We start from the raw sequence: 144,179 nt of genomic DNA on the forward strand, positions 1-144,179 counted from the left end.
CATTGTACAAACAGATTTGGAGAACTCTTCCTGCAACAATCTTTAGCTTTGCAATATTTTAATAATTCATTGATACGTCTCCTTGTAAAAAAGTGTCTGCAACTCTGTTTTCTAGGGTCAGGGACAGTTATGACAATTCAGCTTTGGTATTTAAAGGTGTTTTCACTGTGAAATAAAAAAAAAAAAAAAACAATAAGCTGAACAGAACGCTTCAAGAGTTTCAGAAAATACAGAAATTTTTCTTTATGTCTTTATGTCACTCTTCACTGCCAGCCAGGCCATCAATACCCAGTGCGTCAGTAACTCTAGTGGAATGGTTTGGTATTCTAACAGCAGTTAACAGGTAATTGAGCATATCACTAAAATTCTTTCTATAGTTGCCATCCTTTGTGAAGAAGACAGACAAGAGTCCAAAGATTGCACAGGAATAAAAATAAATAAATAAACAGAGATTATATTTTTTAAAGTGACTTTTAGAGTATATTTTATATCTAAACTGCTGATGGTGCTACAATTTAAGAACGTTTAAACAAGCTAATTCCAGGACGAGAAACAATTCTGCTGAGGTGTCAATGAGCATGGTATTTGGTTAATGAACCTGCAAAAAGCAGGGTGTTAAACCTAGTTAAGAGTCAAATATGGGGAATGTTGTATGAACACTGTTGCGTGTATTGAACCTGTTCTGTATAATCATCAGATTACAGAGCTGTCAGCCTGCTATGTGCAGAGCCTAAATTCACATGCAGAATAGCGGAAAAGCTGGTTTATGCAACACACATGCACAGAATAAAATAATGAATTTTAGCAGGACATAACTGTAATTGTTGAATTAAAAAAATTAAGTCATATTTCTTAGAACAATTTATGAGACATACTTTTGACAAATAGCTTATATATAAAATCCTAATTAGACTCCCTATGCAATGTTGTTGCTTATTTTTATAAAGAAATTTTGCAACAGTTTTAAAAAGTTGTATGCCATTTTTACCCCTCAAATCAAGAAAGTTCATAAATCCTTAAGTTGTAAAAAATATTACAGACATTTCAATTGATTTCTTTGCATGTTTTTCATCTAAATGAAATTTTCAACATTCCCAAATTGAGAAAGTTAGATGGCAGTAAGTTCAAAGGCGAGGCTAGTCCAAGTGTTCCACAGCTCCTGTTATTTGGGTTACACGTAGTACAACTTGTTCATCTATAGCAAGACTACGCTCCAGTGATACAGCTTGGCAACTTCACAATGAAAAGTTATAAAGGAGAGAAGGTAAATCACAAGAACATAGTTCTCAGAAAGAGTAGAACTGTTACTCTACCACTGGTAGGTGGAGTTCAGTCACTACCTATCAATCCAATGGCAAAATAAAGCGTTTCTATAATTTTTAACAAATATTTTAACAAAATATTCAGTTAAGGACAACGGAACCATTTTTTTTTCCTTCCTTGTTAAGCTATTCTCTACAGAGAAAAAATCACTAGGCCATTCTCCATATACTATAAATTCTACTGTCAGTGGGCAAAATATATCTTACACACAATGTACTCAGTATTCCTTCAGATCAGGAAAATCCCTGCTTGGAATCAGCAATCCATACTTCAATGGCAACAGTCAAACTGAGCCTCCAAGAAAGCAAACAGGCTCACCAAGGTATTCATAATGGGAGGAAAGACAAACTTCTTAAAAATTTAACAAAGCTAAAAGGAGGAGAACATATTTTGATTCATTCCCCTGGTTGCTCCACTGCCAAAGGGACTGCTGTCCTCACAGGGGGAGTGAAAAGACACCAGTTTTATAAAAGCCCAGAGGGACAGAAGTGGATAACAACCAAAAGCAATGGCTTGAAGCCATCAGTACATTTCCTTCATTTACAAAAAGAACTTCAATATGTGCTTGAAATGCGTTGTTTTAATTTGTTAGCTGTTCTGCAAAGATCTCTTGATAATGCAGAATGTTTCCACAATAAATGTTGGCCAGAACAAGTTTACTCTAGAGTTTTACTCTATCATTGAGCATTTACAAAATAAAATAAATTTAAATAAGTAAGGTTGGCCAAATTCAAACCACAAATCAGAAAACCACCAAGTAGGACCATCCTCCCTGCCAAAGCTTAATGTGACCTAATGGGAGAACTGTAAGAGGTTAGGGTTGGTTTTTATGTAGCTTCATGTAATATTTGGCAAACCGAAGGGGCTGGGCCAGGACTTCTGATCCTTAAACAAACATTTGATGTAATTTTTTTCACTTTTTCATCATAATAATACTCTGCATTCTACCCTCCTATGACCTCAGCCTCTTTTCCCCAGGGTGGGTCAGATTTAGAACCTCCTTCTTCACTTACGAGTGTCATTTGAATCAGCCGGTTCCAGATGTGTTTCACCTCCACCCACAACAAGCCCTGCAGGTCCAGCAAAGTGCAGAGAGGGGAAGGACCACGGGGAGAAGGAGCTGTGCCCTGGCAGCACATCAGTTGGCCTGAAACTTCTCACTGAGTTTATTATTCATAGCACTGGTGGGAGGGCAGGGGGCAGGGTGACTCACACAACATCTTGTCTAAATTGAAAACCAATACCAATCCACACCCCCGCAATGGAGAACCAGAGCTGCGGTGGGTCAGTGTGGTCAGTTTTGCTTCAAGTGGATGTCTGGGCTCTGGAGACTTGCTGCTCCAGGCTAAGCAGGTCACTTGCTATCACGAAAACGAGAGAATGGCAAATTTGTCTTTCTCTCCAGCTCCTTCAAAGAAACAATCTCCACTGCCTGTTTCTTTATTTACATGTTTTTAGAAGAAGCCATCTTAATGTTTGTAACAAAAGTGAGAGTCAATGTGAGGTCTCCTGAATTATCTTTTAATTTGTATGAAGCATACAGAGAACTGGATAGAAAACAGCATTCCAATTTAGTGCTTTTCTAATAATAAGTAAAATTAAATAAACCAACTTTCCAGCATTGATCCAACTAGAAAAGGGAATGTTATTTAGCCTAAACACAGTAATATTTCAAATATAAGAGAAAAAGAAAATTGTTTTCCTAACTACATACTAAAGAATAACGTAGTAAGGCAATAATAAAGTGGTACTTTCTTTCAGGTATTGCTACAGAAAAAAATAATAGTTTAACTGTATTAAATTTAATAGTAAAGCATTTGCCTGATGGAGAAAGAGTTAACACACTGTTTCAATTATGTTTTGAACTAAAAACTCCAGTGTCTTTGCCACCAACAGAGAACTTCATTACCTCAAGATAGGCACGTATCTTTAACAACAATTATATAACTTTTTGAAGTTGTCCCACTGTCCAGGCTTTCTTCCATGGCTTAACAATTTTGTACGACTTGGTATTCAGTTTGTCCCCTTACTGTAATTTTTGATAACCAAATACCTAACTCTGTTGTCAGCACACTCTACCCTGAAGAAGGTAAGGGTAAAGTAAAAACTATGCAACTCCTGGCAGCTGGAATAGGTGCTCCCAGCTGGATGAAGAACTGTGAAGGGGATTAAAACAACCAGGGTCTAGGATCTGTCTGTGCTAGTCTAGGACTGCCAGGGAACTTGCTTAGTTGAGAAGTGATAGCAAGCTCTTGGGATGCTCTAGGTTGTTTCAGTCACCTGGAGCGAAGCAAACACAATAAGGAAAATAAGAAATGGTCCTGCCTACATGCAACTTTTGCCTCCCAAGAGCTCCTTCCTGCCTGGGATACAACAGGGAGGAGATGGCCCATGTTTCCTGCTCAAGAGTGCCACAGTGGCCCCAAGTGGTAAATGAGGAACACTTCAAGCAGAAACCTGCAAGTCTTCCTGTGGCAGAGCCAAATCCTAAATTAAAGGAATGTGCAACAAAGCTGCCAAAAGTGTGACACTTGGCAGCTCTCCCAGCTGCCTTCTACTACTTCCCTTCTAGCCCCCAAAGTATCTGTGATGTGAGCAAGGGGCACTCTTAAGTAGCTGCTGGCCCTTTCCCACTGCAACTGCTTGGAAGAGGACTCTTGGCTTCCTTACGCATCACTGGGGTAAGGTAGAGAATGTAGCTTCTGGGCCTTCTGCCCGATTCCTATTCAGATGGTGGAAAGCAGAAAAGGAGATGGCTGGCTCTTTCTGAATTGATGAAAGCTTCTAACAAAATCAGCCTCCTTTCTTCACAAAGCTACACAGAAGAAAATAAAGCATCAGCCAAAAATCTCTGCCCTTCCTTTCTGCCAGTTCTTATGTCAATTGGAGTTAACTCCCACTGAAATATATATATACCATCTAAGGACAGGGATATCTCACTCTCTTCGTGTCTCTTTCACAAGTCAAAGTCCACCTTGATGTACTGACTGTGCCTTCTCAGCTTTATTTTAGCGCCCTCAGTCCCAGTGCATTGGAATTAAGATTAAGGTAACTATGCTTCACTTGTTTTCCCTATAGGTTTCCCATTTGCTCTTCACCCACGTAACAAAGGCCATAATTAGAGAAGAACATCTCCCATCTCACCCTTGCTTATAAACTGTTTCCATCTGGCTAAAATTAAGTTAAAATTCTTTCTTCTCAACTTAGATTGCTATTTCTAATATTTAATTTCCAGAGGGGGGAAAAAACAGCAAATTACCAAAGTGTTTCATATTATGTTACACTCAGCATTGAATTGAACATCTCACTGACTCTGTAAGGATAATAGGGATTTATCCACTAACATTAAAAAAGTGTAGGTACATGCCATCTTCTACCCCCAAAGCACAGTACAAATATGCAGGTAATCGTTTAACACAACAAGCTACAAACCAATGGAAAGCGAGTACTTACACAGACTAATGACATCACAAAAGAGCAGAATAAAAACAAATCTATCATAAATCATCAAAAGGATAATTGAATTACTCAAAATCTAATTGTAGCTATCACAGATACATATAATTGTTACAAAATATTTAAAATGTGTGGGCAATGGTTTCGTATCTTACTAATACCATGCTGGGGCACTGGCAAGTGATTATTGATCCAGACAAAAAAAATAGTGATGGATTTTACATTATTTTACATTAATTCTTGCGGTTCTTCAAAAGATCCCCTCCTGCTACCGATCTGTCTTTGTTCAATTTGGGATATCTGATAGATGTCATGCTATAGAAGAGGACAATGGTAACGAAGAGTCATTCTTCATTTTTTAACTTTTTAGATAGACCAGTAGAACCATGTCTAGGGATTTAAGCTTTGAGTCACTGGCATGAAATTAGTAGTATCTATTAATCCCTGTAGTAATCCCTATTAGTATAAATTTGTGATCTCTGAATTACATGAAAAGTGTTGTTACTGCTGCAGTGACCTGAGGAATTTACAAATGAGCTTAAAATTGACAGAGCTATGTTAATGAAACAACATTGATATTTCTAACTACCAGACAGCTAGATAGGTAGATAGATAGAAGATAAAAACTAAATAAAGACCCAAATCTATTCTTTGAGTAGCCTATTATTACAAAGAATATGGGCACTTCTCAGATCTATTTTAAATGTGTTTCAGTATGAATTTTTTTATTGTACCTTGCCTGTATATATTTTAATGAAGTTGTCTTAACAGGGCAACTTAAAGTGTCCAGTTTAGCACAAAAGACAATCGTTCATCTGCTGGAAGGTGCAAGGTAGACTCTAACCATGGAAAACCTTCTTTCTTCCAGAATTTTGGGTGTCCATTTGGGTTTGAATGCCTGAAATTAGAGGTTTCTATTCCTACATGTCATCCTTAAAGAAATAATCATAGAAATAAATTGTACAGAACTTGCATATTCCTCTCAGTTCAGTAAATGCACCCACTTTCCTTCTTTCTAAATTCAGAGACTTCATACCAAAATTGAAGCTGCTGTTTCCCATGGTTTATCTTCCCTATCACATAGTAACACATGTTCATTCAGAGCACAAGTCTTAGCTGAAATCCTCAAGCTCTATTTGCCTGCATTTGAGGAGCCGTGCTTTTTGGAGAGAGATTTCAAAATGGAAAATAGGCCTTCTCCAACAAGATCTGAACATTGGCTGTCAATTGAGTATTCAGAGCCTAACTGAAAGCTGCCTTACTGGAACTGGAATTTGGGAATCATTTTCCTTATGCATATATTTCTTCTGTTAGTGTATGAAATAGTTAAAAATTACCAGCTGCTTATAAATTAAGTCTATTTTTAAAGCATAGTGCACTGCTGCCTTTTTATTTTTTTCTTTTAGACATTGACTTTCCTCCCCTTCATAAAAAAAATTCAGAGTCTGAGTGGGATAGAGAGGAGTAATGCTCTAAGTTAAAGTGAAGACCACACTGGCCTGTACTCACGTCTCTCATGAAATGTTGTTTAATGTTCAGTGGACAAAGGCTACTTCAATATAAACTTTATCATACAGGTGAAAAGCAGCATATCAGCATGCAGTACAGATGCCTCCCATGAACTCAGTTTGTTTCAGAACCTCAAAGAACATCATAGCTGAGATTGCTACTTCACAAATTACCTAGGCATGGCAACATCAAAAGAGTGGGAAAGTAGAAGTTACTGTAATCCAACTGGCTATTGTATCACAACACATAAAAGATAGGAACAGAAAAAATAAATTAAAAAAAAAATATATATATATATATTTTTTTTTTTACAAGTGTACAGAACATTCAAATCTGCTTATACTCATGGATCAGAGAATTACAAGTGCTATTCCAAACAGCCCAAACAAAAGTAGCTCAGTGACACAGTGGTACCGTAATTGCATTGGGGGCCCTGTCAGAAAATTATTGAATAGCTGAAGCATTAGGTATTTTAAAATTTATTATATTTTGTGACCAAACTGGCAACTGCAGAGGGGTTGGGACTATATTACAGTGTAATAAAAATCTCATAAAACATTTAAACAAACTCACACATCTGCAGAGAGATGGGAGGTATTATGTAATGTAAGTCATTGCTAAGGTCACCTCTCACCCTACTAGCTGCTGCAGGAGCAATGTTCAGTATAAAGTACCTCTGTGGTTTCTCACTCACCCCTCAGCCTCCAATACAGACACACACTCTCTCATGCATGGACGTTATTTACATAAGTGACAGCCTGAGTTTTGGAGTGCTTAGGAGGTGATGTTTATTGTTGGTTTTGTTTGTTTTCAAATAAAGTTTCCAAAAAAATATAATGAACAAGCCTGGAATTATTTTATTTTCCAAAAAAACAAGTGTCGAGGCAAAAAAGATGTAACTCTCATTTTATCTTATGCCCAACAGTTCAGTGAATGAAGTCTTGGATTCAGGTCCTTCCTTTAACTCGTATCTAACAAGATCCAGAGGATTTCAATGGATTTAATAAAGAATATTCCGTGGAAACATTCTTGACCTACATCCTAGGATGGCATTCCTATTGTGTTTGTTCTTAGAAAATTTAACAACATCTCTACAGCATTTCTTTTGCAGATTGCCAGAAAGCTTATGTCTCAATTATATGCAAATGTAGATGATAATGTGTGAGGTAGGATCCACAATTTCACTCAAGGGACTACCTCAAAACCAGTCCAACAATCAACAATCCTCAGTCCAAACCACAAAAGACAATGAGAGATGAGTGTTTGGAATGTTTTTAAAAATTATGGCCGCCAAATTGTTTGAACGCAGTCAGGAATGTATACTGAGGACTCATTAGAGTTCCTCCCTGGCTGCTCTCTTCACTGCAGGATATTCAGATCAGCTCCCAGAGGGCCCTTGATGAAATATTAAGTTACTGAACTGGAAAAAACAAATATCTTCAAAGTTTCACTTCTTTCATTCTTCATTTCATACTGACCTACTCTGAGACATGACACAACATGGGATATGGAACACTCTGCAATGCAAAACAGCATAACCACCACCTTTCCTATTATCGAAAATATGATTTTTTTTTTTGCCAGTTGGAAGCTGAGTAGAAGCTTCATAAAACTGTGGTCATGTAAAATACCAAGCAAATACAAAGGATTTCAGAAAGGATCTAAAAACTACTACGCACTTTGTTGTTAATTCTCTTATTCTTTTCTATCCAGCTTTTATCTTCTAATTTAAAGACCATATTTTTCACTTATAACAGTGCAGACCAACAGCACCAAAGGCCTGAACTCTGTATGCAAAACGACTAGTGACATATTATGAATATTCTTTCTTTCCTAATAACATCTTGTTAGTACGAGTATTCTAGTACAGGATAAAGAAAAAGGAATGAATGTCTGAAATATTCCACATGTAATCGTGATTTCTTGACTTCTAACTTGTTCCTGAAGAACAACTCAAACACAACAATCTCCTAACAGGAGATTAAAAAAAAAAAAAAAAAAAAGCCATGTATTAAAAAATACCTGAAGATTTCTAAGCCCTAAATAACTTACCTATGTCTCTCCCAGCTCAATTTGAATAGTATATGAAAAAATACAATAAACTTACAGTTCCAGTTCTTCTTGTTTACCAGTCTACTTTAAAATCATTTCATGATCATGGATTGAATGACTTCTGAGTTCTAATTGATATTTTGAAAGAGACCTTGAAAAAAAAAAATCCAGCTTTATCAGCGTATCTAATGAAATCAGATTATATATAACAGATTATATATTATATACATATAATATGTAATAATATATATAAATATTATATATATTAATATAATCTATTACAGTACCTTTAAATTACTTTTGTCAATGTTAAATGATTTGAAATGATGAATTTTATATTTTCTAGGGTCCAGTCCTGTTTATGTATTAAATATTTAAAATAAATGGCCCACTCTCCTACCTGAAAGCAGTTACAGTGTATGTTTATGGAAAGCAAAAAAAAATAAAAATGTAAGGAATCAGTCTTGTTCCACCAATGTTCAAGAAACAACTCAACAATGTGTGACTGTTGTACCTGATCTCCTTGGCTGTTGCAAATTGTAGTAATTTTGTTTCTGTACCTAATGAAGCCACCACAATCAACATAATTATGCCAGCATAAAACTTACATCAATTGTGGACGATCAGTCTTGCTTACAATTCCTTCACGTAGATCTAAATTGATATTATCTAGATTAATATACATAATATTAATATCGTGGGGTTTTTTTAATCATCTAAGACTACGATTGTCAAATTGAATTCTAAATTAGTATCTAATGATATTGGTTTGAGACTTAGTAATAATGACAAAAAATAGGAACAAAATGAATTCTGAATTCCAATTTAGAGTATGTCTGTTCAGTTGAGAACCACACAATTAGAAGGATTCTACAAAAATCTCTTCAAAATTGTATTAAAATGGAAAATGCTATTCCTCCACAGAGTGTGGAAGGAGGATAAGCTCCTCACAGAATTATGTGTTTATGAAATATTACAGCTTGAAAAAAATGTTCTAAATAGTAGATATTTCAATCAAATCCCCCACCAATTTTTTTCCTGAGACAGCTCTTTGATAAATGTTGTGACTATGCTGATGTATCCCGATATAGCTTCCTTAAATACTGGAACAATGTGCTGCAGGAGCAGGTCAACCAGTATAGTGGTACCACTACAGTATGGCTCATGCTCCCTACTAAGCCAAATTTTCATTTTTAGCATTGCACTACAACACCAAACACAAAAAAAATGATAAGCAGCCACATGCATCCATATTAATATGTATATGTCAATCAAATTTAGAGACTATTTTCTGGTCCATGAGAAAAGATTATTTGTGGTAATTTCCCTATTATACCAGAGAAATAGAGAGCAATTAATTTCTCCTTCAACAGTGAAGAGCTGCACTAATTCTGATAGATGTATTCTCACTGCTGTTTCGAAGCATGAGAAATCCTGGAAAAGAGGGTGGAGTAAGCTGAAAAGAAGTTGTTAGTAGTTTCTCAAGAACAGTTTATGTCAATTCAAAAGAAAAATTCAAATTATTTAAAAAAAAAAAAAGAGAGAGTACAAGTGAAAGACACAATGTGTGCTTAATCCATTTGTGTGGGATTTCTCACTGAATGCATTGTTTTCCTTTCAAGAGAAGCAGCCATCATTACAGTAATCTCAGACATATATGAATTCTATTAAAACACATTTTTAACAGGACAGCCCATAAATTACCACTCCAATCCACAGACGGTTTTGCAGATTCACATTATGGTGGGGCTTGCTTTCTTCTCTTTTAACATATCTTCCTCCCGCAAATAGGCCTGTGGGAACTATCCCTAAGATACATCTATGAAAATGATCTTCTGTACTTCCTCTTCTGCTCATTTATAAAATGCAGTTTCACCTACCACTGCAGCAACATCACATTTCCTCTGAGCTCTACACAAAAAAAGTCAGGAAAATTCTAACTCTTCTCCCTTTCCCAGTTTACCAGAGCTTGCAAGACAATGTTACTGAGCCTAAGTCACAGTCAATATAAAGACACAGCATCACAGAGCTTTCAAAGAGAAACAGATCTATATAATAGAAGGTACTCACTGAAACAGCTCCCAAACTTTTGTTGTTCTGCCACGCAGTGAAACACAGTCCCAAGCTGACTATCTCAGCTCGCTTGGCAACGTTTGGTGAGAAAAAGACACTTCAGAAAGGAAGAGCCCTCCAAGGGACTAAGTTGCGCCTGGAGCTGTTTAAGACTTGAATACAGCAAATGCCTTGGAGATGGATTCGCTTTTCTCCTGAAACCGAAGGATGTTTTACACAATGCTAACAGAACGTCAGTCAGTAAATCTACACCATTATCTACACTGCTGTTTCCAGTACTGTTAGCTTCAGGATTGGTACGCATCTGATCCAACCCAGGGTCTGAGACAGTGGTATAGATGTGCTCTTAAAGATCTAACTCTGGGCTACAGGAAGGAGCACATCTTAAGATCTACCCTGCCCTGGGGTTTGACTGGAGAAGGAAGTGATGGTGAAATTCCCTCTCCTTTCACCCATGTCATGATAAGAACACTCACCATGATCATGCAAGGCCAGAATTCACTAACCCAGAGTGATTTGAAATCATATCTGTCTCTGCACATGATGCCTCACTGCCTCACTGACCAAGGAGCTTGCACAGCAAGTCAGAGAGGATGCAAGAACGAGGAAAGAAAAGGAAGGAAAATAGTTTATTGAATCTGCATGTTGAACTGGGCCACCGGAATGAAACACGGGTTTGGCGAGCACCAGGAAAAGAACAAAGTTTTTCCTATTCCTAGAGACATACCCAAACGACTAGGCTAGAATGTTTTCCTCTGCTCTTTTTCATAAACACACACCTGTGACTCATAACAATTGCTAACTAAAATCACATGTGGGTGATCCAGAGATATCCAGAGGGAAACACTTGAGCCTCTGAGAAAATGAAACAGTGAAAATATAGGTCCCATTGATCTTAGATACAGCCAGATAGGTGAGTGGAATTTTTGGAGATCAAAAAAGTGTATTACAAAACAGGGGTTGCCCTTAGCATTCAAGCCTTTAAATTGTCTTTGTGATCTAGGCCACAGCCTTTCCACAAATATGACAATAGCTGACAATAATTCAAGGTCCTGGGGCTTTACAAGGCTCAGGTGAGCCCAGTGAAAAAACATCACAGATTTTCTGGGACATGTATCTCTTAGAATTTTGCTCACCTAAACTACATTCGAAAAGATGGGGAAATTGAATCACTTTTTATTCCTACTTTATAGAGCTTTACTGTCAAGTTTTACATTATCGCAGAAGAGAGCTTTAACTAAAGCATCTGGAGGGCCATTAGAAACATTGCAAGACAGAGCATTTTTCTGGAATTCTTAAGTTCACCTCCCAGGCATGGTAAGTACACAGATACAAGAATCTCTGATCCATTGATCGAAATTGACTTTCTGTTACTAGAAAACCTGCTTTTCCTACATTCAGAAGCCAGAAGAGCATTGCCTCCTCTCTTCAGGAAAGACTGTTATAAGCTACACTGCTAATAGCCTTGCTTTCAGAGTATCTTACTAACCATGTTAGTATTAGTTTTCATATTAATCTTCTATTAGTTATGTTTGTACTGCAGAAATTATTTTTCTCTTGGTTTCTTGTTACATACAACTTTCTACACCTGATAGGTAGGTTCATATTCAAAGTTATATGTATTGAACTAATGGGACAGTAGATGACACACTCTTCTTCCATCATTAAAGCTGATCAGGCATTTCATGACAGGTAAGGTGTCGATATGAAGTAGTCTACCAGCACCATTCCCTTGTTTTACTCAAAGTTTATCACATACCTTCTTCACCTTTTATCAGGATCAGGGAAATAGGAGGTATGAGAGAAGGCAGTCTTTGTAGGTCTTCTGCTGTGTAGCAAATATTTTTCCCATGGAAATTACTGCTAAGTGTTCTTGGTATTTTAAGTCTCCTCACTACAATGGAAAATACAGTCTTTGGTGCAGATTGTTTTTTCCAAGTTTTGACAAAACTGTCAATAAACGTCAAAGCTAAGCACCTATAATTTTTTGCACATTTTACATTCTCTGAATATTTTGACTTCAGAAAATTTGTCCATTCAATCACCTGTACTCCTTATTTCCTTCATTATTTCTCCTCAATTGCTGTCTGTAACACATGGAGGATACATCTTAAATGATGGCTAGAAATTAGGCTTCTGGTACGTCAATGGTATTTAAATACAGATCAGTGAGATTGGCCTCAGTCTTACAAGTTAAATGACAGATGCACTTCCCACAGTCCATTAAGACAGTTCTAACAAACATTGTGAACATTATTTCAAGTTAATTTTAACGTTATGCTAAACATGAATGAGTAACAAAAACCAAAGCACTGTTATTTAGATCAGTATACCAAGACTAAGCGACTTTAAGCTTAAACTTCAGCATTCAATACCACAATGCCTTCTGCAGGTCCTGCAGAGTTCCTCGGAAGAATTAGACACAAAATAATCACAGGAATCCTGAAGCTATAATTTGCAATTACAAGCAAAGTTCTACAGAAAAAGAAAGGTCCTGTTACATTTCTCCTCCCTCTAATAACAAAGAAAGATGTAAAATGTGTGTTTAGAGAAGATTAGAAAACAAACATTTCCTGAGTTTCTATAGTGTATGTTTCTATAAACGTACTTGAACCAACTATTTTACTTTCTATTACTGAAATGAACCACTGTAGAAGTTTCAGTTCATCATCAAACAATTTTTGTTACACGCATCTTCTGTCTTCTTGAGTATCAGACAGCATCCCTGAGTATCCCTTTACTATTATTTAAACAAAAATATTTGAGAACAATACAGCACAATGGTATCAGTTCTCATCCACTGATAAAGTTATTAAAAGTGCTTATATAACAAGTTTTAAAAAACTAGATTTGGTCCTAACCCTTTGGGCACAAGTGTCCTCAGACACACTATCATTGATAAAAACCTTGACTTTGAAAGCTATTTCTTCATCACTTGCAAAGTGTAGCCTAACAGTGCCTTTACTGTAGTCTTGCATGAAAGTCATCACTTTTCTGTACTTTTCCTATGACAAATTTATTTTTCCTATATGCTTTTACTGGCTAGTGCAGTTGGCATGGCTTGACTGACAATGAGCCAGAAGATGTGAGTGTAGGGAAAACTCACAGCTCTCTCAGCTGCTGGCACAGCGGAGGGTAAGAGCATAGCAGAAGTGATGCATTCAAGCACAGTCCTGTGAGTTAGTATTACCTGCCTGCCAGCTTGTGAGCACTACTGGCAGTGCACGTAAACACAGATTATTCACACTCTTGTAAACTAAGAGAAAGTGTTGGAAACTAACTGCACAGAAAAATGTAACAAAATGTTGTAGGGATTCAGCTGCAGGAGCAAGTGAGCGCCGTTACTTGACTCCAGGCTTTTAAGAGGTGAATTAGATAAATTTATAAGCTAAAAGAAATCATGAATCATGCTTTAAAAAACAAACAAACAAAAAACTTTTTTAAAGCATGTCCATAACACATCAAACATTTAAACATTTTACTGTATATGGTCACCAGAACATAATTTTAGCCCTATTAGGGCACTTCATATCACATATTCTTATCATTTGGGAGACCATCTTTGAATCATGATGCTCTAGTTGAGTCTTACAGAGAGTATTCTAGTAAATTCATCTATCTACTCTGAAGAAGATATAATGTCAAAGAAAACACTAAAGTTGGTGGTACTGAATATCAATTTATGACAACTTATCCTAAAACCTCCAGGATCCCAGTTCACAACTTGCTGGGCATTAGTGATTTGAAGGTATTCCCATCTACTTTTGGGGGTTTTAAGAATGTATTCAAAGAAATTCTGTTAATTTTCATTTGTGCATATAATGCACAAATCAAAAGATATTTTTCTTATTAAACTGATTCCTCTGCTTTCTAAACAAATTCTAGTTATGCTCGCCTTCAGAAAAGTAACTTAGAAAAACCTCAGGAGTGCTGAAAATATTATTCTCTCACTCTGTTAAAAAAAAAAAAAAGCCAGAAAAAACATTGTCAGATGAGACAAAAACTAGGTTGAGACTGAATAAGAGAACACACCCATAGCTTCAAAGATTCAAGAAAACCCAGCAGAAATGAGAACCTCACAGGGCCACATTATAGGAAACAGCATAAACACACAAGCAAGATAAAATAGTCAAAAAGGTAAAGTCTCTTTCTTTGTACTTCAGTGGAGTTCAATAAGCTATAAATCCAGGAGAATGAGGAAAAAAAAAAAAAGCATACTGTAACCAGAAGAATTTATCTCAGTAAATACTGAGATGTACATGGACAGAAGAATACATACATTAAGATCAAAAGTGCTCTCTTTCTGGAATCAACAGTCACAGATACCAAGATGAATATGGCACCATCTGACTAGCCTAGGTCTAGTTGTAAGCAGCATTGGCCAAAAAAAATGTATTTAATAAAATATATTTAAGCTCCAGTAATGTATGTGGTTGAAAAGGAATGGTAGGGAGGAATATAAAGGGATCTTCTACAAATATAGTGAAGTAGATACCAAAGCTAGAAGTAGAAAAGCTTTAGAAACTATACTAGTTGCAATATTTTTGAGAAGTGGGAAATGACAAGTAAGTTCTGTGGCAAGAAGTTTATTTTAATGGAACAGCAGTAAAAGAAATGACACAGTGGAAGCATTTTGTGTGGTCCTGTTCATATTTTCACTGGAAGGACAGAGTGCTGATTCCACCATAAGCCTTTATTAACAGCCAAATCCGACAAAATGTGATTTTAAGCTAAAATATATACATATATAAATTGTTTATTATTTAAATTTCAAAACAAGCATAGCATTCAGACTAAGAACTAAGCTCTTGCCAATTTTATAGAACATAACACTGGTAAGGTTATATATCAGTCTAAACATTTTCTCAGCATACTGTGATGAGAAAACAGGTTTCTTTTCCCCACTTTTTTCAAACTTTGAGTACGTTTGCTTTTTGGGGTTACAGAAATGCAATGCTTTGTTCTCAGATCACAGTGTTTCTGCTCTCAGTTGATTTCATGCTTTAAGGAAACTTTGCCAACAGCCAAGAACTTAAGCCACTTAAGAATGCACGAATGGTGGTATCTAGTTCATGTAGTCCACCAACCTGTTAGGAGGCCCTGGGAAGCATTAACTGGGTTCTTGGACATTTTCATTAAGTTTCTAGCACTTTAGAGGGTGCTCTGAACAGCATATCTTTGATTTTCTATCTTTGATACTTTGAACCTTAGACCCCTTCCACATTTGTTATTCTTTGCAATCACTTGATTTTTCTAAACTTGTTTCCCTTAGCTTGTCCTCCTCTTCCAAGCAGAAGTTCCTGCATGGGGAGCTCAACATCAACCTCTTCCAAAAGAGGAACTAGTATAGCTCAGCGCCAGCAAACAAATGCCTAGGCAGGAGTGTAAAAGGACCAGCAGGTAAGGATATTTCCCTAGTCCTACAGAAATCTCCAATAATTTATGACATGTGGCTTTTGTATTCTTCAATAGATCTTTTTCCCATGAATTTTTGCAGCCATGTTTAAAATTCACGTGACATTAAACATCTACAGCCTTCTACAGTCAGGAGCTACACAGCTTAAATTCAGCTTTGAGAACCATCTTCATTTGTTTTGAACCTGTCATCTGCTGATGCAACTTGATGCCCTCTCATTCTTGTACTGGAAAAGACATTAGGGGTGGTGATGGGGAAATCAGTCCCCACTCACTCTATGGTTTAAGATATTGCTTGTTTTATCTTTTCCATACCAGTCTTAGTCTACTTGGTCATTCATGACAATTGTTCCATAGCTGTACTTCATCTCTTAGCAAGTTGAGAAATGATTAGGACTGTGCGTACTGCTGGAGATGAGCATAGACACTCCTTTGCTTATGTATATTAGTTGTTATATTTAAGTGTATAACTTGTTTGCCTAATATACCTAATGACTGATGTTTTTTGCTCCTAATGCAAATTCAATTTAATTATTATTAGCAACAAAGCTGTTTAGAACTTATTCTTCAAATTCTTCTATGCCTTATTCTCTTATTATCTAATATCTTTTTATCACTCTCTAACCCTTATCTGCCAGATTTGTCTCTATTCTCTCATTTGAGACAAACTTCAGCCTCTGGAAAAGCATCTTCTTCTAAGAACTTCCCTTCACGTGTTTGTTTCATCTCATTCTCTTCCTTCTCCCTTCATGCACCTCTTTTTTTCAGGTGTTACGTATTTGCTCTGGAGGTTTAAATACTGCATCGTTAAATGATCTCCATAACATCCATAGGGATTACTCTAATAGCAATTTTAACTCACTTCAGAAAAGTATTTTAGACTTATTGTCTAGTTAATTTACCTTTCTGAAGCTAAATAGAATATCAATTTGTTTGCTTTTCTTTATCCTGTAAAGGGACTGTTCAATGGTAAATGCTTTGAAACTTGTCTGAGTATCCCAACAGAGGAAAAAGTAAAGTCCTGATGGAACGTCCAACACCCAAATTATTTTTCTTTTCTTGACCACCCTTTCTGTTGCCCATGCTGCTGTGACGTTGATGTCCATAATAAAATGATGGACACAGTGTTGAGTGCATCAGTTTTGTTTGTTTTTTGTTTGTTTGTTTTATGTATTTATACTGTATGTATTCATTCATTTTCCTGGTATTAACCAACCCATCCTCTAGAGGGACTAGGAATGAAATAAGATCTACAGCCACCTTCTTTTTGGAATCTAGCGTGGAGTATAAAATGGCACCATGGGGAAAGCAAAACATGAATGGATTCAAAACCATCTTCACATTTCCGAACTCTGAATGGAAGTGCTGACAGACCTCTGCATCACTGAGAGCTGCTGCCAAATGGCAACAAGTCAGGTTATGCAGAACCAGCCACTGCAAATCCTAAGAGTCCAACAGTTAAACTGACACTGCCCCCTTTTTAGCATCAGACTGCTTTTTAATGGGTGCTTGAAACAAGAAATTATGCTTTATGAAGAGATTGTCTTAAGGTGGTACTCATCTCAAACCACCCATCCAGAGAGTCGTACAAGCTAACATGAAATGGATGGAGAAAAGTCTTAACCACCTTCAAAAGGGCAAGGTGGCGGTAGCATCATCTTTGCTTTCACATTGGTTCTGTGATTCTATTTCTTCACTCAGAGGGTGGTGAGACACTGCAACAGGTTGCCCAGAGAAACTGTAAATGCCCATCCCTGGAGGTGTTCAAGACCAGGTTAGACAAGGCCCTGAGCAACATGGTCTAGCGGGTGGCATCCCTGCCCATGGCAGGGAGGTTGGAACTACATGATCTTTGAGGTCCCTTCCAACACAAGCCATTCTGTGACTCAGGACTAATGGAGCACAAAAAGACTCCATAAGATCAAATTCATCTTTGTCAAGGAATTCCTTGCCTTCAGTAGAACTTCTGGATTTAGGAGGCACAGAATTTGGAAACAATTTGCAGGACTAATTTGTAGGACTAATATGTAGGACTCCTAATTTGTAGGACTGAGTTTTGTATGTGAAGGCCAGATAGATAAAAGTACCTGGAGTTTTGTTACATTGAGAGAATAAAAATGGTTGGAATATCTACCTAGCAAATAGAACCTTGAATAGAAGATTGAATAGAAGACAACACTGGCTTTTTAATGGTTTTGAATAGATTGGAGAGGTCACAGACATAGCCAGATACCAGGAATCAAGAGCCATCCATCAGCCCAAAAAGGTCTGCAGTAATGAAGTTGGGTTGAAACCAAATTATTGTTTTTCCCCTAGCTTTTCAAAACATACCAAGAGAAAGAAGAAAAGTTTAATCATGACAGATATTGAATAACAAGAGTGCAAGTAAGTCTGGCTATATAAGTAGTTAAGGAGAACTGGGGAGGAGTGTGATTTGTTTCTTTTCTTGCCATACAGACTGCACGTTAGGGAAGCAGATTTGCAGCATGGTGCTACAGAAGGTAGGTTAAAACTGTCTGAGACCACTAGCTCTGTAAGAGTGCTTCTCTAACAGAAATCCATGGTGTAAGCTATAAACAGTCATAAAGAACTGAGACAGTTCCAATACAAATGGCCCTGGCAGACTACACCTATATAGAAAGCTACTTCAACCACTGGAGAAGCAAATTACTTCAAAAAACTTCTTGGTAAAAACCCCAAACAAAAATAGCTCTTTTACAGCACTGAAGCTTAACAGACTTATTTTACATAAAACCGTATTGAAGTTTTGGTGGGATTTTTTGATCTTCTCCAGAGGAAACATAGACAAGAATTACATCCATGAAGCTGGCTACTAAGAAGAATGAATTTTAAACCAAATGGGAAGGTCTACACAAAGCAACAAAGAATATGCCAAGATGACAGTAGTTGGTGAAAGCCGAAACATTACCCGGGGTTAATCCCCCTTACAAATCTCTTCTCAGTTTTGAGAAACTTAGCCAAATTGCAACTCTTTTAGCTGAAGTTTCCCATACCAGCTGTCTGCCTCAGGCTGAATTTATTTTGGAAAACTTCAGCCAAAACTATTCAGCCATTTCAGAGAAATACTCTTACCACCTTTTATTTGGAAACTTTTAGCACTCAAATGCTTTACAGTAGGGTTTCTGAAATTAGATGGGAAAGAGAATAGAGGATATACCTATGTAGCCATTTATGAACATCTGTCCAATTTTGGCCAAGACTAAAATGTGCACACCCCACAGAACAGTCCTGAACAGTTCCTGGTGTGAAACTATAGGGCAAAGTCAGTTTCAACATAGCAGCTGCTTTCAGGTACTGTACCCTTGGGCTGGGCTAACCAAAATCAGAAAAAGCCCTCCCCTGTGTTTTCAATACCCTCATTATCTTGCTACTTTGGTGCGAGGGGGAGAAAGCTGACAGGCAGATCACGTATTATTGGGAAGAAGCACATGCTATTGTGACTTTGACAGGAAAGGAAGAAATTTCTTTAAGACTTTCCTAGGAGGGGAAATAGGCAGATTATGGGATTTGGGGTGGGACACTGAGGAAACAGGTACTGAGTGAGAAAAAAATGTGACTGATAAAGAAAACGCTGCAACACTGAACCTGGGAAAGAGACAGCAATAAATGAGAGCTCCACTGAAAGAGAACAGGAGTGAAAGGATAGATAAAGGGCAAAGTGGAAAAACAAATGCGACTGGGAGATGAGACTGGGTCTATTATGAAGACTGGGAAGGAAAAAAGTGTCATAACTGGGTAACGAAGAGTTTGGAGACAATGACTTTGAAGCAAGAAATCTAGGGCTTGCACCAGAAACCAAAGAAGCAGACTAAGTGAGTGCAAGCTTTTGTTCGCTATGTAGATTAAATTATGTTGGTTTCATGTATTTCAAGTGTTTCACTTGCAGTTTCAGAATTAGCACAGTGACATTCTTACTGGCTGTTCTGTGAAAGGTGAGAGTTTTTCCAAGCACTAGCATGCTGCCTAGAGATGTAGCTCTCTGCCTTAGATGAAGAGATCACTTGCCTTCCCAACAATGGGTAGCTCTCCATGGTCCTTCACACTTTACAGCTGCACCATTTCATGCATACAAGTTCATGCAGCTTTACTAATCAGCACTGGCAATCTGGGCATCTGGTTCAATTTCTAGCATATAAATAGATTACAATCTTAAATCATGTTCCAATTACTTCTGTTAAACTATTATAACAAATGAAGAAAAACAAGTCCCAGATTAAGATTTTCTTCAGTGTTTGATCTCTCATACTTCATGTCAAACAAATCAAGCCTTTAATTCTCAGAAAACTACTTGCATGCCAACTGTTCAATAAACACCTAAACTGGTAGTTTGAATTTGAGGTTATAAATAACTAGAGCTCCAAGCTTCCCACAGCCTAAAATCATGCCTATCTCTGAGAACTTGGGCAGCTACAGAATTAGGCAGCAAATGAAGTTTTAAAGTTGTCACCCATATCTCAGTAATTGGGAATCTGGGCCAGGGCCGGAATCATCTGAAGCCTCAAGGTACCAAGTATCTCTAGGGGATAAGAAAAATAAATAAATAGAAGTCAAATATTTTACATTTGCACAAAAGAAAGCAGAGAAAATACCATGTTCACAGATCTAAGCCAGACTCAGATCATGCTAATATCGATCTCATGTCAAGCATTCCATATTCCATGCAAGGCAGCTTGTGTGCATCCTTTGCTAAACAGTATGCTACGCTTTCTTTTGTAAAGTAAGAAGACGACCTAAGGTAGCACGTGAATACACAGCATCAGCTGTGTTCCTATAGACAGTGTTGGCAACAGTATTTTCCTTACAGATCAAACTAGAAGAGCAGAAGACATAAGACTACTTTAAAGGTAACTTTAATTCATTATTAATCAAAAGAAAATTCATAGATTTCTAAGTCTTTACAAATAACTCTATAGTTTTCTCCGTTTTTTACATTAGCTACCAGAAAGTCATCAAATTATTGTAAGCTACAGCCACAACTGGTCATCGTGGTATATAGGTGGCCTCCTGGCTCTCACTCCTCTCCATGAGGACACTACTCCAAGCATATAGGTCTAAAGAGTTCTATAGTTCTTGAGAAAAAAGAATGACTGAACTCCCTTGGTTCAGTTTCTGGACAGTTGTTGGTTAAAAAAAACTTCCTTCAGTTAGTAGTCAACTTGCTAAAAACAATGTCAAGATTGTATGTTACTTGGTATTTGTCAAACAGACTTTTCTGAGCATACATTTTGTGAAATTTTTGAAGTTATATAAAAGCTCGCTTTTTTTTTCCCCCCATGCATCAAAATTATTTAAGATCACCTGTCCTTGTAACCAGTATATCTTTCTTCTTTCAGGCTTGGAAATTTTCACACAAAACAAGCCAGAATACTCACATAGCCAGCCTAAAGTTTAGGCACAGTCTTAGCAAGCTGCATCTGTGAAAATCTGATTCTCCCTCCCCCCAGACTGAAGCAGCACCCCTTGTTGCTCATTAGGAAAATGTATTAAAACATATTAAAGCTAACAACAAGTAGCCAGAGTTTTGCATCCCTTAAAATTAACATTTGTTCAACCACCTTCTAGGGCAAATAGGTCATTTATTGGCTTTATGCCTTTTAGAGATACAGCTCGGTATTCATTTCCACAGAGAAGTTGACAACTTGAATATACAGACTACAGATTTCCAGCATTTGTCTCTTTCCAAACAGCAGCTAAAGTACGCACGCGAGCAAAAATAAAGTAAAACTGCACTAAAAAGCAGTTATGAATGTAAGATATTGTTAAAGGATGCCAAGGAAATTTCTTTTTGAGACTGTGCAGGAAGTGAATATGAGAGACAAGTATATTGAGCTAAAATGTTATTCCCGTTTTCACTAAAAAGACACACATTCATGAGAAATCAAAGTCAAAATAGTTACAGTATTCCACCAGTACTATTTAGACATGAGCCTAAGAATGTTTATTTTTTGCAAGTTTTCACTACAAAGATAACACATTTAGGCTTTTCTATAGGTTTACAATTTTGGATCTCTAGCACACATTAACAGTTAACTAATTTACAGCACTTGTTGACACCTTCCAAAGAAGCTCTTGGCTAGGTAATATACAAGCTTCAACTAAATTAACATTTCAAGAACTTTCTGTTCTCAAAGTCAGTCCTTGGAAAAATTGGTATTCCCAACAACTGTAGTTTAGTTACATAAAATTGCTCATTTAAGTGATAAGATCCCAAAGAATTATGCCTAAAAAAAGAAATCAAACCAAAAAAAGAGTAGAAGCTATGCACAATATATGTGTAATAACTTCCTGTAATGTTTTGGCAGACCAGTTTGTTTATCCGTTTCAAATTCGATGTGCTTTACTAATGCACATGCATTAACTTACTTCAGACACAATCCTCTAGGATCTCACCGCTTAAATCAGCAGCCTTATGTGACTAAGCACCAGAAATGTTAGAAAAAAAGAGTACTTGCACGAATGTTAAATACCAATGCAGGCTACAGTTGTTACGAAAAAACACAGAAAAGACTTCAGATGGATTTAGAATAGCCACTGTACTTGTTTCCAGTAATACTGAATATCAAAGAAGATGACATGAACTGTAGTAACGAGTTTGCATTTTTACACTGCCTTTCAGGCATGGTCATATATTATTTTTCCTGTCAGCAGTAGTTGAAGATGTTACCAGTCGTACTCTCCCTTTTAATCTTCTCCCACCCTCATCATCGTGACTCACTGTTCTCTCCCACAGTCTTACCACAGCCCATTTTGTTTCTACCCAATACTAAAAATATATTTTAAAGGGCCAAGGACCTAATAGTTTCACAGATGCAGTTTAGAGAGCAGCCAGAGAATCATCTGAAAAGGCACAACTATGGGAATGATAACTTCTGACAATAAAGCAGAAGCAAAATACTGGAACATGCAAGCACAGTCTGAACCTGTTGTCAACAGAAGTATCAGGTGTAACTACAGCCTTAACCTTTAAAAAGCTTTGCACACCTTAATGTCTACTAAAAGATCATATAAGCTTTAAATAAAGTTTAATTTCTAAGTACAGCTCTCCCCCCTACAGCAACTTTCAACAGCATCCAGTTTAATGTAAGCGTCACTTTTTTTTTTTTTTTTTACAGCTACTTAAACAGCCTCTATGATTTCAGAGTCGCACGGTAAGTAGTCAAGATAGGTTTGAGCTTATTCAACTTGACTGTCAGAAGTGGCAACTTTTATGTTTTGGAGACAAATATTTGGCACCTCTTCTGCATGGATATAGCAGCCCTGAAAAGCAGCAAGACCAGAAATAGCTCTTTAAAGGTCCATTCCTACTGAGGCAGGACAGAAATAAGCAGAACAAGACTGGGCTGACAGCACTGTTCCTAGTTCCTAGTCTAGTTCCTACTTGCTTATGTTCTTCAGAGTGCACTATGAGTAACTTGACCTAGACTTCATCAGCCTAAAGATAACGGGCGTGCCTTTAAAATATGTACCCTTAACTTGTACACCTTTGATTGGTTATGCAACCCTTGAACTCCAACCTCAGCTGTTCATGGGGATGGCTCACGCAGAATGTATTCACGTTCATTTCAACGACTGCTCTCTTGTGAACAGAAAAGAAAATAAATGACTATATTATTGAGGTACACAATAAATAATGTACAGAAAGAGAAGAGGATGCTTCCGAGAGTTTCTTTAAATCATAGTATTTCAAGTGTTCCTGAACAGGGTTATACTGTGATAAAAACGTGAAGTAGGGAACACATTGATGTAACAACACAAAACTAGCAAAGGTAAATGCAACCTTACCTTCTTAAAGGAGGGAAAATAGAAAGAGAGAAAAAAAAAAAAAACACACAGAAAACTGCATACCTAACAACCTTCTTTCTTCTCAATTTATCGACAAAGTAACTGGATACATCCAAAGGGGGGGGGGGGGTTGTTGTAATTTGGTTTGGTGTTTTTGTTTGCAAGCCTAGATTCAAATAAGAAGTGCTACAACACAAGTATAATCTCTGCTTCAAATAAGTAACAAAGAATGTGCAACAATTTCTTAAAGTACATAATAAAATCCACCGAACTGCCTGAGACTTGAAAGGCACTGGTTTAGCTTCTGCTGAACAGGAATTCTGCTGTTGCTCCGTTCTTTACACAGAAAGGCAAAACATCAGTAAGATACTCTTTAAATGACTCAAAATACATTTAACAGAAAACTCCTGATAAAAACAGCAGCGCTGTAAAACAAACTACTTCCATGCAGGATCATCAGAAATCTGAGGAAAAAAAACTATTAAATCAATCAATTACTGATTACAAGTCACAAACACACTTTTTAATATGCCCAGTTCCTCCTCCCCATCCCAGGTGGTTCAAAAGAACCCAGAGGCTCAGAGAAAAAGCAATGAAGAGTTACACACTACAAAATACAGTAACACAATATTTTCTTTATTTCAGGACTGTACAAAGTATAAATGTAAAGATATAATACACCAAGATAAACCTTTAAAAAAAAAGCATTTGAGTATTTAAACAACAATACTGCAATACTGCCATCAAAAAAAATGCCTTTATTATCTCCCGTTAGGAAATTTTACCTTATGGAGCGATACATCATGAAATCAATTGTTGTACATCTAGGGAATTTACCAATAGAGCTCTCTTCCACTGGGGTATACACTTTGATTTGTCTCATGTGAGTGTCTCTTCCATTTTGGTGATTAGCTAGAACAGCAATCTGAATCATAAATGTGCGAATAGGCTTCTTATGGGTATCTGTTAAAGGAACATGAATCCAGCCGCTTGGTTCCACTAATTCAAGTTGCTGTCGAAAACAAGACAAAAAGCAAAGTATTCAGGAACAGTTAATATACTTAATGTAAATGATCACATGATATTTAATGATATTAAACCTAATACAGAAGAGTCTTGCTGGTCAGATTTTAGTTACTTTTTAAAATCAGTTTGAAGTAATAGAGTTGAAAACTCACAGCTAATTTACTGCTGGTGTAATTGAATACAAATGAATTTGACTAGTTGCGTCTGCTTTTACCTCTCAGAATCTGCCCTTCATTTTGCACCTTAGGCTTAAAATAAAAAATGAATATAAAAATAGACTTGAATATAAATCAAGTCAAAACAGTACTATTTGTATCTTGTTACGAAAGGACACTTCTCAAAAATGATAGAAAATGTGCATCTTTAAATTGTTTGAACCCTTATCTACACACCCTGAACTAAAGTATGCTAGAATGACTTCGATAAGAAATGAAATCCACATGAGCAGGTTTTCAGAATTCCTTCAGTTATTAGAGGAACTGAAAAGGAATAAGGGGAAGGTGACAGAGGAAAAAATACAGGATAACTCATGGACTTCACATCACTGTAGTTATATGTGTGTCAAGACAAATGCCTAACCAATTAATAACTGCTGCACAGCTATTTAATCACATTTTGAGGCCCATTTTGACTTGGCTTTCACACAACAAGCCAAGTGTAAAATGATTTATTTATTTATTTATTTATTTTACTTCCCATCCTACAGAAACCAATGTCAAAGCAAACAAAGAAATGCTTTTTTTTTTTTTTTTTTTTTTTAACTCTAAACCACATTACTGACACATCAGCATACTGAAATCCAGCTAGATGTTATGCAGAAGTGTGGTGACAGCTTTTGTTTAAAGCTAGTTGCCCAACTTCAAAGCACAGCTCAAAACACATATAGAAGAGCACACAAGTCAGAAGCAGTCTTCGGGAGGCTGGGGTGGGGGGGGAGAAAAACAGTTCTCCATAAGCAAATGAATTTCACAAAGCTAAGCAAATAGACTGCTTTTCTTAGCAGATGAGTTCTGCAGAAGAGGTATGCTTTGAGCAGCTCAATATTCCCATTTTTCTTCTGAACACGCTACAAGACAAACATCCCATCAAATGCTTAAAAAGCCTTGATTAAGATTTTAAAAAGACCCACACGAGATCGACTGATCCAGAGGTGTTACCAAGCACTCTAAGGGAATGACCCTAGAAATAAGGGAAGTCAAAAGTACACTTGATGACTGCTTTAAGGTTAAAGAGACAGGAAAAAAAAAAACAACTCACACACCTCTACTTTAAGAAGAGATTCCACTGCTGCAGGCACTCCAACAAATCACTTTCAAATTATCAGATTTTTTTTTTTTCCCCATAGGAAGCTTCAGGTAGCAGTTAGCTTTAAAAGGAATAAAATGACCTACTGTTGAAGCAGCTTTATATAGGGAAAATTCATCGTTGTGAGGTAGTAGTGAACTGTTTAGCACAAGCATGCTTTGTATCCCCACAGTAAACAAAGGATGAGGATCCCAGTAATATGCTAAGCAGCTAACAGTAAGTTAAAGTGCCTCTGATTTGGAATAGAATTGAGATTATAGCTAACTGAATTTGCATTTAAATATTATTTTCAAAGTTTACAAATTTTGACTGACGATTCAAAGTGAAAATTTAAGTTCCAGAGCTAAAATTTTATTTTTTAATGCTTGGATGAAATTGATTAGTTAATGCACTTTCTTTAGATTGATGCTATTGGTTTCAGGCAGATCTAAAACAACCCAGGTTTGTTTATTTTATTGGCAAAGAAATCACAAAAAGTGAAATGACTCCAGCTCCAGAATCAAAAGAGGGATTGGCAAAATTGGACTACGTTTTCAAAAGGATGTTAGATGCTTATGACTTTCACGCACAAAATCACAACCTAAGAGAACTAAGAACTAAGGTCATAAAGATGAGCACTTCAACATTGAGAGTTGCAAATGCAATTCTAGTCGGTTTTCCCCATTTCATAGGACATCATTTTAAATTAAATATTTCTCAATACTTCGTTTCATCCCTTATCAATGGAAGCTAGTCACATGCTTTTTATCTGTAGCACGTTGTTTTTCAATCCTGTTATTTATGCAATGAATTTCTTCCCTAGCCTTTCAAGGGTGGTTGGACTAGTAGCCTCTACATCTGTAAAGCAGTCAACTGAGACATTAACTTACTTAGATTATAATATCCCCTAGTTTCAGATGTCAGATTTGGCACACTTTGGAGCTGATTTTTCCTGACCTTAGTAACATACAGTACTTTACATGAAGTTTAGCTCCCACAGAGTCCACTTGCAGCTGTAAGTGTTCACATTTCTGCAAGTTAATAACATTCTCAAATCAGCCACTGGAACACATGATATATGAGTAGCCACCTAGGAACACGGTTATTTGAGTGTACTATGTAAAAGAGACCATGACTAAGCACAGAATGGACACAATTCTGTGAGCAGTACTCCACAGAAGTCTTTGTGGCTGAGAATTATTTTATTCCATAACTCTCCTCTGCTTCACTTACTCCACATTGTCCAACTTGTGTAACAGTTGAATACACAAGCCTTTATTGCCAAAATCCTGGACTCATCCTCAAAATAGACCCCACTCTAATCCAGTAATTGTCTCTTGGAAGAGGGATATATGAGACTCTTGAATGAGATTGTAGGGCATGCTACAATAGAGCAAGAGGTCTGGAGTTAGATGTAGACATTTGGAAAAAAAAAAAGTGAGCTTTTGATTTCATAATCTAACATTCCCGTACTATAACTTTTTTGTTGTTTCTCATTTACTTGTTTGTAATTGATGCCTCCATAGTTCAGCAACTAGTACTCATAGTTCATTCAACTACTGAAGTTTAACTACAATAACTATTATCTGAACACCCACCAGAAAATGAAGTAATATTTTGCCAGTGATGCACACATTTTGTGTAACCAGAAGAATGCTAAAAACGAGACATGCAAGCACTCCTAAAAACTCTGTTCTCTTCCATATCTGTCATACTCTCTCAGACAAGTGAGATGATTTTTTTTTTCCCCCCAGAGGGCCCAGGTCCATCGTTTTAAAGAAGGAATAGGACATGGGAATAGGCTGTAGTAGTACAAGACAAAATGCTGCCCACTCTTAGTTCAATGTCAGCACCCAGATCCAGCCACTACAATTTGTAGCAGAAATGGGATGAAATACACAGCTCAGTTCTGCCTGGAGCATTCCCAGTGTGAACAGAATCTAAAGGAAACTTACTGTGAAGTTTTAAGAAATTCCTATTAAGCCCATGCAAATGGCAATCTTTCAAAGCCTTGTAAACTGGTCTGGAAATTTGGGTGGATTTTTACAGGGAGGCAAAAGGCACATCCTCGACACAAAGGCTGAACTCTTGCCAAATTTCAAATCCTTGCTTCAGAGCTTGGGGGCACTGGAGCATCAAAGAAGGACACCAGAATATTCTCACACAAGCAAAATAACATACTTTTCACTAGCCTTATTCTTGGAACAGAACTCCTTTGGCTGTAACTTTCAAAAAAAATCAACCCAAAGCAGACATCTGGCATGGAAAAATCACAGTCTGAACTGAACTTTGGCAAAGTTTTAAAGTAACTAAGAGTTAAGTCTTAAAATAGGAAGGGTCACACAACCTTAAGTACAGGTCGCCATTAGCAATTCTACCTACAGTAAATACTACGCTTTAAAGCCATTTCAGCTGACTTTGCTGCAAACCCTACTCTTTAAAAACACTAAACACTGTGTATAGATGTTCCATGCTAACTCTAAAGAAAATGTGACATTTCCTCAAAATGGATTTAAGTTTTTTCCTGTATTTTTTCCTCCTATGTAGGTCATTTATTAAGAATCAGTCACCATTAACTGGTCCTCCAGGAAAGTTTTAAATATCAATTATGTTACTAATTACCTAAAGAAAGAAACTTCCAGTTTTTAATTTTGCTTTTTTTTTTAATCAAAAAAGATCAAATAATTAAGCAAAGTAAAGAATCAATGAGAGTTAAATATTAGTAGCTCTGGACAAGCTAATCCTATATACGATGTGCTAAAAGTTTGCTGTTTTAAATTAATTTCTAATATGATAGTTTGTCACCACTGGTAAACAAGCAGAGTGTGAAAGTCAAAATAGAGGAATAAACAAAGGGATAAAAATTGAAATGGAAAGTCACTCACCTGTCCTTTGCTGCTGTTATACACTCTTATCTATCTCTTCTCCTGCTTTCTCTCCATTCCTTTCTTATTTTCTCTCCATTCCTTTCTTATTTTCCTGTCCTTTGTGTGCTATGGCTTTACGTATAGATTACTCAAGTAGGAGTTTATGTTATTTTGAAAGCCAAAGTAGAAATAATGTTGTCAATGGAAATCCCCACCAGCAAATTAATAACCCTGTTTCTTCACTTTCTTGTATAGTCCAGAGGTTCTAGAAAACTCCATGTGCATTTGGCAAAGATACTACTGCCACTAATGGATGCTCTACCATAGAAGATGCAAACTCCACACACACAAAACATCAAGGCCAAAGCAAATTGAGACTAAACTTTAGAGAGATGATAGAATGAAAGACCAAAACTTTAATAAGAAAGTTGTTCTATGCTGTTTTTTCAGGCCTTATAGGATAAGAAGTCAAAATCATTCAACTACCACACTTCTTCCTTCAAATTTAATAAGGAAGTTACAAGATCTTTCCAGCAGCATAGCATTAAAACTATTTACATTAACCACTTAAAAGAGAGAGAAGCTACAGTCAAGAACAGTGATAATAAGCTAAGGGCAGCAGATAGAAAGAAATCATCCTGAACCAAGACAAAGCAACATAGGTAGACAGGAAAAGGACTTACCAAAAAATAAAAAAATAAAAAATAAAATAAAAAGACAGCAATCCTACACCCTCTCCCTTCCCCCAACATCTCTCCCAAGAAATCCCCACCAGAATTAGTGAAACATGGTTTTCTGCACATTTGTCCCAGCCATCTACCCTGGACCTACTCTTTGGATAGGAGGGCAACCAAGCCCAGCTGTGACTGGTTCACAACTCTGCATGCTGACTGCCACCAGCATGCTGCCTGCCTGGTCAGCCATCTACTACCACTGCTGAGGATGGTTGTGAAGCTAAGGAACATTCTCCTCAGCAGTTGAACTCCTCTAGCCAGTCGTAAGCTCACAAAAACAAGCTGAATTCATTGCTGAATCCCACAATTCAGTTGTTAATTTCAACTGCAGTTGGCCAATAACAGCACAATAGCAGGGACGGATACAATGACTGTAGACTACATTTTCTTTATCTGTCCACAAAGAACAGCTCAAGTTGGACAACTCAACTAGACCAGGAAACTTCCGGTTTTGAGATTAGAGAAATTTGCTTGACAGCAAGTGAATCATGAGCAAGTCATGCTATTTCCAAACATCAGGAAAACAACTAGCACAGAACACCTAAAGGTAACCAATACACAATGCAACGTAATCTTGGCAGCTACTATTGACTAAAGAATTACATCATCATGCTACCACCTTTACCTCACACAGCATATTTCAAAACACAAACAGTTTTACTGTTTCTTTAGGCAATTATTTCAGACTAGTAAGAATTGGTTAGTCTTTCCTGATACACAAAGCCACTAATTCCATGTGGTCATTAAAGTGGGACAGGGCCTGGATAAACTTGCCTTCTTAGACAGGGATGCTTTGAGTACAGTAACTCCCTTATGACCTCTCTGCAGCTACCTGCCTAAAAGAGTATATACAAATAAAAGGTGATTAAGACCTTCTTACATCATTCCCTGATCTTTCCCATGCTGTAGGGTTTTTTTTTGAGACCAGTCTGGTGTCATATTCAAATCAATTCATCTCCTACAGGGTATGCACTTTAGATGGCTAGAGCCCCAGAACGTACATAAATACTCTGCAAGAAAAGTCTGCCCATGAATTATTTTCACACCTGAGCACCACAGTTGTTTCTTAGAAAGTGATTTATCCAAATCAATTTTTCTATTGTACTGAATCCTTCTTAAATTGAACGTTGACCTCGTTTCTGTATTCAGTGATATTCTGTTTAAATCCTGTGGTCTCTTGAAAGCGGTATGTAACTCAAACTGCTACTTCTACTGAGCTTATAACACTCAAGTTGTTTGTTATATTTACAGTAGCTAACACCCATTCAAACAATGCAGGATTTTTGCTGCCCTACAAAGATATAGAAAGGATAAAATCATCATCATTAGTTTCATATTCAGGGTCATTACAAGCATAGCCCAGAGCATACACTAGACAGGGCTCCCAGATTTCAGAAGGATGACCTCCTCAGTGCATATACAGGAAGCAGTTTCTGTTTTCTACTCTGCTGGAAAAATTATTTATCCTGACAAAGCAGAGAATTAATACTGCCATCACAGCTTTAGCAAGGCAGAGTATAATTCTCAAGATGTTTGTACTTGATCACGTTTCCAATTGATCATCTGTACTACTACATACAAAGGGCAACATGTATTTCCTGTGACTGCCTATAAAACAGGCTCTGAAAACAAGCAACACTTGATTTTGGTCTTTCTACTTTTCTTGTAAGACTGTCAAAGCCACCACTTTTTATTTGAGTGACTTGCCACCTTTGAAATTAAAAGAAATAGCTGAACTCTTCATAAATCCAAGTTTTTAAGCATCTACATGCTTAATTAGTTCTTACCATAGAGTTATATTTTTAAAAAGATCTTTTCAAAGCACATGTTCTCAATAATGTATTCTTCCAAGCAGAGGAAGATTTAAATAAAATAAATGCTGTTTTCATACATGCAGCATTTATCAATACAAAGACTTTCTCCAAGTTGTGTAATAAAATACGTGAAAGCCTTTTCCCTGCTTAGCTTAATTATTTTTCTCCCAGCTATCCAAATGTTTCTACAACAACTAGCAAGAAAGAAGGCTAGCCCGGTTTACAAAAATTTTCTTTCCACAACTGTCATGCCCTACCATACAGCTATCAGAATTCACAATCAGTAGACCTACGCATAATTCCAGTATTCGAACTGTCAACACTGGAAGTAGCAGAGCTTGGGCTTCAGCCATCACTTCACTTAGGAAGGAAGAGAACCAGTTAATAGCAGTGATGCACCAGTTCCAACAGAAAAATGAAGCAGATCCAAAAGAAACTTCGCAAGTTCCAAGTGAGTCAAAGGAGGGACACCACATTAGCAGCTTAACAAGAATCACAGAAACATGCTCAAAGAACCCACTGTGAAAAGCACACTTCTTTGCTCTAACGAAGCAATGACCACCTAAGGAGGTAGCTCTGTGGTCTTAATCAGTCACCTCCTTAAACGGTCAAGAAATCTAACTTCAGTCCATTAGGTAGGAGAAGTTTTCCATTCTTCCCAACAGTAGTTCCTGAAGAGTCTAGAGGAGCATACCCCATCCCTCAAGAAGATTCAACTGTAATTTAGGCAGAAAGGAGACTAGCTGTAGAATAAGCCATATTAGACAGCACAACATGCAAATATTTAAGACTCATATCATATATAATCTTTTTGTTCAAACAAGCTGAAAGAACAAATTTTTAGGAAGACTGGGGAGGCTGAAAAACAAAGCTCATAGATCCTTGCAAAAAAAAAAAAAAAATAGAGAATTTCTTTCTTTAGACTCTTCTACTCCAGATTAAAACAGTCAAAGTTAACCAATGCCCAGGTAGTAAAGAATTGTACCTGATTGAAATAGAAATAGCAATAAACAAACATGTCACAAACTATGTGACTAAGCCTAGTAGTACTGCACAAGTCCACTAGACCAGAGACCCTGAAAAATTTACTGGAAGGACACTCAATCAGCTCAGTAAAATAACAGGAAAACACTATGAAAAATGCCAAAATACGAGGCCACATTTTCAGAAGTACATTAAATTTGATGTCATTTTGTACAGAACAGTTTTCAATACATCTTGCTGAGTTTCTCTCAAACTCATTTGTACCCGTATAAATAATGAAATGCATCAAGTGTTCCAATTCAGTTTATGCAATTAAACAGCCAGCGCATAAGTGTCCAGTCACTCTTCCTTTCAATCATTTCTAAACTGCTGAATGAAGTGGTAAGTCTTGTGAAAATTAAATATTCTTTAGAAAACACTGTAAAGTGGCACTTCTGCTTTAATGAGTCAAGCAAAAGCAGCTCACTACCTTCTTGAGGATCTTTTACAGTGATCTAGTAAAAGACATACAAACACCTATACAAGTTGTAAAAGAGCAACAGACAGGTACAAAAGGATTCAAGCCCTATACAACTGTTTTTATTTTTTAAACAATACTTAGTAAATGGGATAAAAACATTAAGTTTCATGTAGTGTGATGTCTGGAACTAAAAATGTAACACAGGTATCACTAAAAATTTTAAGTAGTTTTTACACATGAGAAATCCAACTAGATGGATGGATAATCTGCAGAGATCAGGTTTTGTTGTATTTTTTGCATTTCATCAAGAACGACAAACATTTTTGAAACTTGATCACAAATTTATTGAGACCATGCCCCCCCCTCCAATACCTCATTGCCGTTACTACTAACCTGAGCATTAGTACATGTCTGCCATGGCTATCCAACAGGAAACTGTGATATGGAACTGCCCTATGGGTATTTCCTTTTTGCATTATCTCAAGGACACAAAAATATATTTGAAGAAATAGAAATACTCAGAACCAGTATATTGTCAGTGTCATGTACAAGTCCTATACTGCCTTCGCCACAAAAAAAAAGTCTTAGTCCATTCTCATTTCCTTACAGTTTAACACCTAAATTCCTAGCATTTCCAAGAACAATGGGGGGTTAATCATAGTAGCCCAACTACAACACCTCCAAGAATCACAGTTACTGTAAGAAAATAGGTACTCTACAAAAACACATCAATAGGTTCCCAGCATGGGTAACCAGCATGCTGTATCCCATTTACGTGGGCAAGAATTAGCAGCTATGATGCTCAAACAGATTCTTGTATTGCCTCTCTGGATATCATATTCAGATTACAGAAGCACAACACATGCTGGACAGTGTCAGTGAGTTATATCACATTGCCCCCTTATAGATCACAAACTGGAACATTTCTGAGTTAAGCAGATAATGTGAACTGAATTATGATGCAATGTAAATTTTCATTTGGCAGAAGTGATTCACTAGCCAACTTCTGAAATTGTTTCACTGACAAGCACATTTCGATATTCTTCGCAATGGAGTGCCCTGATGTTTCAAATTTCCCCACGTAGGATGGGTGGGTTTAGGGAACAGTTCAAGTAATTTGATTCTACCTATTAAAAAAAAAAAAAAAAAAAATGCAATCTCTTTCCAGATGTACTTCATTGATTCAGAGAATTTCAATACTACAACATGAAGAACAGCATATTGAATCTTAGTCCATGAAACGTTAAAGAGGAAAAAGTTAGGTTTTTATGGTCATTGCCTTTGCAGTTTCCATCTTCAAGTCTTCTGGCACTAGATGAGGAGCATGTAAGAGATGCTCCAGGACATACGCACCAGACAGTCCAGTAAGACATGCTCCTGGACTGCCTGTTGAATATGTCCATAAGTCTACTGTCAAATGGGATTTTGACATTGCACATGCCTTGGGATCTCCAACACTTATGGCATAGAATCACAATAAAAGCAGCTGTTTTATAAGTATCAAGTGATAATCATAAGTGCTGATGTCTGCAAGACTTAAGACCGTGCTGAACTGCCCACATGAAAAACTCCTGACAGATGGAGCCACATCCGGGCAGTCCCACAGGTGACCCTGGACTGTGCTGACAGTCATTTGGAGGAGCCCCTGTCCGTGGTACTTCCCCAGTCCCTGCCCCAGCCCTCAGACTCCCAGTACTGCACCTGCTTACTGCACTTGCCAGCAACAATGGCACATTCAAGGTGCATGCAGTCTGAGAAATGAATACTTTGCCAAATGCATAGATACAATGGATTTGTCAGCCCAAGCTATCTTACTCAATCGTGATTTCAATAAGTGATTTTCTGCCTAACTGTGGGTGGCAGAAAAAGAGCAAGCAAAAGCAAACAAAAAGCAAACAAAACCGGGCAATCTCTGAGTACTTCATCCTCTATAATTTATCTGAAAACAATTCTTGACTCTAGAAAATATGTCTGCAGTGACCATTAGGAATTTGTCATATTTCTTTCTATGAAAGTCTCTCTGGAAAGAAAGGAACACTTCTCAAATTTGTTGTCATATACACAAGTTTTTAGTCTTATTTTTTATGATCTATGAAGGATGGTGGTTAGGCAGCTCCCTATTCATTAAAAAAGAGATGGGATGTGTCTCAAGATTTATACACAGTTTCAAAGACGAGCAAAAATGTTCAATAGGTTTGGACAGTTTGCTCTCACGTTCAGCATCTTCAAATTCCTATTTTTCATTGACCAAGGTTACTTGAACTTTTCCATCATAGAGCTTATATGTGATACATCCATAAATTAGTTTTCATTAGAGGAAAAACTGCCTCATTTCACATGCTTTATGTGGTAATCATCCTGTCCGCTGGAACCTAAGAAAATATTAAAAGCCTTCTCCATGTCCCTTTGGAAATCAAAATTATCAAATCACAAAAAACAGTGACAACACACCCTAGCTTAGAGATTTGTATGTAAAGCTTAAAATTCCAGAGCAAGCCATCTAAGCATAGTATGGTTTCAGCTCAAACAGATCTCCCTCTTTCACCTTTTGCTCTAGTCAGAACCCTGTCTCTAACTGAAATCAATCCCAACAACTCATTTGAGATCACAGATTTCTTGTTTAAAAAAAAAAAAAAAATGTTCTTCAAAACTCATTTATGGATCAATCAAGGGTGTAGAAAGGAGAGAACAAGCATATCCTGAGCTCATTAGCATTCTCCTGCTGGGACCTACTTCTCATTTACCAGCTGTGTCACAGTAGACAGGAATGCCATACCTTTGCAGGTGCACTGCTATTAAACTTTGAGAAGACTCTTGGTACCAGAGGAGATCCTTCAGACCTACAGTGACTTGGCTCCAATGTGAATCTGTTACTTCCCTTGAGCTTGGCAGAAAATATGTTGACGCTGAAAAAAAAGCAACAAAAAATTCTTGAGCTTGTGCTCTAGAGTGCTAGGCTGACAGTGTAAAAAATAGGTAATGCAGCCCAAAACAAATTTTCTGCTTCAGTTTGCCTACTTCTGGTACCTAAGTTGTTTAAAATCTAAGCTGCAGACATACTGGAACAGACTGCATCTGAACAGTCTGGTTGTAAAAATGAATGATTGGAAAAGCTATGGTTTCTGCAAGTCTTTAAACTTTCCAGAATTCCAGAATTCTGAGAGAGCAGGGAAATTTTATTTTTAAACAGGGTACTATCCAACTAAAATCATCAGTAGCTCAGAGTATGAAAGATGCGGATGGGAGGTAGGAAACCATACACATAAAAAAATGCAAAAAAATAATAGAAAATATTGCTGCTCGGCACTTCTAGAAAGAGGTGCAAATTAAATATTTAGTAAAATCAAACATTTTGTACCTTTTAGGAAGCACTTCAACCCTAAAAGATTATTTCACTGCAACATTTTTTCATTTTACAGACAAGTAACTAAAGAGGAGCTGAAACTAACAAGGTAACAGGTAAGAATCCTAGTAAGCAGGTGCCCAGCACACTAGGACCAGATGATATGATAATCGTATTTTTGGCATGCTGTGTGATGATGCAGAACTCAGAGGTTCTCTGATAGTTGTTTAAAGAATCAACCACTGAAAAAACTGAGAGAACTATTACATAAACATGGCAAATGTGATTCCTAGAGGAGTTTCTTTGAAAACCCTTCTAGTTTCCTTTGAAAACTTTTATCCAATCAGAATACAGAAAGGAAAGGGACCACTTTTCACACACAACTCTTCCTTCTAGTTCCCTCCGAAAGACAAGAACAAAAAACCCTGTACATTTTCCCAAATTCATTCTGATAAACTATACTTTCTGCATTCAAACTTTGAAGTCATAGCCCTATTTGTGACAAAACTACCAAAAAGCATCTTATTAAGTATATGGCTAATGTTTCCAGAATAAAGAAAATAGACAAAGTTATCAGTTAGCTAAGAGGATACATCACTATTCCTTTAAATAAAATTCTTATCTTTGTCATGAATTTGAGGTTCCCCACCACCCCAAAAAACACACACAAACATTATGACTTCTCCAATTACTGTACTATGATCTAAAAGCTTTAGTCACTCTCCAGTAGCAATCATCCAAAATAGGGACATCATCTCCTACTATTTGAGGATGACAGGCTGCTCTCAGGGAAGATGATAGCACTTCAACCATCTTCTGAAAGGAGGTAGTGGAAAACAGGAAATAGTATAGCAGAAAATGAAAAAGCAGACAAATATATAAAGAGGACAGAAAACACTGAACAAAAGCAGTGAAATATATTACAGCAAAGGACTAGACAACAAATATACTAAAAAAAAATCTGAAATTCAGGTGAATTTACACTACAAATGAGACTGCTGACTGGTGAATAGAACAAAAAGGTGATTAATAACAGCAGCTGCCTTCCATGAGGGGTAACAGAACACCACAGAACCCTCTAAGAATAAAATATGCGGAGTTTCCTGTAAGCATCATACAAAAACAAGCATTTTAAAAGAAACTTCTACAATAGTTACACATTAAGAGATAGCCATATACAAGATTACCTTAAAAAGGCAGACAAAATTAAGGTTTTTATGAGAAACCAGGGGACAGAAGAGGGTAGAGGAAGAGGTCCTATCAATTTTTCCAAACCAGAACTGCTGGGTAGTCTGAAACTTTAGTTCTACCAAATAACACAAGGAGAAAACAATATAAATGAACTGCAAGAATGCACTGCACAAATCCGTTACAAATGGAAGGTAAGATGACTGAAAATACTATTGGGAAATAACTACTTTTGCGAAGGTGCAGAGGTTTGAAAAGCTGTACATCCCATGTCTGCAGTTTCCATTTCCATATATAAAGGAATCATATTTTGTTTGTGTGAAAGTGCAAAAAAAATCAGCTCATACTTTACCTTCAAAATTGTTTAGCCATACCCAGGAAATATGTCTAGACATAGCCACAGTTAAATTATACAAAGAAAGTATTTGAAAAAAAATCAAATTATGAAATGATAATAAAGCTTTAAGTGTCTGAAAACTAGTCACACTGAATTAATCCTATATCAAATCATTCTGAATAACTTAGAAAAGATACCCTACTGACTACACTTTATGCCTTGCATCCCACAAAATACTGAAGCACTTTTGAAAATGACTATGGGGAAACAATATTTTTAAAGTCAGTGGTTGTAGTAGCAGACAGCTGCTAGCTCTCAAAAACCCTCTATAGGTATGGAAGAGAGAAGGTCCATCTAACACAAAAGAAAACCATTCCCCTCACTGTAAAGGGCTCTTTTTACACATTGAAGAGAACTATATTTCTAATGCAGCAAGTTATACCTGAGTGCTAGCAAATAAGAAAAAAATCTCACTAGTAAAGAATATGCTGCTTTGAAAAAAAAAAAAAAAAAAAAATGGGGTTAAACAAAAGCATTTATCCTGGGTCTACAAGAATATTTTTTTTCTGAGCAGTATTTGTTTCCAATGAAGTAAAAAAAATGAAAAGAGTTGCCTCTCCTAAAAGAGAGGATTTAAAGACCCTAAACCTATGCAGGTAATTGCCAAATACTAAGCAAGTACAGTATACAAGCAAGTAAACTTTTCTTGTATCTGGATGAAGACTCCAGTACTGATAGAGACAGATACTCAGTGATAGTGAGTGGGGCAAAACCCAATAAACTGAAACATTACCCAAGCTCATTATAGCATGCCAGACTTCAATAAGCAAATGCAGAGTAACATTTCACAGGATCCAGGATAGATGTAACATTAAACTCAAGGAATATTTGCTCATTGGAAACAAATGCAAGAGACTGTTGTGAAAACTATTTGTGTAAATTTAAAAAGGCAACACTGTGTCTCATCTGAGAAGGATCCCAAATTCATAAACACGTCTAACTGGAGATATATTTTCATATGAATGAACTTTAAAGGAGAAGAAATAGTGTGTCTGTCACAGAAGTTCAGCTGGGTAGTTTTATATGAGCCAGAATACACTTCCATAAATTTGCAAAGTTGGAATCAGGACTGTTGCCCAATGGAAGCATTTAATTTTAAGTCTACATAAAATTTCTTTTTCTTTAGTGTACCAGAACAAATACAGTAGAGTTTTTAACCTTCTGCTCGGGCTTTCTTACAAATCTATATGAAAGGGTGTCCAGTAAAATGCAAGGCTGTGTTTCATTGTTTAACATGGAAGTCAAACTTCAGACTCTGCTTCACTCAATATAGATTAACTCCATTCCTTGACTTCTTTCTAGGAGTTGACGAGTCCTCAAGTAGCTATTCACTCTGAAAAGGCAGAGCTCAAAAAGATATTCAAATGGACATATTAGGTTGGGTTAATGTTATCTTACTGCAACAGCATGTCTACTAACAGGAGTCTTGCATAGTCTTACATTCAACAGATATAAGAATGCAAGCTCTTTACGATCAAATGTATGAGAATGGAAATAGAATTACATCATGTGTGCTCCTGAAGAACGAGGGGGCATATGGAAACAACAAAACCCAGAAGTGACATAATTGAAAACTTGCTTACCAATAGGCCTACTAAGTCCTAAAACTAGAGCTACTGTTGGACATCATCTTACTGCTTACAGATGTAAGGTCAGTAACAAGCTGATGGAATCAGATTGCAAGTTGTGTGTCTTACAGCAAGTCTTAAAGAACTGTCCGTACATATGGTCCTCTGCTTAATTTAATGCTATACAAGTAAATCTATCTCCTCATGACAGACAATACAAACAAGAAAAAAGTCTAATAACTCCACAACAGAAGTTCTTAAACCAGCAGTGCTAGGTTTACCCAAAGCCTATTTTGGAAAACCTCTCCATTAGACGTAGTGACTTTTACAACACAGATGGAAGCCTACTTCAGTAGTTTTATTAAGTCATTACCCCAATAAGGAACGGCAACTGTTTTCCAAGCAAGACAAAAAAACAACAACTTTGTTTTAACCTCACTAGTTAGTCTCAGTAACATCTGATAGGTTATTTTTTGCTAAGAAGTAAAAATAAAAAACAGCATAAGAGAAGAACAAGGATTTTCTGCATTTGCTAGTAAAAATGACCAAAAAATCCTTCATATACATAGTTGAATTTGACCACAGACAGATAAAGGGGGAAAGAAGAAATTTAAAAAGTTAAAAGCATAAAAAGAATTAGGGGCTAAAGTCTCATAGTTCACTCAAGACTGAGAACAGTGTTCATAAAGAGCCTCAAAAACTGTATTTGTTAACATTCCTTTAAGATGAGACAGAACACATTCCAGAATTCATTCCGAAATAAAATAGGAGTATGAGATAAACCTAGTTTAGGAACTGGATTAAGAAGTCTAGAGAATACAGTCCCTCAAGCCAGACACACATGCTCACATTATCACTCTCATGCCACACTCTTTTGTGTGTTTCTACAGAAAACAGGAAAATCCTGGGAAAGGTTTTTCTGATTCAAATGCTTGATCTCTGTTATCTTATGACAGAACAAGATGGAGAGCAGCCCTCAGAAAAAACTAAATTACATTTTAGATCTGTAGAAACATTTCCATGGTCTACTTGAGACATGGAATGGGATAAAAACATATTTGCTGCTTTTTTTTTTCCCCCCCAAAGAACTTCAAAGAATTCTATGTAGACGCTATCTAGCATTATTTTGGCCGAAGCTCCTTGAAGACACAGGTCTCCCAACAAAAATAACATTCAGGCAATCAATGGAGAAAGACCCAACTCTGCAAAGGATTATCATGAAAATAGCTCTAGAGCAATTGAAGTCCTTGCTCAGGAACTTTGTATTTTGTCTGAATATTTGTTAATTGCCAGGTATAGGTAGCATTTACTTCTGAACTTCAAGGATGACATTGTCATGTGAACAACATTCCTTTGTATAAATTTTTGCCTGAAGTCAGGTTATAAAACTACTTTTCTAATGATGCTGAGAATCTCAGCTTTCCATGTTTGCCATCAAAATGTTAAGTTTCAGGAATAAAGATACAAATACAATTTTAATGATTAAAAAAACCTCCTCATATACCTCTATGGGATATAATTTGTCGATCTAACTTCACTTTAAGAAAGTCTGTTTGCATGCTTATAAACACAGAATAATATATCCTTACTACTGTTTACATATATTAACAGTACTTGTGAATTTATGGAAATGTTTGGTTATTTGTTTCGCTGGTGGCCTGACACAAAGCATGGCACATGCCATGTGTTTTCTGTTGGCTTTTGCTCCATTTTTTAAATCTTGCGCTTCAATGTCTTTGCCACAAGGAAATACTACTACAAGTAGCAAAAACCACAGTGAATTTTTACCGATACAAATAAAGATGCTTATAACATAGAAGCCACACACAGGCCAGAAACTAAGCGGTGGACAAACTGGCTCCTAATTTCTTCCGCACTGGTGCCACTTCTCCTCAGCCCATTGATGAACTGTTAAGGAGAGTCACAGGGCGTTCCCAGCTGTGGTTGCCTACAAGTTGGCTACTTAAAAAAATAAGGTGTGGTAACGTCCAGCACCAGTTGAGACGACACCACAAGACTTTCTCAGTGCTTTGCAAGCTTTAGAAGTTCCCATTCCTTGCATATCTTTTCTTATGCTTAACACAAATTAAATGTCAACTGCTGTTTTTTCTTCTACAAAGAATTTCTATGCTGGGTTAGCAGTAGCACACGGGAAGATCAGCATCAATCTTTGTCTTGGCCTTTCTACACTTTTTTTTTCCCCCCTCATCACTTTTCACTATTTGAAATCATCTAGTACTCATTCCAATGATTACTTCCCACAATTAAGCCTGTGAAGACTATCAGGTAAATCAAAGCTGATTATTTATAATTCACTGACTTTATCCTCTCAACCCTTATCTACAGTTTGTGGGAAAAAAGAATAGCTCAAATGCCACTGAAAAGTATTCCCAACTGGCTAACAACCTCTGTATTTCAAAAATAAAAGTGATAGTAAGCAAGCATGGTCTTAGTAGCATTTTTGACACAGAAAAATTGTGGTTCAGATCTTTCAAAGAAGATGCTTCAATCTTGGACTCCCAAAAAGTTTTTACATATGGGATCCAAAACCAGAGCAGATAACTTTGGATAACTGGGGAACTTCAAGGACAGGAAAAAAGACTGTTGCAGAATGTGTTAAGACAGAAGAAAACAAAACAGGTGAACAGCTCTCTTTAGTAATGTCCATGCTACAGAAAAGCAGTACTTCTCTTTCAAATAGAGGTCTGCTGATACCAGAACATGCTACTCCAGTATCTTCTCTCTAGCATGCTCCCTGGAGGTGAAAGAAAGGTCCCTTGCTCCAGACAATTTCTTCAGTGGCACCTACCTTCTTGCTCTGCTGATTAACTGGAGTGAAGTCAGGTGGTCTGTACTGCTCAAAATATTCATCATATTCTGCCACATGCTTCCCCCACCCCCAAACAATACACCATACAGCAGGCAAATAAAGATAACAAAGATTTATTTTTCCTTAGATGAAACTAGGAACCTCTTCAAACACCCAACAACAAAAAAATTACAATCCACAAAGCAATTCCACCTTCGGGAGACACACGATTAAAAGTATTACTTGAAACTTCCCTTCAAGTATTTACAAGCAAGGAAAGCTGAAAAAAGATGCAAGATTTTTTTTTATTATTACTTCTTTTCCCCAAGAACTTGCTGACCTAATTTCTGCAATTTGTTCACAAAACATGATACAGTTCAGTAACAAACTCCTACACGATTTCCTCCTTAACACAGAATGCCACACCTGAGTAGAAAAGCATTATGCTTCAATCCAAAAAAGACTGAATCTATACCTTAGAGAATTAATCTATTACCTTATTAATAATAGGAAATAGTAAAGACATGCATACACTTCTGCAGTTACTACACTGAATGAAAGAGACATATGTAGCTCTGTGGTCATGATGTGATCTTAAAGCATTGTAGGGAGGAGGGGGGACAGGGAACAGTGAAGTCAGTCTGATTTTTTTTTTTCTTTTTTGATAGGTTACTAGTGTAGACATTATGCTTTTGGTTAACATACATCAAAATCATTTGTCACTTGTAATTACACTGGTAGAAGGACTTAAGCAATAGTTGGTCAGGCAAGTTGATAATCATCTTGAATATCAAGATAAGCTAACATTTTACCCACCTTGAACCTTAAAATCTGATTTACCATAACTTCCTTTTATCTTAAGTTTTACAAACCTGGCAGAGGATTAGAAATTGTAGTCTCTCCCTTAAAAACAAATGAGAAAAATCAATATTGCTACACACTACAGTTTGCAAATTAGAAATGTTAGAAATGTCAGAAATGTCTTATAAGCTATAGTTAAAAGAAATCCTTATCAACTGAAAGGGGCAGTCTGATACACTGCAATCAAAGGATACAAGTTTTTCAGAAGAGACAGGCGGTGAAGGAGGAGCAGTGGTGTTGCCCTATACATTATGAAACATACATATATAAAACAGATGCAGAGCAACTTTTTGCATGGCCAGATAGTGATAGGACAAGGGGGAATGGTCTTAAACTAAATGAGGTAAGATTTAGATTAGAGGTTAGGAAACAATTCTTCACTCAGAGGGTGGTGAGGCACCAGACCAGAGAAGCTGTGGATGCCCCATCCCTGGAGGTGTTCAAGGCCAGGCTGGATGGGGCTTTGGGCAAGCTGGTCCGGTGGGAGGTGTCCCTGTCCATGGCAAGGGGGTGGAACTGGATGGGCTTTAAGGTCTCTTCAACCCAAACCCTTCTGTGATTCTATGATCCAGCATCAAGAAGACATTCTACCTGATCCTGAACACCCAAACCCATGTCAGCTGTAATGCTAGATGTACACATACTACTTTAAAATATCAATTAGCCAACACTCTTGCATTAAAAAAGGGGAAAAAAGAGAGGAACTAAAGGGGTTAAAATATTGAAGCAGGTTAACTAAGTAATAGAGTCCTTTCTGTCATGCTGTCATCTACCCCTCCACCCACCTGTCTCCTTACTCCCATGTTTTGTCTCCAAACAGAATGTTTAAATGTAGTTGTGAAGAGCATCAACCTCTTTCTTGCTATATCCATTTATATTGCCAGAACCTTGTATCTGATTTTCTTCATTCTGAAGCATTAATGTCTATCTGCAAGAAGTATCTTGTGAGCCTGCATTGGTAAACTGTAATCACAAATGCCCACAAACTTTGAAAAAAAACATTGACCAACAGATATCAAATAAGGTGCACTCTCCAAACACAGAACCTTTATTCCAACAGGAACTTTCAGTAGAAAAAAAATGATGTGAAAACAGCAGACACTGATGTTCACACAAGCATACTGCATACAACCCAGCAGGCGATTTTTCTGGTTTTTTTTTTGGATTATGCCCTGGAGGTGCTGGCACAATGGAATTTAAATACCATAATTGCTTATTTCTGTGTGCCAGACTCTGAAATAACAGGTAAAAAGAAAAAAAAAAATACATGTATAACAAACATTCTCTTTTAAATTACTGGAATCACTAAATAAAATGCTTTTAATTCTCTGGTTCAAACGATGTAATTTATAACCATGTCACAAATAGAGAAGCCCAAAAGAAGGGAAAATGCAGAAATAACATAACGTTCCCAAGGTTCAGTTTACAAGGACCTCACACAAAGATTTTTTTTTTTGCAACTCTTACTAGAAACAGTATTATTTGCTAAAAATGCGGTAGCTGCCAAAAGCTATGATCCATCTAAAGCAAACATGTTTAAGATGGAAATAGAGTGTTAATGCTGAGGAAAGACAGAATTGAGTATACAAGTTTTCTTTTAAAAGTGTTGAAGCAACTGCAGTACAGTGTTAAGTTTGGTTTTTCAGCTTTCTGAGAAAAAATTGATCACATTTGCAGATAAACACCTAAATTATCATAAAGGACGTTAAGACAATAACAGAAGTAATCAAATTTCAAGCTTTCTAATTAAACCTCTTTTTCCTGCAGAAGGTTATTGGGAATTCAACACTAGCCTTGGTTCACATGATAGAACAATGGGAAAATTTTCCGAATGGTTGAACGCTAACCCTGACAAGTGTGGAGAGCCAACTACAATACATTATATGGTAGCATAACCTGCCACCCACGTTGCTGAGAGAACAGCTTTCAAACACATGCACCGAGCTGTAAAACCACAAAATCCCTTATTACACATTGTCCCTTACTTAAGGTGAAATACACTATCCCCCTTTTTACAAATCTTGGTGCTTTTTTTAAACCTTCATCTCTAAAGTTTATTTAGCAGCTAACTAGACTGTTTTTCAGACCTTTTTTCCCCCAAATGCCATCTTTCCTGTTTTGTTTTCTAACCAAAGTAATCTTTTTATAGTACACAGTCAAACCTGTTGTCTTCCACTGCTGCTTTTTTTTTTTTTTATAATTCTACTTCCACCTGTGTGACATTATCCAATTTTTAAAGGAAATGTTGGATATATGACTAATTCATTTGTGAAGATTTGTTTCTAGAGTGAAATATTTCTTTTTTTTTTTTTTGTATAAAGATACATGACTCATCACTGGTAAAGTAAAATAACAGTTCTAGCATACTTTCAATTGGAAAGTCAGATATTCTGTTATTTACTGTGATTCTTTTCCATCATTACGCAATTTGAATATATTCAAAAAGATAAACTGCCACAGTATGAGTGGTTATAGACACTGGCATTTATGTAAGTCAGCTATTACTGTAGAATGACAAACATACTCCACCCTCATTACAACATGCTGTGGTTACTAGCCAAACATCTTTGCTTTTTCTGAAAAGGGTACGTTATAATAAAAGCAGACCAGCAAAACAAATAATACAAGGGGACTCAAGATATGGTAAAAGTAACAACAATTGTTGGAAAACAATTCTGAATAGAGAAAGCGAACTACTTAATGATTTTAGGAATGCATATAATCTCATGCTATGAAAGAGATCGCTGAAAAATGTTGGTATATAAAACTTTTAGTTAATGATGCCTCCCCCCATCCCCCCTGCATGTCTGCTGCTTGAATCACTGCATTCCAAGATAGTTAGAGGATATACACAGTTTCTTCAGGGGTTTTCATTGCAACTTTGCTGGCAATGGGAATTTTATTTGCAAGTGTTTCTATTCTACTGACAAGGTCAATTAGTCCAACGAACTATTGGTTGTTCTGTCTGATAGCTCAGTCTATTTATTCAAGCAAGCACTTTTATAACCCACAATTGAATGCAGACAGTTACCCTTGTAAACACAACTGTCCACAGGGATTTTCACTATGTTTTGGGCATGTAAAAGAAAAACATGCTTTTCTCCCCTCAGCCTGATAGCACATAAGTTTGATTACAGCTTGAATTTCAAGGAATAAAGAGGGGGGCTACTGTTTTTAAATATATATGATCTATTGTACCTAAATATACACATTTGGACTAATTCCTAGGAACTAAAGAACACAGACACTTGATTGATCTCCCTAGAAGCTCCTAAAAATTGGTAATGCAGTCAAAGAGACAGATCAGCCTCTCTGCTCTATCCAAGCATTAAAAAGGAAAAAAAAAAAAAAGTGAAGTAGTGATTTAAAAGAAACAAAGAGATGCTATATGTAGCATGAAGGGTTAAAGGCTACATAAAATGGTTTCACAAAAGCCATCAGCACAACAGAAGGTCTAAGGGGTGTGTGTGTGTGTGTGTGTGGAGGGGAGAAGGGAAATGGGGGAAAATCAGCTGCAGAAGGAGGCGGGGGGGGGAGGGGGGGAAGGTGACTGTTCCACAGTTCTAGCTAGAATTTCTGTAGGTCAGCAGTGTGGCCATGCTGCCAGCTAAGTGTGTGAAGATGAAGAGTAATAGACCTTAGTCTCATAGACCTTTTATCATTGTATTCACATACGGAATCTATTTCTTGCAAAGTAGAGATTCTTCATTTGTACTAACTCAGCACAGTAAAGAGGACAGTCCAGGACTGTAAATTGTTCTTCATTATTCAGGTTTTCCCTGAACAAATCCTTCATGGGTATCAAGAAGAGGCTAACTATCATGGAAAACCAGCAATCTTTCATGGCTCTGTTCTACCAGTTTGGATGTTATACAGTTCACTACAAAAGTTGAACCGCCTACTGAAACTATCTGGGAACTCCAGAGAACAGGAGACAATCCCCAGAATGATCAATAAGGAAATATGTATTCCATAAAGCAACAACCTTGGTGAATAACACAGAAGTATACACAGTATATTAAACCTCTAACATCTATTTCATCCATGTTAAAGCATCACTGAAAACAAATAGTTTTTCAGAAAAGCATTACCGAAAAAAGCTGAGTCAATATAACAAAGGCCTTAATGAAACTGACAAACAAGTGAGAAGAGGTTTTAAGGCCTGGAAGGGGGAGTGCTCTATTTTGCTTTAACAGAAGAAGGAACTGTATACATGAGTGTGTATGGTGCTTTACCTTGGGTTCTTGTAGGCAGATGTAAATTATACCATTGTAACCAATTCTAGTCAGAACTAATTGATGTAAACAAAACTACCAAACCTTCTCAAGTAATCTGGTCTCAATGAACATCACAGTTATGAGTTTCAGTCAGGTACAAACTGAGTATCAAATCAGTTTCCGTGAAAAAGCATACAAATTCACGTGAAAACGTAAGTATTAGCAGATCTTCAGCCTGCTATTTTGCAGTGTAAGTGGGAGAACAGTTTTAACTAGGAAGTCTCTTTTGGAAGTCTGATTTAACATGCTTCATTGCTACGTGAGCAAGGGGTTGGAGATCAGGATACTGAGTCAAGACACTGTACTACGGTTCCATCTATGCTTACCTGTTGGGATCAAAGCCACATTGCACACTGGAATCGTATCTTATACCTCAGTTCCCTCTTACAGTTAGTCCTCAAACATCACCCAGACAATAAAGGCACAATTTGATGGGGACTTTGACTTGGCATATTGGTTCAACAGTATAGAGTATCTGCACAGACTACAAACAAATCAACGTTCCTTCAAAATGACTAATACCATTCACTATTATCACGTTACTTCAAAAGCATTGAAGAAATCTAAATTTGCAGTTTTCTATACTATGCTATGCTTACTATCAAGCCACAATTTTATCACTTTTTTTGATTAGTAAGTTATCTTGCCTTTTCTCACTGCAGTGGAGAGAGATAAATTCTTTTACTTTTACATGAAAAATCACGTGCATTTTCTAATTCCTTTGCCATGATAGAACTTAGATCGAATAATCACGACAAAGGTTATAATCCCAGGAGATGCTTTCAAATTCCTAGGCTTTATATATTTGAGCTCCCTTAAGGAAAGCTCTGTACTTCATCAAGTTCCTGCCTTCCATAGAGCTGTTGCCACTTTCTTTGACATGGCTTTTCCTCTACTTCAGTAGGTAAAGTCAGACTGACAGTACTAAAATTAAAAGGGCCTCTTTAACACACCCTTTCCTGATTGAGTTCCTCTGTAGACAGGAAAAGGTCCCTCCATAAAGATTCATTTTTGAAAACTGGTATATAAAACAAGAGAAAACATTTCTATATGCAACATACACCACAGCGTAATAACCAATGTTTAGGGTTTTTTTTTGTTTGGTTTTGAAATTCTAGGATCCATCAGAAGTGATGTTTCTCTTTTAAAGTATCATCTCAAAAAAAGGAAAGAAAAACACTGAATGATTTTATGTTGCGGGGCCAAAAAAGCCTCCGTTCTTTAGAGATGATAGAACTAATGTGGATGTCTCTGCACACGCAATTCATATCCACAAAATATTTTTTTTTAATAACTGCATTTTTCATAATTGCATGGCTCTGTTCCAATATATTACCATTCCAGGACATAAAGAGCAAAACAACTGCCATCCTTTCTATAACTTCCAAAGTTTGAAGTTGATTTCCAAAAGCATAAGAACAATGAGTAGTTCATATCATCTCTACAGGCAATGACATATGCAGGGAACTAGCCTTTCTCCTGCAAGGATCCCAGACTGGCAAAACATCCTCTGTCAGAAGGTAGGCACAAGGAGTACCAGCTGCATCAGCAGGAATAGGCCTGTTTCCTGAACTTGGCCCCCTCCCCTTGGCAACAATCACAAGGCTTAATAAACAGCAAATACCTGTGAATCATTCTATTCTGCTTTGAAAACTTCCAGTAGTGGTAAATTGCAGGTGTTAGCAGCAGATACTGTCTGCATCCTGGTGAAGTAAATCCATGCCCAATCAGCAAAACAGCTAGATAACAATCAAAATGAACAGTCTGGTGTGATGACTTCATCTACTGACCCAACCTCCTAGAGACAGACAAGAAAGACTACATTTGAAATTCTGTGAAAGTAAAACTTAGTCTTTTCTTAGCATCAGGTGTAGTTTTCTGAAAGCTGAGTATTTTTAAGCGAAATTTTGAACTCAAGGAATAATTGGGGATCGGCACTGCATCATTTCTTACATGTGAAAAAAGAATATGGAGGAAGGGTTTCTAGTCAAAGTACTTGAAACTTAGTGAGGAATCTAAATAAAAAGCAATTATCAGCTCTATATTCCATCTTCAGAGAAAAGTTATTTAAAATGCACATTAGAGATGTCTGACCAGAAACTCAGAAACAGTACACTTCCTTAATTCATTAGTTTGCAGCACTACTACGACAAGTTCACATCTTCTTGTTTCTCAGTATCTATATTTATTTACATCACATACAGAGAACAGGCGAATTTCAGAAATTCAGAACTTCATCTAGAGAAGTCCAACCTCCTCGCTACAGTGGACACTGTAGAGTAACAAGATTACAATAAGGGTCCAAACTTCCTTAACTATCTTTGAGAAAAGCTCCCCAGCTTGGACATTCTCCTGGTTGACAATTCCTTGCTCTAGCACAGAATGTCTGAAATCAGTAAAGAAGCGCCCCTGTCCGTGGTGCTTGGCCAAAATACCACGGCACCAGGGATATGGCTGTGCTTGCTATGGGTGGGGAGCAGCCAGTTACAAAACACGAATCAAAACCAAAAGGGTCAGAAAACAAGCTGAAAACAAAATAAATAGCTATTCAAAAAGAGACAGCTATACTGCCTGACAAAAAGCAGAAGACCCACACTGTTGCCAGCAAGGATATTGCAAAGTCATCTCCAGAACTGAGTCTTGATGAAAAGGTTAAGTATGCTTTTGTTCCAGGAAAAAAGGGGACAACAACAGAGTTAAAGCAACATTTAATACTTGGTATCATTGTTTGATACAAAGTCTGCTAGGTAGAACTGCCAGTGACAATGTATCTTCATCCCACATAAGGCTATCCATCACTGCTCAGTGAGGGATCACTGGATACCTGTAACAGTTGTTAACCATGGGAGTTACCCTTTTCTAGCAGCATTGCTTCTGCCTGGATGGTTTCCAGAACAGGCAAATAGCAAGCAAGGATCTTGCTTACTGAGGTTACACAAAGTCAGGTCCTTACTCTGTGTGCAGTCTTGTCCTACTGCATAAACAAAGAACATTCATGGTCTGCTACTCTTCTTCACAGGGGGTTTCTGATGATTCTTTTTCAAACCCAAACATTAGTATGTCTTATCCACCATGTGGCTTATTACTGTCCTTATATAATTTGAAAAACAGTACATGTCGCAATGCCATACACTAGCAATGGCATGAGCCTATCACAAATCTTGCTGTTTTCTCTGAACTACACAAACTAAATGAAAAAGCAAGTCTTCCAAATCAGAAATCACAAAAAGCCCCAAAAGAATGCTGGAAGAGAACTCTTACTGGAATAGGAAACAAATTATACCTTTGCAGTTGCATCTCTAGTTACTGCCAAGACACATACACCATATTCTATTGTTGAGTCCTCAGTAATGCACACTACAACTTTGCTTGTTTTTAGAGGGGTTCTGCCTCCGACAGCAACTTTAAATTGGGGACTAAACACAAGCAGCTTCTCAGGTTTGAGAGGACGTGAAAAGTAACGATTCTCCAAGTCTGGCCAACATCTTCGCAAAGTATAATTTATAACAAACGACACAGAATTGGCACTAATAGAGTTCACACAGCAAAGCGAGATAACTATAAAGTCCCTACACTACAGGCTGACAGCAGAAATCACTGAAACTAATAGGAAAATATAATCTGAAATTCTACTTAAGCTTACCATAAAAAGATCACGTTATAATGGGAAGATGAACTGCAGATGACCTAAATGTCTTGGGAGAGGTATAAAGGCAACCAGGAAGATGAGCACCATTTGGCAACCTGTGATTTCCTACAGCAAGCTTTTTGTTCACTTGCTTTACAGCAGGTTATTTTCACATTGTGAAAAAGGACAATGACTTATCTCAAGTATAATGATTTATCTCACATACTGAGGTCTGTTTAAAAAAACAGTATCTCTATCTTGTCCATACAAACTACTTGCACCATTACACTGCAGAACTCTTAAAATGGGAAACAAGAAAATACTTGTTCTCCAAACTTGACAGTTGTGGTAAAAAGGCACTTTAAGTAGGAGAAGTACACATTGAGATGTGTACTGTGCACACATCTCAACTGCAGTACCTCCAGTCGAACAAAGGTATAACACTGCCAGATCACAAGGATTGTTCTCACCTATAGAATGGGCTATAAATGACTTGTTTCTCTTTACTGAGAAAATAATTTAATTTTAGGTTCCAAAAAAAAGGACATTCTTACAAACTAGAACACAAACTCAAGCTACTGTTGTATTATTGATTAAACCTAGCCTAACTGCACATGGCATTGTTTCAAGTAGACCATTTGGAAAAGAACACATGGAGGCATCGTAGGACTTTCTTTAGACACTATGAGTTGGGCAAGCATTCATGAAAAATAGAAAATGATTTAGTTGGATTTCCAACCCTGTCAATTGTTCCTGAAGCCAACAGAATCATTGTGTAATTAAGCAGATTTCTGTGAAGAGCTCATAATGGTTCACCCTGCTTTAACAACGTGTGTCAGAAAAGCTGAAGAAAAAGTTTCTAGATTGAAGAAAAAATTCAGAAATGCATTCTGAATATCAAGCACATTAGAAAATCTTAAAACTGATAGCAATATTTAACATTAGTGGCCAGAGAATTAGTCTTCAGTATTTCACAGCATCAAAAGTATCACACCTCATTAGTAAGAAGCTTGACCACATATTCTTCTCAGTTTTAAAATAAAAAAGCATATGAGCATGTGGTATGCATAACAATTACTGCTCTCATGAAACATATTACAGTCCCATTAATATACTATAAGACCTATGAAACATTTCATGTACAAGTTTTTTTTTTTTTTTTTCAGAGCTACAGGCTGGGAGAGGAATGGTTGGAAAGCTGCCAGGCAGAGAAGGACCTGGGAGTGATGGTGGACAGTCGGCTGAATATGAGCCAGCAGTGTGCTCAGGTGGCCAAGAAGGCCAACGGCATCCTGGCTTGTATTAGGAACAGCGTGACCAGCAGGGCTAGGGAGGTGATCGTCCCCCTGTACTCAGCTCTGGTGAGGCCGCACCTCGAGTACTGTGTTCAGTTTTGGGCCCCTCGCTACAAGAAGGACATCGAGGTGCTTGAGCGGGTGCAGAGAAGGGCGACAAAGCTGGTGAGGGGCCTGGAGAACAAGTCCTACGAGGAGCGGCTGAGGGAGCTGGGCTTGTTCAGCCTGGAGAAGAGGAGGCTCAGGGGCGACCTTATTGCTCTTTACAGATACCTTAAAGGAGGCTGTAGAGAGGTGGGGGTTGGCCTGTTCTCCCACGTGCCTGGTGACAGGACGAGGGGGAATGGGCTTAAGTTGAGCCAGGGGAGTTTTAGGTTAGATGTTAGGAAGAACTTCTTTACAGAAAGGGTTGTGAGGCATTGGAACAGGCTGCCCAGGGAAGTGGTGGAGTCACCATCCCTGGAAGTCTTCAAAAGACGCTTAGATGTAGAGCTTAGGGATATGGTTTAGTGGAGGGCTGTTAGCGTTAGGTTGGAGGTTGGACTCGATGACCTTGAGGTCTCTTCCAACCTAGAAAATTCTGTGATTCTGTGATTCTGTGATTTTTAACCAAATGCATCATGTACAGAATTGTGTTCAGTGAGAAAAAAATGAAGAAAAAATTCCTGAGAAATTGCAGAAGACTAATATGTTCATAATAAACAATACAAGTTCAAAATAATTCTACAAATACATTTTATTGTTTATATAAGTTTTTAACACATATACCCTCAAAAGTGGAAGTTCACCACTTTATAAGAAAGTTATGTCATTGAGGCTACACACAGAATGCTGTAATAAACATTATTATAAAAAGACATTTAATTATTGGAAAAGTAGACTACAAGCAAAAAAAAGAAACTGATAATTAAGGACAACAATGACATCTAGTGGACACTCACAAAACAGGCCTATAGACTACCGAGAAAAATACATTGTTTTTACTGTTAAACTTAGTCAAACTCCCAAACAGCTATGATGTAATTAAGATTAAAAGACAGAATATGCAGTTGATGAAAGACACCTCAAGTAGTGTCATTTCATATCAGAAGAATACTTCAAAAAAGTGCAAGGCTCTTCCATTTAAGATTTAGGATAAAAGCATAATTACCCGTAACTTGAAAGCACAAATCTGAGAAAGGAAATAGACTGCCAACATAGTGAAGGCACATTAAGCTTTCTTTCCGCACTGCAGCTATAGCCTTCTACTTACAAGTTGTTCTTGTAGGGACTTCAAACACAGAAAAACAAGAAGGGAAACAAAAAGCAGAGAAGTCCAAATTCAGACCACTGTTTAACACCTTTTTCTACTTATTACTGATCCTTCTGTTATTGTAATACCTGCCATATAAGGGAGGTATGCTAAACCTTCACAGTACAGCTGCCAGTAGCAGCTGAACTCCAGAGATGAGGAAGATGAAACATGAGGTCACTATAACTCAAAATTATCAAAAGATACTTGCTCATGAGTAACCTGATTAGTTTATAAGGCAAACTCCCATAAAGATATGAATTATTTGAAATCTGCCTTTACTATTTACAAAAGGCTAGTACACAAAACTAAACAGTTAAAGCAACTCATATCTGATCTTAGTTTTTTCTTCAAAGAAATTTTCTTCTGGCTAGAAGCATCATTGTGGAAAAACACTGTTGACTATTATCTCTTGTAAATAAGAAGAATGTTAGTGATTAAAATATTATAGCATCAAATACCACACCTAGTGAGTAGAAATTGGATTTTGCATCTTACTGTTAAAAGTATTGCACACTTCCCAAAATTTGTGTATTTCAGTGACTGCCCACTATAAGAAAGCAGTGAGAAAGATCAAAAACAATTCTCAAAAGTAAAGCATCATTTATGTACATATCTAACTGTAATATACAACTCTTTAATTGTAATTAAACTTTCAATTTAAATTGGGAATTGTTTGCTTATATTATTATTTTGGAAGAGTTAACATTGCAATCTACCTAGCCCCACAATCAACAGTAGCTAGTCAGCTATCAGGAAATATATAACAAATTCTCACTTATATGAAGATTCTTTACCTAATAGAATACAAAGAAATCTTTGCATAACTGAGGAGGAGGAGGAATTGCCCTGCAATTTCTTTTTGCCAGGGCCTCAAAATGAGCTTTGAAACAGACATTACTCGTTAATGAGAATAAATGCAGCCTCCCAGAAATTAAATCTAACTCCAGACTGACACCAAAGATATTTATGCACCATCCAGAGCTACAACTAAAGTCTGTATTTTAAATTCATGAAAAGAATTTGAATTCCTGCTTTCCCCCACCTTTAAAGTCTAAAATTGCAAGTATTTAGAAGCTGAGTCTCCCCCTTGGTTGCTTTGTTCCAAGCATAGGCTTTCCAGACACTAATTCTAAAGAATCCTATTTTGTAAAATCCCACTCTTTATTCCATTACTGGATCTACATATGAACCCTGTTATAACCATGTTGGTAGTCACACCTGACAAAAACTGAAACCAACCTAACAATTTTACAAAGTAAGAAAGTAAAAGCAAACACCAAAATCAACCCAGATATTTCCTCCAAGAACAATGCCATTTCACCTCAAAAAACATTTCACACATCAAATATCCTAAGTAGAGAGGACTACTTTAAGAGAGTGAAATACCATTGACCTACCCGAATTTCCTGGAGATTATGAAAGTTATTTCCTACTCTGACCGAGATTTTGCTTGGAGTGTAACTTTCATCAGATTTGTAGTCTGCATAAATACATAACGTCTTCACTGTTGTTTTTCTCCTGCAAGAAGAAAAGAAACAATGTAAGCATCCCAAAGAAAAACATTCAGGAAGAGTTTGTTGTTATTTTGTAGTAAAATCTGAATGTTTTAAAACTTAATATAAAAGTGCGCCTATTGATTTATAAGAACCTTCTTGTTAAATCAACAGATTTTCTTCACACATTAGATAACGCACACATAATAGATTTTCACTATTATCCTTCACCTGTCTTCTGAACTTGCATTATACCAAAAACTACAACAAAAGGTCAAAATGCCAAATAAGCGCTTATATGTGATGAAACATATGCTTCGCTTATCAAATATGGGCTCTACTACTATACCAAAAGAATAGTCAAGGTGACTCAAAAAGCCAGTCTTGTCAATCACAGCAGAATAAAACAGGAAAAGGTTTCTCAATCAGTTGCTAAATACAGGACTACTTTAAACACAGTCAGCTACCCTTCAAATCACAGCCTATGACAGAAAAAGTCAAGATTCAAATGTCACCCTATGTAGGTAAATGTGAAACTGCTACAAATGGAATTAAAGATTCCTTTTTGTTGCTCATTTAGGGATTCAGTAGCTATAACAATTTCAAAAAAAAAAAAAAAACACTTTTTTTCATAAACACTGTAAGGTAACACAGGACTAGTTCAAGAGTCCACACACTTCCCAAGTCCCAGTCTTGGTGAACAGTCATCCACACAAAGTTAAGCGAAACATTCTAACCCATACAGAGTAATTTTTAATACCTAAACTGGATGTTCACCAAATGAGGCTGCGATCCATCTGACTGCCAGTAAGTTTCTAGATTATCATCTCTTAACTGATCCACTCCAAATCCTAAGAAAAAGAAAAGGTGATAATCTTGAATATTCTTTATCTGTGATATAATCACAGACTTTTTTTTTTTACAGCTTTTACAAACTAAAACACATTTTAAACTATAACATAAGGAAATATTTCTAAAGATTCAAGTTGTACTTGTGACAGAACTAAAACGGGTGTCTGTCAATAAAAACGCAGTGCTACAGTGTCTTTATGTTCTATCTCCTATTGATATCTGAGGGGTGGTTGTTACACCTTTCAACATGTCCTGGAATTCCAAATGTTAAGAAATAATTCATAATTGCAAGAACAATACTTCATGATTTCTACCTATTCTATAATTGAACTAATGAACTACATGAAAAGCATAGACTCATTAAGGTTGGAAAAGACCTTCAAGATCATCTGGTCCAACCACCACTAACAGATCATTCAATTATTACAAAATTTTAGCAAATATAACTTTTTTTTACAAGCCATTTCTTGGAATATTTTTAAAGTTAGTAGCTAGAACAAGCAATAGCTGCCAAAACCAATATTCATAAAAGCAGTCACATTTAAAGAAACAACTCTGAACATTTATTTTTCCATTCCCTCATTACCTACCTTTCTACTAATCACATCATTAATAACTGCCCTCAAAAGCTGCAGTTTTAATTTAGCAGAGGCAGTTTTATCTTCAATAAGAAATCTTTGTTCCATTTGAAGTGACAGAGCCATATGATGTTTTTCTTCAAATAAGAGACACCAGCACATCAGACCAGCCTGAGTGCAATGTTGCAGTATGAAGTGATCACTGACACTAGACTGCAGATAGGTATCAGATCAGCACCCAACAGCTGTTTCCAAAATAGCAGCTCAACCACTTCAAATGAAAAGAACAGATTTGCAGATATTTTGAGCAGGTGTAAACTATCACTAATGATATCTCAGCAACATTTACAATGGCTTCATTTTACTTGCAGGATTTTAGAGAGCTACACAAAGTCTGGATGGAATATTTATGTTGGCTAACTGCATAGATTGTTTGTCTGACTTAAAATCAAAGATACTTGGTCAAAATGCCAAACTACAGAAATAATTACACAGTGCTTACACAGTTCAGTTTGTTCACTGAACAAGTAAAAATACAGTTTAGTTTAAAATCAGCAAAAGCTCTGTTTTGCTAATGTGACATATTTCTTAATTTTAGGGTTTCTAATATAGTTATAACTCTTTCAAATTGCATCAAACTAGGCTTTTTTTTTTTTAATGACACCCTCCTAATAATTTACATTACAGCAATTCTACTGCTACACTCTGCATGTACGACTTCTTATCAAAACATAACCCATTACATTTTCTAAGAATAATTTACATAGAATCATACGTTGTGATTCTACCTGGTTTACAAGACGAAAGTGACCAAACTGCTTGTGATCCTATTTCTCTAACAGTACCAGTCCTCTCCAACTGTTTTGGATCAGCACCAGGTGGTGTCTTGTTTGGGGTAGTCATTTCTAATAAAAAAACAAGCAAACAAGTTAGTTGACATATTTTAAGGCTGATGGGAAAACTAAAGGATTGTATTTGTTCATATAGAAGATTTAATTCTTTGACCTCAAACTTGTATAAACCATATATTCTATAAACTATCATAGATTCAATATTTAAACCTTGCAAATATGAGGTTCCACATGTATGCAAAAAATTGTCTGTGTAAAAATAGGTTGTACACTGGCAACATTCTTAAGTTACATTACTTGTATCATTCTTTACACAAATACAGAATTAGTTATTGTTTCATTTTGGGGGTTTTAGGAAGTTTTTGTTTCCAAGACAAATGGAAACAGACCCTTTTGATTTAAAGGCTAGCACTACAATTTCATTTTCTGTCCTAGCACACACACAAGTTTTCCTAATCTCCAAGTTCAGAGTCTAGAGCAAACCAGTCTTCCTTGAGATACTTCTTAAAAATAGGAAAGGAAAATTTGAATAAATCATTTAGTCCTTTATTTGGAAGAGACTGGTCATTGCCACATGCATCCATGGTCCATTTACTTAACTTCACAAGTTCATCTAGAATCACTAACCTGTGACTTATACTGCTCAAGTAATCATTCAGTCTCACACCTGGCCTACTGCCATATAGAAGTTGTTGTTCTTCATGTCATGTAGAGGACCTTACTACTGCCTAGGAAATAGCTTTAAAGGCTTTCTTTCCCAGCCCATCCTCCCTCCCCCCCCCCAAAAAAAAAAAAAAAAAAAAAGGATTCCAAAGAAACAAATTCCATGCAAGGAATCAAAAGCCTAAGACTAAATGTAAAGCACTCAAGAGTCAACGAATTAGACTTGACTTCTAATCCTTTGCTTATATGCATGACAGTATATTATGCTCTGCTAAATCACAAAAAAAAAAAAAAAAAAAGAAAAAGACTTCCAGCACCCCACCTAGACAGAGATTCTGAACTAGTTTGGCATCCACAGAATCCAGACCTTACCCACTACAGAAGCAATACAAGCCATAGACAAAAACAATATTTTCCAATATAAGAATATTTCTGCAGCTAAAAACTTTATTGAACACCAGAAATTCAAGTTCTGTAGTATATATTTGTCTGCACCAAAGATTTTCTATTGGCCTTTGCCTAATGTTTAATTTTGCAGAATGACTACCATTTTTTTTTGTTTATGACTCATTCAGATATAAGATTGCAGTCCTGACCACCATTAAAAAAAAAAATAAGAAACAATTACATATGTAGTAAAACCTTAGCATTGATGACAGCAACTATTGCAGAGGACCACAAACAAAATGCCTTGCTCAAATATCATCATCTTGGAAAAAAATGAGTAGAATGCTACACATCCAATTCAATCCCAAATATCCTGTATATACTCGTATAATTCACAGATCTACAAATTCTAAAAACATCACACAGTTTTCCTACAAAATTTGTGTTCAAAAGCTAAACGGTATTAAGAAAAAATGAAATGGACAAACCATTTAGCCACTAGCTAGACACTAACAGAAATCTTTGCTCCCCATTGTATTTAAGTATTGTGTTATCCTTTTAAAAAAGAAAAAAACGTTATCAGATGTTTATTGAGTCCTTAAAATGTAGCTGTGCTCTGATGAATTGGCTACACTGCAAATCCAATGGGTTTTCATGTCTAGAACAGATCATAGACATATGAATAGATCATAGCAGAAAATAACTTACTCTAGTAGCTACTTAGGACAACTTTGTTTTATATTTACTGATAGCAACTTCAATCAAATACAGTATTACAAATTTTCTTTTGAGAATTTAAAACTGTCTTGGAAAAAGTTACGTAACACTTGTTTTGGGGTTATCTGAAAAATAAACATTTTTGTCCCAATAACCAAAACTCAAGTTATCTTTATTAATCATTGAGGAGATTACATGTATTTTCTTAAGAACTTTAAAACTCAAATCACCTATTTGTCCAAAGTGTTCAAAATCCCTGAATGAACAACATGCTGAGATTTCTTACAAGGTTTAGGGCACACAGAGAAGTCCTAAACAACTTTGTATTGCTTTGGTTCAGAGTTTTGAGGCGTACATGCTGAGGATCTGAAACGGACAGTGAGAATCACTGACAAATCAGTCACAGATCACAGACAAGTGATAATGAAAGACTGAAAACCTTCATCGTGTGAACTAATGAGTTGGACTAATCCAGTCAGTTTTTCATGACTGAAGCTGTTTAACCAGCTTTGTAACAATACATTCTAGATAGCTTTGCTGAAGCTTCCTAATAAAAAGAAGTTTAAAAGCAAGAAAGGCAATAGAAGTACAAGGGAAAATAATACAAGCCAACTCACTCAAAAAAAAAAAAACAAAAAAACAAAACACTTTTTGACATTTTACTAGAAGTACAAATTCCTTATTTTGGGAAAGACACAAATAGTTACTACTAAAAATAAAACCACACTTGCATTTGAATTAAGTCACCAAATTAGAAAAAAAAAAAAAAGAATCTTAGTCTGAGAAGACAATGGAATGAGAAGAACACAATGGTTTTCTTTTTTTTCCCCCCAAGCTCTGGAGAAAATAAGCAGTCTGTCTAGAAGCCTTTCTACTTAGTATGTGCTAAAAATGGAAAGACATATCGCATCTATAGAGGCATTGGCTGGAAACATCTTCAATTTTCCAATCCAGTTATTCCAAATGATCATTAGTAGGCTTGCCGTTTCTTTAATTGCAACGTGAACATATTATTAACTCAATGATATAATCAATGTCACACTTTCATTTTGCTGCTCTCCAGTAGCAAAGTATGCTTCCTTTAATTAAAACAAGAAAGCTGAGCTTCTTAACCCAGCCTGAACTCTATCCCTCAGCATCTTCCTTAGAAAAGTTAGCTCTTTCCTGGAGGACCTCCGCATGAAATAACCATTAAACCCAATTTAACAGAAGTATTTTATAAACACAACGAAGTGGATTTAGATGGTTCAAGCATTCTACCATTCATAATCAAAGCAGATAAGTCATTCTGATTATAACACTGTAAGACATTTAGAAGATGCACACCTGAAAGCAAACCTTTCACAAAACATACACTCTTGCATCACACTGAAGAAGGGACAGAAAAGGATACATATTGACCCTTTCTTTTCATACCCAAGCTCAATGAAAATTTTGCAGATTATCAAGCAGACTTCTCAAAGTACAATTTCTAATTCCACCTTGTTAGCACACAAAGGCTTAAAACGCACACCTGTAAGGATCTTTGAGAGACCAGACTATAACCATCAGACATCTGTCCAGCCATTCACATTCCTCTCACAGAGCCAGCTTCAGTATTTTATCTCCTTGCAAACACAGTTTTGCTTTAACATCCAACCCATGTTATCTTCTTAAAAACAAGCATGATTTCTTCTCTTGTTTTACGGAGAGCTCAAGGACTAGTTTATCACTAACACTTATGTAGCAGCCTTTTTTTTTTTTTTTAAACCAAATTTACTTTGTTTCCTTTCTAGAAGAGTGCCTATGCCACTCAGTTTTCTTGAAAAATGAAGTCTTGCAAAACAAATATTTTTGCAGGGTCTAAAAGATCTACATACTATGGTTAAAAAACAATGGCATACCACTTTAACAAAGGTTCTTACTCAAATAACATCATATTGTTAATATGTCATTTACTACACAATACAGCATTCAGACACTTTTGCAGATACTGTTTGCTATTCAGTAACACCTTTTCCATTTCTGCCTTTGACATTTTGTCCCTGTGTTCAATTCCTCCCTCAGTTGTCATCTCTGTTGAGATTAATTACACTGATTTTGATCATTTTGCTTGCAATCCTTTCTAACTTGTCAATGTACCTGTGTTGTGTTTGCCATGAAAAAAAAAAATTGCAAAACAAAACTCCCCAGGAGTTCACAACATCCCTAACAGTGAATCATCTAAACACAGCTTTGAAATCAGTTTTTCAATCAGCTGTACACAGATCTCACAGAAATTATTTTTGACCACATTTCAGTCCTTGCTTTTAACAACATCAACCCAGACAATGGCAGAAACCCTGTAAAACTCAAGAAAAATCACTTAGATTCCATCCTCATTAGAAGTTTGGTCCCAGTTGTTAATAAACCAAAGTAGGCCATCTTCTGTTCACATGTCATTTTTAATTGTCTTCTACTTCCTGACAGTCTTCTCCCAAGCCACCTCCCCATCATCTTCCAAGGGATAAAAACTAGGTTCACTGATCTCTGACTTCCTCACATCATCTGTTGCCACTCTTGAAAAAATAAAATCCTAGGTTTGAACTTTTCCAGGCCTCAGAGGTGCAATCAATTTGTGCAAATGCTTAAAATAACCTCCTACAATTCAGAAAACACTTCAGGTAAATCCTTATGTGTACTAGGATGATTTTTATCAACTTCCACTGACTCTCTCACCTAGTTTGCCCCTCCTTTTTTTTTATTATTATTCTGACTGCATTCCCATGGTACCATTACACACAGTAGTAGAAAGTGCCTGACTACAACTTTTACTTCAAAACTGAACAAAGGCAGCACTACTTCACACTTTTTGCAACACACATGAATTAGTCTGTTTTTCTTATTCGTTCTAATGGAAAGGGATTTCATACCTTAGATTGCATGACTTTTATGCTCATTCTATTCATTTTTTTTATATCATAAGCTCTTCACTGCTCTCATTTTCTTTGTAAAGGCCTTAAAACAACAAAGGGCCGCAAAGATCTCAAGATCTAATCAGAAGCCAGCCCCTTACCATGCTCACTATTTTTATTCAGGTGAAAGAATAAATAAGAATATTTAACGTTCAATTATTAATTTAATATCTAATAATGATAGTAAATGCTCAGAAGCAACCTATTTCAGCAACAACCAGCTCTCCAGTATATTTGTCCATATTAAGTATAATTATCCATTACATTTATTATTGTCTCAACACCCTTTTGAACACCTGTTACTTTTACTCTGCCTGTTTTAAGTCTCTCTGAGGTAATAGCTTAAACCTTCCAGTGTAAGGACCATAAATACACGTATTACTGAAAACAATGTGAGCAGCCACACATCAAGAAGTATATTAGCAGTTTTTAATATTCGCATGTACACACACCCCTAGTTATTCAAAAACATAAATAAAATATTTGTGAAAGCATATTTAAAATACATTTTTACGGAAAGGCAAGCTTCCAGGACTATTAGGTCTTAAGCGTTGGTATTGATTACCCGCAGTGTTTATTACCCGCACAGCAAGCAGAGGACGGATGCAGCCTGACAAGCCCGGCTGCTCTCCCTCCAGCCCCCCCGGCTTTTTGTTTTCTTTAACGAGGGCTTCCCTTTATTAATTAATTATCACGTCCCCAGACCGCGGTGCCGCGCTCCACTCACCTCCTCGGGGCTCCCTTCCCGGGCGCTCACCGAGAAGCCGCCAGCCCCGGAGGCAGCCTGGGGACCGAGGAGGAGGAGGAGGAGGAGGAGGAGGAGGAGGAAGGGCTGAGGGGGCGCTGAGGGGAGCGGCGGGGCGCGGAGCCTCTCCGCGGGCTCCCTGCGGGCTCCTCCTCCGCCGGCCCTGTGACCGTTCAACGGCCGCGCACGCGCAGAGCCCGGCGGGGCGCGCGAGCTCGGTTTAAACCACGGCGGGGTTCGGCTGAGTTCGGCCCTGCTCGTCACGGTTCGGCTGGGTTCGGCACGGCTCGGCTGGGTTCGGCAACGTTCGGCAGGGCTCGGCAGGGCTCGGCTCGCCGCCTGCCAGCGGTCAGGGGAGCGAGAGAGTGGAGCCGCGTCCCGCGCCGATGACGTCAGCGCCCCGCACGCCGAGCCCCGTCTCCCCGGCGCGTTGCGGCGCAGGCCCCGCCCTGTGGGGGCGGCGGCCATCTTGGCCGGGCGGCGCGGAGCACGTTGCGCTGGGCTCGGCCGCCCTGCCCCGGCCCCGGGGGCGCCTCACGGCCCCCAGCCTCGGTAAGCGGCCCCGGGGGGGCGTGGGGACACGGCAAGGGGGGTCCCGGTGCTGTTACAGGGGGTGGGGGGGGGAGCGGGGGAGCTGTTGTGGCAGCCGGGCCTCGTCCCCACACGGCGGCAGCGAGCGGGGCCCGGCCGCCTCCTGAGGGAGCCGAGGCCCCGGCACGGGTACGGGCACGGGCTCCGCAGCTCCTGACGGCCCTTTGTTGGCAGCTGGGGGTTGGTTTTTGGCTGCCGTGTGGCAGCAGAGCCAAACCGGGGGCTGCAGGAGCTGCCTGCGTGGAGAGAGAGGCCCCAACGGCCGGGGGTCCTCCAGGGGAGAGAAGGGATGCGGGGGCTTCCTTATTTTTATTTATTTTTTCCTGGAGAGGTTTTCTCCGCTAAAGGAGAAAGCCGTGCTTGACATCATTTTCAGAAAGTTAGCACGTGGTGGAGAGATTAAGACTTCTTTAAGGGCTGGCAAGGGAGTGGGGTGAGGCCGTTTTCACGAGGTAAGTGTTAATAAACGAATAACCACCAAAAGAAAAAAAAAAAAAAAAAAAAAAAACACCGGGTAGGGCCTTTCCTGAGGGCCACGGTAGCGTTGTCTCTCAGGAGTGCACGTCGTTACTTCTCCTGCAACTTTCTGTGACTGCCTGCGAGTCCTAACTTCAGGTTCTCCGCTGTGGTTTCCTAGGTCGAAAAAACAAATCCTGCTGTAATTTTCATGTGGCTCGCTGCCAGTTTTGGGGCTTATTCTCCGGCCTTTCATTTCATGTTAAAAGAAAATATTAAAGATTGAATGATAAGTAATGCCATTCAGCACCAGCTGAACACACCCACGCGTAATGCTGCGTCAGTGTATTTGAGCATATGCTTTTCATGTTAACGTTGCATTTATTTTCATGTTCGTGTTGTGCCTCATGAGCAATACAAGCTAAGTACAGTCATTAGATTTGAGGCTTGTTTAAAGCTCTTGTACAACATCTTTTCAGTTTCTAAAACAAATGTCAAAGCCTCAAGCATAGACTCATTCTTAATTTCCTAGTAGATCTTGCTTGTACCAGTGCCACGTACTACTATTTCTGCTTTGACACTTACAAATTTACTGATCTCCCATGTGCAGCTTGAAAGGCTGTTTTCTTGTTCTTTCATTTAAATTTCCTGTGGATATTCTACCTTTTTTTGTTCTTGTGGAGTCACTGTGTGTAGCCCATTACCAGTGGATTGAGAGAGAATTCTTGAGATAAATGAGTTTCGGAGGATGCTACTCATCCTTATTTCTTTCCTCTGTACTTAGTTTAGATCAGGTGCAGTGTAGTTTAATAAAACATTATTTATTTCTGCAAAGTAACTGAAGTGTGACTCAATTCTGAACACAGCCTTCCTTCGCCACATTTAATTACAGAATCACAGAATTTCTAGGTTGGATCATCTCTGCCTTTTCAGTCTTCATTTACAATTTTTGTTAATGTTTGTATGCTTAATTCTGAGTAATTCAAAGCAATTGCAAATCCTGCTCTGTCATTATTGACTTGGTTCAATTAATTTTCATATAAACTCTAATACCTTTGAGAGAAGAAACAAATATTGGCCTTTCAAGCAAGTACATTTAATGTACTACCTGTAGAAGAAATTTCTGTTGCTTTTGTGGCAGGATAGAATGGTCTTCTTTTGTGTCTTAGACATGACTTAGTGGCTGTATAAGTGTTGTAACTGGACTTACTGGGCAGCTTTAGGGTTCAATAAATGATACTGGCATAGCATTTAAAACTTTTTTGTTGTTAGCAATTGTTACTCTTCCTCTCATTTCCTCTTATCCTTTTACCCGTGCCTCTAGTCCGTTGTTCTAGAAACATTACCACTTGTCTCTCCATTAGAATTCATTGATCTAAAATAATGTATCGCTCTGTAGTTAGCAACAAATTAATGGTTTCCTGACTTTGTTGTCAGTTCTTCTTGATTTGGAAAGCAGAAATACAGGTATAAGCTGTATAAATGCTTCTGAATACCAGTTCCTCCTGCTGACTGTACCTAGCAATTACTGCTATTTTGTATTGGAGCATATACATCTTGTTCATGATGCTGACCTGAGTTCTGAGAGGTCTGCTGTCTGCACCATGAAATCTAGACAGTCATATTCAGTGTGTTCAATTAAGTGCCACCAAGTAACTGCGTATAAATATGTAGCTTGAGCTCAGTCTGCTTTTGGACATTTGTTTAATTTGCTCTAAATTGTCAATTCTATCAATTTTTTTTCTCTTGTGGACAACTATCATCATAGACATCAGAACAGTCTTGGAAATATTGCAGAAGTGACAGAAATTAAAAAGTAAAAAAAAAAAAAAAAGTTAGCTTTCTGAAAATGATTTAAGACCACTGGAGAAATTTGGATAAGCTGACACTTCGTCGTGTAGATGGGAGCAGCAATGCATGACCCCACACCTCCATACTGGTTCGGTAGTTCTGTCTCTTTGAATGTTTGCTACAATTACATCTTTGACTGTTAGACATCCAAAATCTTCATCACATATATCGTTATTTTCCCATATAATTAAGCTCCAATAAAAGAAATCCCTTGGCTGTTTGGTTACTCTAGGAACCAAGGTCTGATTCAGCAATGGATGGCAGTGAAAACTTTTGTCTGTTTATGCCACGGAGATTGGCTGCAAAATTTGTTGAAGTAGGTGGCAAAACCAATTTGTTCCAAGCTGTGTTTGGCTTCGTCTTTTAGAGTGACCAACCCCGTTTTCCTGCTGTGTTGCTTTAAGCCAAGCACCAGGCGGGAAGGGTGGTGGAGAAGTGAAGCTGTCTGGTCTGTTATCTGTGCTGCTCAGGCACTAGTTTAGGAGATTGGGTAGGGTACAGCAGCTTTGTTTGCTAGAGCTTCCTTTTGGAACCCATAGAAATAGCCTGTATGCTAGTTAGAGCCAAGATGACTAGCAGGGAAAGTCCTGCCCAGAAGATGTTACAGTCTGCCTGCTCGAGGTCCTCAGCCACACAGGCCGTGCTGGAGCAAGGGCTCGCCAGGCACTTTCTCTGGGAGACCAAAGAGAGTGAGTGATTCGCCTCCAGGTACTCTGTGTGCTGCACAGGGCTCCTGTGAAGGGCACTAGGACGTGTTCCTGAAGAACGTATTTTTGCCTTATTTGAAACACTGTCAAAATCCAGTATTTCCATCTTCTAGAAAATTACCCTGGGTCAAGCATCCTTGCAGATCTTAAGAATAAGTTTCTTGTTTGCAATTGTAAGGAAAATGTATTAAAGTGAGAACTGCAAACCCATTGCTCCATGTCTGCAATGAATGTACCAACCGCTGGACTATGGAGTTGGTCAGTTTCTCTCTCTTACTGGTGTGGACTATGGATACAATCACAATGCTTGCTCTGCCCTATTTTGTCAGTGTGGTCTAATGATATGATACTAAAACATATTTTTAAAAAGCGACTTTATAATGGTCAGTCAGTTTTAATAATACCAATGATGTTACTGAGACTTTTTTTGTCTTTTTGTAAAAGGTTGTGGATTCAAGAAAAAAATAGAAATATTATAAGTAGAAACTGCCATGATAAATTTGGAGGTGTGACTTGGATTGCATTCGTTTATATCTGACAGATTATCTTTAGGCATTAATTTAAAAGTACTTGGGAAATTGAGAAGAGAAATAAGACCACCAGTATTAAAAGGAAGTACTGAAAATACTCATCATGGTAACAATTGATTTAAAAACCCAATAACATCCTCATAATACGTATGCCATACACCTGTTGTTTTTGCTTCTTTTAGGATATTGAAGTCACAACCTTTTTTTATATAATAGCCATATGTAGTAAGTAACCTGTAAAGGTTTAGTTTGGTGGGCAAAGATGAACTGGACGTCCAGTAGATGATACTTTGCTTAATCATAAGTGTTGAAATCTTTTTCTTGGAAGCAAGTCCATGTGCAGGTTGTGTGGAAACTGGAAGTATTTCAGGACTCCCTGACGTTACATCGTTGAACCACTAATATGTATTGCACAGAATCAAGATTTCTTCTTGCTATGGCATGCTTTTCTTGGAAACAAACATTCTCAGATGTAATCATGATTTTATTTTGCTGTGGAGAAAAAGGAATGGAATTGGAAGCTAATGTTGAAGATTGTGCAGGGTTTTTTTGTATAGCAGTACCCTCAGCACTTGTATCTGAGTCTATTTGCCCTGTTTGCCGTCTTGTTTGAAAACTGTCTTGGGAGAGAAAACAGTAATCTTGCTTTTTTTTTTTTTTTGTCTCTGAACAAAAATGAACTGGTAATAACTTCAGATACATAACTTCAGATATTTCCTGTGCTGTTAGTAATAATGTCCTATCTGGTTTTTGTTTTTCCTTAAGATCTGCAAGACTCCCAGCACTCCTCCTCGTAATTGGTGTATGTGGGTAACCTTAAACTGTGCATCATGGCGGACAAATTAACAAGAATTGCTATTGTCAACCATGACAAGTGTAAGCCAAAGAAATGCCGTCAAGAATGCAAAAAGAGTTGTCCTGTGGTTCGAATGGGTAAGAGATGTAATTTAACCAAGTATTTAAGCATTTGGAGAAGTCCACAGTAATGTTCAGCTGGAAGGGGTTGCTATTTTTTATATATAACTATTTTTTGTTTGTCATTCATGTATTCTTTTTATGAAGACCTTAGAAGTTGAATATAATTGAAATCATGAGCAATTGGTAGCAGTAATTTCACTTTTCAGATTGTCAGTAGCTATTCATGACTATTATAGTCAGCTTCAGTGACTATTCATAGAATCATTGAATCACAGAATGGTTTGGGTTGGAAGGGCCCTTAAAGATCACCTAGTTCCAGCTCCCTGCCATGGGCAGGGACACTTCCCACCAGACCAGGTTGCCCAAAGTCCCATCCAACCTGGCCTTGGACACATCCAGGTGAGGCAATCTATTCTAGTGTCTCACCACCCCCATAGTAAAGATCTTCCTATTAATTGGTTACATGTTCTTCTGTGGAGTTTAGTAGTACTAGCAAGAAATATGATTCACCAGAAACTTTCTTAAGTTGATGTTATTCTTTATCACTAGGAAAACTTTGCATAGAAGTCACATCACAGAGCAAAATAGCATGGATCTCAGAAACACTTTGTATTGGTTGTGGTATTTGCATCAAGGTAAAAGGCTGTTTTATTTGAAGATTTATTTTGACATTTCTTTATCATGCTCTTATGTTTAGCAGTGCATATGGTAATTTCATAAAGTAACTTTGAGAATAATCAGACCTTGTTAATTGTTTTTGTTTATATAAAGTATTGTGTCAGGTTACTGAACTGCTTTGGCAGGGGTTGTGGGCTGTGTTTTTTGTAGCTTTGTCTTGGAATGCTTTGCTTCAGGGCAGTAGGAGGGGTTGGTTGGTATTCTGGCAATAGAGATCTAACAGCAGAAGGATGCTCTCCTAAGAGAGATCTGCTGTATGACTTGCTTGCAGTCTAAATTGCTAAGCATTTATCTTGAGAAGTGTGGTATGGAACTTCTTTGGAGTTGACTAACTAAATGGCAGTGAAGTAATTTTTTGGTAAATATTTGTAAAAGAACTCTTAAGTGCACAGCTAAGTGCAGTACAGGAAATCAGAGAATTTTGTTAATAAATTGTGTGCATAAGTAATACATAAATTTGTTTCAATTACAGAAATGTCCTTTTGGAGCCTTGTCAATTGTTAACTTACCTAGCAACCTGGAGAAAGAAACAACACACAGATACTGTGCCAATGCCTTCAAACTTCACAGGTATTTTATTTTCCAGACCAATGTAAAAGGGACAAAATTTTTCAAGTTTTTGTTAATCTAAGCTAGAAGTTCATATCCCGTTCATGATTATTCACTCAGTAGCTTCATTTTTTAATGTTAATGACAGTTTTTCTTACTTAAACGTCCTATCATTAAGCTGAATTTTAGTACTCGTTTTACAGAATGAGTGTTCCTACTAGTTAAAAACCGTCCTGTTCTATTTTTTTCTTAATCAAGTATTGTTAGGTTAACAAAGTAGGCTAAAATAATCAGCAAGTCTGAAACAGATTGTAATTTTTACTTTACTACTAAATCTTGGTGTCTGATGGCATTAAATCAATATAATCTGAAGTTATCAATATTGCATACAGGTTGCCTATCCCTCGTCCAGGGGAAGTACTGGGATTGGTTGGAACCAATGGTATTGGAAAATCAACTGCCTTGAAAATCCTAGCAGGAAAACAGAAGCCAAATCTTGGAAAATATGATGTATGTATCAGCAATAAAATACAATTGCCGTTATAGATTGCTGTGGTTATACATTTTCACTGAGTTCTCACAATCATTAATGTGGTAGAATTTGCAAGGATAGTGGCACTTTACCTTGTAACAGCCAAAGACCTACTCCACCCTGAAACAATAGAAGAAGGATGGTTTTAAGAGGCTTTTTTTTTTTTTCCAAATTCTCTATATCTTTCAAGATAGATAATGGTAGTACTTACAACTCAATGAAGATGGTTATCAGAAGCACATTTTATTCTTGCAATTACAAGGTTTTTGGTTTTTTTAATACTAGTCTCTTAAAATGTAATCAACTTCCCTCCCCAGCCCATCGCCTTCCCCCCAGCTTACATAATTAACTTATTTCCCACCACGGGATTTAGGTTTTGGAGTTCCCTCTAAGTCTGAATGGTTCTAGTGTCTATGAGCAGCACCATGTATCATTTTCATCTTTTGGGCTTTTTTTTTTTTAAAAAAAAATCTTTGATTTTTATATTTAAGACCTATAAAAGTATGTGGTTATCATAAGTTGTTGATGATGTTTCCCACTGCAGACTTTAACACTGTTCTGAAAATTACTAGTTTATCTTGTTTAACACCATTGCTATGTCTAAGTATTTAACTGTACAGCAAGCAAGCAAAATAATTTACAAGTTTGTTTATCTACAAAACAAACTACTCCAAAGAGTGAATATTATTACAGAAAAGATGTAAATAATCACTACTGTGACTCTTCTTATCAGGTAGTATTTCAGTTACCACCTACTTACCTTCACATCACCTTGTGGTATGTGTTGATTCTTTTTTTATCTGAAAGATTATCATTTTAATGAATTATCCATTTTATGGCTGTCACTTAGAACTGCAAAGAAATCATTATTTTCCAGCTATATTTTCCATTCTAATTCAAGTTTGGTTTATATTATTTTGTGGACTTCTTGTTTCAGATGGTAGTACTGCAGAAATAGCAAAACTTTTCATTCTTTCAATGTACTTAATGGAATTGCTCCCAAAATCTGACTTCCCTGTGAAGAGCCAAATCATTATGACCACAGAAGCATGTGGTATGAAACAAATGTTATATGTTGCTTCTGCTCCAAAACTTAGGAACCGTTGTCTCTTTGTATTTGCTTGGTTTGAAAATGCAGCAGCTGTATCACTCCGTTTGCGGACTGTTAACCAGCAAAATAATTTAGCACTATTCAAAGTAGTAACGCTGTGCAAAACGGCACTCTGCAGGTTAGGTTGTGTTTTTTTTTTTTTTTCCCTGGGTGATTGCGCTGAACAGGTTTATTTTGGTTTTGTTAATCAAGATGGGTTTCTTGTAGTTTTTCATTACTTTGTTTCTTGGTTTCCTTGGAAATGTTGGCTGAAAGCAGAGAAGAGTTTTGCAACCAGTTATCGTTGCATCTTTTGTAGAAGTTTGTCTTACAGGTTTCTTTAACCTTCTAGGTGCAAATTTAAGATGCTTTTTCTTGGAAGAGCTAATGACAGCACATCTGAAGAAAGAAAAAAGTTCTAGCGTTTGACCTCCATTTCTAATTAGTTTATTTTGTTCTTAATGGAAATTTTGTAACAGCTGTTTAGTAACTAGCTTTTATTCAGGCTTTTTTTTTTTTTTTAATCTTGAAAGCACATTCTATTTGCTGTGTTGTTTGGAATTGTAATATTAAAAATTTTTAGTGTGTGTAAAATGGTATAAGTAAACATAGGCTTTAATTTTGTCACAGGATCCACCTGACTGGCAAGAAATTCTGACTTATTTCCGAGGATCTGAATTACAAAATTATTTCACCAAGATCCTGGAAGATGACCTAAAAGCTATCATTAAACCTCAGTACGTGGACCAGATCCCTAAAGCTGCAAAGGTAAGGAATTTCATTAGCTAAAGGAAAACTGGGGACTTCTACTGTAATGATTCTTTTGTATTTCAGGATTTTTATTTATTTTAATGTGAAAAATCCACTGCAGTTTGAAATAATTATTGTTGAAATAATGTTGTTGGGTTTTCTGTATTGCTTTTGTTTTAGGGAACAGTGGGATCAATTCTGGATAGAAAGGATGAAACTAAGACGCAAACTGTTGTATGTCAGCAGCTTGGTAAGTAATTTTGTAAGGCCAAACACCAGAGCATCTGAGAAACTGACATTTACTGGGGAAAAAAAAAGTTACTGCTAATATAATGGTCAGTTTGAATTGTACCAACTTTAAAAATAAATAAGAAATATGCAAAGATACTTTGCAATAAGGACTAGGGCTTGCTATATGTATTATCTGAACCAATGCCAATAATGTTTTCTAGTGACAAACAACTGACACATGCTAGTTGATAGAATCAAATGCAGTTTCTCTTTCGTGGTAATAATTAAATATGGAAAAAATCCAGTTACCATCTGCTGTTCTTGCTTGATTTACAACTTGAGCAAAATTATAGTATCCTGTGGTGAGAACCATTGCATATAGAAAGTATAATCTAAGCACAAAATAAAACTCTTCAAAAAAGCTATATGTAGTTAGTTACAATGGGAGTAATATTCACTTCTGAGAATCAAGTAATTAATAAGAACACCTGCATAGTCCAGGTAATTATTGTAGGTGTTTTGAATTGTTACCTAAATTCAGGTGTTGCAAAATTACCAACAGGGTTCTTTTTGGTAGAGCTGCGTAGTAAAGGTTCCAATATGTTGTGCCAGCAAGAGTATGGTCTGTGAGCCATGCTTAACTTCTTAGAAATTGTCACATTCTTGAAATTTCTTGCTCATAAAGCTGAGAAGAAAATACTGGCTTCAGCCATTTACTATAATGCTTGGAGGATTTGATTTTCCTGAAAATTAGAACTTTCTAATAAAGTCTAACAAGAAATGATTTAAAAATTGGTACAGTTTCTTTTTAGGGACAGAAGTCAAAACTAAACGTACTGTGGAAAAGCAAATAGGAATGTAATCCTTCTGAATGATAGGAAGCAGCCGTACAAATTAATTAGCTAGTGCTGCAGAGAAGCCATAACCTGTTGTGACTCTTTAAGCATTCAGTCTGTAATAAATTATCCTTACGCTGTTCTTATTTTACTTTTCTTTTTTTTCCTCTGTGTAGGATGTCTGCTGTGATTATACATATGTCCATAGGTAATAAACATATGAATTGTTGTGTTGGGTATAACATATCTAAAACTAGCCTCTTATTTGCAGACCTAACCCATCTGAAAGAAAGAAATGTTGAGGACCTTTCAGGAGGAGAACTTCAGAGATTTGCTTGTGCGGTTGTTTGCATTCAGAAGGCTGATATGTATGTTTGATTTACTTCTGTTACACGTTGCTTCTAATAACCTGTCTCATAGTATGGTCCTCTAATTTACATTTATTGTTGAAAATAATACTTTTGTTTGAAGTGTTTGAACAAAAAATAATTGTATTAGCTTTTACAAACTAACTCAGCAGCTTGGATCTATATTTCTTCCATATATGATGGCTTTGTTTTGTTTCTATACTTTAATTCATCTGAACAGAAATCTCTAATTTCAGAGAGGTAGCTATTTGACAGTGTACCTCGCTGTAATCATTTTTGAATAAGAAATAGACAAAAATAAGATTCTTCACATATATCGCGACCAGGAAATTTAAAAAAAGCCTGGTCCATCCTTGGATCAAGAAAGCAAGAGCAGAAGACTTAGTTTTCTGTCTTTTTTGTTTGTTTGTTGTTTTGATTTGATGTGGGGGTGGAGAATGTCCTTCTTCCAGTCTCATAGGTCCATTGGTTTGCACTTTTCACTTAAATTGAAGATGAGTCAGAACAGAGTGCATGAGATTCCTAGCTGATTGGTGACTCCCTATAGCACTTGACAACTTTTTCAGAACTTTTGGTGAGCTAAGGCTTAATCCGGCTTGTTCAACAGTTTCATGTTACAGTCATTGGAGATTCAATATATATATCAATTATATATATATATATATCAATATATATATATATATCAATTTGGTATATAATACTTGTTTCTTCTCTCAGTATGAAAGTAAGTTTTTGGTTTTGTTTGTTTAGTGGTTGAAATGTTAGTATTAGATTGGAATATGTTGAAGCTTACATTCTCTAAGACTTATTCTTTCTTTTGGGGTTAGCTTCATGTTTGATGAACCTTCGAGCTACCTAGATGTCAAGCAGCGCTTGAAAGCTGCCATTACTATTCGATCCCTAATAAACCCTGACAGGTAAATATAAATTTAAAATATTTTGCTAAACTATAGTAGTAGGTGACTTATTGCAGGGTAAAGAAAAAGGCAGTCTATCTCCCTGTAAATGCTAATTTCTCGGTATGGTACATTAATAGATGTTAAAAATATTCTAATTCAGTAGCATCTTCTTCCTGCACATTTTGAAAATCCGTTTCCCATTGTTTCTGTAGTTACTATTTCAGCATTGGAATATATTATGTATTAAGTAAGTGAAAATTGTGTTGATAGCTTGTGTGTCTGCAAGACTACACTAAAAAGAAGTTAGTGTTTGAAGTAAAGAAACTTGTTTAGAAATGTAGTGATCAAGTAAAAAAAAAAAAAAAATCTCTGTATTTTTCAGGTACATTATTGTCGTAGAGCATGATCTGAGTGTGCTAGATTATCTCTCTGACTTTATCTGCTGCCTGTATGGTGTGCCAAGTGCTTATGGTGTTGTTACTATGCCTTTCAGCGTAAGAGAAGGTAATTTTTGCCATATTTTGCTTTTTAAACCTACCAAAAAAATCCGTAGAAGAAAAAGGTATCAAAATACTGGTAGTCTATTATGTGAATGTGTTTTTCCTGTTACATAGTACTTTGGTAACTAAAAAATAAGTTTTTTATTCTGTGCAGAAATTTCATTTTTTCTGAACCAAACTTTATAACTCAATCCAAAAGCCTTAATTATAAAAGGCCCTTTGTCGCTTGCTGTAGACATGATTTTGGTACTTTCAGGTGTTTTTGTAGACTGGAGTTAGACAAAAGACTATAAATAGTAAAGAAAGGGCAGGAGACAGTTTGCACAGTACAGAGGTGGGTAGTGTTGAACTGAATTGACCACCCATCTTGCACTGAGATTTAGCAGTAAATTGTTTTGTGAGATCAGGTCCAAAAGCAGTAGTTCCTGTAAACCTTAAACACCCAGTACTCACGACAAGCTTTGAGGAAGAGAGCCTATAGCATTTTTGTATTTTCAGTTAGTTTGTTCATTGAATTTTCATCATTTTCACACTTTAAACAAAATATTTCTTGCTTTTTTGAACATAACCATTTAAAATCCAACCTTCTCCACATCTGCCTGGAATTCACAGCCAAGATCTAAAATCTCTTCTATTTTGCTTTTGTTGTAGGCAGTTTTTAATGATCTTTTCTCCCTTCATAGGCATAAACATTTTCTTAGATGGCTACGTTCCAACTGAAAATCTAAGGTTTCGAGATGCATCTCTGGTATTTAAAGTGGCTGAGACAGCTAATGAAGAAGAGGTTAAAAAGATGTGTATGTACAAATATCCAGGAATGAAAAAAAAGATGGGAGAATTTGAACTATCCATTGTAGCTGGAGAATTCACAGATTCTGAAATAATGGTGATGTTAGGGGAAAATGGTAAGTGAAATTTTTGTGGAAGTGATTCCTACAGCCCTAAAAACTTTCCTGAAGCCTTTCTACAGCCTGGGAGCCAGGCTTCTAAATTACTGGTTTTAAGTCCAGTTGAAGTGCCCATTTCCTAGTGAAGATGTCTGTGCCATGAGCTTCCTCTATATGCAGTGGGAGCTTGAAGTTAATGAATGTTAATGATGCTATTGTCTTGATTTGTTACCCCATTTTAAGAACTCCAGTTGGCAGGATGATGATGATTAACCTAGTGAGCATAGCTGCATGTCTAGACTACTATAGCATTAGATACCTGCGATTTGAAAAAAGCAAGTACTAATTGCTTGAAATAAACAGAGGAATTCTCTTTAATTTTTAAATGTGTTCTTCACTAAGTATTTTGTTGTATCACTGACTTAATTGCTATAAGGCTAAGTTATTTAAAGTGTCTTAAATACATGTAACTTGCATTTTATTTTAGGAACTGGCAAAACTACATTTATCCGAATGCTTGCAGGAAGACTTACACCTGATGAAGGAGGTAGTACTTAATAGATCAGTTGAAACCTATTTTGAAGATACTGGAGAGACTCTTGTTTTCATTATAAATTTTCTCTCTTTATAGGTGAGGTCCCAATTCTAAATGTCAGCTACAAGCCACAGAAGATCAGTCCTAAATCTACAGTATGTTTAAGCCTTATTTGTTAAGTACTGTGTTTTCTGCAAAAAGTATGTTGTTAGTACACAGGTAGAATGTCTTTATGCCTAGAATAGTTAAGAAGGTTTTGTTCTTATTTTCTTATAGTGGGGCATGTAAAACTAAGCAGCAAAATTTCTATTTTGATAGGGAAGTGTCCGTCAGCTGCTGCATGAGAAGATAAGAGATGCCTATACACACCCCCAGTTTGTAACTGATGTAATGAAACCTCTTCAAATAGAAAACATCATTGACCAGGAGGTATTAATGGCCTGAGACAACATACAACTTTTAATTCAGGTACCAGTTGAGCATCAAAAAGGAAATATGGCTCACTGTTCTCTTCTCTCCTCCTCTTACTAGGTTCAGACGTTGTCTGGTGGTGAGTTGCAGCGTGTTGCATTAGCTCTTTGTCTTGGTAAACCTGCGGATGTCTACCTAATTGATGAACCGTCAGCGTATTTGGACTCTGAACAACGTCTAATGGCTGCTAGAGTCATGAAACGGTAAAGTATACACAGCAGGGAAAATATTTGAATTTTACAGTAGCTTTGCAATCATTCTACATTTAGGTATCTCTCAATTTTCTTTCAGTTTCATTCTCCATGCTAAGAAAACAGCTTTTGTGGTAGAACACGACTTTATCATGGCTACGTATCTTGCTGATCGTGTGATTGTTTTTGATGGCGTTCCCTCCAAGAACACAGTTGCGAACAGGTAAGGGACTTGTTTGGATTAGTAAGCAATATATAAGATGACAAAACAGAAATAAACTGTTTATCAGAAGCATTAACAAAAATGAGGTGAAGTATCCTTGCCTATGGAAACTTACACTGCAATTAAAGTCAAGTAAGGCAGAAAGGGCTAGACTAGCTCCTGGCTTATACCAGCCTTAAGAAACAGCACAGCAATTAAATTGCAGTTGGAGAAGTCAGGGGCATCAGTTGGGAAGAATGAAAAAAGGGCTGACTGTAACCTGAGTATGCTTACGGAAACTGACTTCCAGATGTAGTAGAGAACTAAGGCTATTCCTGGCACATATGCAAATATTATGTGAAGTACAAGTCTTGACAGCAACACAGAAACACCACAGACAGTGTGCATTATATTGTCGAGTATAAAGGTGTCCTTCTTACGCTTCTTTTTGTTCCTGTAAACAATTCCAAGTAAATTATGGGAACTTGGAGGAGTAGCCCTGTTAGAAACTAGACTTTTGGACCAGTGTAATTATCAAGTACTTAATAGGAGCTAGATGAAATACAGACTAGTACATATGAAGACCACTGTTTTTCTGATGGCATTCCTCCTAGGTCTAAACTTGTTTGAATTAAGGAACAAAATCAAATCACATACCTACTACTTCTCAGCATCACATATTATGATTTTTGTTACACTTTGCTATTGGTGCAACTTCATTTTTTTCCTTTAATGCAAGTAAACGTGTGCCAACACAGAACTGTGTATATTAAGTGAAAAGGTGGCAAAGGTAGCAGTGTGAAGACTTGTAGTGATGTGCTGGGATCTTGCTGAAAGATGGTAGTTAGTTATTAACTTCTCATTTGCTACATTTATCTGAAAATGTAGCATATCCTGGTATGCCAAATACCAGCTTGCAGAACTGAACAAGCTCAGGATTGAAATTGAAGCTGTCTCTTAACTACAGGCTTTCTGACCTGTACAAGTTATAGAACTTCTGGAAATTTGTTTGGGAATTGTGAGTGCTGTTTCTAACATTCTCCTCTCCTAACAGTCCTCAGACTCTTTTGGCTGGAATGAATAAGTTTTTATCTCAACTTGAAATCACTTTCAGAAGAGACCCTAACAACTACAGACCAAGAATAAACAAACTCAATTCAATCAAGGTAAGTGAGAAGCACCTTTACAGTGAGGAAGCCATGACAGTTTAACATTGACTAAGATTTTAATATAAGGAACAAAAGGAAGACCCATCTGCTGTTTTTGCTGTGCTGGAGAACAGCACAAGGAATGAGTATGAAAGTAATAAGGACAGTAGAAAGGAATTTAGACAGGCATGGTGTAGTTAAAATAGTCTTTGGCATACTTGAACATAGCTTAAGTAATACTGATTTTTTTTCTTCCCCAGGATGTGGAACAAAAGAAGAGTGGAAACTACTTTTTCTTGGATGACTAAATGTTGAATCTGAGCATCTTTTGTAACTGGCATATAGAAACACATACTGAAATTAATACTTGTGGATAAGAAGGCTCAATCAGGTTTTAGAACAATTCATCTTCTGGAGTTTAAAGTTTCTTGCTGCGTGTAACATCTGAGATCAGTAGCAGTGTATAAATTCTAGGCTGTGTAAAACTGCCACTTTCTATTTGGTGACATAGCCCTATTTTCAGTGTTATAATTCAAAATAGACCATCTTGAATTGTGCAAATGAGTCTCCAGCTTTTTCAAAATTTAAGGGAGGTTTTCGATATGTTCTACCTACTCATGTACCAAGTGCTGACTGGACTTCCCCCTTTTTGAAAATCCTTGAAGCTGTTTTCTGTCCAAGATACGGAGACTTACCATGAATGTCAAGATACAGAAGATACTCTAATTTTAAAAATGCTGAATCTCTCTGGATGAGGGTTTCATAAATAAATATCCTCCTAACTTAGTTGTTTCGTGATACAATGCAAACATTCTTCAATCTTTAATTCAGCAACATCTGTGTATTTATGCTGTCATGCACACAGTCTCAGATTACAGAAAGAAACAAAAGACTGAGTACAACAACGTACCTGTTACAGTGTAAAGATATCTACACTTCCAAGTCCTCTGCCCCTGTGCATCTTCTCAGACCCAGTTACAGAATAATCAGTTAAATACTAAAATCCTTTCAAGTTTCACTTATGCAGGGTTGAGGCAGGTAATGTTTCTCATTGCTTTGATTTACCCACTCTGCAGTATACTATGGGAACTAGGTATTTAGGCAGTAAACCTGTCTTAAAGTACTGACCACTCATCAACACAACCTTCCTCCTGCACTGTTCTACAATACAGCTACACAAAGCTTATGACAAAGTAGTAATTCTTGTATATCTTCCCATATGAGAGGGTAGGGCAGCTGGTTTGTTGGCACAGTGTCCCTTAGATTTAGGGGTGTTTTAAGAAGCTAAACAGAGTAGGATTTTAGTTCGTGCACCTAAAACACCACCTAGCTTGTTCCTAAGGCTTTGAGTAGTAACTCACTCAGCTTAACTCTTAGAGCCCTCAGCATTGCTTATTTTTTTCAGCTTGAAAAACTGAGGTTTGCCTCTTGAAATAAATACTTTTTCCATTAAGTTACAAAAAAAAAAATCCTCTACCACTACCACTTTGGACAGGAAGAAATCTTATTGACCTGCATTTTGGAGCCTGCCTTGAGATTGTAAACAGCAGTCAAATAGCTACATAAGCAGAACAAAAATATACAGTTAATGTCACTGCAACAGCTTCAAGTACATAAATATAATTTAGAAAGAATGTAAAACACAAACATTTATTTTAATTAGGAGTTTTATACATCGCATGCATCTGAAAAGAAATTGTCACGTAACTACCACTCACATTTCCTGACCAAGGGTGTACAATCTCAGACATGAATGAAAGGGTACCATCACCTCTTACACTAGTATATACAGAGATATAAAAATATACACAACGGTTAATTTTACAGAGCAGGGCTGAGTGAACACTGCACACCTCACTCCGAGTTTGGATAACTTGAAAGTCCAAACTGCAAGAGCAACAGGAACACTGCAGCAGAGATCATTATAAGGGTCAGAAGAAACAGCATCAGAACTCTGATACAGTGTAAAAATATAAGGCAGAAGCCACTTTCTTCTGAAGTCTAGGGAAGAGCAGAACACAGACTATCCATCTCGCTTTCAAAAAGTAGTTCCAGCAATGAGTTGTACATGCAAAACAAAAATTTGCATTAACAGTGCAATAACAAAAAATACTGAACAGTAGCTCAACCATACAAACTTAAAAATGTAACATGTACTTTATGCATCTCTTCTCACAAAATATCTAGGATTTGTCAGTGCATTAGTGTTAAAGTGGCATTAAAAAAACTTCTGCTATTATAACAGATGCAGAATTATCTTTGAAATGCATAGCATCTACATTTTTATTGTCTTTGTAATTATTTAGTTGGCATAGGCACCATTCTAGTCACACCAGCATTAAGAATTCTTGGTGGAAACAGCCATTCTTACCAAATCATACACAGCTATTCTTGACTGCTTGTCTTGATTTTGATTTCAACAAATAAATGCTTTTTAAAATTCAAAAATATACCCTATGAATATTAAAAGAACTATATACAACAGACCTAAGACACGGGGTTAGCTGGCTGCCATACATGTAACACACTGAAGAGAAACATTCAAGTCTGACAGATTTTTGAGATGAAAGGCCTTTGGGTTGGAAGCATATCAAAGACAACAGTGCAGTAGGCTGAGAATTCCTTTAGCTCAGTTCAGAACTAAGGCATTGTATGATAAAATATATTCATATTTGGTGCAATGTTACCATCAGTTTTAGAATCTAGCTCACATCAAATGCTATAATTTGACACCCTAGTAAACATACGTATCCATCTTACATCATGAACTCAAACCTTTGTGGAAAAAATTCAAACACTAAACCTATGTTGTTTTTCCTAATTTGACATCGAGGATAAACCGCTAAGCCAACCAAACTCTGCAATCCCCCCCAAACAAAATGGTAGGAGCTCACACCCTCCTAGTCTTTACTCCCCAAAAGTTAAACATATCCTTGGACTTTACTATAAAGAAAGATTAAGAATTTTAACTGCTACTTCAAATTACTTTTTGCATTTGAAAAATTTCAAACTATCCATTCATTCTATGCTTGATGCCCCCTCTGATTATCTCCCAGCGTTGCCCTTCTCCTGTCATTCCTATATGGCCTTCCTCTGAAGTTTCGCTGATACTGGCAGCCTTCCTCTCTGCTTCTGCTGGGCGGTCCTTTCCAGGCTTCCTCGTTTCTCTGGAACTGGTAGCCTCCCCTGCTAGAATAACCCCACTCAAGTCTAGGCCTTCTGCCTCCTCCGTAAGTCTGGTTATAAAATTGCTTGGATCTGCCACTTCTCAGCATATCAGAAACTTCGCTCTCATCTTCGGAGCTCTCTTCCTTCGTTCTCTGTGCCCTGCTTTCTGTCTGTAGGTTACCAGCACCCTTGGACTCTCTGCCTTTATCAGTCTTCTCCTTACGGCTGGGTGTAGCACTTTTGTGTTCGTATTTGGGTGCTTCTGCCACCGGTGGTGTGGCGTTGGACACCCCTGGCTGCCTCTCGATCCCCTGTGCTTGGGGAGAACGGTTTTGCAGCCCAGCCGTTGCCTGCTTGGCAGAAGCAGCAGTGCAGGTTTGCTCCAGCTGAGGTGCCCTTGTGGTAGTCTCTTTTGGGGCGCTGCATTCACTGCTCACACCAGCCACAGGGAACGGGGCAGTGTTTGAGCCGCTGCTGTTACTCTTCTGAAGCTGTTCTGCACACTTCACTGCAGGAACGGGAGGGCTGCATTCTTTCGCCACGTAGAGATTTGCAGACGTGCTACTTGCTGCCTCTTTGTCCTCAGGGGCCATGACAACGTTAGGCCTCGCCACCGAATTCTCGATAAAGCCCTGAACAGGGTACCCATACCAGAAGTGAGGAAAGAAAGGAGGCGCTATTGGAACAGCTCCCAGGAAGTGATTGTGTCCAAAGGCTGGTTGTGGGAACAGGTTTTTCCCTCTCAGGGACTCATCGTAGGGAAGTGCTTGCACTGGATTCTCCGATTCTACACAGACCTGTCCTTGGCTTTCAGACACCTGAGCTGTCGGGATCATCAGCGGCAGTGATGGAGATCTGCTGTCAACCTGTGAGATTTGACCATTGGACCTGGCCTCAGTCTGAATAGGAAAGTGCCTGCTTGCTCGTGCAGTTTCGTTCTCATTCTGCGTCGGTGGAGCCTCCTGGAACCAGGGGTTGTGCGGGTACACGGGGAGGGACACGTTCGGGTACATTCTGCAAGCAGCCAAATAGGCCTGGTGCAGGGGGTACAAGTAAGAATGGGGAACCCACATGGGACAGCTGTATGCCTGCAAGACAGGAAAGAAAAAGTATTTGGTCATTTGAACATCTAGACAGACATAACAGCACACGCTTACTGTTCTGAAACAATTACGGGAAGGTAATTTTAATTCCAGTGACTGCCCTCACTTCTGGAGAATTTCTGGGCTTTCAGAATTGTGTTCTCTTTTTTTTTTTCCTTCCAAATGCAGCTGAAGTAGGCACCAGTTATGACCAGTGAAAAAACTTGGTAACACAATTCCTGTATAGTCAATTTAAACACATGAACACAAAGCCTGCATTTATCAACTCTAACGCTGAGCAGTGTGATCACAGGCCACTACGTGCTTGTTAGCTGACATGGAAGTAGGAGAGAGGGAAGGGGTTTTCTACCTGAGGTGGTCGACTTCAGGTATTGACAACTCACAAGCAACACTGTAGGATGTTTTTATAGTACAGTGTGTCAAATACACTTATTTCAGGCCATACAGAGCACCATGCAAGGCTGCTGGAGGCAGAAGGATAAGAAAACAATGGAGTAGGAAAGGGTGTAGACTCCCAAACTCAGCAGTCTGCATCATCTGTACAGAGAGTCTGTGGAGGAGCCTACCCAGACCCACTCCCAATGGGAACCAGTCAGTCCACTCTGAACAAGCAGCTGGATGACGGACAACAGGGTGACAGGATCTGGGACCAAAGCAGTGCACGGGAGAACCCAGAAGACAGTTGCCAGGTCTACCACACTATTCGGTCAGCCGCACTACCAGAGCACGGTACTTTCACCATTAGATGGTGCTGAAGCCTCAAAATGAGGGGCTTTACCCTAAATAATATGAAGTTCTATAAGGACAGTCCCAAATACACACACGTTTATGACACAAACACTGTTTAAATATAATGCAGTGGCACTTCCTACTGACTTACAGACTTTGCAATAAACAAAACAAAAAAACTTGCATTAGGTACACAGTTATCAAATCTAAATTTGCTTTTTAACTTGTGCTGAATTTTGCAGTCTTCAACCTGAGCAGACTGGACAGACAAGCAGCTACTTGAGGGAGTCTCCCCAGGGAAAGCAATTCAAGGTATTTTTACTACAACGGCTTTGCCAGTACCCAGACGGGGTCCAAGTCAGCAGGCCATTTCGCTTTTACTATATGCTGCTTCCAGAAGAATGCATCTTTAATCCAATATTGGTTTACCTGTGAATTTGTAAAGCACAGTCTCTGTGGACTGCATATAACCACTACTGGAAGCAGATAGTTCTGACTACCATTGTTGAGAAATTTATTTCTGTTGACTTGAACTTCAGTGTGGACCAGCAATGGGATCCCAGTCAACAGAAGACCAAATAAAAAGTACTTCAAATTTAAAGATAAACTAGAAGTGTATAGTTGCAGCAGCCATTCTTCAGTACTGTACTACCAAGTAAAAGCAAATTGTATGAGCTAACAAGCAGAGATATATGTAAGTTTGAAGAGTTACCTTCACACCAAGATTGAAGAAAAATCTAAGAATGTTCTTATCTAGAAAAAAAAAATAGAAATATGAATACTTGTAATACACTTCATCTGATCTAGAAATTAATCCTTGCATAAAGTTCTACTTCAGTAGAGAAACACACGTATGGTGTTGTTTTGCATGTCCTTGTTTGATTTGTTGTTGGTTTTTTGTTTGTTCCTGTTCCCCACCCACCTTAGTAAAGTAAATGGAACACACCTGCAGTTTAAATTTCCGTTTTAAATGCTTACGGAACTGAAATTCTGATTTTTAGAGGTACAGTTCAGTAAACATACACTACCAATGCAGTCAAACATGGCATGTTCTTTATGAGCATATTCTGTATTTATAGTATGCCAAAACCTGCCTTTCTGCAGACCAGTAAGGAAATGCTGAACAACTTCCAAGGTTTTGATTGCAACAGACAATCTGTTACTTTTGTTAGTGTAAATGGAAGCAGTTCCCCAAATAAAATCCTATCAGTTCACAAAACCTGGAGATACAGTGGGTCAAGCTAAGAACCATAAAACAATCATACCAGATTTTTAAGTGTAGCCACTTAAAATAACTGCAATATTAACACCATAAAGTGAAGCAAAACAACTGCATACAGCATTCCCTCCCACCCCTTTAACCATGAAGCGGCAACAAATAAATCTTTGGTCCTATTGCTAGCCGGTGTCAAAAGAAGTTGTCTTTTGCAAGGCAAAGAAAGCCTGCTGGGAAAAACAGTATGAAATACAGATGTTCTGGCTTCTCACCTTTAGGTAAGTCCTCCCCATTATTGCACAGGGAGTAAGAGGGTGCAATGGCTCTTTCTCCCTTTTCACTAAAAGGGAATCCAGGGTATAGTGGATCCTGATAGGGATTCAGAGTCTGAGGCAAAGGCATTAAAGGCTGGTTAACTGCTTGCATCGACACAGGAACTCCAGCAACTGGAGCAGATGTTACCTGAGCCTGTGATACAATAGAGTCAGGTCCTGTTGTTGGGGCTGGCATCAGTGAAGAAGCAGGTATTTGGGCTGGAATACCTAGCAGAAAACACACAAACACAAGTTTTATTTCACATGTAAAATTGTAAAATCCATAATCTTATATAATCTATGTAAGATTACAAAAGAAAGTGGAAGTGGAAAAGACAAGCTTCAAAAGACAAGAATTAAAAATGTAACAAAGGTGTTCGGAGAGGCGTAAGAGGAAATTTTTTAGAGCTGGGAAATTTGAAACAACCAAAGATTTGGCTAAATGCAAGGAACAGTTTTCAGAAAGAAGTGAAACCATTAAGATTTCCAGAAATAGATAAACCCTTATCGTATTTACTAAAAAAAGGAAAGGAGAAAAAAGGTGAAAAAGGTGTGAACTGAAATGTATACATGAACCTTTACAATTCTCATTCAGACTAGTCATTTACATCAACCCTCAATCTGAGCTGAGATTACCTGGGCTATGCATCTTCCATCACAGATGTTGTCACGTATGAAAGGATCATTATGGTTACTAAAGTACCATTCTATGCTGATTCCAAGACTAGTTCTTATACAGAAACACAAAAGTGGGATAAAATACAGCACCTGATCTAATGAGCAATAATGAATTGAATCTCATCTAATTACATTTATCAGGTAACATTCACAGCACAGAAAAAAAATACTATACTGGTTTTGCTACAAGTCAGCTGAGTTCCAAAGGGAGCCTGACCTACCAGACCCAAGCTGAGTCCTTAGCAAATCAGAGGCTTATTATGTGGGGCACAGAACACCTATCAACCTTACACATGCCGACTGTGTTCTATATTAAGCAGATCTCTAGAATAAGCCCCATCAAAACTCAGAGCAATCCCACTCATGGGAAACATGGAGAGCTGAGTACACATCTCTCTTCTACCTTCAGATAAGGAGTCAAGTGAGCTACACATGTGTAATCAAACATCTACCAGAACTCTCACTAACTCTGAGCAATGAATAAATACATTCCCATAGATGACTCCCTTTGGGATGGAAAGTTACAAGACACAAAACTTCCCATGAAGGCATTTTCAATGTAGCAAGACAATTAGAGCTAGTTAGTAGTTTCTAATTCACATTAATATTTCTTCTGACCTGCAGGTCCATAAGTTGTTGGCTCACTTGGCCAAGCTGGCACAATGGCTGGTACAGAAGGCACTGTTGGAGGCAAATGCACCTCAGAAAAGACTGGTGAGGGTGTTGGAGTTACACTCGGTAAGCATTCTGTCAGTTTCTAGAGAAACAAAAAGATCATGTGAATTTATTCTAAATAAGCGTTGTTGGTGAGCCCTAACATGTCCAACTTATTCCAAAAAAAAAGCTTGAAGACTCAGTACTGTCCAGACTGCCACCAGCACAATAGCAAAACATCAACTAGAAACGTATCAAGTTGCATACATAAAAGAATTGAAAGTGAAAAACACAATTAACTTTGGATAAAGAGATATGAATCAACACCTTTCTCAGAAAAGAAAGGATATGTTTTTACTTTTCTGTCAAGGGTAGCATTTTCCACACTCTTTACACTGGATATAAAAGATTTCCTCTTAACTCAAGGTATGGACTTCTAGCGTTATCACTATGGAAATGACTGCATAGTTAAAAGCCAGTATCACAATACATACATGGCTGTGATGAAGCTCCCCTTTGTCTGAAGTCTCCTGACTGGAAAACTTTGAAATTAAACAAACATTTCTTACTTGTTCAGCAAGAACTGGAGAATCTGTTTTTACTTGTTCCAAAGGTGATGAAGCTTTCGGACACCTCTCATCTTGACTATTCTTCTAAAGCAAAGTTAGAAACATAGAAACACAGTTAATCTAATGAGTGTTTTTTTTTTCCAATATGGATTCAAAAATATTAAAGCATTCTACATACAAAGTGGGCTAAGAACCCAATCGTTATTATAATTAGTATAACATTTTGCTCATTGAAAGGACAGCAAAGAATAGAAGCCAACAATGGGCCACAAATCTTCACTGAACTTCAGAGATCGCGGTCTGTTAGCACAGTAACTATTAGTAAACATCACATCTTTTGTGGTCCCATTGTGCTGGAAGTACAGACTGTACTAAGCAATTACAAATGCATATTTGTAAGTGCTCTCGATAGCCCAGATCTGGGAACTCCGATTGTTAAGAAAGACTTTAAGTATCTGTTACAGGGGCTGAGGAAAGCTGATGGCAATACAAGCCTCAAATCTTTTAAGTATTTCAATTAAAGCTGTAAAGCAGCAGCAGTCACAGCTATAAAGGCAGCTATTGCTCTGCTAATCGTGTAAGAGAGAAGCAATAACATTAAAAGAAAAAAAAAAAATTTGGTCTTTTCTTTAAGATTACCTCGGATGAATTTGGCTCAAGCTTCTGACTTAAGTGGATCTGCCTGGAATTTGACTCTGTAACACCAAGACATAACCTAGTAAATGAACCATTACACCATTTATGGCTATCACAACTTAAGCCAGTTAAAGTTTGTCTTTCCAAAGTTAAACCTCAAAATAAAACCTACCTCAGCGTGCATATTAGTTCAGAATTCAGTTTTTATGAAAGATCAAAACATCCTAAAGTAACTAGTAGATAGGGAAGTAACAGAACAGACTTTAAACCTGGGTCTTCAAACCCCTACAGAAATTCTGCATTGATGTTTGTTAACAATTTTTCTTTCTAACTTCCCTCAGGCATCACCAAATGTAGCTGTCTTTTCAGTTTAAACACATATCATTCATTCTAAGTCCCTGCTGTGAAAAAAATGAATTTGTACTTTGATTAAAGTGAAAATGGTTTGAGATCTGCATTTCCATATTCAAATGTTAAAACAATAGAAGACAGATGAGTTTAGGAAGTTTCACTGGTTCAAAAGATCTAGAAAGATTTTGGACTGATGCAGAAACTTCAATTTCTTGAGCACCAGCAAATACTTGGGGGAGGGGGGGTGGCGGGGAGAAGCTACTGAAGAACAGTCTTGGCATCATCTTCATATAATACGATCAGTACAATTTTTTTTGTTTTGTTTGTTATGTTCTACCTTTTTTCAAATCTGGCTAACACTGCTTGTCAACCAAATTCACACACATCAGTTTAAAAGCAGCTGCCAAATAGGTATGCGTTTTTTAAAAGCTTAGTGTGTGTACCACCACTGTAACACCTAGACAACAATGCAAACAAACCCAATATTGACTATGAGAATTCCTGGCAATTCCCCAAGTACTGATAGATATATCAAAGTACTGAGAAGGAAATAACAGTTTATTCTTGTAGATATATTAACTTAGTTTCAGAGGCAGTACAATCCAAAACATCACGAAAAACAGAGAAAAGACAACATGCCATGAACATCAGTGAAATTCATCATGACACTACAATAAAGAGCTTCCTCTATATGAGGAATCTTTTTGGCATCACAGGTGAAACTGGCTATCAAATTAAACAAGGTTCAGGTCTTTCAGTAAAGAAAAATGGGTAATATCAGTCTTTGCAAGGCTATTCAAAATGGTGTAAGAGGAACTGAAAGGCACAAGTTCCATCAGCACACATCAATGCCTCTGCTTTTACCAGATATAAAGGAACAACAAAAATAAATGCAAGAAAATAACAGCTTCTAGGAGGCGGCTAGAGTTTGACTTTTTATTTAGTGAAGAAGGGAAAAAAACAGAACAGCTAAGGCTAATTTTGGTGTTTAGTTATAACAAAGCTGACAGACAACATTTATGGGGGGGGGAAGGGGGGAAGGAGAAAGGGCAGGTATTTGGCAAAGATTAATTAAGTACCTCCTGACAGATACAGCTTTCATCTATTACTGCCACTTTCCACTTCCTGACAAAAGAGGAAAAGCTTATAGTCAACGAAGAGAAGCTAGGGAGCGTTACAAGAGACTCAAGAGAGGAACCCTTCTAACATGAACAGGGTGGTATTGTCACCTTTTCTGTACGCAATCCTCTCCCTGCTTTCTGTACCATTGCATGCTAGTTCTTCACCAGACTTCATTGAATACTTTGACCTGCTTTTCTCTTGACTTATTGCAGTAAGCACCGTTAATACTCCTCCCACTAGTACTTTCTGCTACACTTGCTAGAATTTCAACAAGATCTAATTTAGGGTGGCTCTGATAATCCTTTTTTTTTTCCCCTTCATTCCTCTTCCCATTTACTGCAAAAGTTCCAGCAAGGAACCTACCTACTTCTTTCAGCCACATTCACAGAACAGGAAAACATGCAATTTCTTCCCCAACCACACCTTTACTACCTTGACCTTACATTAGCTGGGTGCTGTTACCTAAAATTATTTAGGCAATGAGGAGAGAATAGATTGGTAATAAAAAGAAAAAAGGTAAACGAACTTTGATCTAAGAATATTTATTTTTACCTTTATCCTTTTGCTCTTCCACCTCTGCTGTCCACTTGCTGTTTCTTCTCTCATTATTTGAGAACTTTTTTGGATTTGTATTATCCACAGTCTGTGCAGCAGCCTGACAGACCGACTGATTCTAAAGAAGTTGACAAAAGCAGAAATGCAAATACATATATTAGACACCATCATCTGACGTGACACTGTTAGGCCTTCCTTCATGACAGATATACTTATTTAAGTGCAGAACAAGGAGGGGGGAAAAGCAGCCTTCATCAGTATTCAGATTCATCCACCCTCTCATTCATTTCTAAATTTTGCAGCATCTCTTTTGAAAGCATTCGTGTCATTAGTTTTACATGACAAACAAAAACTGCTTCAGTTGAAGAATTTAATTTGCACTTTAAAATTGCATCTTTTTACCCACAGGATCTGTTTACTGCCTGGATGTACAGAGACTTCGATCCATCTAAAAAAATAACCTCAGTAGAACAAACTATCAAAAAATCTACAGGACACAATCTTCCTTCAGAGAGAGAGGAATCCACTGAAGCCAGCTGGGCTCTAGTGCAGAAAGAGCAAGGAAGTCTGACATAAAATATTTGCATTATTATTAAACCAGGCAAGTTATCACATCTGTGAGTTCTCAGGCTAAAAAGGAAAGTCAGTCCTAAATAAAACAAGTTTTTATGTGAACTCAGAAAAGCCGCCTAGATGTCTGTGATACTTCAAGCACCACAGTGCCATTTTACTGAGCTTTTTCTCAGTAATAAACTGGACTTCTGAGGCAGTTTTGTCCTCACATTCAGGCATGATCCTACCAGATGAGGAAAAAGACAACAGATAAATAACTGTAGGGGAGTGCAAAGCCTTCCAAAGACAGGAAGATCACAACGAAAGAATCCCATGGCTTCAGAAGCTCTTATTTCTACCATATTTGGTATACCAAAAAGGTAAACAACCTTTGAATTGTACCGTACTGCAAAGGCAGCAACTCTACAACTTCTGGTTAACAGTTCATGGACAGGTGCTAAGAATGCTCTTAATTACAACAACAAAAAAGCGTACATTGGAAAGGGCAGGAAAAGCTTGTTCATCCCTCTGCTGGATCTCGTAAAGTGAACGAGATTCTTCTATTGCCTGTTTCTCCCTGCGTTCCTCCGGGGATAGGCCAAAATAGTTACAATCTCTACCACCGTGGTTCAGATCCTCGGTTCTCTCCCGATCTGGTTTTCTATAAAGGAAAAAGCAAAACAGGATCACATTATCAAAAAAATCCATTATCATCAGTATCAAACATAATAAAAATTAATGATTTAGAAAGAATATAATTATACATCACTGCTTATGTGATTCTACACATACTGGAACTCTTCCTGCCTATTGCAAGTTATCCATGTGGATAAAACTCAAGAAAGGGAAAAAGAATAGTGCCTACTGGGAACTGACCAAACCCATCTGCTATCTATGGCTGTGCAAGAGAAAAATCAGGAAAGGACATTTCTGTAAATAAAACAGAGAAGGGAAAATGCATTATAGACTTCAATGCCTGAAACATCACTACACAAAATTAACAACATCACTATTTGAGCTTGCTGGACTACTTAACTAAATGTTTAAAGGATACTTATGTATTTGGGTTAAAGGAGTGAGAAAGAGGCCCTTAAAATGTGGGATGTGGCAGTCTCAGAAGACACCCCAAAGTCATTTATATCACAAGAAGTTACAATACAAAAGAATGACAAAATAGACCATTAAGAGTATGAATGCAAATAAAGTATTTCCAATAGGAAAGAGTGGAAACAATCAAAACAATCTCTGCTGCTGCAGCAGCAGCATAATGAATCAAAAATCACTACCAAAAATGCAGGCAAAATGATGTTCTCATACTCCAAGTCATCAGTCATAATACATGGCAGTCATCTTTACCAGGCTCTGCAGATGCTAAAAGATCTTAGCTATGCCCAAGAAGTGCAACTTGCAACATTACTTCAGCCTCAAACAGAAAAAAAAAAAAAATCCACCTTCCAAGAAGAAAATATTGCTTCACACACAGTGCTTCCAGGTATTGCCATGCAAGAAAACAAGTGGGAGTTCATGATAGCAGCAATTTTGAAAAATAAATGGGAGGGGAATAAGTTTGTTTTTGTTTCTTTAAATGAGCTTGTGTGTATTCTTACAGACTTAAAACACTTCCTAGGAATTCAACAGCAACCTGTTTCAAAAGAATAGTCAGAAGCACCTGAAACGGGAATTGGGGCTCCAAGAAGCTCAGTTAAGAGTTTAAGACAAGCAAGATGTTATTTTCAGTTTTACCTTCCACTCTGGGAAGGATTCCTGCCTGGAGCTTTTTGCTCCGTTGAGGTCTGATGAGGTTGGGGTCCAGAACATATGAACTGATGCTGCCTGGTTCCCACAGTATGCTGAAGTCGAGGAGGTAGTGCTGACTGGGGTTTTATTGACTTGTTCTGATTCTTTGACCCTCTGCAATCTACATCTGTGATAGACAAGGGAAGACAGAAGTTATTCATTATTATTACTATTATTATTTTATTTTTATTTATTTATTTATTTATTTATTTTTAAGTTCTTTGGGACAAAGTATCTGACAACAAAGATTCTGCCACAGAAAGACAGGTTTAGTCCTACCGGGCTGAGCATTCTGCCCCCACGTTGGGAAAAACTTTTTCATCTTCTTCCCTGGCACAGTGTTCCAGCCCTCCATAGGAGAGGCCTGTGGAAGAGGTTTAAGGCTCTTCAGTGACACAGAATGCCTACAAAAAAAAAAAAAAAAAAAGAATGATGGAGGAAGAAAAAAGATGGCTTTAGGACTAGTCTGTGGTGTGCATAAATGAATACCATATGTTTTAAAGACTGACAGATCTTTCCATTTTTGAGAACATTGGACTCAAAGTCTTTTGTTCTTTAGGATTACACTCAAGCAGCATGTGGAACTTTTTCCTATTTTTTAAATTCTCTGATAAGGCAATGCAAATTTAGCCAGTATTCAACAGGACAAAAAGGTTGATTTTTATTTATAGACAGGAAGTACAGCCCAATTCTTGAAAAATTATCAGTTTTCTTACAGCAAATTGCATGTGATTTAACTGAAATCTTCCTCCTTCCCTCATTTATCTTGACTGAAAGTGTTTCTTCTTCCCAAAATACATCATGCTTAAATGTTGGCTTTTTTTTTTGTCCCAGAAGAGTCAAAGAACTTACAGAGGAGCTCAAGACAACATCTATAGATAAAAATAGAGATAGACAACCTCCCCGCAAATAAAACCACCACAACCATCATCACCAATTTTAAACAGTTAATTTGTCCTGAGGCAGGGTGAAGAGATTACACTGATCTGAACAGCAGCTTCGCTCTCTCTCTGATATCAGGTAGAGCTACCCAACCAACGGTGAAGCAAGGTACACAAAATGCTATTTTTTTAATCAAATAGTAATAATAATGAAGTTACTTATATACTCTGCAAGTAATATCCAGAAAACATTGCATTAGAAAGTCTGGCAATAATTAATGCACAACCCCCTTTTCTTCTTTTTTTTAAATATATTTCCTTTTTTTTTTTTTTTGTAGCAGTACTGCTTCAAGTAAAGAAGTACATACGCTTCAGGGGCTGAAACTAACTCTGAACTAAAGTAATGCTACCATTACCAAGGGTAAGTTTGGCGCTCTTTTCCAGAAGAAATAAAACACTTACTTTTCTCCAAGCTCTTCTACAAATACAATAACTGGCCCACTCTCTGAGCGGACTTCTTGAATGTGGGCATTGTAAAATTTCCCGTTATGGTCTAAGCGCACCTAAGGGAAAAGAATAAGAAAAAAGGACCTAAGCCTCAAAGGAAGAGAACAAGGTAATCTAACTCCTTAAACTATTAGCGTTATTAAAAATAGGTCTTTTCCTCCAGGCAACACAACACTTGAGAAATAAACATTACATAATTCAGTAAATGCATCAAAAACAAGTCTTCATAGCTTTTCTAAAAAAAAAAAATAAACAATCAAAAAAGCACACCACCATCAACAGCTTTCCAGGTAACATTACTTAATGAAACATTTACTTCTGAACTGTGTCATGTAGTTTTGGAACATATCGGTGCAGCAAGTATTTTCAGCTTCTCTCAGAATAAAAAATCCCAGAGCTTTTCCTTGTTAAAATCCAGGTGCAGAAGAGAAAAATCCTTGACTGACTTCACTAAAATTTTGTTTCAAAAAGAACATAAAGGACTCCAATTCAGAGGTAATTCTTTAAAAAGTTTTTTAAACTAAAGGAAGAAGTTGTAGACAAGTGACACTAATCATGTCCGGACAAAAAAATCAGACATTCCATGTTCTTAAAATTGTTTTGTTAAATATAAACCAAACTTAACAGTGTTCTGGTATAGCACTTGGTTTTCTGCTTGTATTAATTTGGTCAACTTCACTTTGCATTATGTCCTTCATCTTCCCTTCCTGCGTTTTTATCCCATATACTTATTGTTTCACCATGTATATAAAAAATTTGACCAAGAAGGTATGTTAATTAACAGAGTTCTTTCTACTAGTAATTTCTGTACCTTTAAGTCAATACTACAAAGAACAACCTTAGGATCTCCAATATAAAAATTTAAGCCCACATTATTAAGCAATAAATAATCAACTGTACATTAGGTTTTTTGAGTGTTTTTTTTTTCACCCTTTGGGGGGAAGGCTGGGGGGGAGGACGGGAGTGGTGGAGGTCTGATGAGGTTGGGGTCCAGAACATATGAGCAACCTCATAAAGGTTGGAGGAAAGCCTCCAAAATCATCTGATCAAATCGTCCCCCTACCACCAATATCACCCACTAAACCATGTCCCCAAGTTATACACATACACAAGCATGAAATACTTAGAAACTATTGAATTTATATTTAAAAACAGTTACCTAAATGGGAAAATTGGCATCCTGAAAAGAAAACATTAGTGTCTCAAACTGTAATTCTGTATTACTTACTTTACATTTATCGCCAACTGAGTATTGCATGCCAGCAGCAATGGAAAAATCTTGTTTTTGCTGATCTGTAAATACATTAGCAGTAACATACTGTTAGTTTAAATACACTAAAATGGTCATTTTATAAATATAGTAAAAATTGAAAAGCAGTAATTGTAGCCCTCAATGAACACACTGACTCATACGAGGAAGACTCCTGCCTAAAATGAAACTGTCATTTTCATCACTGTTCTAGAGGACTCCCCTTCATACATCAGCATGCAAAAGTTGGAACTGTAAGTATGCAGTCACTTACCCCATTTGGATTGTAGCCAAACCTCATATTCAACATTTCTGTACACTGATGGATTGAGTGATCTCAGAACTTTTTTAGGCAAGACCAACAAGGTGGGATTTCCATTGCTCTTAAGGTGCTGTATGAAATGAAACAAAGTGCTAAATGGTCAATTACACAGAGGTTTATAAGTTTTGCATTTTTAATCACTTTTTAAAAATTCTGATCTGAAATACAAATGAGCCAAGAAGGCAAAGCGTAGAGTTTTGAAAAATTAATTGTATGATGTTCTTTTAACTGTACCAGAACAGAATTAACTAAATGAAAACTAAACAGCACTAGAAAGGACATTATTTGTTTCAAAAGTAATGTTTGCATTCAATGTGCCAAAAGATGGATCGTTTTTAAGATACTACATTAGGATAACTAGAATTTCAACATTATCTCACGAACACTAAACACTGAAAATAATAATACAATTTTATGGGAGGAAAATTAATCTTAACATATAAATACCTTGTTGCCAGAAAGAGACTTTAATCCATTCATATCACCAACTGTTGTGGTTTTACTTCTGCAAAAGAACAAAGGGAGAAGTGATAGCATAGTGCAAATAGGACTGGAAACCCAGTGAGAAACACCTTGGAAGTAGATAAAATAAAGCTACTATTCTCTTCCTGTTCTTCTGCATGAAACATACCATGCAACATCTTTTTCTAGTAGGTTTTAGATATAACTTCAGTTTTAGCTCTATATGGTATAGAAATAAGATTTTTTTTTTCCTAAGTACAATTTTTAGAAAGTCTACCTTATACAAACAAATTTAGCCATCAGTTAAAAAGAAAGAGAGGGTGACAAAGGAAATAAGAAATTCCACTAATATTTTGCTGTTTCTAAAAAAAGGACAAAAGAAGCCATCAAAGCCAAACAAAAAACATGCTTGATTAGTTAACAAGTACCAGGCACTCTAACTTACTCTATTTTCCACACCTGACATCACTGCAAGTTGTAGGCAACTATCAGCATTAACTTCTTCCAAAACAAAATAGCTTCTAACATTGAAAAATAACATAACTGAAATGTTGACGTTTATAAAATGAAAAAGATCATTCAGAGAACTCAGTGAAGAAACAAGCTGGAGTCAACTTTAAGACATGAAAAAAAAAATTCAAGACTTTATATACAGAGCAAAATGTTCATAATTCAGGTTAAGTAGGTCAAGAGTCATACCCACTAGCTCTTGCGTCAAAAGACATATGGTTTAAATCAAAAGCATTGAGTTTGATGGTCTCAAGTGAGCACATGACCTTAATTTACGAAGGTGTTACAGAGGTTAGTAGTGTATTTGCTCACGAATCACAATAATGCAGGGTAATGCTGCTGCATAAGAAGCTCAGGAAAGTTCCAAAACCACAAAGAAATAGAGAGGGTTTCCATACTTTGACATTTAACTACAATGATTTTTCCTCTAGGCAGAAATACTTTGTATTTTAACTGGAAATGTTCCCTGTTATTTTTTTCCATACAAGAAAGGAAGCTAATCCCATTCCCAGAACTTGGTATTCTTTCTCTGGTGATTTCCATCAGCTTCCTCGCTGTTGTTTTGGGCATAAAAAAAAAAAAAAAACAGCTCCCAAAGTCTCAATGAATTTCTTCTGCCACATGCAAAGCCCCCAAAAGGGACTTTAATGACTTTCAACAGGAAGAGGGGGCATGCTGCACTAATTCTCATGGCTTCAGTGGAATTTCACACAAGCTAGGGTTTTAAGAACAGTCTTAGACAACAGAAGAAAACCTGCCAATACATAAACGCAAAATTGGCACTGTAAAAGACTTACTATGCAAAAAGAATCAATAGGAAAAAATATTTAAAAGCTATCCAGAGCATCCAGGTCCAGAAAGAGGAATTGAAACCCATGTATATAATCACTTTATAATAATCAAGGAACAAAGCAGAGCAAGCTACATCTTTATTTCTCCATTAGCTAAATTTAAACACCCTCTATAGAATCATGAAGTTGGAAGGGACCCATAAGGATCATCGAGTCCAACTCCTGGCACCACACATGTGTACCCAAACATAGGATTAATAGGACCTGTCCACTTCTTACTTATTTTCTGTATGTGTGCTTCTTCGAGCTGAGATTTATAGATTTACCATTCTAGAAAAAAGTGCCACCTAAAATTTATTAGAACATCGATCTTTGCTCTCAGTTGAAACCGCTGAAAAATTAAGATAATTTGAGATACCCTCTGAGACACAAAAAAAAAACAACATTCTGACTTGTTTACACAATCTGATACACGTACAATAAAACACTCATTTGCCCCCATCCATTTCTTAAATGGATAAGAAATATCATTAAGTATTTGTGCCAAATTACAACAAAATTAAGCAAGCTACATCTTTATTTCTCCATTAGCTAAATTTAAACACCCTCTATCAAGCAGAGATCTCAGCCCAAGTGTAGAAGTACAACAGGTTGGATTAAATTCTTGTAATTCTACTGTGCTGAGAGTGAGGCAACAAATTGTCATGGACTTTACCACACCAGACTGGCATACTGACAACTCTCCCAGGGGATTCTGGTGTTTTCAACAGAAGGGGGACACATTGCAACATCAGTATTCCTTTACGTAAAGAGATATGTATTGTTCACAGGCATCTTGTGTTAAATTCTAAACCCCATTTACCTGTAGCTGTCATCTTCTGAATCTGAAGCAGACACTTCACTGCTACCATTACTTTCCTCTGTCACACCAGCAGTACTAAGTTCTGCGATGATTTTCTTCACATCTGTATCAAATACCTTCTCATATAGTAACTCATACAGAAGAGCTGGAGAAGGGGACAAGAAAGTGGCGGGACAAGAAAGTGGCAGGACAAGATCGATTATAAGCTAAATGAGATTTTACACCATCACGATAGAGGCACTTGAAGTTACTTCAATCAAAGCAAACGAGCATTTTGAAGTGTTAACTGAAACACTGAAGTCATTAGAAGCCAAAACAGCTGCAGCTATTATAGTTTAACGAGTATGCATGAAACTACTAGCAGCAATCAGGTCTCTTGACAGGCAAATTGGGCCTTAGCCTATAACTCTGCACATGGGCAGAATTTTCATGAAGAATCAGAATCCCTGCAGGGGTTGCCAAGTGACCCATCAAGCCTGGTTAGAACCTTTGGGCATTGCTTCAATCTGGTTTTAAAAAAAAAAAAAAAAAAAAACAGTAATCCATGCAGACATTTTCAGTCTGTTTTGTATATGCAACTCCCATTATTTCCTCTGAGAAAATTATCCTTGCATATGTAACTTAATATAAACAAGTTTGCTAACATCATCTGAAACAAAATCAAAACCTGAACGCTGACCTAAGACAATGCAACAGATTATAAATTAGTGTAACACTTTCTGTTCATATTAGAGCACCCAGACTCAAGGAGGGAGGTAGGTTTTCTCCTCTGGGTAGATAATCTGCACTGTTGTCTCAAGAATCAGCACAGGAGAATTTATTTTTTTGCAAAATCATACAATCACTGACAATTCAAATGGAAAACTAAGCTCCTACAGAATAAATCTTCATACAGAGCCTTTTCCCTTTAACTGAAACCTGATGATATCGTTTCCAGTAAAAATACGTGCTTTTATCTAACCAACATAATACTTACACTGGCACAGAGCAGCCCTTTCTGAATACTCTATGGGATAAACAATATCATAGTGGTTTCCATTTGAGAAGCACAGCAATACCTATTAAAAAACACACAGATTTTAAGTTTTGCATCTCACTTGATTTTTCATATGAACACTGCCTTTTAAACTCAATGTACCAACGAGCTTTGCTGTATATCAAGATCTCTAAGCTCCAATGAAACAGCCAAAAAGCTTAGTGAACATCTTTTATATCAAAACCAATTTGACCAAAAGTCAAGAAGAATTTAAGACACTGATAGCTGTGAGTCTACATCAGTTGTAAATAGGTTTTCAGAATTTTAGACCACCAGGAAGATATGCCACACCCCAAATATGAACCAGCTATTTTAAAAGAGCTACCTGTATTAACAGTATAGCTGCCTTAAATATGTACAAAATAATTTATTGAAATGGAATTCTCTGAACATTTTCTTTCTGTCGAATAATAAAAGTCATTATACTGTTTGTTGTTAATTAAAGTAGTCTTCATTCAGTCTTTCACAGTAGCCAATTCTTTACTTTACCTTATCAGAAAAGCCATTTTCAGTTACATGTGAAGGAGAAGCATTTGGTTCCCGGTATATTATAAAATCTTTCCTAAGGAAAAAAAAATTGTAATTCACGTGAAAACTCATCAATAAAAACAGAAATATTCAAGCCAAGTTCAAGGAACATACATAACCAGAAAAAATACCTAGTGGAAAAGAATACTGAAGACAAGTGCAACAAACGCTGATCAAAAGGAGACCTGCTTTTATGAAATATCTTGCTTTCTCAGGAAGAGCTCAAACAGAAAATATTTACATTTAACATCCAGTATTATCTTATACGTCCAGTTTTCACTATAGGTCAAATTTCTACACAAGACCACATCCGCCATGATGCACAGGAAGAGGAGCTTGCAGAGCACCATAGCAATTCTAGCTCATAATGTCACAGAAGAGACTTAACATGGAAATGGTAGGTAGTGATTTAAATAAACAGTTGTTTTTTTTTTCCAAGCTATTTCTACTCCTCTCTCAGTGCAAACATTCAAATTTCTTGCAAAATTGTCATCCCATATTAATATTCCCATTTATTGTATTTTTTTATTTTCCATAAGCACTTGTGTTCTTTTTTTTTTTTTAAGTAGCAGTACAATCATTATTATTCCCAACTTACCAATATTTTCAGATAGACAATTTTGATATAATTACTGTTTGTTGAATTTTAAAAATGATCTTATGCAGTGTTCTGAACACATTTGCATATTCTTCCATTTGCCTTGGAGGTGTATGCTCATGCACTGTCCCAAAAGTCTTTCTACAACCATTCCCAACACAAGAAAGATGACAGAAGTTCAGAGAAATATAGAGAAATACAGTATTATACATGAAAAGGGTACCAAAGAAGTCAGTAAGTTTGAGCAGAGAATGTGGTGTTTCTTCTGTAAGCACAGACATTGGCCTACTATAACACAGTGACTGATGCAACGCACACAGAGCTGATGACAAGTGCAGCACATCCATGAAGTCAAGACAGAACTGTGCCTGGAAAGTTCATAGCTGCCCATTTCTAGAGAAATTCATTTATGCCATGTGGAAATCCACTAGAAGAAAGAGGAGGTTTTATGAAAAGAAACAGGAAACAGCAATGTTTCCAGAAGCTGAGCAGCGACTTTGGCTAAATCTGTCCTAGCGGATCGATTACACGTGCCCAAGAACACTTCTGGGCACTGAGGCCAGCTAACAGAGCAGCCCACATCTGTGGTCAGAAACTCTTCTTGCCTGCTGCTTTGTAAAATGGTTAACACACTAAAAAAAAAAAAAAAAAAAAAAAAAAAAAAAAGAGACATCCAGGAGGTTCACTTTCCTTTCCTCTTTGGACACAGCCAGCAGCTCAGAGTCCAACATCACATTGTGTTCATTTGACTCAAATTGCCGGATTTAAAGCAGGAAAAAAAAAAAAACACAGTTGTCTCTTCAACCAAGAGAACTAAAACAAGCTTTGGGTGAAGTCTGGACCAAAACTGCAATTGTGTGCTGCTGCAGTGTTGCCACTGCGTACTTTCTCAAAACGGGTTTAGAAAATTTTATTTCTGCAAACTTGAGTTTTAGTCCTATGCGATGACTACTTTTCAAGGTGAAATGACTCCCTCGTTACACTTAAGATAATTAAAAATACCTTAAATGAACAGTTGGGCTACTACAGGTATGTAAATTCTCAGTTTGCTATCCACATTTTAAACGTAGAATTTTAATTCTTTTTTTTATTAAAGTATAATATGTCAAAGTGACAAATAGAGGAAAATCCACAACTGATGCTAACATAACATGCTTTTTTTTTTCTAGAAACTCATTCTTTGCTACGTGTTTTTCTGTTATAAATCAATGTCATGATCTGACGTTTAATTATTTCTTCCTCTCTCTTTTATCCACAGTGCTCCCTTTGAATTCTTCACTCACTAGCCCATCACTTCCTTCAACAACAACTTTGCTCACAAAAGAAAAGATTAATTAGTCTTGCAAAATGATTAAGTATACTCACTGCAGTTTTTGGACTGAAAACAAAACCAACCCCCTACCATCCTTCTATTACAACTCAAAAAGAGCATTTCTGAGAAGAATTTTGTAGCTCAGGAAGCCGCCTGCTTCAGGGAGGAGAAAAAAATAGCATAACCAAAGTAGACATGTTATGGATCTGAGAAGCTGAAATGACGACAAATCTATTGATACTATATTTTTATCCTGTGCTTGAGAAGTCAAACTCTCTCACTTCTCCACTTGGCATAGAGCTGGAAACTTTTACTTCTGCTTTCCCTCAGTCTGCCAGCATGCAGGAAGAGAAGCAACTCTTTCCCCCTACCTTCATCACAATCCCTACTTTCCCTCTACCTTCACCACCATCCCTACTTTCACCAAGAAGAGTGCTTCTCTATGCACAAATACCAAAATTTTTCTTAAGCATAGCTCAAGATACAGTTACTCTATTTTGCCTGTACTGATACAGTGGAAAAAGGAAAATTTCCACAGAAAAGAGAATATAGCTAAAAAAACAGCAGTAAACCAGGCAGTCTTACACAGCTTCGCGCAGGGGAGGTATGAGAATGGCTTTCTTGCATAAACCCTAAAATCTCGCTAACCTGCATCAGAGTATTTGTAGAGAGGCAATAAAGAAATGGATACAGGCCACTGCTTAGTGATAGTGCTACTAGTAAGGCCTTGGTGAGAAATAGGAAGAAAAGCAGTTTTAACAGAAAAGATATAAAAATAAACAAAAATAAAAACAGTATGATTCTACCCACAATTGCTCGTGCAGGTGAGAAGACTGACAATACTGCAAACTGCTACTCTAATCTGAGATTAAGTGTCACTCTGAAAGCTTGCTCTTCTATTTTTATCTAATACCTTGACGGCTGCAGTTTTCAAAGCGTATTTGTTATTTTCTAAGAACTACAATGCAATACACAATTCCATCTTTTGCACTTAAGCTGGTTAACTAACAAAACTGAATTGACCTCAGTAAAACATATTTAGAAGTTTTCTTACTTGTACATAAGAGAAAGGGCACTTATTTCTACTTGTCCAACCCATTCCTGTATTGGAAAAAGAAAAAAGAAAATTCAGTTCAAACACACAATTAGCATACTTCACGCACAGATAAAGAGAAGCAAGAAATCATTTTCAAAAATAAATATATTGACACAGAGACAGAAGTTCAGCCAAGGAGCTTTGAGTGCATTCCGAGTATTTTTTGAAATAATAGCTGTTCCAGTAAGGTTAAGGAATAGAAGCTGGAAGCTTCTCTCCTTCCCCCCCAAAGTAAAAATTGTTCCGTACTAAATTAAGAATTTAAAACAATCTCATAAATGCAGAGCTATCATTAATAAGGGTGATTTTGAGAGGTGATAGTGTTTTGGTTTTTTCTTTTGGTAAACAACCGTCAGCCTACCAAATGTGACATCTACCAAGTTTTTTTTTTTAAAAAAAAAAAAAAAAAAAAGTTACTCTCTGCCTTCAGAACTGTCTGGTTTTGTAGGCCTTAAACTAAAGATGAACTGGAAAAAGAGCCCTGAAGGTTAACTCTCCTGCTTAAAACATGTATCTTGACATGGTCTTATGAAATGCACTAACACAAAGCAAACAGACTCAGCTTATATAAACTGTTAACACCCTAACAAAAAAGACTAAAATGAAATAGGAAAAAAAAAAAAAAAAAATCAATTTTGCTTTACATCTGTATCTTTGTAACAGCCTGCGGCTACTGTACATAATATTCCTTATGTCAGTAACTGTTTTTAAGACAACCTTGAATAAAGGTCTAAAAGTCTAGGTGATGAAAAAAGCAAGCCATGCTTTGTTTTTTTGGCATTTTTAGAGGCTGGAAACATTTGGATACAATTTGGGGGAATAACACATTTAAATTAATAGAAAAAAATCCCAAAACATTTTACAATAGAGTACACATCTATATAATCACGTAATACAATAATCTCAAACTCAAAAATATTTGCAAAAAGAATCCCAATTACCAATCAACAAAATAACTGCTTTCTACTATAAGTGTACCATACCTGTGGATTTTCCAAACATTTTAAATAGTCTTCAAATGGCCCCTCTATGAACTGTATTAAAAAAGAAAAAAGTAATATCTTTATTAGTGTAGAAAATGGATTCCCCAGTCTTTGACCCACTGTATTCCCCACTGCGACCCACATACATTATCATTAGAAATCTAAGACTACCCTGCCCTCAAAGCGCTCACAATCACATAGTGATGTAGAAATGAGGGGGAAAAAAGGCTTTAAATGTATAGGTCTGCATCCTAGAAAACCATATAAACAGCTTTTGGAGATCTCACACAATCAAAACAAAAGAAACAAAAACAAACAGCAGCCAAAGAAGAATACAAAAAAAAGTAAAGAGGGCATCAAATAGATGTTTATGAGGAACTCGTCCCAGGAATGCAAGGCATCACTGGAGTATGTGTCTGCTTATCAAAGTATCTTGTTAAAAGAAATTGGCAGCAAACGGCAAGCACAAGCAGGAGTCACATTTCTATAGTACCTATACTTCGTGTAGCCAAGTCATAAAGAACTTCTTCCCTTTTCTGTATCACTTCAAATAAACTCCAGTGGAAGGATGCACACAGACAACACTAAGTGATAGGCTAAGGAAATAATCCTTCAGCTGCGCTCCTTAACGTGCACAGAGAGAATACAAAATAAAGTTCATGATGGGAACTACTTCTTAAATTACAGGCAGAATCGCCCCTCTAATCACAGTTTTTAAGAAACTAGGTGATAAGGAAAACATGAGGAACAGTGGGATTAGAAGTTCTGCTTTAGCCATTTTGAACCTGATTTGATGGTGATGTTCCCAAGAAGCATCAAAGTCTGATCAGAATTTAGCAGAAGTAATCATGTATAAAGTAAAAAGGTGGAGCTGAGAAACAGCAGCATAGACAGTAGTTTCTGAGTGTCTATGCTCATAAAGATAATGCAAAAAGGAGGAAAGGAAGGGCAGCAGAAATTTCTCATAGAAAACTGGAGAGGTAAAAAAAAAAAGAAAGAAGAGAAGACAGCAGCAAAGATGACACTTCAGGAAAAGATGGGGATGAAAATGAAAATTGTGATTACACAGTCACCTGAAACTTTTGGTTATACAAGGATCTATGCTATAGAGACAAAAAGGGACAGAAATCCAAGCTGAAATAGTTACAATAGACAGAAGAACTTCAGTGAGTACCACTGGTACATGTCAACAGCACTTAACTACTAAAGGAGCAGATGAAGAAGTAGTTGAAGAGACATGGGAAACATGGCATACCTCTTTTAAAGAGAAGAAAGTTAACAATGCCATATTTTAGACAGAAAACACAATGTATAGTAAGAGGCATGGGAAGCAAAGGACATCAGCAGAGCTGTGGTGAGATATCTGAGGGAATAGAAACACTAGGAAACAAGAAAAGATATGAAACACCTCAACCCTGTACATGAAACACCTATTTTGAGGAGCACTTTTTTTTTTTTTTTTTTTGCTTTTCAGAAGCACAGCAAAGGTGGTTAAAGGAGAAGTCACATCACTTGGTTCAAGTCTGAGGGGGAAAAAAGAACAGTGAGATTTTATACACATGGAGCCTAGGAGTTTGGTGGCAAGGACCACGACATTAAAAGTAGCTAGGGTTGACAACACAGTTACCCAACCAAGATGGCAGAACTGGGGAAGAGAAAACAACACACATTTACAGTCAGGAAGGACCCTAACATTTCCCAGAACTTCATAAAGCCACAAGAAAGCAAGTCTAGACAAACAGCTTTGGAGTGAATGGGCTAATTCTGGAAAGAAATGGATCGGAGAATTGGCAGCAAGGGGGCAAGGAAAAAAAAATGAGAGAGGGATCTAAGAGTTGGTAAGTCATCAGATGGACAGGGCACAAAGAAATCAAACAGTTCTGGCAAATGGAAATCGGCAAGTCAGTGTCGGTCGAATCCTCTCAGAGATTCACTGCACTTTGCTTAAGTCTTTCTTGACAGTTTCCACATTATTGAGTGAGCGGTCACATTAGAGCACAGGACACCGTCAGAAATTACAGCATATACACAAACTCTCCGTCCTGCTTCCCTTCTCCTCCCTACGCCACTGTATACATAAGGCAGGCTTTTTACTCTGTGTCTGGGTAAAGTTAAAACAAAGAGACCTGAGTAATAGTCCTCTACTAAGAAATGCTTAGATATAATCCTGTTTTGGCTATCCTGGTAATTAATTCAATGGTGCATACACTGGAACACAAGAAGGAGCACTGTTATTTATTACCACTCTTAAAGGGAACTAAAAAAGGATTTTAGAATGTTGGCACTGATGACACTGGTCAGATATACATCAAAATGATATTTGATGTCCATGGTTGATGGAGAAATTTGTTATAGATGTTTAGGAAAGGGGAAAAACAAAGAAACACAGTAGCAATACCTAATAAACTGCTGACCCTGAAACAAATTTCACCAATCAGAAAAGTCCCTCATATATCGTAAAACCAATTAATCAGCACAATAAGAATATTTTCCAATTTTTATTAGAGTAGACATTATACTAAAATAAAATTCAGATTTCCATCAGTCCACTGCAGACTGAAGAGTTTAAGAAGGTATGGTTTTAGTTTTAAATGAACACTGGAGTTTCTACTCTTTCTATCCCAGGTCTGCCCAGTCCAAGCAGTATACAGGTCCTTCCCCGGGCTTATGACAATGAGTTACTGCCACCTGTTAATTAATTTAAAGGGCGCTTACTTTACAAAACATCAACTAGTATATAGCTGCAATGAATACTCACAAACAGGAGAATATACTTTGGAAAAGTGAAGGAAAAAAGGAATATTCTTATTAAAAGCTCACAAAGAGAACAAGAATACTTACTGCTTCAAACTTCTCCCTATTTTTCCGAAGATAGTCTACACAAGCCATCCTAACATCAATGTGCCGAGACTGAGAGTGTAACACCTACAATGGGAGAAATCAAAGAAAGTGACACCAGGTCTTACAATTTTTGATGACTATAGTCTAAATACAGCCTTGGAGATAGTCTTAAAAATAAAACTAGAATATTTCAAATGTTTACTCATTCAGTAACATCTTTACAGAGGTGAAACCTCAACTACTTATCCAAAATTAAAGTACCCACAGAGTGCACATATTTACTAAATTGAAACATTCAACTACGTGTGGATTTACTATGTGAAAGGAGTAGCATTTGTTGATTCATTCTTCAAATGATCACTTGCAAAGAACTTCAACTGAAGTTACAGCAGGAGTGGATGAAAAAAAAAAAAACTACCCACATGCACTTGTCAGGAAATCCAACCAAATCCAAGAGACCACAGGGCTGCTTTCCCTTTATTTAAGAGGAGTAGTTCTGTTGCCCAAACAGTGGTTGGAAAGCCAGGAATTCAGATCCCAGTGACACCTGCACTCTACCCCCTGTTCAAATCTCTACTGGAAAAAATATACATATATTATTTTCATCATGGTTCAGAGTTAGGTCTAGCGTGACTTTGTCTGCATCACCACTACCAACACGGGGAAGTTCCAGTCAATTTAAATTGCAGCTTTTTGCAATTCTTACATACTACCCTCAATTTAAGAGGCTTCCTATTCAGATCTGTTCAGCTTTTGTGCACAGAGTACAGAGATTCAGCAAAAATTGCGACTAAACACCTATTAACTCTGAATTAGAGACCTTCCCTTTAAGAAAATAAGAATCAAGTGTTAAAAATTTAATAAAAAGTTTTAAAAAATGTTCTATATACACTGGAATGTGAGGAAAGTCTTCTCTATAAACTAATGAAAAAAATCAGAATATCAACATGCATTCAGTGATCATTCCCCTGAAATTAAAAAAAAAAAACAAAAACAGTTCCTACAGAACAAGCATTTGCTTGCCTGAACTTAATTTCAGTGGGAAAAATACTTTGGAAAAAAGTAAAGAGAATGTGAACTGTGTATAATTAGTACAGGAATTTAGGCTCTCACAATCTGAAGCACCAGAGCTCCCACTGCTGTTTGCTTGTATTTAAGACAAGATGACGCTGTCACTTTTTTCCTTTAACAGTAACATTGAAATGGGGGAGGGGAACGCAACAGGAAGAATTGAAGATAAATTACTCACTTTCTCTAATTTTACAGTAAACTACTTAACACAACTCAGAGCGAGGCTCTTAAACTCTTCCCAGTGAATTCAGCTTCCTGCAGTCACATACAGAGCAGCTGTACCCAAATGTTGAAATCTTCCACTGAAAAATGCTCTGAGGCAGCAGTGAAAGGTCAAAACTTAGGAGGTAACGTGTTCTGAAGAGGGGAGAAGCCTGGGCACACAGAACTTCTCTCCCCCTGAGACACTAATTCCCTATTTTTCCCCTCCTCTCAGCGCATGTCTGTGTAACATTAACCAATACTCATCCACATTTTAGCATTAGCACCCACTAACGAGCCCCACTCCCCGTGGTTCCCCCCAAAACGGCTTTCTTTAAGCAACCAGTTACCTGCTCGGCCACAGCCCTGAAAAGACAAGATCCATCCTTGGCAACTCTCTTCCTGTACAAGCCCTGAGATCGCAAGTAGCAGTCCATGGAAGCTTCCCCAGGAGCGTCCGTGCCGCTGCCGTGATGGCTCCGCTCCCCGCCATCTGGTTTACTCGCCGCCTCCATGTTTAGCGCCTCACGCCGCGGGGACTGGCTGCACCTCTCCTAGCCCCACATGGCCCCACAAAGCCAGCCAGCAGCCCTGGGGCCGGGGAAAGGAGGCCGCAGCAGGCCGGCTCGCGGAGCGGTGGCCTTCCAGCACCCACGGTAGCAGCAGCGAGGGGAAAGGCGGGCTGGGCTGGCGTTATCAACCTGCATGTGGGAACCACGGAGAGAAATGGGAAAGTTTTACTGCTCGGCCTGGGCGGGTGGCCACGTACAAAGCGCTGCTCCGGGTAGCAGGCTCCTGCTCCGACTCCTCCCGGGGCAGCGGTGCCGGGCGGTCTCCGCAGACCTAGCACGCAGCCAGCCTGCGGGGCGGAAAACAAAAGAGAAAGGACATGTGCGGCTACCCAAAGGAGGAGGGGAGAGACAGGGGAGGAAGAAAAAGAGAAGCGCAACCTGGAGTTTATTTTCACTTTCAGCCCGGGCGCTGCTGGGAGCGGTAGTCCCGGCAGAGGAGCAGCACCCGTGCTGTCCCTGGCCCCACGCCACCGGGGCCCTGCCACCTTCCTGTGTGTCACTTTTACTGGCAAGAAGCCACCAACATTTGTATTACAATTGCATGCCTGCATCTTGCTTGGCACTGCAAGCAGGCTTTAGAAGGCTTTGGTGCACAAAATCTGGCCAAAAGCAAGCTTTCCAAATGTGCAAGGATATATATATATATATATTTTTTTTACACTAGTGGTTTAGCTTACCTAGAGGGAAAGCTAAGAAACTTTCCATGGCACTAGTGATAAAACATTACCCATCACTCTTTAGCTTAAATGAACAAATTTTGATGTGTGAAAGAGCGGTGACCACAGAAGGACTGAAAACATGGATTTTTAACTTCCAGCCAACAGCAATAAGGCCAGGGAGGGCTACGACTTGAGCTGAGACCTGAATATAGCCATAGCTGATAAACAGAAGCCACAAGCAGGCTGAGCCAGGAGAAAGCACTGTAGCAGCTCCAGTTAAGCAGTATCAAACTTCCTTACTGGCAAAGCCGGCCTCCTGTGGGGAAAAGGAACTGGTCTGCAGGAGACAAAAGCAGATTCCCCGGGAACGCTGCAGAGGAGGAGAACAGAAACTGAAAGTAGTAAAAGTGAAGCCCAGATGACACCCAGCAGCCAAAGCCAGCTGTAAGGCAGGGCTGGGATGCGCGGGCCCTGGGACGGGGAGCACGAGGTGTAAATACTGGGGAGGGGCTGGAGGGACAGCCCAGACTTCTCACCAGAAGGCAGGAGAGGTCATCCCAACTGCAAACACTAACTGTGAACGCTTCTTGGGAACACTCCTCCTCCTCCTCACTGTCTGCAGGGCCACAACCGTGCCCTAACACGCCCACCGAGCTGTCCTTCCTCACACCCGCGCTCCTGCCACCCTAAAGGCAGCGAGGGGCAGGGCGAGCGCCTTCAATCAGGATGTGGGGACATTCCCTTAGGAACATCGGCGTGCACGAGGTCACCCAGGAGGTGACAGAGCACAGCCTGCTCCTCAACACGGAGGAGATTACACAATCACAGCGCTGGGGCAGCTTCCGAGAAGCCCCCCGTTGCCGTGCCCGACTCCCCACGCGGGGCAGGCAGCGCTGCCCGGTGCCCTGCTCCCCCCGGAGCCCCCCGGAGCCGCTGTCCCGCCGCCCGCCCCGCACACACGGCGCCATTTCCCAGGCACACGGCGGGACCCACGCAGACCCCGGGAGCCTCAGGGCGTGCGGGCAGCCCCCGGGCAGCCCCCCCGCAGCCCCCCCCCAGCCCGGGCACAGCGCCTTTATTCTGCAACCCCGCGCCCAGCCCTGCCCGCACGGGCCCTTCCCAGCCCCACGGAGCCGCAGCGCGGCCGGGCCCCGCACTCCCCCCCCCCCGGCCCCGCACAGCCGAGCCCCGACCTCCTCCTCCTCCTCCCCCCCCCTCCACTGGCGCTTACCGGCTGCCCCCTCCCCCCGGGCAACGGCTGCGGAGGCTGCGGCGGCGCCACCCCCTCCCCCGCTGTTGGTTCGGTCCATCGGCCGCACCTGTGCGGCGGGCCGCGGCTCGTACCATTCGCCGCGCGGGGGGGGGGAAGGAGGAGGAGGCCGGCGAGGATTGCCCAGGCGCTGTAAAGGAAAGGGGGGGGGAGCTCTGAGCAGGGCGAAGCGGATGGCGGCAGGGTTGGGGCATGGGGGGGGGGGAGCGGCTCCGCGTGTCTCCCCCCGCGGGGGGCGCGCGGTGGTACGGCCCGGGGACCGCGTCCCTGCCCCCACCGGGCAGCGCCCAGGGCGCGAAGGGGCCGGGCTGAGGGGGCCGGGCTGCGCCGAGGGCCCGGGCAGGGGCTGCCTGCTGTCTTAGCGGCCGGTTATGGCTTTTTTTTTCATTATTTTTTTTCTGAAATGACCATTTTTGGTCCCAAAAGAGTCTGGGGTTGTATAATCAGGCTTACTTGGTCAGGCGCAGTTCAGCGTACCTTCTCTCAGAAGGTGCATTCACAGAGTCTTCTGTGACTGTTTTCACAGTTTCAAGTAGTTTTTTTGACGGATACCTACAAAACGGTCACGTCCCTTTGATAAAATGCACACACCGTAATTTAATAGTAAATAAGAGATACTCTTACCTGGTGAAAGAAAAAAATACACTTTCCCTGACACCAGAGGTAGCTAGCATGGATAGTTCAACATTTAGCTGAGTTGACGGGAAGGTTTCCATCCACATTAGTGGGTGATGGATCAGGCTTAAGTATAGAGGGATAAGAGTATTTTCCATATAAACCGTTTTCTTTATGGATCTCTGCGTGTAGTCAAACTTCCTTGTGATTCTGCTGATGAAGAATAGGCCCAGACTTCATCTTTGTCTCGCAGAATAGCGGTGTAATAATAGCTAATAAATAATAATGGAAGGCTATGGTAATGGTTGCATTACTCCTGGACACAATTTATAGCTGACTGTGCCTTATGCACGAGTGAAAGATCATACACTCTCCGTATTACATACCTTCCATTACATCTCAGGAGATGGATGGCTGCAGGAGGAATGACTGCACCTGCAGAAATGCAGTCTACTGGAGTTTAAGATTATCATACTTCAAAAATGTAGTAGTCCTGTAACATTTTGACTTCTGCAGAGTTTTGGTCAAGGCTGGAACCCTGGCCTGTTATTTTAACTGCTTTGGTTCCATGTAGATGTGATACCATTTGAGGTGTTTAGCATTTCAGGTTAGTAGTACCTTAAAATTGAAGAGCTGACGGCATAGTCACCAGCTTAATATCTTAGCACAGTGAAGCAAGCAACAGAAGGGTTGGTTTCAGTTAATGGAATAAATTCCTGTGAGAGAACTAAATAACATTATCCCACATTGAATGCATTAGATACGTTAAAAAGACAGCATTTGACATGATGTTCACATTTCTTAACTCCCTACCAGAAGTATTTTTGACACTGCTAAGTGGGTGCATTCTGAGATTCTGGCCAGAATATTCCACTACAGCCACCAGTTTGGAGAAGAAAATTTGCTTTTGTTGCTTTATCTTAGGCAAATGGTTGCCATTCATTATTAGAGAAATGATAAAAAATGTGTGGTGATAAAAACTGTTGCTCCTACCCTTGAGGAACACTTCATCAAAACGTCTTGAAGATGTTGTACGTCAGTAAGAGGTGGACAGGGGGAGTCCATGGAAGGGGTTAGGAAGTGAAGAGACATTTACAGAAGTAAATGTGTGACTGCAGCTAGAAAAGGTGAGGGGTTTGGCAGCAGCAGTTTGGTTCAAAAGCAGAAAAAAATGTTTTCTGTAACTCAGTAAATAGCAACATATACTAGAGGAGTGATTTAAATCACCATCATGAAAATGACTCTAATCAGCGCATAGGAAACTTTGATTTTAATGATTGCTTTTAATCTATTTTTTTCTTAATGATTGATTTTTCAGTGATTGGAAACCATTAAAATGTGCTGATTATATTGTATACATAATTTAGCATTTCTGTTTGCTAACAAAGAGGACATGCTGTATCTACATACATTGAGACATTTCAGAGTTTAACACAACATTTATACACATTCTTAGTTTTTATATTTGTTAGTCCTGTTTCTTTTTTACTAGATTATTATTATATTTGCTTGTGATTCATGTCGAGCGCCTAGTGGATGAATGTGGGAACTGAAAAAAAATCAGAAGATAAAAAAATATTTATTATTGCTTTTAGTTAAACAAGGTTATTATCAAGGTATTTGAACCTTTTTCTTATGAAGATTATCTAAGTATGTTTTGCATTGAAAAAGATGTTATTAAAAACTGGAAGTACACTTGCAGCAAGATAATTTAATTTGTTTGATCACTCAGTCTTTTAAGCCTGCAGAACTTGTAGAGATTGTCTTGTCCTTTCCTTTTTTTTTTCTTAATGGATGAAAATAATTAAAAGAAAAACAGCTTTTTTGATCTTCTACTTAGTTCCTCAGCTAGGGATAATTCACTTAAATGGATTAGTTGAATAAACAGAAATTAAGAAAGTATTGCCACCTAGCTTGCAGAAAAAAGATGCTTATCAAAAACTTTAACAGTAAACTGAAATTAATCATTCAGCAGCTTGACTTTCCATACAGCCTGAACAGAAAGTCTGTATCACTTAGTAATGCTACTTTTGTAGTATTGTTCTTTGTAAGTCAATTTTATTTAGTTTTAAATTAACTGATCCGATTAATTCTGTTATTATTTTATTTTAGAGACATGGAGAAGTTACCATGGAAGAACAACTTTTCAGCCGTAGACATAAATCAAGAACAAACTCTGAAACTTCTAGGAACCAGGTACTTTTTTTCACATTTAAGAAGGTTACAGATGATTTAGGGAGCCTGTCTTTTAGCAAAGCTGGGAAAAAAATAACACTCAAGTATAGAAATCTCTAATATTGCTAAAGAATATTCCTTCTTTGACTTCTGATGTGTTTTGAAATGTGCAACGTTTCATACTCCTAACAGCTTTGCTTGAAGTAAGTGCAAAAGCAATGACATGAAATAATGCTCATAAATAAAATTGGGATAAATTTTGTTCCTAATACAGCTCTGGTGCTAAATAAATAATAATAATAATAAACTATACACAAGAAGAGGGATTTTGAATGATCACTACATAATATTTCTTCCAGTTGTGGTGTCTCTACTGTTCTCAGCAACAGAATGAGAGAATATATGTAGCAATTCACTACAATTCACTACAGTGGCCTTCCTTAAGGTTGTAAGGCTAGTGACGGTATATTGTAGTTCAGTTTATTAGCCTTTAGATGGCATTAGCTCCTCGAACATTTTAGCTTTTAATTTTCTAACGTGTTCACGTGTTCAAGTGTGAGATAATGGAAAGGGAACGCACCAGTAACTTCTGAACTTGTATTTTGTAAAGGGGAGCACAGTCAGTATGCTCAAAGCATGCTGTCCCAACCCTCTCCCATTCCACTCCTCTCCAACACACTCACAAAGGAGGAAAAATAAACATGAAAGAGATTTTTGACGGAAAGCATGAAAGATGCAGCCCAGCTCCAGAGCATAGGGTTGAGGAATGTCTAATTCTGAGCTTGGTCTGTCCCCAGGCGTTGTACTGAAACAGCCCTGAGGTGTAAATAAAGCAGCAGGGGCTTGTCAGGTTGTTTTTCCTATCTATTCTGCCTCTGCCAGCTGTATGCAGGCACAGAAGTACCCTTTTTTGTTGGCTTTATGCCATGAGAAGCTCTTTTGTATGCTGAAGTGATACATTAGTGGCTCCCTGTGCAATGGTTAGGTCTAGTTCTACCATTAATGTGTGAAGTGACAGTATTGCAATAAGGAGTTGTGTTTAAGATTATGAAAAGAAATATAACCTACAGTATAGTGCTTTGCTGAAAATGCCATTGTGTTCCTGTTTTTTTGAACCACTGCAGGTAATGTTGCTTGAAATTATGCATTGTCTAGATACTGTGTTGCATTTTAGTAGGATAAAGGCCTTCCACGTGCTTTTAAGTACAAAATTCATGTGTATTCTGTGCAAAAGATGGTGTCAATATAGCTGATGATGACACAGGTACATTTAAACAGTGCCTACCTCTACTCCAGAATATATTCAATGATATGCTGAATTAACTGAATGATGCATTAATTGAAAAGGAAAATAATCGAGTATGGCTGTCATGCTTAGCAATGTGCAGTTCCTCCTTCCTTAACAGCAGACCTTTTAAACGTTTTTCATCTCAGTCTGAAAGCACAAGACGTTTTTCATAAGTGCTGTTAGGTCCATTTTATAGTTGAGGAAACTGGAACATCAAAATTTGATGATGTACACATTATCATCTATGAAGTATCTGACATACCTGGAAATGGAACGTGGGTGGATTCCTGATCTTTGTTCTTGTGCCTTAATTGCCAGATTTATTTTCCATTTACTGTACATCTTTTTATGGTAATAGTGTTGCCGTTTGCCATAAATCGGAGCTAGCATTCAGATTAGGACAATGGCTATAACAACTGTTTTCTGTCTGATAGAGTACCATAAAAATGCACAGTGCTTTAGAGTAAGCACATGTATCAACAAAGCCCACAAAATATTGAATGCTGCCAGTGCCTATTTTCCTAACTTAAATATCTCTTTTTGTATGCGTGAAGTTTAGGCTCCAATTCATATGATACTGCTCAATGGATTTCCATTGTGGATTTTTTTTGTTTGTTTGTTTTTTTCCTGAAATCAGTGTGATTGTGTCTGTTTGAGAAGCCGGAATTTTGCCTTCTAGTTCCAAAGCGAGCCTTTAATAATCAAGTAGAGACATCGGATTGTATTTTGTGCTGGCATTTTGCTCCACATTGCGTTTGAGTAGGCTTTCATTGCAGCTGCTTCTCAGTTTGACTTAGTGAGGCTGCTAAAGGAATGTCTTGTTCTCATGCCATATTTGTTGTGTTCTTTTTTGTAATTTATTTACTTTGGAGAACCGAACCAGACTTAAGCATCTGTTCCTCAATGAGGTTTTGTGTGTGTGTGTTTTGACCCTGTATTGCAGCTGGTTTCATTACAGAACACAACAGTTAAGTGATTAGCCCAAGGTAATTCAGTGAATGGCTCAGCCTTCCTCAAAATTTTGAACTCTTCTGGCTCCTTGTCTTTTAAACTAGTCTAGCCTCTAAATCATATTGGCTCCCAAATTAAATGAAACTTTGAGAACTGGAAGTCACTTTTCATACTGTATAATTACTGATGGGCATCTTATGTGGGAAAATGTCTGTAAAGCTCCTGCCTGGGAATCCTACCTTTTATTTTTAAATAATGTGAAACAAAGCTTTTTGCATCAAATGGTTTATTATCTGTTGACATTAATTCACAAGGAGTATACATACATAAAATTGAGCATGTTTTACTGCAACGAATTAAGAGTGTTCAGCACCTGTAAGGTGAGGTTGAATGTGATCTGCCAGCAGGAAACAGATGAAGTTTAATAAATAAAAATGAAAAAGAAACATATCTCTATTATTACCAGTATTAGAAGAAAGAGGAAAATTATTGCAGAAAAGTATCTTTCTTTCTATAGTGATTTTTAAAAGGCAGACATTTCCAGTTACTCAAAATTCTTCTTTCGAAGTATTAACAATATATTTGAAGGTTTTCTTCTCTGTGCTCATTTTCCTTGTTCCTTCGTCATCCTCGAACTTGGATAGGATTGTGTTGAACATAACTATTTGAGGCAGTGAGTAAAGAAACGATTGTGAGGAGAATGTGTAATTAGACTAATATAGTAAGGAAAAAATTGCCATAGTTTAAGACCTATGTCTTAAAGTGTGATAGTGTCTTAAAGTGTGTTTAAGACCTATGTCTTAAAGTAAGGAAAGGTTGGTTTGTCCAGTACCTTTTCTGTATTTGTTACTGTGTCATCTGGTTTAATAATAATTTTTGAAAATCTTGCCTTTCGTCTTCCATTTTCCTGTCCATCCCTGTTTAATTTTGTTCTTGTGAAAGCAAAGGAGTTGAATAAATTTGAATAAAAAAAGGAATGTTTGTTGTTGTTGTTGTTGTTGTTGTTGTTTTGTTTTGTTGTTTGTTGGTTTTGGATTAGATTTTTAACTTATTAACTTATTGGTTTTGTTTGCTTTTGGAAGAGGAAGATGAATTCTGATAGCAAAGCATTCCTTAAAAAGAAATCAGTAATTGTCACTGTATAGATTAATTCTGCATATAAATTAACATCAGGTGAAATTGTTAACAGAAGATATGCACCTTATGTCAAAGCTGAACTTACAATTTTGTATCTTTTTAAAAATATGTTTTTAACATGCATATCAACTTTATAAAGAAGATATTTGTGTCTTTCAGTTCTATGTTTTGCAATGTAATTTTACCGTCTGATGAAAAGGTATTTTACCCACATTAAATCCCGATTTTGTATTCCTTGTAACATTCTGAAAACACAAAATGCCTTACATAAATACCTCTCTAATTAAATATCTTTCCTGATTTGCCAATAAGATGAAGCTAAGGAAATATATGCCTAGCTAACAAGTAACCTGAACCGAATTCTGAAAGTTAGAAATACTCCTGAACTGCAGGAAATCAGTATTTGAATACTACAGTTGATCACATCCTTAGAGGTGGATTGATGTAGCTGCTGCATAATCAGCTATTTCATGACAGCAGCTCTTGATGGGGTAGGCTCTTCCAGAACCAAAAATGGGTTTATTCCAAATTAATCCTCTTGCAAAGTAGAACTACTCTTCACTGATTGGATTAATATAGTATTAATGCTGAAATACAGGACTCATCTGAAAGAGCTGATTCAGCCAAACAACCGCTTTGCAACAAATGTTTTTGTTGGTTCCCCTAAGGTAGCTAAGGGTCAGATGCCAGCATCTTGAGGTTTTCAAACAAGAGGAAATTGAGTAAGTTTTGACTGAAACGAGTACCTAGCTCCTTGTATCTCCTCTAATTCATGAAGACATAGAGTATGAAATTTAGGAACAATAATATTCGGGAGATCTTTAAAACAAATTTTTACGTTTCTGGTGGAGGTTGTTTGATTTCTAGTTGTTTAAGTTTCATTCACATTCAGTTCCCTTTAATGTTGCCGTGCTTACTCTGGCAACAAACTTGGCTGATGTGTTTGGCTGACGTCGTCCACATTTGCTCTGAGCTTAGGCCACTGGAATTCTTAACATTCCCAAAGGGGTTTCCATCAGTTGTTACTGATTCAGGATGCTTCCTGCTGTGATAACAGACCGGCATCTCATCCAGATATTAATCCAATGATCAGGCAGCAGAGTGGTGACTGAGACAGATAGTGTCTTCTCCTGCTAGACTACTCATTTAATTTTCTGACAAATTACTCATCTTTCCTCCATCAGCACTGGACCTGAGACTGTCTCAATTCTTGCCAAGGAGTACCCCCCTATCTTTGGCTACATTTTAAGCTTTTCCAACTTGTGCTGGTTATCTCTGCCTATTATTTTTCTGACATCATGTATTTTGCTGTCAGTGATCCAGCAACACACAAATAATTTGGTTTTGTTTTTTTTATGTCTGTAATTTATGCTCTGGAGTTGAGTAAATTGCTGCACTTCAGACCCAATCCAAAGTCTAATAAAGTCATTGGAAACATCCCAGCTGACTTCATGAGGTTTTAGATCAGGCCCGTAAGTAGTACTTGCCTGCCACTGGATCAGAAAGTATAAAAGACAAACAAAGGAGAACGTTGTTTACCCTTCTTAGCCAGGCATGGTAAGGAAGCATAGTGAGCAAGATGCAGAATACAGTTTAAGTTATGACTGTTATCAGCTGCTAATGCTAAATAATGCTTCGGTCAAAGACATAGTGTGAAAATTAAAAAAAAAAAAAAGTTTGAAAAAATAGTAGTTAAGCATCACTGCGTTAAAGGATTTGAGAAGAGGCTTCTTTTATTTATTTATTTGTTTTTTTCCTTGTAATTGGCTGGTTAGTGAACTCCATGTGACGCTAACATGAGTAAAACTCTTGGAAGAACCACATGAATGCTAGCTGTTACTTTTATTTTCAAAGTTCCCATTTGACACGTTACAGAGCGCTGTAGGTAAACAAAATGTGTGATTCACTTGATGTTAGACACAGTTTGCTAATTAACAAAGGAAAGCTTAAAAAGAAAAGGAAAATAAATGGTATTTGTTTTCTCTTCTACAGAATCCAGGTAGCGCTGTGAGAAAAGGGGCCTTTTTCTCCTCCTAGTAATACCAAAATTAAATTAAACTTTTCTTAGAAGAACTGAACTTGAAAGGTTTAAAAGAAAGAAACCCATCACACCATGACTTTCCCCAGGGGTGCAGCAGCCTTTGTAAGGTAAACAAGCTGTAGCACTGTGCTGTGGGTGCAGGTGGCTAATTAGCACTCATCATTCTTTAATCCCAGGGGAAGGAAGGAAACCTTTTAAATCTATCAGAAATGGAGGTAGTCAGGCTGCAAAGGAAGCAATGTCAAGCTGACAGTGTAGATTTTGTGTGAACAGTTAATTTGATTAGATCTTTAAAGCAAATATATTTGGTATACTGTTGCACTTTTATATTTTTGAGTTAGGGCTTAAGTCAACCTTTAAAGTACTTTTATTGGTTTTAAATTTGTGAAATATATGTAACTTCAGCCTCATTTCCTCAGGCCTCATCTACACTACAAAGCTTTCTAAGCGAAGTTGCCCTGTGCTCCTACACAAGTTTGTAACCTGGCAAAACGTATCCCTTCTTTAGAAACAAAAACTGTCTTCCCATTACCAAACTAACCCTCAGCCACAAACCACGCAGCAATTGACATAACAACACTGGCACCCAGAAACTTCTGCTCCCACTCATAGCAAACTTTGTGATTTTACCCGTGAAATTTCCTGCAGGGATAGACACGCGGCCCTGGCGAAGGCACCTAGCGGGGCACACACTCTGGTGACACAGCAAGGTCAGCAGGTACGAGGCAGTACATGCTAGCAACAAGGCCTTCTGCTGCAGAAGTATAATGATTTTGCTTCTCACATGTGCAGAGTGATGGGACTCAGCTATCTCATGGAGGTCTTCTGGGAGGAGATGGTAAAACATTCAGGTATTGGGCTCCATATGAGCACTTTGCTTATATGGATAGCACCTACTCTGAACACCTACTACCCATAATCAAAGTGCTAAGTTACAGGCTTCATCATGGAGTCTGCTGAATAAAGTAACATTATTAATATGAAGGATTGAATTCAACCTTATAAGCTATGTGGTTTTGTTCACATCACAAAAACTAATGTTTAAAAATCATTAAAAATCATTAGGGATAGTTTATAGTTATAAGATCTTGTAGTGCCTGATCTTTTTCTTATAGGTCCACCTATAATCAGGTGATTATTTAATAATACCATTGCTACAAAGATCAAAGATTTTGTTTGTTTGTTTGTTTGTTTTTTGTTTGGTTGGTTTTTGAGGAGAAAATTTTGCAGGTTTGAACCCCCAAAAATGTGAACAACAGACAAGAAACCTGAAAGTTAACAAAAAGATAAATTATGCAAATGCTGATTGAAGGGAGAAGGTAATAATATTTTAGTAAAACAGATCTCAGTTGTTTAATTACAGCAGGGGGACCAGGGGGGAAATCATTTTATCAGTCTCAGTAACATTAACATCATTTTGTACTCCCAGTTGTAAGGAAATGAGTATTTTGTTATTTCCAGACCATCTTTTCCACTATATTTCTGTTCTGCTTTTCTATGGAAGCAAGCCTTTTACTTGCAGACTGTTATTGTCAGTTGATTGGAATAATCTTTAAGCCTCTTGATCAGCCAAATTTGATGGAGAAGTAGGGGTGTCAAAGACTTTAGGATACCCAAATATATTTCTGCCCTCCATGACAGGAGTGAGCTTTTCAACCCATCACCTTTCGCCTACAAGAAGCTGTAGCCAGTTGCCTAACCCGTGTGGGTGTCAGTGAGGCAAATTACTCGCAAATACATATAGTTCCATGCCAGCCATAGTGCATATTACTGCTTGCTGATCCAAAATAGTCAGAACACCGAGGCTGGGAAGGGGAAGAAGAAAACTCAAAATGAAAAGAGGCAAGTCATGGTAGCTTAAGTAGGATGTCAGCTCATAGTCACCCGATCTTTATTGCACAGCTTACTGAACGGGCTTGGTCCCTGCGAAGCATTTTATGAGACCACGAGTCTACAAGTGTATCTGCATGCAAAAAATGTAGACCCTCAGAGGACTGCAATGCTTTAGATCAGGGAAATCTTGTTTAAAGACCACTTATTTGTCACAGTTTTCACATTTGGTTCTACAGTAATGTCTGAATTTTAAAAAGAAAAAACATTTTCTCTTCCATTCATGTCTGTGGATGAGAGTACTGAGAGGAAAATGGAACTTTATGCTTACAAGCACTTTTCCAGAATTTGATTTAATCATGTTTGGGAGACTTGTCTATCAGTGTTGTAGCATTTAGATGATTGAGATTTAGCACAGTAACTGATACTGTGCTGCTTGGTAACTGTTTGGGCAGTAAAAACAATATAGTACAAAAGTAGAAATGTGTAGTAAAGTAGTTTGGTGTATACAACTGCAGGAAATCCTTGTGAGTGTAACAACTACATGAAGTAGATACCATAGCAAAGAAGCCAAAACAAGGGTAAATATTTTGTGGTGATTTCCTTCTACAAAATACTTAGGTCAGTTGTACTTTCCAATGATTAAGTCAGCAACATTTTATTTTCTGAGGCTGGCAGTGACAAGTGGTTATGCAAAGAGGTGTAAGCAAAATATAAAATACACCACATGGAGTGAATGGGTTTATTGAAGAAGCATGTCTACAACACTAATAGGACTACTCTTTACATCTTGAAATGAGTATTTTGTTGTTGTTGTTCAATTAGTTCAGTTCTAAAAAAGTGAAGTTAGATTTACACATGAGCATGCTAAATCATCACAGCATCCTTAAGTCATGGAAATGTTGAAAACTAAGCCATGGTATACAAATGTGTATGTCTGTACCTATATAGTCTGGGCTAGGGGTTTTACAAACTGTCGATAATACTTCTCATTCCGATGGTAGGTGCTGAGAACATTGTGAACCAGCAGTCTGATTTGGAAAACTAAGATCAAAATACCCATACTATCAAAACGGTGATTGCCATAGTCTCTAAATTAGGAGAATTTCTGCTGTTGCTTTGCATTGTTCCCTCCTTTTTGCAGTAGTATCAATAAACACTGTTAATCATGATCATAATGAACATTCTTTCTGATCATAATGAACATTTTTTCTCCCCATCCTCAAATATAGTGATATAATCTGCTATTACCAAAAGCACAGAAAAAGCCAAGAAATCTTGTCATATTTCTGCATTGTCTCCATCCTCATGGAAATATGTTATTGCTGCAATCTGAACTCAAATTTCACTGAGTTTGTAACCTCTATCAGTTTTCTTTTGAAATGGGTATTAAGACCTCTTTTACATTAATCAGATTGATCTTATCATTCAAACACGTCTTCGTTATGTAGCTTCAAAATGTCTTTTCTTCATAACAGTTACCTAAAATTAAAATTGTTAGTGTTAATAGATGTGGGATGTAATACTATGGAATGCCCATTCTGTGTAAAGAAAACAGATAGATGTTCTCAACAAATAATTCAGCACTGTAGCATTAGCTCTTCTTTGGGTTCAAATCAAATTTTACAAGTACAGGCACTTTCAAATAACACTTTATCTATACTCTATAAAATTTGAACATCATGCAACTTCAAACTGAGAAATGTTTTTCCTGTCAGCTGTAGTGAGAATAATGTACAGGAAAAGGTGATGTAATGATCATATCACTTACATTATTCTCTCCCTAATGAATAATCTTCTGCACTAAGGATGAGCTCACTTACTATTATTGGAATCACATCTGTAAACCACAGTACACTGCTGGATCTACCAGAGTTTTGGTGCTGTAAAATCTGCCTGTAGTTAACGCTTTTCATTAGACTTGCAAAATGTTATATGTACTACATATGGAGTAAATCTTCCTCATGAGGAAACCAACAGAAAAGAAAAAAAAAAAAAAAAAGAAAGAAAGAAACAAAGCATTTATTTTCAGCATTTGTACTTGGGATTCACACCCTTCCTAAGCACAGCTGTATCTTTCTTTGAAAACCAGTCCCAAACTATTATTAGTCTGGAACATCTAAAACATGACAAATGTTTTCTGTTCTCGTTAAGGCCAGAACTCACATGACTGACACGGTAGTCTAAGTTTAATTTCAAAGTAAGGATAGAAAATCCTCTCTATTTCTATTCCTATTTGTAGTTTACATGTAGACAGTATGCTCAGTTGTGAAACTGTGTAACTTATGTAATATGCTTTCTGTAAATGATGAATCATATTCTTATTTAAACCTGGTAAAATGAGTAAGGCTGGGAATCAATTTCAAATTCAAGAAATAACATAATTAGAGCCACTGACTAATGTAATTCGGTGTTACAAATGCCTTGGACACACAAGTTTGTATTAATATTAATGAAGCAAGAATGGACAGAGAAGAATACATTGTGTGCAGAAAGTCACATCTTCCCCCTTAGCTAAACAGCCAGTGATCTCAAATCCAAAGCAATGGATTTATATGCATACCCCCATGTGCACGGACATATACCCATCTATAATCACTATTTACAAATTCAAGGTTTAAAAACTTCTCATATTTCGGAGATCATCAGGAAGAAGATTACTTCCCTCCCATTCACCAGTCTTTTCATGCACGTCAAGGGAAGCCATGTGCTCTCTCTTCTCTTACACTTTCTCCACATTTTTTCCCTCTGCTTTTGCTTCTCACAAACTCCACAGATGTTGAGCTTGGATGGGACAGGCTGAGAAGCTGGAACTCTGCTGCCCAGGCCTTGTACATTCTAGCCACCTACTCCATCCCTGCTTCACCCCAGCTGTGCTTTATGTTTCTTTAGCTAGCCAGTAAGTTAAGCTGACTGCGGGCTTCTGCATTATTCCTGCCCTTGAATTTATTATTACCTGACTGGTAGACAGCTCATTGCTACTATCTCCTCTGAAATTGCTTTCTTCCTTTTTCAGAATACTATGATTTGTAGAAGAAAAATAAAGTTAGTAGAAATAAGTGAAAGCAAAGGGGTTACCGTGTGAATCATATAGAAAATTAAACATTTGAATATGTTGGTAAAATCTCCCTATATCCTGCCTACCACAACAAAAGGAAAAGAGTGCTCAGTTATAGATATAGACCAAGTGATGATTTTACCTGCCTGGGTATTATTAGCCCATTATTAGCTCCTTGAAAACTTCATGATTATCTGCAGAAATTGGTATCACCTACAATTGGCATTAGTAGAAGCTTGGCACGTGTAGAGATTTTCACGTCCTTGTTAAAATTTAAGCTGGGCTGATTGGCATCCAGCAAAATTTTGTCTTCCTACACTACCTTTAACTGAAGTCTTTCTTCCAACAAAACACTTTAAACTAAAATTTAAACTAAATAAATTAATTGATAAATTAAAAATAAAATAAAATTTAAATTTAAACTAAAATAGTCTGAAATGAACTAAATTTTGAGGATGTGGAAATTTATTGTAGATTTACCAGATTGGGCCTGCAGTGCTCATCTTGATGCATTTCATGAACATTTTGGATGTTCCGTTTCTATCAGTTCTTTCTCCTAGGCATGTGCCACACCCTTCCCTTTGAGAGGCATCAGCATTGTTCCCCTGGCCCGTTTCAAGGCCTGAATAATTCCAGAAAATTAAGGCATGATGTCATCTACGAGCAGAAATAAGCCATTACGTCCCTCACCACTATATTAATCATTGAATTATTCAGCTCACTTTCAACCTTCATACAAATATATCACATTTGATAAAATTTCTGTCAGTTGATATTTTTGGTGGATAAATTTCAGCCAGCTAAATAAACATATTCATTCCAGAGTATGAGACAGAAAGAAGGAAAATACATTTGGTTCCTTGTATTAATTTCAGTTGTCTAAGTATTTTTTCTCAGAGGTTGTGTCTAATCTTTGCCCACGTAACCATATTTCTGTAGAGCCCAGAACAGATCAGTTTTATTCTCTGCTGTGCAATGCTAGATGAAGCATCAGTCCCTAAACTGAGGAGCCAATGAGGAATTTTCCTTTCAGACTGAAAAACATTCAAGAGTATGTGTGCATACATACTCTTTTTTTTTTTTTTTTTTTTTTAATTCAAAAAAGGAAGCATGTTTCTTCAGGGCATTTTAAATTTCTGTAATTGCAGCGAAGAGCACAAGGTGCAATAAAACAAGAGTACAGAAGGCTACAGATTTCACAAAGTCAATGGAACTTTGTTTCCCCATTGTACAGCAGGTAAAGAAAATACACAAAACTGCTTTGTCAAAAGCAGACGTTTTAGCATAAATGCACAAGCTTTTACAAAAAACCACTTGTTTGATTTTCTTATTCAGCTTCACTTCAAAAAAATCAGGCAGAAGAAGAGTGAATATAATGGACAATAGAAATAAATTCTCTGTGAAGAAAACAGTAAAGGAAAAGAAGCCTTTCAGAGACGCTGATCAGACTACCTTTTTACTCCTCAGTCCTGCTTTAGCTTTTACTGCTGTGCTTCATTTCATATCTCAAAGCTGAACTCTGGTCTACAGCAATCCTCGAAGGCTGGGGTTTCTTTCCCCCTTGATTTGAACATTTTTGCATCAATGCTTCTTCATCGGTGTGATCAGAATGTGCCTCTTTGATATAGAACATCAAAGTATTTGCCATACAACCTGGAGTAATTTGTTTTGAAGACTGCTTACTGCCAGTCTTCCTCGTATGGCATATAATCAACAGTCCAAACAAGAAGTAAAATCAGTGAAAGTGTGGTATTGCTGAAAAATGAGAGTGGTTCTTTCAAGCATAAAGATTATTTATTTATTTATATGTTTTTATTCTTCAGAAAGGATTCAGAAGATGTAATTAGTTTCTGAAGTAAAGCTGCATGGTTTAGTTTGAAAACGAGATTGAAAACCTTGACCTCTTGTGTGATTTAAATGCTTTCTTGTTTCATTTCATTTGACATGTGTAGTGGGTTTATGTGGCAAGGTTTTGGTAGCAGGGGGCCATAGGGGTGGTTTCTGTGAGAAAGATCTAGAAGCTGCCCCATGTTTGGGAAGGGCCCCATTGTTTTCCAGAGCTGAGCCAATAAGCGATGTTGTTTTGCGCCTCTGTGAGAGCATATTTAAGACAGGGAAAAAAACGCTGCGCCACACAGCAGCCGGGAGAGTCAAGGGAGTGAGAGAACAGCCTTGCACCAAGGTCAGTGTAGAAGGAGGGGGAGAGGTGCTCCAGGCGCCGGAGCAGACGTCCCCTGCGGCCTGTGGTGAGGACCATGGTGAAGCAGGATGTCCCCCTGCAGCCCATGGAGTACCACGGTGGAGCAGGGTTCCACGCTGCAGCCCGTGGAGGAGACCACGGTGGAGCAGGTGGCCCTGCACCGACGGAGGCTGCCGCCTGTGGAAGACCCCTGCCGGAGCAGATTCCGGGCCGGACCTGTAGCCCATGGAGAGGAGCCCACGCAGGAGCAGGTGACCTGGCAGGAGCTGCTGCCCGTGGGGGACCCAGGTTGGAGTAGTTTTCTCCTGAGGGATGGACCCCGTGGTACGGACCCATATCTGGAGCAGTTCTGGAAGAGCTGCTGCCTGTGGGAAGCCCACGCCGGATCAGTTCATCAAGGACTGCATCCCGTGGGTGGGACCCCACAGCACAGGGGACGAGAGTGACCGAGAAGGAGCGGCAGAGAAGAAGTGCTGTAGACTGACCATAACCCCCATTCCCCCGTTCCCCTGCACCACTCGGGGGGAGGAGGTGGAAGAGGGTGGATGGGGGGGGAAGGTGCTTTTGGTTTCTTTCCTTTGTTTCTCACTTCTCTAGCTTGTTAGTAATGAGCAATAAATCTTACTATCTTCTTATGCTGAGTCTGTTTTGCCCGTTACAATAATTATTGCGTGATTTTCTCATCCTTATCTCAACCCTTGAGCCCTTTTCACATATTTTCTCCCCATTCCTCTTTGAGGAGGGGGAGTGAGAGAGCGGCTGTGGTGGAGCTCGGCTGCCCACTCGAGCAGAACCACGACAACATGTCAAGAGAGACAGATGCTTCTGTGTCCACATTTTAGTGCAGATATCACACAAGATAAATCAGTATGTATATATTAATTATCTTTATAGTTATTGTTAAAAAGCAGCTACTTCCAGGTTTAATCATGGTGACTGGATATGAGTGCAGAGCAAAACCATATGACAATTGCAACACAAGTAAGATTTGGCTTATTGGTGGAACACAGTTATCCAGATCAGTATTTCTCTATTCATCTTTCATTTAATCATATGGAATATATTCTTCTTTTATATCTTGTTCAAGGAATGGCACTTGTAGGAGCACAAAATTTGTGAGTTCATGTCTTGGTCAGTAGAAAGAATAGTGCCACTCATTAGATTACTAATGGGAGCTTCATTTTTATAGCTCTTATTCTTGGAACCATGTCGTTACAACAAAGTTAAAGTTTTCATTTAACTGGTTAGTTTCTTCCTAATGGCTGCTAATAAAGGAATGAAAACATGACACGGATTTGCTTCCTGTCATGATGTCTGCTTTCAAGATAAACCAAAACTAATAAAATATTCTGGGAATCATGTCTTCAGTAACTCAGCAGTACTTTTTGCATAAAGGGATGAGAATTTCCCAACAAGCTCAGCTTGCAAATTATGCAAATACAGACTGCAGCATTTTGACTACATAATAAAAAATTATGAAGGAGTAACCAGTGCTGTTCCCTCTTGCTTACCAGGAGGGTATGTGGTGTCCTATCACCACCTCTCCAAACGGAGACAGGTCCAGTGTGACTATGCAGTCATAATTGCATAGTGCTACAAGATGAGTGCTTTTCCAGTGTGGCACTGGTCATCTTGCATACATAAAATCTGGTGGACCAGAACACGAGGGATATAGCATCCAGCTCAGTCATGTGATGATATTCACCATATGAAAACTGAAACTTATCAGCAAGAGAGACATAGTTTTCTCAACAACTTCTCTAAAGCACCTAAGAATTATCACAAATCATGCCATCATTTTTTCTCTGTTCAAAATAGACTTCTTGACCTGACCTCAGTCATATAAATATACAAGAAGATACAAATCAAGAAGGAAACTAGCAAATAGTGAAAATTTTAACAAAAACAATGCAATCCACTGCTATAGTACTAAAAGTTAAGAAACATATTTTTCAATTCAAGACATACAAAAAAGTGTAATAATGCACAAATAGATTTCTTAATTAGATAGCTTATTCAAACTACTTATTCAAACACACAACACCTTGTGAATTAACATTATTTTTAAGATCTGTTATTTTCAAGTGCTTTGAGATTCATTGTCTTTGATAAAAACTAAGATGTATGGGTTAGAGAGCAAGTCTTTACATTTAGCCTAATGGATAAATTTGTTCTGATTTTTAAGTGTCACTACAGGTAAACATCTACCTGCCAACTCTGAGATCAAGCATTTCAAGTTTGATGTCAAGATACAGCTGAAAATCAGCTGTATTTTAGCTGTGTGATACACATCTAAACCTGATGCACCAAAAATAAAAACGTTAATTTTAATTGCTGTTAAAATTACCTGTATTAGAGATTAATAATCCAGTGTGCTTTTGTATTTATATTGTACATTTTTATTAATGGAAATTTAAATAGTTAGACTTTGGTTACCTTTTCATTTCACATCCCCTTTGTTGTAACTCCTCACCTCTGTCTGAGAAAGGATTTTGGAAGCCTTGCCCAGCCTTGGCTGGTAGGACAGCGCTGAAAACCATCCTATTATCTCTAGCTGCAGAGGCTTATTGCTTAATCCCACAGAGAGAATAAATCACATAAAACTGACAGTTAAGGAACTTCTGGACAATGTAGGAAACACTGTCAGCCTTTCCCTCTGCCCATGGGCTCCCTGCTGATGCCTGCACCAGTGATCTACCTCAAGATCCACACCAGGTGCAATCAGCTGGCCTCATGCTCTGGGAGGAGGTGATGCAGAGAGCACATTCATCCTGCTGCAGAGTGTGTGGGCAACTCTGACTACCCAGGTGGGGTGTCCAGGCTGCTCAGAGCACCACCTGGCAGCTGTCCGGATGATGTGAACCCAGCTGGTGTTTGAAATGACTTCCTTCTTGTTTCTCTATATACCCTATTGTTATGATGAGGCATCATAAGCTGATGTGAAGTCCCAAGCTTGTTTGGTGTCACAGCAGTAGCAGCAAACAGTTTATGAACTTTTTTCCTGCCTTCTCTGAAGCTTGAAGGATGCTTGAATATGAAGCTGTCAATTTTCATCACAACCTTTGATAAGTACATAGCTGGATAGGTTTGAGCATAAAAGATCATTTATTTTTAAAGTATCTAGGAAAGCAACTGGCTAATTATTTATCACTTTGGTTATCATAGTTAGCATGGCAGCTAGTCGTCAAAGGTGGCCCCGTTGTAGTTCTGCCCCCATGTCTGATGGAACCTTGATACCAGAATGTGCACAGAAGAAATATTTTCATCACTGGGCATCTTTTAAGAACCTTATCTTTCAGCCTTCATTTTACAAGTCAGTACTGTTCTGTAGACTGCAATAACTGCGGGGAGCTCTGAAGATACTTTCTCTTACTGTAACTTCTTCTAACGTATGCTACATTATGTAGTACTTCAGCTTACTTGCGTAATGCCAAGTTCCCACAAATTCTAATCAATCCGATTGCTGTAGAAATAGGTATAATTAGAATAACAGGAAAAAGTATGATATAATCAGAAGAGAAATGAGTCACATTTGCTGCCCTAAGGTCTAGGCTGACCTAGCGCATGCCATTGTTCTCTCAAGGATCTTTGTTTGCTGATCAATTGTAAAACGCACCTCTTGGTACATCTGGAGTCTTTCAGCTGTGTGCAGTATGTGAAGCATTAGCCAAAGCTGGTTGTGAAACTAGAAGGTAAGATTTTTACTGAAATTTTGGACTGGAGAGTAACTAGAGTGCCAATGATAAAACTGAGACTTTAAATACAGCGAATATTACAGTAGTCCTATGTGAAGCTTGAGACACAAATGCCTTCTTCAGAGAGCTGAAGTGAAAGCCAGAAATGCAGGTTTATCAACTCAGAATTTATCTGCTTGAGACCTTGCATCAAAACACATGAAAATATTCAGAGATGTAAGTGCATTATGAGGCCCATAGGTAATAGTAGTCTCCCTGCAGACAAATAAGGTCTTAATCTACCTGCATAAATGTTAAGGAAAAGTCCTGAAACATTAGCTTGAAACCAGAAATGTCAGCACCAAGTTTCTTCAGGCAAACTCCTAACTTTAATTTTATTCCTTGAATACAAGCTTCAGAAGTATGCTTTTCACCATGAGGCAGATCTAAGGCTAGAAGCAGCCTGTTATCAAATACAGTTCAGACAAATTTCAATTCGATAGAAATCCATCGGAGTATGTACAGGGTTTACATCAAAACTCATGTAAAAGCTCTCAGGATGATATTCCAATATAGTCAACTCCTGCCTCAATTTTGATGACAAATCTCATGAATTTCAACACTAACTTAATCCCAAACTGTATATACTTTCCCCTAATGCCTCAGTAGAGTATAAACCATGTATGAAATGCTTTTGCATATTTAAAGGGATAAAAGCCAGGAATTAGAATTGGTTGGCTCCACAAAGTGCAGCACTCTGATGAACTGCTGTAAAACTTCCCATAGAGCTAAATCCTGTTACATTTCACTGCTGCTAGTGCACTTAAAAATAGACAACCAGAATCTTCAAGTGGGGTGCCAGGATCATTGAGACAGACCTAAGCTCAGCCCCAACCAGGGAGATCCTCCTCTGCCCCAAGCTGTGCGTTTGCACAGCCTCCTTCAGGCCTGACACTGGCATGTGAGCAGTCGGGAAATATATCAGGTGACAAAATTAATCTGGCTAAACCCAACCTCACTAGCAGAAAGTCATCCATCTCAGAAAAATAGGCTGAGGTGAACCCTTTCTTTAAAAATTCAGATCATTTTAGCACAATAATGATCCCCTTGCTTGGACCTTCTGTACTGGATAATCACATCCTGCCTGCTTTTTAGAAAGCAGATCTTCATATTAAACAAGCATGCTGTTTAATTATTGCAGGAATAGAAGCGTGACTACAGCACAGAACAGACTATACAATAATTTTTTAATCTAGTCATGTGCTGGAATTTTGCAAGAAGAGGATTCTCTTGTGAAGGAGGATTTAAGATTTTAATCAGAAGGTCAAAGCTAATGAATTTTTGTTCATGAACAGAATGTTGCTACTCACATTTGTTTTATACAAAAGTTACTGCCTACAGAGTTTTTAAACTGTAAATAAGACAGCATTATGCCCCTGCATATGCCTAGAAAAGTATAATTCACAGGACAAGTATTTCACTTGAACTAATGCAAAAAATAATCTGCTATATTAGGTCATAAATGAAAATGGATATATAGTCTCTTGTCTCTAGCTATTCCCATCACCAGAATATGAGATACTTTGGCAGAGACCAATGCAAAGAATAATCTCTCCCCAGAAAAGCTCAGGATAGCGATAGTGGGAATCTTACAAGCCAACAGTGGGAATAGACTCATCAGTATTTGTGTAGGCACGCACTGAGTCTGTCTGTGCTGAGCTTGGCTGAAGCCACTGCTGTGAGTCACTCACAAATTTAAACAAGAAGTGTTGTGGAAGATTAAACAGAGACTGAGTAAGGAGTTCAGAGCCTTCCCCGTGTGTGTTTAAGATCCTGTTCATTTCACTACAGATTCACAAAGTGAACAAAAAGGGAGCATTTAACAAGTGTAGAGTGTTTCAGCTTCCTCCTCATTCTTCCTTCTACTCCCTTGAGCAATTTGGGATTATCTAAAATAATTAATTTAAAAAATACTTTAAATAAGTGTTTTCTCATCAAAAACTCTTCAAATTTCAGTGCAGCTAGGTGAGCCATGTTGCTGTAATAGAGATAAAAATTTAAGCCAAATTGTTTTGAATGTTTGTGGACAAATACTTTGAATGTATGTGTCATGCCATGTTCCTTTCTGACTGAGGAAACCAAAGAATTTTTAAAGGAGTATCTTTCAGATGTGGAAAGACTAAGTCAGACTGTGGACGTTTCTGCCACCTTTACATAAAACAGATAGAAAGCAATAACAATTGATATACTAGCTGTTGTTATTCTGTTATTGTACTAGAAAGTACTGGTGATTTCTAAAGGGCATACAAACAAATGGATTGATTTTTCACCATACCTATCCTGGTGTTCAAGGCCTGTACATTCATTTTTCAAAAAGAAAAGACTTCTATATATATTAAAAAAAAAAAAAAAAAGTATTATGAAAAGGATCCCATCTTCTTTGCTTTTTAGGTGACTATCATGTTAAATTTGTACATAAAAGCTGGATATGTTTATCAGCTGCCCCTCTAGAAATAACAAATGCAGGATATTGTTCCGTTATCTTGAAAATTATATTACATGCTAGTTAGCAGAGATGTGACACTGGCAATGTACTGCAGCATATAATTCAATCTGATTTCTTTTTTTTTTCATCTTTGTGTGCCACTCGTAAAATCCAGAGGTACTGCCAAGCTCTTCAAACACATTTCCAGCAGCAACATGAGCTGAACAAGAGCCTCTCATTCCTAGACAGACTCCTCAGGCAGCTGCGTGGGTGGCTTTGGAGTTTCTTTGTGGTCTTTCATGTGGTTGAGTTGCTGATGGGCTGTTTTGTCTGCTTTGCCCTCCTGGGTATCAGTTCTCTTTGATTTTGAGGAATTTACACATCTTTATCCATCTGAGAATACAGTTCTGTGTAAAACTTCTGAATTATGCAAACTGTGCTTCTTCATAAGAAAAATATATCTTATAAACCCATGACCTGGATTGCAGTTAAATTGCATAAAACCTCAAAATCTGACATTGAACATCTGATTGTAATTACTTATGTACTTATATATAACAAAGTACATTCTTAAAAAGCAGAACCTGATGATAGTTCATGGAATATCAATAGAGACATAAAAAATAGAAATTTAACATTTGACTGCAAAATTTCAAGCTAAATTTTATGACTGCTGCATCCAAACAAGTCCTTTGTAGAAGATGCCATCATGTAGAAGCAATGGTACTGAACTGTACTGTAAAACAGATTCCCAAATAGTTCCAAAACTGGCAAAACTGTGCGAATTCTCTTATTCTCCCTTCTCTTTGATCATCTGCAACTCCTGTCTGTGCTCCAAAGAGATTAGGATCACTGTTCCTTTCTACCTGTTTGGAAAATAGTATCATATTTAATCACATTAGCTCTTATATTTGCTTGGGAAAAAAAGTGCATACTATTTCCACACGCATAATAGCTAACACAAAGCTAAACTCCATAGTTAATAGGCTAATGAAGAAAAGAAAAAAGTTGTGATTAGTCCTAGGCTCCTGAAAATATTTATTTCAAACTGCTAACCCATGATACTGTTAGATGTGAAGTCTTTGAGTGTTTATTACCACCTGCTAGCCTATTACCACTTGCTACTGAGCTGCAGACAGTTGTTTTTTGTTTTTTGTTTTTTTCCCTTAGAGTGGATTTTTATTAAAGAGAAGCTTTATCACAATAGGGTTCTTGCCATAACAATATTTACCATATAGTAAGAACAAATAAGTGCTCATGGCATCTGCAGATAAATACAAAGAACATGAACAGTGATGACAGGAGAATATGATATTTACATTAGTGCAGCTAATTAGTATGATTAAATTAGAGACAGCTGGGATAAACTACAGCATGCAGACTGATAATTTTTTGACTCTGAGATATTTTAATTCAAATGATCTTTGAAGGAAAATAGAAGAAGCCTCCAGAGTGAACAAAGCACACTGCTATTGGAGGTAGGATGACTTAATAAATCTTTTTACTACTGTCTAACCGGTAGGCTACATTGTTCAAAGTCTTTATGATGTAGGGATACAGTAGCTCCCTGACAATATAAATGGAAGCACTAGGCTTGTGAATATGTTTATTTCTCCCTGGGAGACTTGCTCTTGTCTACCAGCAAAACTCTATTTTGCAGGTATTTTGAAATTATGATGCCATAAAGTGGTTTGTGTTCCAAGTATGATTTTTTGATGTACTGTTTAAAAAAAGACAAATTATTAGTACATTTAAAAAGTATTAAAGAACTGATTTTATAAATGTGTAACAAAGCTCTTCATAATAATGGCAATGCCAAAGCTCATTCAGTCCATCCATTGATAGTATCAGCTGGGATTTGCTGAAAGGGTTGTGACAGAAAGATGGGTTGCAGGCATGCTTTGATATGCCAGTAAAACCAAGGCTTATCCCTCTCCCAACTTACCCCTGACCCAACTCATATCATTGAAACATTTGTCGGGTTAGGGTGAGTACAGGTGAGAGCTGGCTAGCCTAATTCTAAGGTAATGCTGCTCTGTTGGAAGGAGACAAAGATGAAGCAAGAACAGTATCCATTTCTTTCGTTCCCCATCAGGATTGTTTAAGATCTTCAACAACAGTAAAGCAATGACACTCGTTTCAATGAAGGCTTATGTTCTGTCTGTATCTAATAAAAAAATAGGAATCAGCATTGGCCTGTATATCTTTACCATTACCTACTCATGGATAGATTATTGCGATATGCTATGTGGGAGCTTACTTCACATATCAACACAGCAATGAGGAACTGGTACAGAAATTGCTTGCGCTGTGTTCAGTTAGGCTATGTCAGCCTTTAACCAAAGTCTGAATTAAAGATATGACAATCAGCAAGTATTGTTTCTCTTCTGGCTCTCAGCAAGTAGACAAGCAGAGAGGAGAAATAAAATGAATCTTGGTTCTGCCTTCTGACCAAATATATCAGCCAGAACTGTTGAGCTGAGCAGAGCACATTTATTATGATTTGCTGATTGGAAGGCATGGTTTCTTTTCCTTTCATGGAGCAAAGAAGAGAGCAGGGAGGAAAACTGTGCTCCAGAACTCGTACCTCTGAGTGAAAATGCCTCTTTGATAAAATAAATCAGTTTCTACTCTGCCCACCCACCTTGATAAAGGGAAGAGCCCTGAGCCACTCACTTGGTTTGAAATAGGCAAGGCATGGATGCTCTAACAGATGCAGCAGCAGTTGCTTCATCAGAAAATGAAAAGGAATTAGTAGAAATTTTATACTATCATAATTCTATCTGTATTGATGATAGCTTCACCATTTAATAGACTAAAGAAAACACTTCTTCAGTAGTGGTGTGTGTGCAGTTGGATTTAGATCTGTCAAATTAGTGGCTGCATGTGATGTTCAGACACGCAGTCGGTCTGCATTTTCCAATTCGGTTTGTTTTTGTTTTTTTTTTTTTCTTTTTCAGGCAGATGTTGTAAATTATCTATAAAAATATTAAAGACAGGCACAAATCCTTTCTGGTAGATTCAAGTTTGATGTGGAATCCACACAGGCTTTAACATTATCTACGCAGACACTGAAACTGATATGACTCAGCAAAGATCCTGAAGTGACTCGAAATGATTTTCTGCTGCCATTTGCCCACTTCTTGGCACACAGCATCAGCCACACATCTTATTAGCTTCCCAGAAATCTGTGAAATGTTGAGCTCTGATGTTTTCTCTCAGCCACAAAGAGACATGAGTATTTTAACCATTAGTCTCCTTTAGCACAGCCAAATAAATAAAGTCTGGTGAATGTAACAAGAAACTTAGCAACTCAGAGTTGCAGCACCATGGTGACTATAGCTCAGAACTAAAATTTCTATGATGTTTAGGAAGTAACGAAAAGATAGTTTAAATCTTGCTCCCTCTTTTAAATTAACTTGCTTCATTTGCATGATAATTAATCATCGTGTTACCAAGTGTTGCTTATCGAATCCATAGAAGATAAAAGAATTGTCTCTACTTATGGTAAAAGATGCACACCATTTTAATCAATATTGAAAGTAATTATCGGGAGGATTTTAACTGTATCTGCTGACAGATAAATGCACATGAATAATGCACACAGATATGCTCTTACTGCTCTGTCAACTTCCTAGTGCATAAGCATGGATAGAGGTAATAGCAAGTCGCGGTGCAGTAAGCAGTTTGTTGCTCCCATCCTCCTGAATTGCGTGTGTATACAAGTCTAATAAGCACACGCAAACCCACGGTCCTCTATTCTGCAGCTACATCAGTGTGGCCAGATCTTTAATCAACCAAGTTTGAGCTCTGTGATAGCGCTATGCAAATTTGTTTCCAGACTTATACCCTGCGGCACATTGTGTGTGACAGCCGGTGATAACCTGGTACTAACCAGCAAATTCCCCTTCCCTCTGTCATCACTGTAAGTTGCTGACAGGCTTTCTTCATGGTCTCTTTGAAGTAGGAGAGAGGTAAGTCACCTCTTCTCTCTGGTAGGTGTCTCTTAAAGCTCAGGCTTTAATGACGGTGAGATTTTTACACGTGAGCACAAGGTAATGGCAGTTTCTATTCTGGGGCCAGGAATCAGGATGTAACTGGAGAGTGCCAAGTGCTTTGCCCTTTATAACCGAGGCCTGCTGCTCAGGAGAAAGGAAGTAATGCTAGTGCTGCTTAGTAAATATGGCACCCTCGCTGATACCAGGCTTTTTTTTTTTTTCCAAAATTGCTTGTTTGCTGCTGTTTTTATGACACTTCTTCCTGATATCCTTAGCAAAATGAACAATTTCCTTGCTATTTCATTGTGTAAGTGGGATAATTGTTGGGAGCTGACTGTGGCTGGAGATGAAGTTTACTCATGTACTTAGAGCAGGTTATCCTTTGAGAGAATGACAAATAGAACGCCAGATAGCTCAAATATTGTTGCCTGTAACATACCAACTAATGGACAAGCTGTAAACTACACCCTTGTGGGCTACTAAATTCCTTATTGTATGCAGCTGCTCTTATAAGTGACTGTAAAAATATGCCTCTAAGGAATTCTTTAGTAAAAGTAACGATCTTGCAAGAGGTCAGTCTTGTCTAACAGGCAGAATCCAAACACTTGCTTTGGTAAGACAAATAACTGGAATTCATAACACGAGGATTACTTCCTTTGAGTCAGCATTTGCCATATATATATGTCACTCAGAAGAGATGCGTACATGATCTTCCTAATAGTGTTTCTCTTAATGTGTATCAAACATTGTTATATACTCAGGGATACCTGTCAGGCCACGAAAGCCCAGCTTAGGAGGTATAGCCACTAGAAAGCAGGAATGCAGCCCATCCAAATGGCTCCGAGTACCTGTGACAGGTACCCAGTGGAGAACAAGCATCATTTCGGGATCTACTCGGGTTACTGTGGTAACAGCATGAGCACAGCCTGTGCTTTGGTTATGGGATGGGGAATGTTTGCCCAGTCCCCTGCTTAACACCGCTGCTGCTGTATCAAGTCCTAAAAAGGCCACAAGACCACACATTTTGGTTAGTAACACCATCTCTTCCATACAGACTTACATTTAACTATGTAAGGCAGCTGCCATGGCCATTCCAGACTATAAACCTGTGACAAGGATCATACATTATCCTCCTGAAAAACGCTCGCTAAATCCTCAACCCTCAAAGTCTGTAAAACAGCTAATTTAAGATCCTAAAGGCTACTGCTGTCATGTATTCCAGAATTGAAATTTTTTCTTTTTTTTTTTTGTAGTTAATTTGCAATTCTTAGATACCAATTTGCCCATGAGCTTCTTTGTCTTGCAGCATGTCAACAATCATAATGACTTTTAGACATATGGATACATGTTACTTTTCCCAGTTATCAGTCTCCTTTATTAATGATATTTTTTACGTAATTGCCTATGAACAATATGCTTGCTATCTGAAGTATTTATTAATGATATTTTTTACATAATTGCCTATGAACAATATGCTTGCTATCTGAAGTATTTATTACATAAAAAGGAATTTTCTTTATAACAAAAATAGCGAGGAATATACTAAAAGTGGTGTCTAAATTCTGTAGTGATTGAAATACCACAAGCTGGCTGCAAAAGAGATTTTAGTATAATGTATTATTAGCAATTGTTGTTATACTTCTGTGGTTGCTTGAGACTGGAAGCAAAGTCTAGTGGCTTTTTTAATTGGTTGGAAACTGAAATGCCAAGGTATTAACAAGACTGCCTTTTCTTATCCCTGCCAACAGGCAGTTTCAAAGAATGTTTATCAGTATGAAAATGGCTCTCGGTGTCCATATATACGAGCTCTGCATGACAGAGCTAAATGGCTTGACAGCTATTTCTGTATTTAAATGTGTTTCTGATACCACAGTGCACTTTCAATAAATGTACAAATATGCTTTGGGTTATTCTGCGATTTATTCAGTTCAGTCAAAGGTAAGCTCTAGGCAGGACTTGCATCCATAAATATTGTCTGAAATGTTTGTTTCTCTCCCTTTTTAAAACAAACTCCCTTGTTTTGTGAATTGGCATCTCAGATAACAACATGAGTCAGAGTATAAAGTATTTGAAATCTCACTAGCTACAGTAAATCTCATACAGGCTTTTAAAACATTTTGCTGAATCAGAGAGAGTTCTCAGCTATGTTCGGATTAATAAGCTTTTCACTCTTGGCATTTCGAAGCATGCCAAGCAAAACCCACCCTTGCTCTTCTGCTTGCTCTCTTTTAGCTTGTTCATAGGAGTTTGTTGAGATGTTTTTCAGTGTATTTGTGCATCTGAAAATACTGAGGTATCTGCTTGGCTGTTGCAGGTTTCACCTTATTGCTGAGGTTTGGAAAGCTAAAGCTTCATGTGTTTGAGTATATACCCAGTAAGAGAGGAGTCTGTTCCTAGCTGTTGCATTTTTACCTACTCCTACTTTTTGTGTTTCTCTTTTTTTTTTTCAAAACCAGTGAAGACCAGAGTGCATATTTATGGAAAGGATGAAACTCAGTAGTCATGGAACCCAAGTATAAATACGGCTGTGTCCTCTGAGAAGGATACAACTTGAGGACATTAACATATGGGTTGTTTATTACACTAATTTCTTTATTTGTTTTATCACTTCACTTTTGACTTAGACATGTGGCTTTTAAAACTTCTTGCCTACGTCATGTTACAAACAATAACTGCTGTAGGTTAAAGTCTAGCACAGTTATTTTCCTGAATAAGCAGTAAGACTAGAAAATGGTATGTCCTAACTGAAACAGATAACTGTATTAATGACAAGCTCTTTAACAATATTGATATTTTAATTGATACTGATAGGGTTCAAGGCTAACACATAGCAGTGACTGTGCAAGTTTCTCTAGACACTTCTGTACATGGACTTTGTGACTACTGATAGCAGTTTAGATCAGCCTCTCTATTTGCAGGTGGACAAAACATTCCTTATGGCTGTGCACCTGTGTCTGGCTGACACATTTTCTTTTGCTGCTTTTTCTTCCTTATCTGTCTCTGACCCCCAGAAGCAGTCCAGAGGCTTTTCAAATTCCTGCAGTTCTGTGGCTCAGTTTGGGAATTATCCTAGGTTCTAGCCTCTTAACAAAACTGCTTTTTATTATTATTATTATTTAAGTTTATCTTAAAGCTCCTTACTGTTTCATATGTACATAGACACAATCACTTTTGTTTTCCTTATAAAATGTTAACTGAAGTTTATCAAAGGCCAGCTAATTCTTTAGATACTTAAAACAGGAGGAGGAACACTGATGATCTTTTTTTCCAGTTTGTTTGCTCTTGGTTTTACTCTGAATTTGAAGCTAACAGATTTTAAGAATGGGTTGGGCACTTTTCTTTCAGGAAGAATAGAAGTTGTATTGTGTCTCTGGCAGTGGATCGAGAGAGCCTGTTAAGGCCTCTTCGAGGCCTTTTCCTTTAGGGGTTTCTGAAAATTGCAGTCAACAGTCTTTAGAACAGGACTACATAAGAAAAGAAAAGATTATTTTTATATTCTTCATAATAGAACGACTAAAAATATATTTTTTTTTTAAATAAGCAGCAATAAAATACTGCTGACACAAATTAAAACTCTTCACACTGCTCTAGCTGTGAACTCGAGCTTTTGTGTTGAGAACTGAGAGATTTAAACCATTATCTTCCCAGAGATTTTGCAGTGACCCAGACAACAATAAAACTACATATGGCTCTGAAAACCACACTCTATGCTTGCCCAAATAGTGCTGTTGGCCAGAATAGCTATTCAGGGTAATTGTGCGTATGTGTACTGTCTTCCAAAATAAATCAATGATTTTGTGGAATAAAAATGTCACAACAGGGAGTCATTCCAGACTTATACCATCAAAACTATTCCAGAATAGCTACACTATTCACTTTTCGCATGCAGTCCTGCAATGGTGTCCATGCTTTGCCCATGTCTTGTTGGTTTGTCTGATTAAAAGCTTCTACTTACTCAACTACATTTTAAAACAAAGATGGGTATTAATAGGAGCTCCCAATCACATTATGCTAACAACAGATATTAGGTGAAAGGCTAGGCCAGTGAAAAACAGTGACATTTGGAAACGCTGCTTCTCTCTTAACCTTCATTCTATACAGTGACACTTTTTTTTTCTCCTAACATCTCTCAGTTATGTATCTCAGGTTGCATGGTCATTAGAAAGGTGACATTGCACAAGCCAGACTGTCAATATGATATGAGAAAAAAAAAAACTTGCTTAAAGTTTAAAAAATACCATCTTGCATTATAAAAATTCTCAGTATTTTCACGGTGTGTGATTTTAGTATATGAACTATGTTTATTTTTTTAAGTATTAACATGGAAATGGGAGGTTACCCCAATACAGAAGCTATGGAAAGCAACAAGTATGGTTTATGACACAAGCTCTGGTCTCTGATGCTGAACCTGGAACACAGTTAGGATACCTTAAAATTAGAGCTACTCACACAAAGACAGACTAATGCATGTAGTCTAACTTCCTTTTAGAGCAACAGTAGACAGTTAAAAATGGTTTGGATAAAGACAATAAAAATACAGCAAACATACAGTCATATTTGGTTGTTAATCTTTTCATCCAGTCTGCCATCACATTCAAAACAAGCTGAAAATTTAGGTGAGCCTTGCATCAGCGTAGTAGGGCATTCCAAATCGTTCATGAATGTTGCCCCATTCAGATAGTGTCAGCGTATGATGTGCCAGTACAAACAGGGTCACTGCATGCTGGATTTGGCAATTAATTCAGAAAACTGGTGTGCCAAGGCCAAAGGGAACCCAGTAAGATAAACCTGACTATTCATGGTCAAAACTCAGGAAAATAATGACCATGGTATTCAGGCCAAATGCTGAAATGAGATGGGCTGATCTGTGGACATAACTTCATGTTGAGATTTAGTTTTCCTGTTGGTTTGCATCTTGCTATTGTTTGACAGACTGTCCAAGAATGTGCGAGATCTGAGTTGTTTTGTTTGCATTTTTTTCCCCTCACCCATCTTGGCTGAGGCAAACTCTCAGGACAAAATCCATGAAGGAGGACCTTGTGGATTCCAAGACATTTCAAACTTTTGTACTTCAATCTTGCCCTGATGCATACCTGATAAGGACACACAGAGACATTTTCAGGGTCTTTGTGCATTCCCTTTCAGCATAAAACTTAATAAGAATGTAATTGCCTGGATACCTCCCTCCCTTCTCAAATTTGGCTGTAGTTGCCTGACTGATACAAACGTTATTCAGGTTTGCAGGAAGAGACGCGCAGAGACAGTGTGATGATAATGATTTTCTTTCCATTAGAACAAAATCTAAAGATAGAATTCATTACTAAGACTTCAGAAGGTCAGGAACTCTGCAGCTTTCTGAGACCCATAATGGTAAAGGAAAGTATGTGATGTATTAATGCACCATACCTATCTTTTACCCTTGCTGTAAAGGAAGTTGTAGCAATATAATCACAGATGACATGAGGACAGTGGTTCAGCCTAAAACCAGCATTCCATTACTGAGGTAAAACCAAAAAAGTTGTCATTTTCAGATTGTGCCTTGAGTTCTGTAACCAAGGAGGGGAGTAGTCGATTATTTCCGAAGCAGGAAGTACAGAAATTCTAGCAAATAGCTGATTATCTGGAGTATGCTCACCCCACATGCATCAAATTGGTTCCTCTGTTGTACTCGAATCACAAGTTGCCCAGACTGTGGATCTATAGTTAACGAAGGGGGTGTGAATGTACATGCTATGAGTGATATGTAGACACATCATGCCTTTCAGGAAGGCAAGGTGTCACCATCAGTGGCAAATACAGTTTACTGTATTTGAGAGGGATGGTAATTTATCACGATCTAATTTGGGGAAAGGAAAAATAGTCTAGAATATGCCTCTAGAAAGTTGGCAGTCCTAGTCCTCTTTTAGCCATATAGGTATCCTTTTCAAGTTATTGATCAGATTATATTATTCTGGACGAGCTGCTTTAGAAGCTTTTTTGATCTGACAGCAAAATCATTAAAATCATCATCACATTTATTACCTTTACTAGTAGTCAGAGTAGGAAGATAAAATACCAGCTAGCATTCTGTAGCTTCCCAAAGCCCATGGCTGCCTAGCCTCTCTGATTTGTGAGGCCTGGAAGATGCAAGAGACTTTCTCCTTATGAAGAGAACCTTGAAAATATGGCATGATTAAAAGAAAAGAATCACTGAATTTGAAGACTGAAGATATTTCTGCAAGGTGATGGGTTATTTGTAGTACTCTGGCAGAAGCTTACCTGATAGGTACCAGGAAGAAGCATCTTAGGAACAAGACCCAGTTTGACCAGGTGGGACAGGCAGCTCCAACAGTAACCACCTACACGAAGTGATACAGGCCAAAACATTCAAAGGACCTACCATTGCATCAAGTACAGTATTACGGACAGTGTAGAAGAACACCAAAAGGGAGTCACAAATCTGTTTATCTTCCACTTCAGCAGCTATTTTGGAGTAAGTGGGAACAGATCTGCAAACTTTGGCTAGTACACACTGAGGAGTGAGTTGTGGCCAACATAGCTGTGCAGGCAGCTAATCCATTGCTAATGCAGTTGTGCTGATTCTGATTATGAAAGACCAGAAGAGAAGACATGGCTAAAGGTGCAGTTTTACAGGTGTAAGCTTTGACTGCACTTCATCCATGTTGATAGTATTGTCTCTATTGTAACAGCAAAGCCTTCTACAGGTAGATCTGGCCTATGGTGTCTCCCAAGTATATGTTCTGTCAGTGAGTCTAGCGAAGTGCAGGAATGCCTGATCTCATATTTTCTTTTAAGAGATAAGAAGATAGCTAGAAAACCAATTTTATTTCATAGTGTAGTATCGAAATCAATGTTGATGTCCTCTCCTGCAAAGATTTTCTTGTTCCAGACAAGAACTCTCAGCGCTGATCTCCACGTGGTCACTGTAACTTTACCTGACCAGGGAACAGCAGAAAAGTTGGCTTCTCACTTCTGAAGCACCAGCTGAAGGAAGATACAGATATGTGTTGTAGAACTGGAAGTACAGCAGGTAGAGGAATGCATTCTCTTACGGACAATATCAAACACTACAGGCAGTTAAGATTTATAGTTAATAATCGAGAATTCAGCTGAATATGTAGGCAGCTTCTCTTCACCGTTCACTGCTGCTAGCTCAGGCCCTGGCTTGTTTGGAGAATTGTCGTTTGAAAATATTATGTATGCCAGCAATTATGGCAAAGTGTTCTGTCAGTAGCGTGGATCAAGTAGTCAAAATGATGCACCGTTTACTAAGTGCTTAGCTCCTCATTTGCTTGCTGCAGTATATGAATAAACATCAAGTTGTGGTCTACGCTGAAGAAAAACTTTCCCACAAATTCTTAACACTTTTAAGCTGTGTTTGTGAAAGAGATTTAAAAATCATTGGTGGTGTGTAGCTTCAGCTCTGGGGGCACTTTGCACTTGCAAAGTGTTTATGGGTGGAGGAGACGTTTCTTCACTTCGTTTCCACTTCAGGACCCTAATGTCTCTCAGGCTTTGCTAACAAAAGGGTTTCCTTTCAGCAGCACTGTGGGAAAAACACAACTGCATTTGAATATTGTCTGTATGACAGCTTCCTCGGGCTCCACAGCTGACAGCTGTACTGATTAAGAGTTGCAGGTTCAAAAAATCTCACAGTAGGCAAGGCCCTGCTGGCTTTAATAGAAGTTACTCACATGATGACTACAAAATCAACATGATTATTTTTCCTGTATAAAGACTTGTTTGAGAAAACAGGTCTTCAGGAAGACTTATTTAAATACAAACTAGGTATTAGATTATTATTATTATTTTTTAAAATAAGCTACTGAATTCGCACTAGCACAGAGTCAGAACCATTTATTCAAGGGTTGATTTTCTTTTGTCACTAGAACATTAGATAGATTAGTGAAACAAAAACATTCATAGCTCAAGGTCCTTTCTGCCTGTGGTAGCTTTTAAACAAACCCATTGCTGAGATTTTCCTTTGCGCCTTTTCTCTGGACTGATTAGCCAGTGTTTGTTGTCTGTAGTTTTGTAATTTCCACTTCTTGGAAGATATGCAAATTCAGGAAACTATTATCTTGGAGCTTTGTATTATCCTGAAAAAAGCAAAAGGCTTACTGTTAAACTTATGTGTGAAAAGTCACCTTCTCATATGTAAAGAGCTGAGCCTTTTGTCTTTGTTTTGATGTGGGTGTGGATCAGCTATTTAACAAAAAGTGTCGGTAAAGTTCACACCACTTAATGCTTTGTGGAGACTTGCTTAAATACAGACCTTCTAAAATAAGATGTATTTCGGGTCTTCTCAATAAACAAACACTTTAATTCCTTATATAGGTCAATGATAGTCATGTGGGAGCCTTTGCTCAATTTAAATACTGTCTACATCAAAAAGCATCCTCTCTTCTGTATTTGAAAGCTTGGGTGTTTTTTATCCTATCCTAATAGTTGTTCTAATAAAAAACATTACCTCTTCCTCCAAACTTTGCTTTATTATAATATAAAGCATAGCAGAAATAGAAGGAGTTAAAGAGATTATTATGGAGAGGAATGATAGACCAAAAAGATCAGGATTGTTTTAGAGAGGGAGCCAAATACCTGACAGAAGTATAACAAATCAAAAAAGAAAGGCATAAAGAAAGTAAACTGAACACACCTGATTACCTCTGGCACTCTAAAAATGTCAGAACAAAGGTTTTACAATGAAACTGGAAAGGAAAAATACAAATGTTTGTTTTTCACTGGGAAAAAAAAAAAAAAAAAAAGGTATTTTTTTTCCTTCTATGTCTTTATGTAAAATGTCCTCTGTCCTGATTGCCTATTAGCTTCTGGTCTCTGTTGCAAGAACAGATGAATTTTAATATTCATCTTTTTTCCAAATGTTTTTTTCTAAGGCATCAAATTTAACTTTATCCCTCGATATCATTTTTCAATAGAGTGCTGGAGAGGCCATCATCCAATCCCATGTGCTGAGCGGAGGTTTGCAGTGGGATTTAATAGGAATATGTGGTTCTAACAAGTAGCTGCCTCTCTAGGGAATGGCATATCAGACTGCACACCAGAGTGTGAAAAGAGAAGGCATCCTCCTGAGTGCTTGCAGTCCTACCCAAGTTTTCCGATACATACTTTTTGCCTTGTGTTCCATTATTTTTTAATGTAGTCTATAGGTTTTATACTAGATAATGTGTGGCAGGAGAAGTAAAGAAACAATTGATTTGCCACTTCAGAAAGCACTAAACTAGCCAAAAAATAAAAGCCTTTTGTATCTAAATGCCCTGGAGATACTTCTAACAAGGGCTTTGCAAGTGCAAGACTACCTAGGTCCTTCAGGTTGAACCACTGCCACTTGTACTGATGACTGACAGCTATTTTGCCCTATTTTGATGTGTTTTCACTGCAGCAGTCTCTAGTCTGGTAACCAGATCAAGGTTTGTGTTCACCATATTTATATTGCATTGGCAATGCTGTTTGTGTTATTTTAATCTTGATAGGGTAAGGTAGCATACAACATGTTATTTAAAATAAGAGAAAGATTTTTATGAGGCAGCCTCCATGATTAGAAAACTCCTGTGAAAAAGAGTTTTTGTGGTTTTCATGAAGTCATTCTGTTCACAGTCAGATTGCATGTCACTTGCCGCATCTATGTGACTATATCGTTTGTACATATTGCATGTGGATAGGTCATCATGATTTGTAACTGAGACGTGCTTTTGGACCCAGGGAGGTCTTATTTTCCAGTGTCAGCTCTGCCACTGATTCCGTGAGTAATTGAACTGTAACAGCAAGGAGTTTTTTGTTTTGTTTTTTTTTTTTTTGGTGGTGGTCTTTAATAGGAGGGAAAGCCAACCTTGTCTTACTCATACATTTGATATCCACATGACTGGTGACTTGTAGGACGAGAGTGTTGACTCCTGGGAGTATCAAAGTGTTGCC

At 37.8% G+C, this 144,179-nt stretch overlaps 3 protein-coding genes and 1 long non-coding RNA gene across 15 annotated transcripts; 2 read left to right on the forward strand and 2 right to left on the reverse strand.

Moving 5' to 3' along the window:
• Window positions 1–24,246: 24,246 nt before the first annotated feature.
• ANAPC10 (anaphase promoting complex subunit 10) lies at window positions 24,247–63,147 on the reverse strand. Of its 7 annotated transcripts, none has more exons than XR_014692480.1 (7): window positions 62,662–63,147; window positions 57,172–57,288; window positions 56,396–56,654; window positions 55,714–55,804; window positions 54,858–54,978; window positions 35,577–35,706; window positions 24,247–24,643 (listed from the first exon to the last, which is right to left on the reverse strand). XR_014692480.1 is itself a non-coding variant. In XM_084517442.1 (5 exons), exons 2-5 carry the CDS (start codon window positions 57,284–57,286, stop codon window positions 24,413–24,415), a joined length of 558 nt encoding a protein of 185 aa, XP_084373568.1. In that variant the 5' UTR covers window positions 57,287–57,288; window positions 62,662–62,931; the 3' UTR covers window positions 24,247–24,412. The 7 variants fall into 7 exon arrangements, 1 of the variants encoding a protein (XP_084373568.1); XR_014692482.1 differs by lacking the exon at window positions 56,396–56,654 and adding an exon at window positions 25,919–26,023 and having other exon boundaries at window positions 24,506–24,643; window positions 62,662–62,931; XR_014692481.1 differs by lacking the exon at window positions 56,396–56,654 and having other exon boundaries at window positions 62,662–62,931.
• ABCE1 (ATP binding cassette subfamily E member 1) lies at window positions 63,093–78,385 on the forward strand. Its single transcript, XM_084517441.1, has 18 exons — window positions 63,093–63,231; window positions 67,580–67,747; window positions 68,282–68,367; window positions 68,883–68,980; window positions 69,352–69,469; window positions 71,212–71,349; window positions 71,512–71,581; window positions 72,670–72,766; window positions 73,594–73,683; window positions 74,048–74,169; window positions 74,849–75,070; window positions 75,540–75,599; window positions 75,684–75,742; window positions 75,906–76,016; window positions 76,119–76,261; window positions 76,350–76,472; window positions 77,506–77,617; window positions 77,860–78,385. Exons 2-18 carry the CDS (start codon window positions 67,645–67,647, stop codon window positions 77,905–77,907), a joined length of 1,800 nt encoding a protein of 599 aa, XP_084373567.1. The 5' UTR covers window positions 63,093–63,231; window positions 67,580–67,644; the 3' UTR covers window positions 77,908–78,385.
• OTUD4 (OTU deubiquitinase 4) lies at window positions 77,861–108,918 on the reverse strand. 6 transcript variants are annotated; one of them, XM_084517431.1, is made up of 23 exons: window positions 108,061–108,412; window positions 107,825–107,894; window positions 106,644–106,994; window positions 105,022–105,105; window positions 102,181–102,231; window positions 101,156–101,202; window positions 98,153–98,225; window positions 97,604–97,685; window positions 96,628–96,772; window positions 94,450–94,507; window positions 93,955–94,072; window positions 93,660–93,724; window positions 92,387–92,487; window positions 91,323–91,447; window positions 90,990–91,170; window positions 89,742–89,907; window positions 88,692–88,812; window positions 86,670–86,725; window positions 86,031–86,114; window positions 85,426–85,564; window positions 84,088–84,357; window positions 83,312–83,352; window positions 77,861–81,855 (listed from the first exon to the last, which is right to left on the reverse strand). In XM_084517431.1, exons 3-23 carry the CDS (start codon window positions 106,806–106,808, stop codon window positions 80,623–80,625), a joined length of 3,405 nt encoding a protein of 1,134 aa, XP_084373557.1. In that variant the 5' UTR covers window positions 106,809–106,994; window positions 107,825–107,894; window positions 108,061–108,412; the 3' UTR covers window positions 77,861–80,622. The 6 variants fall into 6 exon arrangements, with proteins under 6 accessions (XP_084373557.1, XP_084373555.1, XP_084373556.1 ...); XM_084517429.1 differs by having other exon boundaries at window positions 106,644–107,152; XM_084517430.1 differs by lacking the exons at window positions 107,825–107,894; window positions 108,061–108,412 and adding an exon at window positions 108,756–108,918.
• On the forward strand, window positions 91,486–101,826 carry LOC311435907. The gene is made up of 3 exons (XR_014692483.1): window positions 91,486–92,093; window positions 92,263–92,345; window positions 100,048–101,826. It is a non-coding gene; the product is annotated as an uncharacterized lncRNA (long non-coding RNA).
• Window positions 108,919–144,179: the final 35,261 nt, after the last annotated feature.

The sequence above is a fragment of the Aythya ferina genome, assembly GCF_964211825.1.
Source record: "Aythya ferina genome assembly, chromosome: 4".
Lineage (NCBI taxonomy): Eukaryota > Metazoa > Chordata > Aves > Anseriformes > Anatidae > Aythya > Aythya ferina.

Coding starts and splice junctions, on each gene's coding strand:
- OTUD4 (XM_084517430.1), bottom strand. CDS start 106,808: ATGGAGGCGGCGAGTAAACCAGATGGCGGGGAGCGGAGCCATCACGGC. Junction 105,106..106,643: donor TCAGGGCTGTGGCCGAGCAG/GTAACTGGTTGC, acceptor CTCCCATTGTAG/GTGTTACACTCTCAGTCTCG. Junction 91,448..92,386: donor GTAGAAGAGCTTGGAGAAAA/GTAAGTGTTTTA, acceptor TTTTTTTTGTAG/GCATTCTGTGTCACTGAAGA.
- ABCE1 (XM_084517441.1), top strand. CDS start 67,645: ATGGCGGACAAATTAACAAGAATTGCTATTGTCAACCATGACAAGTGT. Junction 69,470..71,211: donor CAAATCTTGGAAAATATGAT/GTATGTATCAGC, acceptor ATTTTGTCACAG/GATCCACCTGACTGGCAAGA. Junction 71,350..71,511: donor AGATCCCTAAAGCTGCAAAG/GTAAGGAATTTC, acceptor CTTTTGTTTTAG/GGAACAGTGGGATCAATTCT.
- ANAPC10 (XM_084517442.1), bottom strand. CDS start 57,286: ATGACTACCCCAAACAAGACACCACCTGGTGCTGATCCAAAACAGTTG. Junction 55,805..57,171: donor ACTTTCGTCTTGTAAACCAG/GTAGAATCACAA, acceptor TCTTTTTCTTAG/GATTTGGAGTGGATCAGTTA. Junction 24,644..54,857: donor ATAATCTCCAGGAAATTCGG/GTAGGTCAATGG, acceptor TGTTTTCGACAG/CAACTTGAATTAGTGGAACC.